The sequence below is a fragment of the Dendropsophus ebraccatus genome, chromosome 4, assembly GCF_027789765.1.
Source record: "Dendropsophus ebraccatus isolate aDenEbr1 chromosome 4, aDenEbr1.pat, whole genome shotgun sequence".
Classification (NCBI taxonomy): domain Eukaryota; kingdom Metazoa; phylum Chordata; class Amphibia; order Anura; family Hylidae; genus Dendropsophus; species Dendropsophus ebraccatus.
The window spans coordinates 141,275,596-141,419,774 of NC_091457.1; the positions used below are offsets into that span (position 1 = coordinate 141,275,596).

At 43.9% G+C, this 144,179-nt stretch overlaps 2 protein-coding genes and 1 long non-coding RNA gene across 5 annotated transcripts; 1 reads left to right on the forward strand and 2 right to left on the reverse strand.

Moving 5' to 3' along the window:
• Nucleotides 1-46,375: 46,375 nt before the first annotated feature.
• LOC138789995 (uncharacterized) lies at nt 46,376-47,632 on the forward strand. Its single transcript, XR_011362825.1, has 3 exons — nt 46,376-46,709; nt 46,919-47,042; nt 47,320-47,632. It is a non-coding gene; the product is annotated as an uncharacterized lncRNA (long non-coding RNA).
• A 2,402-nt stretch (nt 47,633-50,034) lies between these two features.
• On the reverse strand, nt 50,035-102,599 carry LOC138788862 (target of Myb1 membrane trafficking protein-like). Of its 2 annotated transcripts, none has more exons than XM_069967221.1 (15): nt 102,439-102,599; nt 91,082-91,166; nt 90,207-90,285; nt 89,221-89,370; nt 87,048-87,182; nt 86,009-86,167; nt 84,295-84,411; nt 82,553-82,686; nt 81,501-81,549; nt 77,801-77,912; nt 64,751-64,871; nt 61,523-61,598; nt 58,375-58,434; nt 54,605-54,644; nt 50,035-53,253 (listed from the first exon to the last, which is right to left on the reverse strand). In XM_069967221.1, the coding sequence occupies exons 1-15, from the start codon at nt 102,488-102,490 to the stop codon at nt 53,108-53,110; spliced, it is 1,515 nt and encodes a 504-aa protein (XP_069823322.1). In that variant the 5' UTR covers nt 102,491-102,599; the 3' UTR covers nt 50,035-53,107. The 2 variants fall into 2 exon arrangements, with proteins under 2 accessions (XP_069823322.1, XP_069823323.1); XM_069967222.1 differs by lacking the exon at nt 102,439-102,599 and adding an exon at nt 91,790-91,811.
• Nucleotides 102,600-114,300: 11,701 nt separating this feature from the next.
• HMGXB4 (HMG-box containing 4) lies at nt 114,301-130,208 on the reverse strand. 2 transcript variants are annotated; one of them, XM_069967224.1, is made up of 11 exons: nt 129,973-130,208; nt 127,465-127,549; nt 126,822-126,970; nt 125,383-125,461; nt 123,938-124,794; nt 123,215-123,296; nt 122,663-122,727; nt 121,042-121,147; nt 120,775-120,944; nt 118,373-118,495; nt 114,301-117,331 (listed from the first exon to the last, which is right to left on the reverse strand). In XM_069967224.1, the coding sequence occupies exons 2-11, from the start codon at nt 127,487-127,489 to the stop codon at nt 117,287-117,289; spliced, it is 1,701 nt and encodes a 566-aa protein (XP_069823325.1). In that variant the 5' UTR covers nt 127,490-127,549; nt 129,973-130,208; the 3' UTR covers nt 114,301-117,286. The 2 variants fall into 2 exon arrangements, with proteins under 2 accessions (XP_069823325.1, XP_069823326.1); XM_069967225.1 differs by lacking the exon at nt 129,973-130,208 and adding an exon at nt 129,633-129,773.
• Between the last annotated feature and the right edge of the window lie 13,971 nt (nt 130,209-144,179).

The window sequence follows — 144,179 nt, forward strand, 5'->3', positions numbered from 1 at the left end:
TTGTTGCTGGATGGGAGGTATTTTCCTCTCAGCTTGTCTTGCTCTGAGTAATGCAGAGAGCTAGGTTCAAGGACTGGACTGGAGTTATTAAGCCATTCCAGGTTTTTAGGCATTTCCCAACATACAAAGCTCAGCTGGGAGTGAGGGCAGAAAGATGTGGTGAGTGCTCAAGTCTGGAGTACACCTATGTGATCTGTCTAGGACAGGCATGTCCAAAGTCCGGCCCGCGGGACATTTGCGGCCCGCGTTCCGAACTTTTACGGCCCCCCAGGTGTCCGGCAGCAACAGATACCTTGCGCCACGCCACTCTAGTGCACGGAAATGGAAAGCCGAAATCTTGCGATGTCCGAGATTTCGGCTTTCCTTTCCCGTGCACTAGAGCAGTGTTTTTCAACCAGTGTGCCGCGGGCGCCGTCCCCCTCACCTACTGGCCCGGACGTGCTCCTACAATCAGGGGAGACCAGGAGCGTGGTGCGTGGCGCACCACGCTCCCGGTCTCCCCTGATTGGAGGAGCACGTCCGGGCCAGTAGGTGAGGGGGACGGCGCCCGCGGCGAGCATCTCAAGGAAGGTGAGCAGGGATGGGGGAGAAGCAGGGGGGAGAGAAACATGGGGATGGGGGAGAAGCAGGGAGGAGAGAAACATGGGGATGGGGGAGAAGCAGGGGGGAGAGAAACATGAGGATGGGGGAGAAGCAGGGGGGAGAGAAACATGAGGATGGGGGAGAAACAGGGGGGAGAGAAACATGGGGATGGGGGAGAAACAGGGAGGAGAGAAACATGGGGATGGGGGAGAAGCAGGGGGGAGAGAAACATGGGGATGGGGGAGAAACAGGGGAGAGAAGCAGAAGCAGGGGGGAGAGAAACATGGGGATGGGGGAGAAGCAGGGGGGAGAGAAACATGGGGATGGGGGAGAAACAGGGGAGAGAAGCAGGGGGGAGAGAGAAACATGGGGATGGGGAGAAACGGGAGAGAAGCAAGGGGGAGAAAAACATGGGGATGGGGGGGAGAAACAGGGATATCCCTTTTGTGTTTATCGAAACAGGCCCAGGTTTCACACTGAGTATAAATACATTTAGAATCTATATTGTTAACTATATGTATAATATGTACTGTTTTAGTGTCATTTTGTGCCATTTTGGTTGGTGGTGTGCCCCGGGATTTTTTAAGTATAAAAAGTATGGCGTTTTCAATAAACTTTGTAGTTTATTTGCATTCATTTTAATGGTCCAAAGAATGTCAAGCAAAATGGTCGGCCCCCGCACATGTTCACTTCATCAAATTTGGCACTCTTCGAAAAAAGTTTGGACATGCCTGGTCTAGGAGGACTGGTTGGACTGTGTTCAGACACATAAACTGTGTACAAGGCAGCTGCTGCTGTAAGGTCTGAACCAACACTTAGAACTTCTGTTACTGCTTTAAAGACCAAGCTGGAACTGCACTTATGTGTGATGGCAGCATGAAGGTATTGCTGGTTTTTTGTTCAATTTGTATTTGTGGTGTGATTAAACACTAAGATTTGAACTGTGAATTGCCTGTTTTCCTCTGTCTGCTACCGCCACCTAGCTATACCTGAGCGACTCCCCTACATATGGTGGCTTGGAGCGGACAAACGCAGTGAGGCAGGAGAAAAAAACTGAAAAAGCCTGCAAAGTTTCAGCCGGCATCTCCAGACATCTCCTCTGTCTGCTACCGCCACCTAGCTATACCTGAGCAACTCCCCTACAATATATATATATATATATATATATATATATATATATATATATATTGTTAGGAACCGGACAGCAGGACAAGACAAGACAGTGAGCCCTAAGCTCAGCCCCGCCCACTGTCCTCTACCTACTTGCCACTATCCGCCCTAAGATGGCGGCGAGCAACTGGGCGGCAGTCCCTTCACTGGCTAGGTGAAACACAAATACAAAACAGACAGACAAACACAATGAAGAATAGTCCACAAGCCGGGTCACAACAGTCGGGCAGCAAAAGTACAAAATTAGGATCCAAAGGCGTAATCAGAAAACAGGCAATATGATCAGGGGCAGGCAGCAAGCAAGGGAGGTCAGAGGTACAAAGCAGTAGTCAGGAGATGCAAAGAAACAGAATCCACAAGCAGGCAGAGACAAGTCAATAACCAGCAACAAGTGCACAGACTGAGGTTTGTTATATAGGAGACCAGGGCTCTGGTCCAGAAGGTAATTGGACCATCCCCCTGATCTCCAAGCACAGACAGCTGAGAACAAGACAGATCCACTGGCAGGAAGACCTGTCAGTCACAGCATAACCAGAACACAGATTAACCCTGACATGGCCAGACAGAACTCAGCAGGTGAAGTCGGGTGTGTCTCCCAAAGAGAGCAAATAAACCAGTGTTCAGACACAGCAAAACAAAACACAGAACAGAATAAGAGAATATCAGCGCCATCTCGGCCGCACAGCACGAGCAGAGGGACGCATAACACTCCGCAAAGATACCATCCTGACATATATATTATTTTTTTTGTTTGTTTGTGTTTCTTATACAGAAACCATGATTAAGAACCAAGCAGGGTTCGAAATGCGTCGGGTTTGTAATGTAACAAAGTATTGCAACCATTTTAAAGCTGAAGAGTATCGGTTTTCCTTATCCATTACTTACCTCGAAGTCCTGAGGCTTCTCTAACATGCTCAATAAATCATGGCAATAAGCCTAGAGGCATAAATTCCAGTCACTACACTGGGTGCTGACCAGAACATCTCTTTTTTTGTGAATGCGTGTTTAGTATAGTATAGAGTGAGGAAGGGTGAGAAGTTCCTAATTTCCCTCCGACTATAACTAGGCCTCAACCCCTGGAATCGCTCTAATCCTGCAAAGTAAGGATTCATCCTAGTCTGCTCCGTGGGATTAAGAGGAAAATAAGAAGACCAGGTCTGGGCAGAGAAGTTGTACAGGAGCCACCTTGCTACATTAAAGCCTATTAGAGCTTCAGGCCGGGCCTAGAGACTATGTGGTTGCCATTGTCAATCTACAGTTTAACCCACGGACCTGCACCCAGTAGTGGGCACTGCAGCTCACTTCAGTGAATACTACTGTTCCTTCTGGAATCCACTAGGAGCCAATTACTATGCACCCATCATAGGGAATAGTATGGGCTAGTGAATTACATAAACAAAGTTCAAGTTGTAGGTCAGCACTCACTTCAATCCTTTAAATAGATATATCGCCAGGCTGTATGCCATACCAAGATAGTTTAATCCCTGGACCCTGAGATCTTCAAATACAAGAAACTTGGACTTTCTCCAGGTCTTTAAAACGATCAATGTTTTATGATTTATACCAAGGTATTTTATCTAACATGAAATAGAGAATTGAAAAAGATAATAATTGGCAGTGGGATAATTCATAAAGTACAAGTATAATTCAGTGTATAACTGATAGGTACTGTATCGTATTAGGTCCTGGCAATAATTGAACTTATATGGTTGACCTGCGGGAGTCATTGTTAGACCTCACAGCACACCGGTCAACACTCAAGGGATGATAAAGGAGCCCACTCTCTCTGTCAAACTACCACAGTTGTCTACGATCCTGTTACATTCAGCCCAATTTGGGCTCTTTATAACAGCCCTGCTCGTGCCATACCCTGTGGGTACACCAACTGCACTCCTGAGATCTCCATGACGAAAGTGTGCATCATAGTGTGGGAAATAGCAGATGACCTTGACCTAGTTTTTTTTTCATAGGCCATTACAGAGTTAAATTTAATTTTTTTCAAATTGCTGCTGCATATGTATGGCAATGGTGGGACATGTCTCATAATACTGATCTCCAATCTGCAATTCTCCAGCTGTTGGATCCCATCAGGACATATTGAGAGTTGTAACAGGTAGAATGCCCTAGAGACAAGAGCCCTAAAGTATTCCCATTAATTCACCAGAGCTTTCAGTCTATTAGAGAAAATCTGGAAAATGCTCTCTAGAATAGATAATGTACATCCATTGACCTTGGGCAACCAGGATGCCATCCTACGTAAGTCCCGTCTTTACATTCATAGGTAATAACTTTTGACAAATAAAATATTTAATAGATTTTCTCATCTTTAGGCAGATAAGCGCATCTAATACATAAAAAATACACATTTTTATAGACAGTGCCATAGGGGACCCAAATGAATGAATTGGAGCACATTTATATGGGCATATTGCTGAGATAAATAAAACATAAGTATACCAGCTATTATTTTATTCATGAAGCTACCTTGTGTTCCTGTTTGCTTTGATAATGACTTGTTTTGTCCATATACACATATTTTGTTGGAGATTAGCATGAGGAGAGGCACAGGGCACACCATGTGTTTACTTTGTATAAATCCCACCATAATTCTGCCGCAGATTGCCTTCCCCCATGCGGGTAATAGCCCGTTCCATGGAAAAATACACATTCGGGTTCTTGTAAAAATTACATATAAAGGTTTCTTCAAATGTTGATTTCCTAATCGTCCTATAACAGCACATGAATGGATTACTCATTCATCATCCACAGGGTAGAAGAGATGAATAATTAGCGGTATACAAAGAATCAATTAATTAATTAGTTAGTCAGAATCCCTGCCAGACGGCTCATAAATACATCAATCGAGAAGACAGACTCATATTTGTTTCTCGTCTGTTGAATAGAAGATAACAACCTTTGAGTCTTCTAGAGTCTTCTATATAACACATATTTGCTGCCTGCCATTCTGGAAGAATTTAGCCTCCTGGCTATGCTCCAGCATGCTTCAGATAGTCTATAGGTAGTAGCGGATTCAACAGAACATGGTTCCGGGGCTTTATTTCAAACGTGGTCACCACAATCCTGCTACATATCTAAAGTCATCAGCTGAGAGACAGGTGTCATTTATTTTGTCTCTCTATCAGCTATCTGCCCATGTCTGCAGCTTTGAGCATGATATATGGCCGACAGATTCCCTTATCTGCATCCACACATACTATCCCTATTATAATCCACCACAGTATACACATGAGTGCAGTCCTTCAGCCTACTGTTTAAGCTTGTCACAGATCTCACACACCTCAACAAAGTCTCAAAAAGAAGTTCATGATGGAATCAATACAGTTTGTGCTGAACCTCATTGAAACCAGCAGCTTCCTAGTCATTGTCTACCAGTAGGATACATGTCCTGACATTAAAGTGAATATACCATTACATTTGCTTTAAGTGTAGCATATTTATAGAACAGCATCGGCACGGAAAAGCCGGCGCGCTGTCCTTATTTGGAATCACGGGCCGGTTCCCGCACATTGCGCCGGGCTGTTACCAGGTGCGGTCCTGGGCTGCAGCACTGGAGACGGGCCGGCCAGCCCCCAGTAAGAGGAAACCCCCGCCCCTCTGTGACGCGGCTACATTGATGAGGGGTGGCGGTTTCCTCCCACTGGGGGTGGGACAGCCTGCCTGCAGTGCTTCAGCCCCGGCGCCGTGTGTGAGAACCGGCCGGTGATTCAAAATAAGGACAGCGCACCAGCTTCCCCGTGCCGATGCTGTTCTATAAATATGCTACATTTAAAGCAAATGTACCTGATGGTATATTCACTTTAATGTCAGGACATGTATCCTGGTGCCTGGAAATAGACCAGTGCCATGCGCGGGAACAAGGCCGCGGTTCAAGGACCGCAGCACAAGCTTCCCCACGCCGGCATCGTTCTATTGATATGCTACGCTTAAAGCAAATGTACTTGATGGTATATTCGCTTTAATATCCTAAAGGCAAAAAGAGAGAACATTGCTGTGGATTGTGGGTTCATCATCACATTGTTCATCTCATTGTTTAATTGGAATAACTTCTGCCCTGTGTACATCTATATCTGGATGTCTGGCTGGTGAAAGCCTCATCTTATAACACTTTGCTTCTCAGTGATACACTGTACATACATACATCACTTTTAATGCCTTCCCACATGGCTTTAATATCTAGGCTTTGTAATCGCCCACACACATTGATTGGGATATACACCCGCCCCTTCACGTCTCGGAGGGTATACTTCCAAAACAAAGGAAGAGAGAAAGTGAGCGTCATAAAGGGGAAGGTATCAGCTGTATTCTGCTCCTCAGAGAACCCCTTATTATTCCTTATCAATTATCCAACAAAATAATTGAGACAACGGTTCCATGATCTCTACTCGATCCATTCAGTGTTTGGGCATCTCACATCTTCCATCAAGGCAATTCCATAGAAATAAGCGCAAATTTAGGCTATGTTCCCACGTCGTATCAGACTGGCCGTTCCGTGACCCAGCCGGGTCACGGAACGGTTGGTCTCTGCCAAGATAATCCTGGCCGGTACTGCATCTGATCTTTATGGCCGTAGTGTTCTGATGCGGGCGCATCAGAGTGCGCCCGCATTAGAACTCCACATAGCGCACAATGAAGCAAGCGGCCGGAGCCGCTCGCTTCATTGTGTGAACTGACAGGGTTTCCTACGGCCGCAATTCACTGAATACGATGTGCATACGCCTTAGGCTATGTTCACACAGCGTAAAAGACCGGCCGTTCCATGACCCCAGCCGGGTCACGGGACGGCCGATCTCTGCCTGGATCATCGCTTCCCCCAGTAGTGTATAGACGCCTGTGTGTTCCCCTAGTTATATATAGCCCCCCCCCCGTGTGCTCCCCCAAAAGTATATAGACCCCCTGTGTGCTGTCCCAGTTGTATATAAACCCCCTGTGTGCTGCCCGCAGTTGTATATACCCTGTGTGCTGCCCCCAGTTGCATATACCCCGTGTGCTCCCCCACTAGTATATAGACCCCCTGTGTGCTCCCCCACTTGTATATAGACCCCTGTGTGCTCCTCCAGTAGTATATAAACCCCTTGTGTGGTTTCCCCAGTAGTATATAGACCCCCTGAGTGCTCCACCAGTATTATATAGATCCCTGTGTGCTCCCCCAGTAGTATATAGACCACTGTGTGCTCCTCCAGCAATATATAGACCCCTTGTGTGCTGCCCCCAGTTATATATAGACCCCCTGTGTGCTCCCCCAGTTATATATAGACCCCCTGTCTGCTCCCCATTATATATAGACCCCTTCTGTGCTGCCCCAGTAGTATATAGATCCCCTGTGTGCCCCACCAGTAGTATAAAGACCCTCTGTGTGTTCCCCCAGTAGTATATAGACCCCCTGTGTGCCCCGCCAGTAGTATATAGACCTCTGTGTGCTCCTCCAGTAGTATATATAGACCCCCTGTGTGCTGCCCCAGTAGTATATAGACCCCTGTGTGCCCCCCCAGTTATATATAGACCCCCTGTGTGCTGCCTCAGCAGTATATAGACCCCCTGTGTGCCCCATTAGTAGTATATAGACTCCTGTGTGTTCCACCAGTAGTATATAGACCCCTGTGTGCTTTCCCAGTAGTATATAGACCCCCTGTGTGCTACCCCAGTAGTATATAGACCCCTGTGTGCACCCCCAGTAGTATATAGACCCCCTATGTGCTCCCCCAGTAGTATATAGCCCCCCTGTGTGCTCCCCCACTTGGATATAGACCTCCTGTGTGCTCCCCCAGTTGTATATAGACCCCATTCTGCTGCCCCAAGTAGTAAATAGACCCTCTGTGTGCTGACCCAAGTAGTATATAGACCCCTTTTTTGAAGCCCCAGTAGTCTATAGCACCCCCAGTTATATAATAGCCCCCCTGTGTCTTCCCCGTTATATAGCCCCACTGTGTGCTCCCCTGTCCCATGTCAGTTATTTGCGGCGCCGCACGGGATCACCCATACACTCCGGCCAGGATCCCATAGAAGATAGGCTATGTTACACACCGCACAAGGTACGGCCGTTGTTGCCGATGGCAACAACGGCCGTGCTTTTACGTAGTGTGAACACAGGGCCGTTTTAATACATTGGTGGGCCCAGTGCACAGCCCTCAAGAGTGGGACCCCCCCTTCCCTTTCGGCACATTGTATAATGTACTGAATTTCCCCCCACACTGTATCAAGAGCCCCAATACATACAGTAGTTACCTTATAACACTATTTCCACCATACAGTGATAACATATTACATAACAACTGCACTAAACAAAACAGAAAGATATCACCAATGATACCATTACATAATACCACCACATCATGACCCCTAACACTACCCCTAATCCTATAACAGAGTGCAGTTACATTCAGTGACTCACCGGGGGCGTCTTCTCTGATCAGAGTCTGTCACCTTTTCTTTTTCTCTCCATCCAGCCTGGGCCACCTTGAAGTCTTCTCCTGGCTGTGAATCTTCTCTCCAGAATCTGCCAGACAAATATTTTAGGCTCCAACACATACAGTAGTTAGGTCCCTTGTACCCCTATACAGTAGTTACACCCCTCTGTGCCTCCATAGTTTTAAGGTGTCCCTGTAGTATATAGACCCTCATGTGCTCCTCCAGTTATATACAGCCCTCCTGTGCGCTCCCCCATTAGTATATAGCCCCCCTGTGCACTCTCCCCAGTAGTATATAGCCCCCTGTGCTCTCCCACAATAGTATATAGCCCCCTGTGCTCTCCCACAATAGTATATAGCCCCCCTGTGCTCTCCAATAGTATATAGCCCCCCTATGCTCTCCCACAATAGTATATAGCCCCCCTGTGCTCTCCCACAATAGTATATAGTCCCCCTGTGCTCTCCCCCAATAGTATATAGCCCCCCTGTGCTCCCCCCCCAATAGTATATAGCCCAGTGCTCTCCCCATTAGTATATAGCCCCCCTGTGCTCTCCCCCATAGTATATAGACCCCTGTGCTCCCCACTAGTATATAGCTCCCCTGTGCTCCCCCATAGTATATAGCTCCCCTGTGCTCTCCCATAGTATATAGCTCCCCCATAGTATATAGCTCCCCTGTGCTCCCCCAGAGTATATAGCCCCCTGTGCTCCCCCAGAGTATATAGCCCCCTGTGCTCCCCCATAGTATATAGCTCCCCTGTGCTCCCACATAGTATATAGCTCCCCTTTGCTCCCCCATAGTATATAGCCCCTGTGCTCCCCCATAGTATATAGCCCCCCTGTGCTCCCCCATAGTATATAGCTCCCCTGTGCTCCCCCATAGTATATAGCCCCCTGTGCTCCCCCATAGTATATAGCCCCCCTGTGCTCTCCCCCATAGTATATAGCCCCCTGTGCTCCCCAATAGTATATAGCCCCCTGTGCTCCCCAGTAGTATATAGCCCCCTGTGCTCCCCAGTAGTATATAGCTCCCCTGTGCTCCCCCATAGTATATAACCCCCTGTGCTCCCCAATAGTATATAGCTCCCTGTGCTCCACCATAGTATATAGCCCCCCTGTGCTCCCCAATAATATATAGCTCCCCTGTGCTCCCCCATAGTATATAGCTCCCCCATGCTCCCCCATAGTATATAGCCCCCTGTGCTCCCCAATAGTATATAACTCCCCCTCCTATATAACATTGAAAAAAACAAACACTTTTACTCACCTGGATCCACGCGTTCCTCTTCTCTTCCCTCTTGTGGCCGCACTTCCTGCGGTCACAAGAGGCTGCACTCCCCTTACCCTCGCGCCGACGCTCCAGTGACGTCGGGCGCTAGAGGGAGAGTGCTGCCTCTTGTGACTGACAGGGAGGGAGCCAATAGCTCTCTCTCTGTCAGTACCGCTGATGCTGAAGCGCGGCCGCCGCAGCAGCAGCGGACGGGCGGGCGCAGCGGCGGACGGGGGGGCCCTGCAAGGGGCGCCATGGAGGGGTAAGTAGATTACCCATCCATGGCGCTCCCCCCTGACAGGCTGGTGGCCGGAGCCCTGTGCGACCGCACCGGTCGCACATAGCAATGGCCAGCCTGCTCGGGGGGGGCCCTTTAACCAGTGGGCCCGGTGCACATGCACCATGTGCCCTCTGGTTAAAGCGGCCCTGTGTGAACATAGCCTTAAGGTGTACATTAATATATTTTGGAATTTCCAGACAAGAACCCAAAATTATTTAATGTTCTGGGCTGATAATTCCAGTAGTCAAAAGAGATCTGAAGTTATGGTAAGTCCCCTAGTTTTGTAGATGGTGCCGATCTCTGGAGGTTATGTCAGGAGGATTCTTCATGTTTTTGCTCGTGTAGTGTAGGATCTCTGGGTGCAGAAGAAATGGTCCGGAGCAGAGAAACTTCTTCTGTCTATCATAAAAGAACTCCATTAAATTATCCGTCAGATGCAATCTTCAATCTGTCCAATCACACTATCCAATCAATTGGGACAATGTTTCATCTATGTTTTCACCTTTCCTTTCATCCCTGAAAAATGAAAGATGAGAAGGTGAAAGCATTTGCAGTCCTCTTTAATCAAAATAGGGCTGGGTATTCTCTGTATATACTGTATATGTATATATATATATATATATATATATATGTATATATATATATGTTGTAGGTATCTTCCCGGGGGATGGTGTGTTTGGACACAGTTCACAGCAGACCTGGCTTTATAAAACAGGAGCTTGGCGTTTATTTGTGTCATAAACAAGTCCAGCAAACAGAAATACAGCTTTATAGAAACAAAAAACAAACAAAAAGGTCTTGCCCGTCTGGGCACTTACTAAACAGGTTCGTCACCTATCTGACACTAGATAAGACAGCGTCCTTCCCCTGGAGACCGCAGGGTATGTATTAGCTCCAACAGTTCATATTTATTATTTCTTTTGATGTTACATGTCATAGGGATATTGCTTAAAGGGAACCTGTCACCCCCCGTGCCGGGGTGACAGGCTCCCGACCCCCCGTTAGAGCCCCATATACTTACCTAATCCCGCCGGGTCCCGCTTCTGGATCCGGTCGGGTGAGGGAGATCTCAGCCGCTGCAGCCCGGCGCGCGTGCTGAGAGATGAGTCCAACACCCATAGAGAATGACAGGAGAGTCCAGCGCTCCGTCATTCTCTATGAGCGTTGGACTCATCTCTCAGCGCGCGCGTGCCGGGCTGCAGCGGCTGAGATCTCCGTCACCCGACCACCTCCAGAAGCGGGACCCGGCGGGATTAGGTAAGTATATGGGGCTCTAACGGGGGTCGGGAGCCTGTCACCCCGGCACGGGGGGTGACAGGTTCCCTTTAAGCAGCCTTGTTGATATTCATATGGTCCGGGGTCAGAGTGGTTGCTAGACCTTGCTGGTACGCCGGCAGGCTTCTTGTTGACATTTTAAGTGTTTTTAAATGTTGGGTAGTTCTTAGGAATTGTCTCCCTTATTGCTTTACCCCTGCATAGTTGATGATATATTTTTTTCCGTAATTTTGTTATTGTCTTAATAAAGTATTGTTATGATGTGCTACCTTTTTGTGCATATGCTTTTGTCTTTTTGGGGAGTTGTCTGTCATTTATATGCACTGGTTTAGCACTCATTATTTTTAGCGGTGCCCACTATTCCTATATATATACCTTAGCTCCAACAGCGGCTATCTTCCCAGCTCCCACCATACACAGCACACAGGCTGTTCACTCCTGGCTGAGAGCTTCCCCTGCACACTGAGCACACCTTTTGCCTTCTCATGCTGATTAGGATCAGAGCTCACCTGATCCCAAAACCCACACTGGATCGAGGGGGATGGAATGGCAGATTCCACTACCATCCTATCCGCCATTCCAGTAAATCCGGCCCGGAAAATTAAATAACGACTCAGCAGCATATCACTGCTGTGCAACCGACCTCTTCCGGACTTACCACCTCACGTTATATATCAGCCTAGGTGAGATGTACACCCCCTCGAACACTTTACCAGTGACATGTCTATAATATATGTCATAAAACTGTATTTAAGAAAGTGTCCTTTTTTTGTAGCAGTGATAGGCAACACGGCTCCTCTGCTGCCACCACCAATAGCTGTTTCGGGAACTGTAGGGCGAAAGAAGACCTATAAATATTGCTAGCATGCAGCCTTAGTGATGGTTAGTGAGTCTTCTCTAATGTCTATGCTCGCGTTGCTTCCAATATGCATTAGAATAGACATTAGGGGACATTAGGCTTAGTATCACTAATACTGCATGCACCACTGTTAATGATATGTAACTGTGCCAGGACCAGGGCTTGAGCAGTCCTGCAGTTTCTGACATGGCCATGTCACCCCTTACTGTTACAACTCAATGTAAAAATGTAAAATAACAAATAAAATGAAATAATTATCATTTTTATTTGCTGTATTACCCCTTTAATTCTGACAATACATTACCGGCCTTAGCAGCTGATTGACGTCACATGTTTCTCTTTATTCTATGATCCGGTTTCCCCCTAGGACATATGATGCATGCAGGTTATTAGTACTCAAGATTCCTTTAGACTGCAGCTCTAGCTTGATAGTAGAAATCAATAACTATCCCTACAAAACGTCCAGGATCCAAAGTTCTTCCCTTACCACTGCTTTGTGACCCCATTTTTTCCTCCCATAGGAAATTTGTTTCTTAAAATATGTCTTATCTGCATATTGTTGGCAGCGGAATATACTCACCTGAACACATTTTCCTTCTTGCCGCATACATTATGACGTCTTTTCACTAGGCATATCTATGGGCCACCTGGCAGCTAATAAATTAGTTAATTCCTTGTCTGTCGCTAATTAATGTGTTTCTTTTATCCGGACAGATGATGAATGATTAACCCATTCACGTGATGTCTACAGGAAATGAGAATGGCAAATAATAAATCATACACATATATGTATTGTTCAAATAAAGCTATAAAGCAATGGATGCTCCGCTCATGCATTGCTGCAGAACACAACAGCCAGGTAAAATGATAAATGAGGTATTTCAGAGAGATAATGGGATTGCTCGCAGACACTTTAGGTAGGAACAGAAAAGAAACATGGCAGATATTAGAGAAGACATGCTCGGAGGTTTGGAAGAAACATGATGACACGATAACGCAGACTGGAGACAGCCGCGTACACAGAGCGATAATGAGCCGGACACATCGAGGAGAAGCTGAAGTATCAGGAGAATGGAGGATGCTCCCTGCGTAATTGCTCGAGTCTAATTGGAATCTGTGATGTGTGATAATTACACATACACGGACCTTGCAACATTTAAAACAATGAGGAAGGACTATTAAATCATTCTAATAGTCGCCTTATCACCGGATTGTGTTCCCTTCTTACAATTAGTAGTCACTATAATTACCTATACATGGCATATTAAACATGCTGTATATCAGGTCCACAATGACTGTGTGACAACCCCCACAATTACCAGCGACGTAATGCAAGTATGGTGGGCTGGTCTTATTTCGCTAATGTTTGCTAAAACCATTGCCAAAATCTTACCCTCCCGGCCTTAATATAATACAAAAGGTCACAAAATAATTGAAAATAACACAATCTCTTCTTCTTTGATCCTATCTTATATACCATAATGAAATGAGAAATATGTAGATCTGTGATATTCCTCTCCAATTCAGTGTCTGGCTTATGGTGGCAGCCGTCAGAGTAGCCCCCCCCCCCCCCCCCAATATGTGTAGTAGGACACAGGGATTAAAACCCACATCCCCACTATGGTCTAGTCATATATATAGCACTTGAGAAACTTGAAAAACAGCTAACACTGTGGACAAGGTAATTGCAAGCCGCACCTGAACTGGAGACAAGAGTGGCCATGTTTTTCTAATGCTGAATAACCCCTTTAAAGAGGCACACTAAGGGTCCTTTTAGACACATAGGGGGAGATTTATCAAAATGGTGTAAAGTGAAACTGGCTCAGTTGCCCCTAGCAACCAATCAGATTCCACCTTTCATTTTCCAAAGAATCTGTGAGGAATAAAAAGTGGAATCTGACTGGTTGCTAGGGGCAACTGGGCCAATTCTACTTTATGCCAGTTTGATAAATCTCCCCCACAGATTTCAAGCCCGTAGGGATCGTTTGCAGGGCCTTTATATGCCACGAGAAATCTGACAGATGGGCTGCATGAATGATCCCTGTATCGTTCATGCAGCTCTGGAAAGTGACTGCATATATATATATATATATATATATATATATCTGTGCTGTCAGTTTCCAGATCACACACAGTGATTCGGTATCTGGCTCTCCAGTCCTCCTGCTGGCTGTGTCTTCAGGCACCACCTCCTCTTGGGCATTTAAAAGGACCCTAAGGGGAATCATTAATAAGTACACAGTTAGGCTATGTTCACACAACGTAAGTTCTGTGGGAATCAGCAGATTCTGAGGGAATGCCGTCCGGAGTGTATACACATGGTATAAACTCCGGCCGGGATCCCTAGCGGTACCATAAAAAACTGACATGTCAGTTGTCTGCAGCCGCTATTCATTGAATACCGGCTGCAGAAAACCCTGTCAGTGCACAGAAGGGAGTGAGCGGCTCCAGCGGTTCACTTCATTGTGTTCAGTGGGGAGTTCTGATGCGGGCACGCACGGATGCGCCCACATGAGAACTTGGCGGCGCTAAAGATCACTTTGCCAGTACTGCAGTACAGGCCAGTAAAACTGGCGGAATTCCGTGGTGGAATCCCACCAGCCTCCATGTCAAACAGCCTGTCTATGGGAGGGCTTGAACGCCTCCTCTTTCCACTCCTCTCCAGGAGAGAGGAGTCGCGCAAGCCCTCCCATAGATTGCCTGTATGACACGGGGGATACTCCGCCACAGAATTCTGTCAGTTTTACTCTATGTGAACTGGCCCTTACAGAGGAGAGTATGCACTAGGGAGACACCAATATTACATGTAGTACTAAGCTGGCAGCAATACTTGGGGCCCTAAGGGGACACCATTAGGGTATGTTCACACTGAGCAAATGTGGAATCCCACCTGCCAGACATGTCAATTCTTTGAGCGGAGAGCGAAGGCACGCAAGCCCTCCCATAAATACGCTGAGGCAGGCGGGATTCCACCACATTTGCTCAGTGTGAACATACCCTTACAGACTGGGAGCACAATTATGTATGGAGGGCACAAAATTTACAGTAAATACTTGAGGGGGGGGTAACATAACTGTGTGTGGGAGCACTATCACTGTGTCAGACACAAAGTTGGCTGCTGCTACTACTACTAAAGGGAACACTTGTTTGTTCTTATGGTCTGGCTGCTGCATAGAAAAAACATAAACATTTAAAAGGGAATGGGAAGTTGATAATTGAAAAGATCATATACATCATATGTCCTTGGCTGCCTTAGGAGCTGGGACATAGAATGTTGATAAGTACAGTTCGAGTTTCCATTCGATATAAGCCATCGAGATGTCACTGATTTACATTCGCTTTTATGTGACTGTGCGCTTTTATTACAAAGGGAATACAGGATTTGGATAGCTGGTAGGGATGGCTCGGTGCTGAGTAAATTACATTGGATGCCCCTGCAGTGAAGGCTGTGGGGATAGTGGATGCGTGGGTGGCAGTTTATAAGCAGAACATTATCAGTATCTGTATTCCACACTATTACATTCTGTTAGACTGAAGACAATTCTCAGCTCTGCGGATGTTGGTTGAACTCTCAGAATCTCAACATCTCAAACAGGAATAATTTCCAAATCATCCTGAGAATCATCAAAGATTTCCAGAATAGTGAATAATAATAATAATAATAGATCAATCACACATCACCAATGGGATACGCTTTGTATGTTAAATCATTGCATTTCTGGCTGTTCAGTCTGCATTTCATATCATCAGGAGATCAAAAGGTGTTTCTGTATGTTCTATTATTCTCATAATTCTCTTGTTTGCTGTAATTTACAAGGTCTCCCTTGATCTCTTGGGTGTCTATGCACACATCCAGTTTGAGCCTCAAAAATACATTTTTACAAAATGAGTATAAAATTTTCAGGCATTTTTCCTGCTATTTCTTATTAACTAATCTGGAATATCTCCCCTTACAGGAGTCATTACTTGTATTGGCACAGTCATTAAAGGGGTATTCCAGGAAAAATTTACTTTTTCCCTATTCACAGAGCCGAGTACACTGGAAAAGTGCTGTACTCCTGTGGATAGGGGAGAAGTAAGTTTTTCCTGGAATACCTCTTTAAAAAAAAAATCTTTTGACATATCAAAGGGACATGTCAAATGTTTTGAATGCTTCTAGTCTGAATGCTAAGACCCCCATCGATTAGGAGAAAGAACTGGGACAAGGACACGGTAGCACATCTCACTCATGGCTTGCAGTGATCTTTGTCCAGACAGCTCCATTAAAAGTCTATGGGGCTGCTGGGTGGAGATGAATCATGTCAGGGAAGTAAAAGGAGTTGCCTGGCATAAATGGAAGGGGAGGGACACATCGGTGCGGTATACTTACCCATCCCATTTCACTGCGGCTGCCAGTTAACAGGCCACCCGCTATCCGTTGCGGTCATAGTTTTGACAAGATCCGCTGACGTGATGCTTCCACTAGAAATGGCCGCTCAGCATAGACTGCAGCGGAGCAGGAGAGGTAAGTATACCACAATGTTGTGTCCCCCGCGGCCCTCGTAGAATACCAAATTTTCCGTTTATGCTGGACATCCTCTTGAAATGCGCTAACACTTTTCCCTACTCATTCTCCTGATCAGTGGGGGTCTCAGCAGAAAGGGAGAGGGAGTTATACACCAGCTTAAAGAGTGGACAGGGAGGAGAGAATCCTTTGAAGGTCAGCTCATACAGGCTGGACAAAGATAAGAGAACAGAAACAAATAGCTTGCAGGGTAGAATCATATCAGCTGTGTACAAGTACAGAACAAGAAACTCCCACAGCAAGCTGTAGAGGCAAAAAAAATCAGAAATCTGCAAGTACCAAGTACATGGAATTGCAAGTGATTTTCAAAGCTTTCCATGGTCATTATATGGGTTATCTGCTTTAGAAATCTGAATTGAAAGGAAGAGGTCATCTTTCATAAAACCTTTAAAAGCATCACTTGCTATAGGTTTTAGGCTATGGCTACTCATGACATAACTCATAAGGACATGCCGAGACCCCCCCTCCACCTATTGCTGAAACTACAGGGGAGAAAGCAGTGGGGAGAGCAAGTGATCAAAGTTTTTTTTTGTTTTTTTTTAATGAAAGAAAAACCTTGTAACTAAATAATACATTTACAGGTTAGACATAGTGCATATTAAATCAATAGACTCCAGATACATTCCCATCATGGGATGCATTTTGTTACACACTACACATGCTAATAAGTACAGAGGCTATCAAGGTCACCTTTGGGGTATGTGACCTGTTTAGTCAAACAGGAAGCATGAGCCCAAACTTTTATTGTTATAACAATCGTAACTATCGACTATCGTTCTGTGTAATATAGTGAACGATTTCAGGTTAACAATAAACAGTCTCGTTTGTGATCATTTATCGTTAATCTGTGAAAATCATTTAGTCTAATAGGACCCTAACTGTATAGAAGTGTTATTTGACCAATGTTTGCCACTTCTATTGGGAACCATATGGAACGTATTATTAGGCATTGCATCCAGTAACGAATAGTGTGCTTTTCTGTTAGCCAAAAGCTATATGATGGTAACCACTTTTGCGTACTGAAGACAAAACTATTCTTGCAGTGTTCAACAGAAAAATATATTTCCACAATAAATTATATTGGTAGAAATTTCTGACCATGGGGCCTCTGAGCTCCAAAATCTTGCAAATATAGATATTCTTTGGCTTGCCAAAAAAAGGTGTCATATGTAGAACACGTTGTTGCTTTTGACATAAAAGTATTTACCACACTCTACAGTATGGCCATCTGTGTACTGCATGACAAATCACCACAAGGGGGCATTGACGCATCACACCATCCAGTTTATGTTCTGTTCACATCACATTAGAGCCTGTTGCTGTTTATACTTGTAAGGCTCATCGCGTATGGTATATGTGTATGGGAAATGTATTCATAAGGCTCTATGCATCCAGCGGTTGCCGAGAAAAAAGTGTCATTTGGAATTTGTTTATATGGGTATGCTTTTTTTCTGTATGTAATAGCATTATATTTTATATGCCACTATATTCCTGAGTAGAAGCATGCGTTGGAGCCTGAAGTTGAGGATTTACATGTAGAAATCCTGTCATATACGGAGGTAACTTGGTTTAAGATTAACTTGGTTTAAGAGCGTTTTGGTTTAAGAGCTCACAGTTTTTCAAAATTGTGATTGGTTAAAGAGCATTGCTTTGGTTTAAGAGCTCTCTGTACTGGATAAAAGGGCGAGTGGGGGAGGCGCATGGTCTGCATAGCGGGGTCTACAGCACTGTACTCTGACCCAGGAAGTATCCCGTACCTCCCAAATCATAGCAGATCCACTTCAGGCTGGGGCTTACATCAGGGGACAGGACTGTGGGGGTAATCTCTCCATAGTTGTAACCCCTCTCTCCCCAGACAGAGAGTGCTGCTATACTGTGCCCACATCTGCCCTGCTCATTCCTTTATGCTCCCTGCAGTCTCTGTCAGCCCTTGTGTTTGCCATCCTCTCCATTACTGTACAGTAACTTATAATATCACATATTCGGCTGTTTTTGAATGTTTGTTTCATCTGTTTTACATGTTATTCAGAATAATAAATCATTATTTTTGGGCTGTGGAACAAATTGTCTGCATCTCTATGATTTCTTATGGGAAAATTTGCTTTGGTTTAAGAGTGGATTTGGATTACCAGCACGGTCCCGAAACGAATTATGCTCATAATCCAAAGCACCACTGTATCTGTGATTGAAAGCTATAATGTGATGTGCACAAAACCTGAGGCCAGCTCTAAGGGTCCTATTACATGAAAAGACTATCGGCCGTACTTGGCAGATTACCGATAATTGTTTCGTGTAATAGCTCATGTTAAAAAGCAACGATCAGCCGACATGGCTAAACATTGTCTTTCAGCAAGTTCTATAATCACAATGACGAAAGTGAAGGACTGCTGGGTGTCAGCGTAATACGAGCAGGAGCAGCAGACTGCCGCTATCTTCTATGGGCCATTTGATTGAACTAAAGATTGTATGGGAAGCCCTCCCACAGCTCACCCACTTGATGTCTGTATGTTTAATAGCACAGACAGCGAGCGGGGACTGAGGAGGAAGCAGGTGCCGATCTGACAAGTTGGTGTTTGCTTGCTCCTCAATATAGGGCTGTGTAAAAAGGGCCCTAAGACCTAATTTAATGAAATGATTTGAAATCACAGATTCCCTTTTAAGTGTACCTATCACCTAGCACACGGCACTCCTGGAACACTTACAATGCAGTCTATGTAGCTTCTGAGAGTTTTGTCTACTGCTCGCTGGCGAAGTCATATGTACACTTTAGGGGGGTTTTCTAAACTTATAAAAATACCATAAATGAACTAACCCTATGCCACCATATCTGAGAAGCATTTACCATTTCCTTATATTGCTTCAGTGTTGCACATTTGTTTTGATGCTGCCAGGGGCGGATTAACTTTACCATAGGCCCCGAGCTGTTCACCAAGCCTGGGCCCCCCCACCTCACTGTAACTATGGAAGCACTAGCCTGGCGTTCATAGTACATGATAGATAATGTCATGATGTCCTGATTTGTGCAAAATTGCCATAAAAAACAGTGATTTTTTTGCAAATCATGGCGGAAGTATAGCCAGGAGACAGTACACCACTGAAAGTATAAGTCTTTTTGGGTGGTCATGGGCCCCCTAGGAGCTCAGGGCCCTGGGCTGCCGCCCAAAACGCCCATATTATAATCCACTACTGGATGCTGCCAGGGCTTCCTGTGGGTGGGATTACAGGTATGAAGGATCACAGTTCCTCTGATTACTCTGGACTGTCACGGACATTTCATCTATTTACAGCCACCCAAATTCCCTTCTACCACAGTTTATGTTGTAGCACCTTAAAGTGTCGCTGTTGTCATAATTTTCAAAATCTAAATCAACAGGGGATATGATATAACGCATGTTTGCAAATTACATTCTTCTTTTTTTTTTCTTTTTTTTAGTTATCATGCTATAAAACAAAACTTTACTTATTTGAAACCCAGGTCCAGTCTTCTGAAGGTAGATTTCTAGGCTTCTTCTGGTTAAAAGAAGAGACTTAACACAGGAAGTCCCGTGTTCCCCACGTCATCTGCGCTCACAGAGAAGGCAGTCATGTAATTGATGGAGACAGTGAGCTGTGACTCTCTGTACTGGCTGGGACTTCACGTGTTCAGTCTATTTGCAACCAGTACAAGACTAAAAAGCTTCAGTAGACTAGACCTGCATATGCGTAAGTATAGCTTTGTTTTATAGCATGATAACAAAACAAAAAAAATAATGAGGAAGATTTATTAAACATGGTGTAACTGGCAACTTTGCAACCAGTACAAGACTAAAAAGCTTCAGTAGACTAGACCTGCATATGCGTAAGTATAGCTTTGTTTTATAGCATGATAACAAAACAAAAAAAATAATGAGGAAGATTTATTAAACATGGTGTAACTGGCTCAGCTGCCCCTAGCAACCAATCAGATTCCACTTTTCATTTCTCACAGACTCTTTGGAAAATGAAAGGTGGAATCTGATTGGTTGCTAGGGGCAACTGAGACAGTTTCACTTTACACCATGTTTGATAAATCTCCCCCAATGAGTGTATATTGCAAACTTGCTTTATATTACATCTCCTGTTGATTTAGATTTATAGTTATAACGCCAGTGACACTTTAATCATTTAATCTGCTTTGGTATTCTATTGCTCACTCTGCATAATCTGCTGCCCAGCATGTAAAACACAATCTTTTTAAAGACTGAGGCTACATTCACAAGTCCATTGTCGCAATTGCAGACAGAACATAGGACAAATGTTATTCAATGGCCCTGTTCACACGTCCGTACGGGTGAATGGGGCCGTGATCCGTGACGCAAAAAAATTGAGACCTGCTGTAACGCGGACCACAATTTGCAGCACGGATCGCTATGCTAAAGAAGCCTCAATGTAGCGCTCTGAGAAGCACGGAGCACTACAGATGCCCCTTCGTACTGTGGGCCTCGGCCGCTGGTCTGCGGTCACGGGCTGCACTACGTGTGTGTGAATGTAGCTTGAGAGGGATAAAGGAGAGACATGAAGCAATGGTGATAAGGGGCATGTAATGTGTTCATCTCCTATGGTAGAGGAGAGATAGCATGTTCAGAAACAGGAGATAAACACCAAGGGCATGGCCATGTGACTGCATGTGAGAGAGACATTCTAGGTACAGGGAGTACATCAGGAAGTAACAGACAATTGTGTATAAATGGGATAACTACAAAAAAAACTAAAAAAAAAATAGAATGGCCTTTCATGTTTATGAAGAATAAAGCTGTGCTTATATGTCACATTATCACATTCTTAGCTGTAAACACAAATTCATGGAGCCTGCAGTTGTCGGCCTACTTGCCTTTTGGGGAGAATTGTGGATGTGACAATTGACATCTCTGACTTAACTTAATCCCCAAAGAACCAGAATAAAAAGTCTGAACCAGAATAAAAAGTCTATATCTTCATCTAGGTGACGGAAAAACACATCTGTCAGAGATAATAAACCCTTCAGCAGGTAAATCTGTTTCTACACGCCATAGGTCAGTAATCCCAATACATCTGAGACCCCGTCACTGTCATCGAGTCGTGGATTTTATATGAAAAATGACTGTGTCAGAATGCTGTCCGATACTAAAATGGGATGAAGGATGATGTCTAGTACTAAGCACGAGTGACAACAATACCGATCCCCGATATTGATGCGGTCTACTGAATCATAGAAAACTCATGCTTTCTCCTGGCGAATCTTCCACTTCACAGGAAGCTGTATTCCTGCAAAAACCTACTTTACTTTACAGCCGCTGTGAAGATCTCTTTATATTTGTACATCTTTAATCTCATGTCCTCTCTGTTGTACTCCTCCTTTAGCTGATCGTTTAATCTCTCGCTGTCACTTATTTTCCAAGCTTGTTCCTGTTCTTTGATCTTCCCGTACTTTCTGAAGGTATTCCTTTAGAGGTTGAAAAGTCCTTGGACCTACTGTTCATTTAATATAGATATTTGTGACATTTACATCTGACACTCACCATGATGTCTGGCAGCAGGGGGAACAGTTGTTCCACCATTTTTTTTCGTTTTTTTTGCAATGGCGGCTTCTTCAACAGAAAAGAGCAAAAATTTAGCAAGGTTTTCAAATATAGAGAAATATTTTGTGACTTTTCCAAATTTTTTTTATTATGGGCGACCTTTGTGTGGGCGACCTGTGTCATTATAACTTTCAAAAGCTAAACCAAAAGCAGATGTGATATAAAGCAAGTTTGCAATTTACATTCATAATTTTTTGTTGTTATCATGGAAAACACGGCACTTCCTGTTTTCTGAGTCAGAAAACAGGAAGTCCTGTGTATCCCAGGCCATCTGAGCGCTCACAGAGAGAAGGCAGTCATGTGAACATATTGAGCCATGACTCTCTGTACTGGCCAGAATTCCTGTGTTTAGTCTTTTTTTTTATCTAGCACAAGTCAGAAAATCTGCTTTCAGGAGACTGGACCTGGATTTCTGGTAAGTTCAGCTTTGTTTTACAGCATAATAACAACAACAAAAATAATGAATGTAAATTGCAAACTTGCTTTATATCACATCTACTGTTGATTTAGATTTTGAAAGGTATAACGACAGTGACACTTTAGTGCCAAAAAACAGGTAAGTACTGTAACATACTGATAATGATGGTCACCCATATGCACATTTAGGCAATATTTTGCCTTTTATAAAAAAAAAATATATTAATTTTTAACATTACTTGGTCTACAGCCCCCCAAAAATAAGTGGGGATCTAGGTGCTGATATCCTTACCAATAGCTAATGGTTAGCAACACTTAACTAATCATTGTGCCATATGATTCTACTTGGCACGTCCTGGCTCTGCCCTACGAGAAGCACAAGTTAGATATGGCTATTCAGAAGAAATTTAATATCGACTTCCAATGAATATCTGTATATAGGTTAGCTATTGGTGGGGATCCCAACAATCAAAGTTTCAGGTCAGAGTGTTTTTTCAATGAGAGAGTTACCCCTTCACTGTAGATCTGTAACAATTACGGCTATATGCTGCAATATACTTACCTCCCAGTGCTCCAGCAACATCTTCTTTCTCGGCTAGAGCGCTGTCCCGGACCTCCTTGCTCTGGCGGTTTCACAATAAGCGTGCTGCAGGAGTGTGCTCTGGGTCGCTCCGGCATGGAAGCTCCAGTCATGTCATTTATACCCGACAGTGTCAGCAGTAGCCAGGGCGCTGTGGGTCCACATCATCTGGCGGAAGGTTTGAATCCTGCAGCTGTGCTGTGGTCAGGTGTCTGTCACTGGCAGTCAATATAGCTCTTTACAGGTGATCATTGGGAGGATCAGGGGGCCGGGCCAACCACATTATGGCCCCTATCCCTTACCTTCTATAGAACGTTTCTTGGTTCTCCCAGTATTCACTGGCTATTAGACTAGTTTCACTAGCGTGCAAGCATATCCTATAGCGTTCATCTGCATTGTTATCTGGCTTTCCTGACCTCTGTTCTTGTTTTCCTGACTACTCATTTGGTTCCTGATTTTTTTTGTTGCATCATCCATTTGGTTTGACCTCGGCCTGTACGACTTTCTCTAGGTGTTTGTCTGTCATGTCTCTGTTCTGTGTTATCACCATAGCTTCAGGTAAGGGACCATCACCGTGGCTGTCCGCAGCTGCCTAGGGCTGATTGAGGCAAGTAGGCATGGTTTTAGGAGAGCTGACCAATTTTTTAATTTTTTTTTATTTTTTTCTAAGTAGGCATGGTCACCTGGGTGGGACCAGGTTAGTAATCACTGTCTGTGTCCTCTCCCCGTTCCTATGTGCTAATTGATTACAAAGAGCATGACTATTTTATGCCATGTTTTGCCCCAAAACACTGTGTGTGCACGTAGCCTAATACATTAGGTCTGTATGGTGCCATTATTTATGTGTACAATGTGCAGGCACTCTTTAAAAAAAATAAATTACACTTCATTGGTATTATAAGTTTGTAATATAAAACACTGTAATTTATGTGTGCTTTATGGGCCATTAAATAGTATAATTATTATTTATTCATCTTAATGTTAATATTTCCATCAACTGTTTTTAGATTGCTGGCTTCATAAAAATTATTAGACTGTGTTCGCATTTCCATTCGCAACAGCTGCCTCATTTTATTCACAAGACACCGTTACGTTCAATCAGCAAACTTTGGTCAGGGCTTGATCATCTCACTTTGCTATTGCATTTGATTACAGCGCTATATTGCATGTTATTGCTGCTAATGTTACCCTGTGGAGCAATGTGTAGTGTTGCTTATGTGCGTGTTGTATCATGCACCCCCATATATTAATACTAGTGGTGATAACATATGATATAGCACCGCAATCTAGTGTAATGATGGCCAGGCATAAAATCATTAGACTTTCTAATGAATATAGATGGAAGTAATTTTTAACATGATTGGTTTAAGATATTCTTCTTATTCTTCCATGTTAATGTGGAAAAAAGAACACAAATACGAACTTCCCAGATTTTTTTCCTTAACACTTCATTGTAATTTCTTTAAATGACAAGTCAGTAAACGAGAAAATTAAGAAAGTCAGGCGGCTTGTTGGTAGGGATGAGCGCAGCTTTCACAGTGTCATTTGCTTCGATGTTATTTGACAGTATTGTCATTCTCCACACTTGTAGTTTTGTTTACATCCTTAGTTATGTTGACTCTCATAGATTATCTTTCTCAGTTCTTTACTTGGCTCATCTGTCATATTTTGCTGCCCAGAACTTATAATAACATTAAAAACATGCCAGCCTTAAAAAAAAATTGGATTGAAAAATTTCATGGAATAAGCTTTTTGGGTAAAGAACAATTGATTCACAAAATAAAGACAGCCCTAACACACATAGGGCTTTATTACACAGGGTGATTATCGTGCAAAAAATCCTTATATCCAGTGGTGAGCAATAAGACCTTGTTCACACTTGTGTTGCTTGATGGCCGCTTTCTCCGCCAGCGACGCTTGCTGGGTTTGGGGGGCCCTTGGGGTTTGGTCCTGTGACAGTGGGTTTGCAGGGCCATTCTGTGGCCTCCCTTTCGCTGCTTGTGCTTGCTTGCTGGGGTTATCGGTCGCTGACCGACACAGTGGTGATTTAATGTAGGGGCTCATGTGGGCCAGGGGACCTGCATGTGGTACATGAGGCAATATGGTTTGATCAAATTATATACCAACAACCTGGCATTGGTTTTTAAATTTAGCTGAGAGGCATTAGTGTCAGCCATAGGTGTGATGTGCAGCAGCTTTTTTCTCTCCATGTTTGTATTTTACTTTTCTCCTTTTTCTGAGTGGCTAACACTCCTCCTTGTAAGACCCATGTGACCCCAATTAGCAGGAAGCACCTGTGCGCACATGGTAAGTACTTCCTAGTTCTCCCATTCTACCTCTGGTGCAGTGGTGAGCAGTAAGACCTTATTCACACTTGTGTTGCTTGGTGGCCGCTTTCTCCGCCAGCGGCACCTGCTGGGTTTGGGGGGGGGTCCTTGGGGTTTGGTCCTGTGCCAGTGGTGTTGCCTCCCTTCCCTGCTTGCACTCGCTCCGTGGGGTTAGCCGTCGCTGACCGACACAGTGTTGATTTAGTGTAGGGACTCATGTGACCAGGGGACCTGCACGGGTAGATGAGGCAATATGGTTTGATCAAATTATATACTAACATCCTGGTGTTGGTTTTTAAATGTAGCTGAGAGGCATTAGTGTCAGCCATAGGTGTGAGGTGCAGCTGTTCCTTTCTCTCCATGACTGTATCTAGCTGTGTCCCCTATTGTCTGTAGCCACCGTTATTTTCAAGACTAGCTCGTCTTAGGAGTGACAGCTTGCTCAGCCAATCACTGAGAATGGACAGCCCTGCAGCCAGTGATTGGCTGAGCAGACTGTCACTGCTGAGACAAGCTTGTTTCAGAAATAATGGCAGCTCTAGACAGCAGGGGGCACTGAGGGAAAGTGGAGAGGTAAGCATAACACGTTTCTTATGTTTTCTCATGTGGTGGTGCTGTGGCTTGATGTTGCCGAGGATGGTATACAGCAAGTGGGCGCTTTGTTTCTACTGGGACACTTAAAGCACAAGATTTTGGGTAGGCATTTCTACTGGGACACTTGTCACAACTACCACGAGCGGTATTACCCACCCCAACACACACGCCCACTGGCACTTGTAAGTTTAGCACAAGTTGTGGCAAGTTGTGGTTGCAGGTGCAGGTGCAGTGAGGAAAGATCAGCATGGAGTCCAATTCTTAAACAAGGAACACTTTTAGTTGGGAATTTCAGTGCAATACAGTGCAACTTGATAGGTGCAGGTCTAGGTGATAGTGTTTGAGGTAGTTACTTGAGGTGACTGTGAGCAGAGGAATATACAGTAGCTTAACTTGAATAACATGGTACAGTTGAAGAGAAGGCTCTTTGTCTTACCGGGGATCAGTCCCTTGACTCTGAAGACTGTCCTGAGAATCTCGGAGAAAGATTCCTGGCATAGACCAGGTTTCCTTAGAGAACGGTTACGCAAACTGTAGGTTTAGCAGTGTATACTTAGCAAAGTCTCTCTCATAAAAGACATCTGTATCTGTCTTGTTCCCGACAAGGCCTCTGGCCTCCTGGCCCAGGCCCGGATATATAGTGCAGCATTAACTCTAGCTTGCTTATTCTCAATCCCATGAACCAGACAACAGACTAAAAAGGACCTCCCACCAGGGACTAACTACCCTTTTATAAAGGTGACAGGGTGTGTGTCCCCCATTGGTAAGCACAGTATGGAGAAAAGAGAGGGCAAAAGTGTAATAGGTGGTTAGTGTGTGAGGTACTTGCACCTGTGATTGGTTGAAACAGTGAACAGAGAAACACATAGTTAACCCTTAACCCTCAGCTGTGCTCTGACAAAGAGATAGGGGAGAGTTAGACACCCAGTGGTGAAAGCGCAAAAGGCAGCTATCCTCCCCTTGTGTGACAGCACTACCTTTACCCAAGTGACATAAGACACTGGACCACCCATACCGGGACAGTACAGCAGCAACATGTTATAAATGTGCTAGCGCCGCATAACCCCTTTAAGAATAGGACTGTGCACCAATTTTTTTAAGACTCTCTGCTTAAGTGTGCCAAGACTGCAGGGTTGCCACAGCACTAGATATCACAAGAATAGTTTCTCATTGGGTTGCTGAGCTAGTGATGTCTTATACTACTACCTTGTGTTTACGAAGCTCTTGGTCTTATACTACTACCTTGTGTTTACGAAGCTCTTGGGCAGAACATAGCCTCCTCCACTGCATGAACCATAGAGGATGTAATTTGAGGGAAGATGCATTTAAAGGGGTTATCCAGCGCTACAAAAACATGGCCACTTTTCCCCCCTACTGTGCGGTTCGCAATTAAGCTCCATTTACTTCAATGGAACCGAGTTTCAAAACCCCACCCAAACTGGAGACAACAGTAGGGGGAAAGTGGCCATGTTTTTGTAGCGTTGGATAACCTCTTTAAGCATGCTGAGCACAGTGAGAGTAGTTTATAATAGGGCATAAGATTCATGGGCTCCTACACAGCCTAGGGCCCTGGGTTACAGGTATGGGGGAGATAAGACACAGTACCGCATATGTAATATACCTACCTGGGGCGTAAAGTCTTCAATGTCTGCCATCTGTGATGCTATGCACATCGCTCTATTGCTGCAGCTACAAACCTAGCGGGCTGGTTAGTCAGAGAACAGGGACACAGGGTCATTTATACTTAGCCCTGGTGTCCCATGCTCTCTCAGCCTGGGCTATTACAACAGACCCCTGCTCTTTACAGGTGCCTGTGATTGTCATTTCCTAGAATCGCTGAATCTGTAATGATCTGCTATGTATCTGACCCTCGGCTAAGTATCCAGTGTACCCTGTGACTTCTGATTTGGACTCTAGTTAAAGGGGTAGTCCAGCAAAAAAAAAAAAAAATTTAATTTCAATCAACTGTTTTTAGAAAGTAAATTCTATTTAAAAATCTCAAGTCTTTCCATACTTCTGAGCTGCTGTATGTCCTGCAGGAAATTTTGTTTTCTTTTCAGTCTGATACAGTGGTCTCTGCTGCCACCTCTGTCCATGTCAGGAACTGTCCAGAGCAGTAGCAAATCCCCATAGAAAACCTCTCCTGCTCTGGACAGTTTCTGTCACGGACAGAGGTGTCAGCAGAGAGCACTGTGTCAGATAGCAAACAAAACAACATTTCTTCCAGGACAAACAGCAGCTGATAACTATTGGAAGACTAGAGATTTTTAAATAGAAGTAAATTACAAATCTATATAACTTTCTGAAAACAGCTGTTTTGAAAGAAAAATATTTTCACCGGAGTACCCCTTTAAGCCTCCTGGGTATTGGATTCCCGGACTAAATTTAAAATACCCTATTGCCTGGATTTGGAACAGACTATAACAGAGATCAGGTCATAAAGGAAAGCCTGAGATTTCTCCTCTTTTCAAATCCAGTCCTGGTTTTGGCTTCAAATCTTTGGCAGATAATCTGTCAGATAATCTTTCTGTGTAAAAAGGGCCCTTAGTTAGGGCGGTACCATCATTGTGGTTAGGGATGTGAGTGCCCGATGTAGGCAGATATAGGAGTTTGGGTTGAGATTAGGGCTGCACATCCCTTTCTCTGTCACTATACCATGAAGGTGAGGGAGGGGATGATCCCAGTGGCGTACGCTGCGACCCAGCCCGCTACGAGGGGGGGCCCACGAGGGCCCCCCCTTGCCACTGCACTGCTCCCCCCTTAAATTATTCTTGTGACCGCAAGCATTGATTTGCTTGCGGTCACAAGAGCGTGCTCGTCCGGGCCCCCAGCTGATGCGCGGCTGCCAGGGGTGTCCAGTCCTATCCCCGGCAGCGCGGCGCATCAGTGAGCTGCCTGGGGCCCTGACTTCCAGCACAGGAAGTGCACGTCAGAGACGCTTCCTGTGTCAGAAGTCCCAGCCCCGGCGTACAGGGAGCTCACTGATGCGCGCGCTGCCGGGGATAGGACGGGACACCCCCGGCAGCCGCGCATCAGCCGGGGACAGCGCCTGAAGAAGAAGAGGATCGCCGGGGGAGCGGGTTTTCAGGTGAGTTTGTGTGTTTGTTTGTTTTTTAAATACTGCTTAGCATAGAGGAAAGGGGGGGAGAAGAGGGGGCCATCTTCAAGGGGGGGGGGGAGTGGGGGCCATCTATAAGGGGAGGGGGCATCTATAATGGGGGTAGAGGGGGTCATCTATAAGGGGAGGGGGGCATCTATAATGGGGGGGAGAGGGGTCATCTATAAGGGGAAGGGGGGGTGCAACATGCAGTGGGGACCATCTATATATACTATAAGGGGGTCACATAGAGTCAGGGCTACCCACCAAATGAGGGTGTAAAGGGGACAGTACAGATGTGCAGTGTGTATAGAGATGAGGATGGTGTCAGTGTGAGGAAACTAATATGTCTGTCTGGCAGATTCTGTGGATTCGTGGCTCGGAGAAGTTCTCATAACGGCCCAGAGAAGACGTCCCCTGTGAGTCACCTGATATATCGGCGCTGTAATTTATATGGTGTATACAACCTGTGTGGAGCTGCTTCCACCTCTATATGACTGTATGAGGTGATAGTGATCTGTGTACAGTGGATCTTATTCAGTAGCAGAGGTGGTGTTAGTCAGTATGTGGCGGTGTAAGTCGGTATGTGGTGGTAATATTTGTTACTTGTTATCCGGTACTGTCGGTATGTGGTGGTAATATTTGTTACTTGTTATCCGGTACTGTGTTTTATTGGTCTCAGTATACTGGTTTTGGTCAGTAACAATGTGGTGGTGATGGTAGTGGTTGTGGTGTGGCGTTAATATTTGCCCCTTGTATACTTGTATTATTGGCAATATTGGTCTCAGTATACAGTAACAGTATGGCGGTAATATATATGGTGATAATATTTTCACTTCCTATATGCTGGTGTTATTGGTAATATCTGTCTTGGAGTGTGTGTGTGTATATATATATATATATATATATATATATATATATATATATATATATATATTATATATATTATACATACACACACACACACACATATATACACCTACCAGTAGCATCACTTGGTCGTGAAAGGGGGGGGGGGCCCCCAAGTTGACCTCTCGCACCAGGGCCCAGGAGACATTAGCTACGCCCCTGGATGATCCTCCCATAGTACCCCAGGTTATTTGTCCGATTATACACAGTGCTTATAGGTTGTTCTCGGCTTTATCCTTTATAATTGAAAGGTCAGGTTTCTTTCCAGCCATGTTTACAGCAATCCATTTATACACGTCTCTGGCTAAACAATAGTCTTTTTTGCTGAAACAAACACTAAACAGACCAATAGAAACCCGAGTGTGGCCTGGTATAGCGGGGGGCAGCAGCTGGTATTCTAATAACTAGCTCCGCTCTGTGCTTGTCATAATGTGACCCGCTGACCTTCACAGCACATCAGTATGCCGCTCACTGCTACAGCTAGATTTCTGTGGGATAAAATGTCAAGCGCACAGGGATATCATAGGAGACAGATTATCAGTGAGGAGGCGGATGCAGTGGCGGTGAGATGTGGGATTTGTCACATTACCAATCACACCGTGGGTGTCTTTTATCTCCTTTATGGCTGCAGAGCACATTTCAGTAGTGTGGGCTGGTTGTCCAAGAGAATATCTAAATCTACATGTACAGAGAATGGTGCTGTCACGGAGAGGAACTTCACAGAGGAGTAATGGTTGGTTTGTTATTTTACATCATTCCCTGCAGGTGTTTTAATTTATTATACTCCCGAACATGACCTTTAAGTGGTCAATGTCCTATCAACTTCCCTCCATTTTATAGACAGTGCGATAACTAAGATTTTGTAAATAAATCATTTAATGGGCTAAAAACAAATCTTTACCCCCAGCAAAACAGTTCTAAAGTTTTGGCCACTAGGGGTCTCCCCTTCCTGCAATTTGCTGTTTACTACCTGTTCTCTAGTAATAGTCACAGCAAGACAGATCACAGGAGATGGAGGTTATAGCTACTATTCTGTGCAGTGGGAGAGAGAGATAAAGACTGTGTACATAAATGTGGTGTCCATTTCCTAGAGCAGGGGTGTCAAACTCACAACTCTCCAGCTGTTGTAAAACTACAATTCTCATCATGCCTAGACAACCAAGGCATGATGAGAATTGTACTTTTGCAAAAGTGTGTGTAGTGTCCTGGGATAGGTGGTCAGGTGTCACACAAAGGGGATGAAGCTGCTGTTTGCACGTCCACCGCTAGGTGTCTCACTTTCCCCTAGCTAATCTGTCTGTATGAGCACCGCGGAAGGTAAAGGGTTAACTGTTCTACTGTTTGTTTCTGGTTCTGACCAATAACAGGTGCAGGTTCCACCCACGGTTTACAGCCAACAACACGTCTTCCCTCTAGTCCTGTATAGCCCCACGAATAAAAGGTTAGACCCGGTCACCCCTATTTTAGTTGAGTTAGTTCCTAGGTTCTATACACAAAATTATGAACATGTGAACATGGCCTACGGGAAGCTTCAGGTTTTTAAAAATCTTTTAAAATAACAGCATACTTTAACCCCTTCACGTCAGCAATCCGTATATATACGTTCCTACTGCACTTACCCTGTGCAGTAGGAATGTATATATACATTCCTGACTGTGAAGGGGTCGGATGTGTGCGGGACCGCTGCAGTGAGAGCGGCCCCACACACTTCAGTTAATGTGGCAGTTGATAAAGGCAATCTTGCTGAAAAGCGCTCTGCCCTGCTGTATAGTGTGCACCTTATGTTAATAAACGCACGTTGAAAGCAAGTTGTGGTGAGAACCAGGAATTCCTGTGAATATATTGTGATATTATCCACCAGCACCACGTGGCGGAGTGCCGACATAGAAGTTATATACCGCACGCATCAGTGTCCCGGGAGCTGAGCATAATCAGAGGTACTCAGTTACAGTGCAAGCTTCTGTCACTGAGTGATCGGGACCCCCACAGCCATGCTGCAGGGCTCCCGACCACTTGTACCAATGGGCAGGGGTAATCCACTTACCTCCATCCTGTCGGATTGGATGATCTATGCATAGAGTCTGCTCTCAGGCAGGCTCTATACATAGATCGCCAATAGAGATGAGCGAACCCGAACGTTCGCCATTTGATTAGTGGTGGCTGCTGAACCTGGATAAATCTGGAAAACATGGATACAACCAATGACTATATCCATGTTTTCCACATAGCTGTAGGGCTTTATCCAAGTTCAGCAGCCACTGCTAATCAAATGCCGAAAGTTCGGGTTCGGATCGACTTGAGCATGCTCGAGGGTCGCTCATCTCTAATCGCCAATAACACTGATCTATGCTGTGCTATGGCATAGCATAGATCAGTATATGCAATCTAATGATTGCATGTTAAAGTGCAAAATAAGAGTGTAAAAAAAAAAAGTGTAATAAAAAGTTTAATATAGCATTAATATAACATTATTGATCCCACTCTGTGAATGACGTAAAGGGGGGGGGGGGGGGGGGAATAAACCCCAGGAATGCTGGTTTTTTTTTTTTTTTTATTATATATCAGAAAATAAAATAAAAAGTGATCATACTTTTCTTTTACACCAATATGATATTAATAAAAACTAGAGATCATGGCGCAAAAAATTACACCTCAACCAGCCATGTAGGTGTAAAAATAAAAGTGCTATGGCTCTTAGGGTGGGTTCAAACTATGGAACCCGAGCGGAGAATTTCTGCCGGATTCCATGGCAAATAACGGCCGTTATTTCAAACCAATGACCAAGAATACTGACAAAAATACTGAGCAAAAATACCGTGTATAAACATTTTTGAAGCTTTATGGGATTATACTGGTGTTCCACATGGAAGTATTCCATCATTTGACTGCAGATGGAGTTATTGCAATACTAAGAGGGTTTCTTGGTGGTATCCACCAGGACACCAATATTCAGCTAGGTTCACACTATGTAAAAACAACGACCATATTTCATAACAACGACCATATTTCATAACAACGACCATATTTCATAACAACGCTAACAGCGGCTGTTATTTTTGAATTAAAGACTGTTTGCACAACGACAACCGTTGAGATGAAATACGGCCATTTTTACATAGTGTGAAGCTAGCTTTATGCTGCGTTTACATGGAGCGATAATTCGCCCAGTCGTTCGTTGAACGATTTTGAAGTAACGTTTTTATAACGATCAGCGTTTGGATTAATAAATTGTTAGAAAAATTGTTAGAAAATTCGTAAGAAAAATCGTTATTGTGATCGTTTTTAAGATCTTTCACATAGGGTCAATCTTTGAAAGACTGTTTACATGAAGCGATCTGCGAATTTTTAGCGAACGACGATTTAAGAACATGTTGAAAGATCAAAATGAACGATTTCTCGCTCATCGCTTGATTGCTTGCTGTGTTTACACGGAACGATTATGCTTTATGGTTCAATATGTTTTTATTGAAGAGTTTACAAAAGAAAACATACAGAAAACGGGTATGTATTCAACAAGTGCGTTTGGTTATGCAAATACAATGCCATCGGAATGATAAATGAACCAAAAAAGAAAAGAAAAGGGGGACAGGAGTTGGTATAATATGTCGTATTATGCCTGTCGAAATATGGAGGGTCGAATCCTCTGTCTACATCAACCCAAGAGTAACCCATAGCAATTGCGGCCCTCATAGACACTTGGTGGATCAACAGTAATTAGCATATGCAAAACAATAACAATTAACGGGAATGCAAGACAAGTACACACCGACACCAGTTGAACACATAGGAGGGGGAAGTGTGGGGGTTGGGACGGTAGGACATAGGTGAATAGGAAAAAGAAAGGAAAGAACTGTATTGCTGTTTGTTGGAGTATTATCAGAGAGTCCAGTGTTAGCTGTAGAGAATTAGGAATGGGGAAGAGAGAATAGAGGGAGGAAAGGGGGGAATGAGAGGAGAAGAAGAGAAGAAGAAGAAGAAGAGGGTGTGATGTGACAGCCCATCGCCACCTGGCCCCTAGGAAGTCCGGGGAATCTAGACCAGAAGTCTAAGTGACACCTGGGGAGCTATCACCAGCCAACCATCTGGCCATCTCAGGGGAGGACTGGAAAATTATGCAGATCCTCCATTTTGAGGAGAATTTCTTGAGACTCAAGTTATGCTCATCCGCCCTTATCTCCTCCCTGCGCATCAAGGTACCAAAGGCCTCGGCCCACATAAGTCTTAACGGGGGGAGTGGTTGTCCGCCACAACCTGGGGGTAATCTGCCGAGCTGCCAAGAGGAAGAAGCCCAGCAGGCCCTTCTTAATCTTAGACAATGAACCAGGCAAAATGGAGAGTAGAGCCATCTCCGGCGTCAAAGTCAGGTGGTGAGATGTGACCATGTTGTACAAGGCCTGGACTCCCTGCCACAGAGAGTGTACAGGCGGACAAGTCCACCAGATGTGGAGCATTGAGCCCACAGCTTGAGAGCACCTCCAACATGTGTCAGGTACGGAGGGAAACCATCTGTGCAGGCGTTCAGGCGTCGGGTACCACTGGGCCAACACTTTGAAATTCAGTTCTTGTATTCTAGCGGATACAGTGAGTTTGTGAGTGAGTGAGTGTAAAGGCTTTCGACCACTCCTCCCCCGAGAACGTCTTGCCAATCTCTCTGTGCCAGGCCGATTGGAAACCCAACAGCTGGTCATCTGCCCCCTCCGACAACATCATACTATACAGCAAGGATATTCTATGATCTGGAGGCTCAGTAGCCATACATAACTGCTCAAAAGTGGTCAAACTGGAGCAGAGCTTCTCCACTGGCGCCAAGGAGCCCACCTGACCACGCAACTGGAAGTAATGCAACCATGTCCCTGATCTAGTGCCACTGTCTCCCTCAATGTCTCCGAGCGGTCTTATTCCAGTGGCCTGGACTACATCTCTAACCCTGGGTGTGTGCGTGACAGAAAGGGGAAACAGCGCGGATCCGCTCATTAACCCAGGGAAGTGGGGGTTATTTAGGAGAGGTGTGAGGGGACCCGGAGCCGAGACCAAACCCATCCCGACCGCGAAGCCCCTCCAAGAGGAATACAAGGTCCCCAGCAGGGGGGAAAGATCTAGGCTCCTCGTGTCCACCTGTTTGGGAATCCAAAAGATCCCCTGAGCAGCATGGGTGTTAAGAGCGTGTTCAAGGTCAACCCAGAGTTTATTTGTTTTGTTGTGGAGGAGGTCCAGGACGCAAGCAGCAAAGGACGCTCTATAATACAAAGCGTCTAATAAGGACCACGTGCCGCAAGCGAGCCCTCGACGACCCCCACACAAATTTTGAACACATACGCCTAACTCGCTTCAGGAAAGAACACGGGAGGCAAATAGGAAATGTCTGAAAGTAGTACAAAATCTTCGGAAGGGAGTCCATCTTTAGCACGCTAATTCTACCAAACCAAGACAGAGGTAAGGTACTCCAATTCCGAAGATCCTTCTCCAAGGTAAACAAAAGAGGCCTAAAGTTAAGGTCATATGTGCGGGAGGGGTCAGCTGGAATATAGGTGCCTAAATACTTAATGTGGTCGGATCTCCAACTGAATGGGAAACTAGCACGTAAGAGGTCCACCTCCTGAGAAGGTATAGTAACGTTAAGGATCTCTGATTTCTGCAGGTTCACTTTAAAGTTACTAAGAAAACCAAATCTTCTAAACTCAGACATAATGTTGGGGAGGCCTACCCTAGGGGAGGACATGTATATCATGAGGTCATCCGCGAATAGTGACAATTTATGCTCCCTTTGCCCCATGCACACACCCTTAATGGCCGCATTTCGTCTAAGAGCATTTGCCAGGCACTCCATAACCAAGATATATAGGAAAGGAGATATGGGGCAGCCCTGACGCGTGCCGTTGGTCACACGGAAAGGGTTAGATAGGGAGCCATTTATTCACACCTGGGCTGTCAGGCACGAGTACAGAGCTAGGATTCTGTCTACCATTTTATGGCCCAGCCCCACCGCTCGGAGGGTCTCCTCTAGGAACCTCCAGTGCACCCTATCAAAAGCTTTCTCAGCATCAACCGTCAGGAGGCACAGGGGGTTCCCAGAGCGACGAGCCTTTGAAATCAAGGACATAGTTTTAATGGTGTTGTCCCTGGCCTCTCGACCAGGGACAAAACCCACTTGTTCTAAGTGAATCATACCGGGAATCCATGGCTGGAGGTGGAGTGCCAAAATTTTGGCGTAAATCTTATATTGATCAGGGATATTGGGCGGAAATTTCCACACATTTTTGCGTCCTTCCCAGGTTTCGGTATGACTGTTATATGGGCCCTTAAAGTCTGAGGTGGGAATGAACTGACCGCAGAGATAGCATTAAAGGACCGTACCATAAAGGGGGTGACCAAGTCACCCAGGACCTTATAAAATCGCGGTGTGAACCAGTCAGGGCCCGGGCTCTTACCGGTTTTCAGGTTCTTGATGACCCCCAACACCTCCTCAGGGCTAAAGTCCGCCTTCAATTCCTCCACCTCATCAGCAGGGACCCGCGGGGGAGCAAATTCTGATAGGTAAGACTTCGTTTCTGCCTCCACCCCAGAGTCAGCAGGCACCTTGGAACCTATGTTATAGAGTTGAGAATAATAAGATCTAAATTCCTCCAGGATATCTGCTGTGGAAAACACGACACCCTTGGTCGGGGAGTTCATGGAAATCAAAGTAGTTGCATTTCATTTTGTCTCGCATGCACAGCGACCTCTTGTCTAGAATACGTATAATACTCTAGACAATGCAGGCAGGCAGGCTCTCCCTAGTCTGTCCCTGTCCCAAGATGGGGTCTGAACAGGATCACATCTGACTGCTACATGGTAATGTGATCCCTGTCTGTATGAGACCCCATAGGATTTTTTCAATGGCCTTGTGTCTTGGGACAGGGACAGACTAGGGAGAGCCTGCCTGCATTAAGGGCCGACTAGGGCATTTTCCCAGCTATCAAGGTTCTTTTAATTTTTGAGGTACAGTAATCAATGTGACTCACTGTGGGATTTTTCTGTTTCCCAGACCATCACTGAGTTTGGGGTCGGCTGACCTTGAATACATCAGAACCTTAAGTGTTACTGTCTCTGTTCCCACTCTGCATTATCGATTAAGTGTGGCCATTGATTGAGATGTGGCAGAGTTTTCCAATTTATGTTTTGTTTGTAAGTCAGTATATTTTAAAAGTAGTATTAAACGTTATGTTTTAGATTGATACATACCACATATTTTTGTAGTTATTTTCTTTGACAAAGGTATTGACGGACGACCATGAAGCAGTCCTGCATATTTGTTCCAAGGGTACAGATCTTTTTTCAGCCCATGTGGATGATATTGCCCTCATTGAATGTGATTGCATCAGGTACTTGTAATCCAGCTTCTTGGTAGCATATGGAGATGACTTCCCTTATCCATATGGACAGAGAAGCTTTGGATGACTTGCATCCTTTGTTTTTCCCTGCAAAGGATAAAAACAAGTGGTTAGATTTCCTGAAGGAGTTTGTCCGTTCAATATACATGCTCCAAGCCCTTCCCACATCTAAGGGATGAAACTCCTTCTCTCCCGTGTTGGCAGGAGTAATGGATTGTAACAATGGAGATGTGGAAGAGACTTTCACCGACCAGGCTTCAAACATCTTCTTTACCTTCAGGCAGGTTCTGTAGACAGTTGCGGCTCTGGACTGCAGAAGAGTGGTCACCACTTTGACAGCATATCAATTCCCACCTTGTTGACGGCAGTCAAGCTTCGGACAAGCCTGTATCTTGAGTTATTAACTGAGGGTATACAGAAGCCTCCAGATTATTCCTATGGAATTAGCGCCATGCTTTTAGATAATAAGAGGCCATCATGAAACCAGAGACTTGCTACTTGCAAGATTTTTAGACTCTGCCCACACCTGGCAGGGACGTTGGGAGTAATCTCTGCTACTTTGAGTCAGTAGCTGAGGAGTCCGGGAGAGTTCCCAGAAGATTCTTAGGCAGGGGCTCACCATTGTGAACCATGCCCTCTTGGGTCAATAGGGGCAAATGAGGCTGACCAAGGCCCAACCTTGTCTGAGATTCTGCAAGACTCTGGGCTTTTTAGGAGTGAGGAAAAAAGGTTTTCCAATTTGAACCTTCAATAGGAAGAATAGGTCTATCCTCCATGCGATTTACCAGAAAGCTTCTGGTCCAGAGACCGTTTCTCCGACAGGGTTACATCGCAGCATAGATTGCCAGCAGACAAAATGCCTCTGCCTCCAGTAGTAATGCTGCTAGTGCCCCTATAAATGCCCCTGCCTCCAGTAGTAATGCTACTGATTTAGTGCCCCTATAAAGATCGATATGCGCCATCCTAGATGCGGTTTTGATCTTATACTGATAGCTTTCCATAGATTGATGTGCTGGAGTGGACTAGTATTCCCTTCATATGTTGGATGCCAGCAACATCTCTGATGGGGATTAAGGCTCCTCTGCTCGTTGCTCCTGCATACAAGCGCCCCACTGTGTGCTTGATACATCAATGGTTTTCTCTACCCAATTCATTGGGAGACTGGTGCCATCGAGCAGGGAAATATATCCTTGTCTCTGGGTGTTATTTCCAGTGTAGACATAAGACCCAAGGGTATCAGATGAAGTGACAGCAACTGGGGAGTGCCAAGAACCCAGACTTGTGTCAACTTCTGTAATCTCTCTGGAGGAAGAGAGAGTCACAGACTGGGGATCTATTCTCCTCCCTAGGAATTGTTCCATGCCAGAAACAATGATGAGCTTCAATTTTCTCAAACAGTCAAAGTACAATAGACATACGCTTTGTGACTGTAGATGGAGCCAAGATGATTCCAAACAGAAGGGCTGTAAATTGAAAAGAACGCCAATTGCCTTGTACAAAGGGTCTTGATGTAAAGGAATATGCAGCTTTTACCTGTAGACAGGTACATGCAGGTATACCTTGTCACATAACATCCTTCTCTAGGAGGGACCCACAGATCATAGATCCCATATACAGCACCCTCCTCAGAGGAGGCTGTATACAGGTATACACGGTCAGATAACATCCCTCTAGGAGGGACCTACAGATCATAGATCCCACATACAGCAGCTTCCTCAGATTGTGAAATTCAATATGGTAGCCTTTCCTATCATATAACACTGGTACAGACCTCTCTCATTATGGAAATAAATTGTCAGAAAAGACGTAGTCACAAGTTCTTGTCCCAATCCCCAAGGCCTCCGAGACGTCTGGTCCTTCTTGTGCAGGATTCTTTCCTTTACCTTCTGTACTAGAATTCCTACGGAATGTGAAACAAAAGTAGAAGTTCCTTCTCTTATTAGACTGGGGCAGATAATGGACCTGATCATAAGAAAAAAAGAACTTTCATGAGAATGTCCAATACAGATCCAACTATCTTTATATTGGAGTGACCATCTGCCCCCTTTCAACGAAGGACCAGTCTCCAAACTGTGGGGATCGGGCAGCCAACTATACTGCTCAGCTATAGTAATATAGACATTTATTTTATTTATTTTTTTGAAAATTACTAAGAAATTTTTTATTTTTTTTTCTCTCAACAAGGTCTTTGTTCGTCTGGAGGAGCCATGACCTCGGACTTCATCCAGTTCAGCCTGTAGATTATCATTCAGATGTAAAATCTTAAGCAGTCATTGTCTCTTCTGAGAAAAAGTTGCAATCCACAAATGAATTCCCTGCCACCTGAAAGTGGAATCTTGCAGGATCTGTACGCCAAGAAAGCTTTTTCCCCTCCAGAAGTTCTGTTACCAGAATCCTGCTACATCCAAGGATGGAAATTGTGCCAGACTGACCGGCCGACTAACAGAATAGTGCAGAGTGCCTGGAATCAGACACAGGTGCACTGAATATGCAACCAGCAATCCTAAGACAGTGTTCACACATAGCAGCTTCATAGCTTTACTGCATCCTTCAATACATAGAAGCTCCATAGGGTCAATACATAGAAGCTCCATAGGGTCACTGCATCATCTGATATCAGTATTACAGAGTGTAACTAGACAGCAGGTGTACACAGTATTACAGAGTAATTAGACTGCAGGTATACACAGTACACATCCAGCATCTCTAAGCATGTAGCTTCATAGGTCACTGCATTATCTGATAACAGTACTAATCAGATAGTACACAGATGTACACATCTACAATCCTAAGGCCATGTTCACACACAGTAGCTTTACTGCATTCTTAAATAGCAGCACTGGAGCAGCGCAAAAAAGCTCCATAGAATCACTGCATCATCTGATAGCAGTATTAGGGAAAGTAATCAGATAGCAGGTGTATCCAGTACACATCCAGCAGCTCTAAGCATGTGCAAATGCTATGCCCTGGCCCCTAGGGGCCACTCCGCAGTATAGATGGTGCTAACAGGCAGGAACCGGGGCAGCTGTAGGATAATGTGGTCACGGTGTAGGCACGAGGGTGATACAGCTGGAAACCGGGCTCCTGACCCTGCGGGAATACTGGGCATGCGATTCTTCGTTGTCCTTAGTCAGGGCACCAATTATCACACCAATGCCAAGGTTCAGAAACAACGGTAGTTGTGTATTTATTGTAACGGTGGTAACTAGTAGTAACAGTCTCTCCGGATGCAACCGGGAATAAGGCAAACTTGAATAAGGCAGAGTAATGGTTGATGCTGCAATAGGCTGTGAGAGTAGCGTGCTGAATGATGGGAGTAGTAGTGAGACTAAAGTTGAGATGCTGGGTGGAATGAGACTTGAAAGAAATACTTGCTGTTGATGATTAGAGAAGATGATGATGAGAGGAACTGAAGAATCGACACCCAGATGAGAATCTTGAGACAGAACACAGCCAGTGGACTGGAGCAGCAGAGCACACGCAGGTCTCCCTTAGCAGGGAGAGAGGACGGACAGAACTTGTCTCCCTGATGGTGGAGGACAAGACTAGACTGAACAGGAACAGCAGAGCAACACACCCTATCCCCTCTGGGACAGGAGATAGACTGAGGTAGAACAGGAAGTCACATGGTAAACCCCAGCCAAAAGCTCAATGACCATTGGAGTTACCATGGAAGCAGGGCACAGTCACGTGACATCCAGCCATTGCATCACCACACCATTAGGCATATACAGAGAAATATACATGAGAAGAACCATACTTGACCACTAGGAGGCGACATAATACCATTAGGCACTGATACCTGAATATACATGCAATAAATGAATGGAATAGCAGACCTGAATACTGCAGGGGTGACACAATACACCCAGTTTGCAGTGAACCATAGCTTTCCAGCACAGAACTGGTTATAATAAAAGTATGAGCATAAGAAGGGCTGTTCTGGGACACTGCACTCACACACATAGCTCCATATGGTCACTATATCATCTGATGGCAGTATTAGGGAAAGTAATCAGATAGCAGGTGTATCCAGTACACATCCAGCAGCTCTAAGGCTGTGCTCACACACATAGCCCCATATGGTCACTATATAATCTGATAGCAGTATTAGGGAAAGTAATGAGATAGATGTATCCAGTACACAACTAGCAAGTCTAAGGCTGTGTTCACACACAGTAGCTTTATAGGGCACTGCATCATCTGATAGCAGTATAGTGAAAGAAAACAGACAGCAGGTGTTACACAGTACACTACAATTCTAAGGCAGTGTTCACACACAGTGGCTTCATAACTTCACTGCATTCTTAAATAGCAGCACACAGAAGGTCCACATGATAACCATCATCTGATAGCAGTATTATGGTGCGTTTACACAGGCAGATTTATCTGACAGATCTTTGAAGCCAAAACCAGGAACAGACTATAAACAGGGAACAGGTCATAAAGCAAAGACTGAGATTTCTTCTCTTTTCAAATCCATTCCTGGCTTTGGCTTCCAAAATCTGTCAGATAAATCTGCCTGTGTAAACGCACCATTAGTGAAGGTAATTAAACAGCAGGTGTACATAGTACACGACTAAATTCTAAGGCAGTGTTCACACACAGTAGCTTCACTGCATTCTTAAATGTCAGCACACAGAAGGTCCACATGATCACTGTATCATCTGATAGCAGTATAGTGAAAGTAAATAGACAGCAGGTGTATAGTATACAACTAACAATTCTAAGGCCGTGTTCACACACAGTAGCTTCACTGCATTCTTAAATGGGAGCACTGGAGTAGCACACAAGACGCTCCATAGGGTGACTGCATCATCTGTTAGCAGTATTAGTTATTAGACAGGAGGTGTATCTACCACTACACAATAACTCTAAGGCTGTGTTCACACACAGTTTTATAGCTTTATTGTATCATCTGATAGAAATACTGGAAAAGTAATCAGACCGCAGATATACACACTACACAACTACAATTCTAAGGGTACAAACACACATGGCTTATACGCTGCGTATTTACTGCTGCGATACGCAGCAGATTATATCTAAATAACTGAACACAGCATCAAATCTGCTGCATATCTGCTGTGTGTGTTTGTACCCTAAGGCTGTGTTCACACACACAATTTCACTGCATCATCTGGTAGCAGTACTATAGAAAGTAATTAGGCAGCAGGTGTTCACAATGCACAAATAGCAGCTCTAGGGTTGTGTGCACACACAAACACACAAACCGTTTTATAGCTTCACTGCATCATCCGATGGCAGTACTATAGAAAGTAATGAGGCAACAGGTGTGCACAATTAGCAGCTCTAGGGCTGTGTTCACACACACACACAGGTTCATAGGTTGATTGTAGCAGTACTGGAGAAAATAATGAGACAGCAGGTGTACTAAATACACAACTAGCAGCTTTAAAGCTGTGTTCATGTATACACGCACTATAGTTACAGTCTAACAGGACTTGCACAACCAATGTTAAAAAAAGTCAAAGATATTGAAACGAAACATTTGAGGCGTAAAAGCCTCATACAACATATATATATATATATATATCCAATAATCCTCCTGACACACAGGCCAGACTTCCAGCTCAAAAGAAAAAACAGCATATCTTACCTTGCTGAAGTATCAAGAACCATCAGCAGCCGCCCAGGTGAGGACACAGATCTGGCAGCACCATGATACTTACTGCAGCAGCCGCCCAGGTGAGGACACAGATCTGGCAGCACCATGATACTTACTGCAGCAGCTTCATGGCTTCCCTCACACAGCGGCTCCATACAGCAGAGAAGCTGAGTGATAACTCTACTAAAAAAGTAAATAATCTCCTCTCTGATACAGCAGAGCAGGAAAATCAACATTTTTATAAACTCCCCCTCTCCACACGACCATGTGGAAAGGAAGAATCTTTGGAAAGGAAAGTCATACACAAACATAGGCCTGAGCCTGCTTCCCTCTCCTACCACCTGTCCCACAGGAGGACAGAAAAAAACACAAGGAGGAGGGGTCTGTATGGCCTTCTTATAGGGCTCCTAATCAATCTTCTTTTATTAGTACCATCTGTCCTACCATTGCAGGAAGATAAGATCTTCCCCATTATGTGCTGCTGCTGAGGACGTAAGGGAAATATATATATATATATATATATATATATATACACACACCAAGACAGATATTACCAATAACACCAGCATATTGGAAGAGAAAGTATTATCACCGTACATATTACCGCCATACTGTTACCGACCAAATCCTGTATACTGAGACCAATATTACCAGCAATACCAGTATATAGGAAGAAAACATTACTGCCACACCACAACCACTACCATCACCACCATATTGTTACTGACCAAATCCAGTATACTAAATCACCTCATTCAGTCATATAGAGGTGGCCCCAGCTCTACACAGGTTCTATACACCATATACATTACAGTGCAGTTATATCAGGTGACTCACAGGAGACGTCTTTTCTGATCGGAGTTCTTTCCTTTTCATCTTCTTCTCTATCCGCCCTGGGCCATTATGAGAACTTCTCCGAGCCACGAATTCACAGAATCTGCCAGACAGACATATTAGGCTCCTCACACTGGCACCATCCTCATCTCTATACACACTGCACATCTGTATTGGCCCCTTTATTTAGTGGGTAGCCCTGACTCTATGTGACCCCCTAATAATATATGCCCCCTCTGTGTATTCCCTCTCCCCCTATGTTGCTTCCCCAAATAGATGGCCCCTCTCCCCCCATGTTGCCCTCCTTACAGATGGCCCCCTCTACCCCCTCCCTTATAGATGACCTCCTCTCCCCCCTCCTTACAGATGGCCCCCTCTACCCCTTCCCTTATAGATGGCCTCCTCTCCCCCCTCCTTATAGATGGCCCCCCTCTACCCCCTCACTTATAGATGGTCCCCTCTCTCCTCACTCTCCCTTATGGATGGCCCCCTCTCCCCCCCACCCTCCCTTATAGATGGCCCCCTCTCCCCCCACCCTCCCTTATAGATGGCCCCCTCTCCTCCCACCCTCCCTTATAGTTGGTCCCCTTCCCCCCCTCCCTTATAGATGGTCCCTCTTTCCCCCCCCACCCTCATAGATGGTCCCCCTTTCCCCCCCACCCTCATAGATGCCCCCGTCCTTCCCCCCACCCTCATAGATGGTCCTCTTTCCCCCCACCCTCATAGATGCCCCCCTCTTCCCCCCACCCTCATAGATGCCCCCCCTCATAGATGCCCCCCTCTTCCCCCCACCCTCATAGATGCCCCCCCTCATAGATGCCCCCCTCCTTCCCCCCACCCTCATAGATGCCCCCCTCTTTCCCCCCACCCTCATAGATGCCCCCTCTTTCCCCCCACCCTCATAGATGCCCCCCTCTTTACCACCACCCTTATAGATGCCCCCCTCTTTCCCCCCACCCTGCAGGCTGATAAAAAACAAAACAAAACTTAACTCACCTGACAACGCGCTCCCACGTTGATCTTCACTCCTCCTGGTCTGTCCCCGGCTGCTGCACAGCTGCCGGGGGTGTCGCGTCTTATCCCAAGAGTGATTGATTGGGAGGGCTTCGCGGGGCCCCGCGGGCCCCCCTTCGTGACGGGCCTGGTCGCGGCCGCGGTAGCTACGCCACTGCTGATCAGGATTGTTGATTTCTGTCTCATTAGCAGCAGAGACCTTCTTCATATGGAGCAGGCTCAGCTTCATACACCTCTTTACAACCGCAAATATATATATAGATACACACACATGTATACTCTCATACACTGTGGTCAGTCGTGAAGAAGGTAAAATTTATATACAAATTAGCCTTTACCGTCAATGGGGTGTTACCAAGGACTTCAATAGTACAGCGAAGTTCATTCCATCCCAATGTTAACAATATCCAAAGAGAAATTGCAAAAGACATGAACAAGTAAAGAATATGGAGTAGATTTATCAAACTGGTGTAAAGTGAAACTGGCTCAGTTGCCCCTAGCAACCAATCAGATTCCACTTTTCATTTTTTAAAGAGTCTGTGAGGAATGAAAAGTGGAATCTGATTGGTTGCTAGGGGCAACTGAGTCAATTCTATTTTACACCAGTTTGATAAATCTCCCCCTATATGTACAAATTCTCTATTAAGCAAATAATTTTAATACATGATACAATCATGAGATAAAATACACAGAGAGGGGCAGATATCAGTGAGGTATGCATACAAGTAATATATAGTATTACCAAAATTTGATGAAAAATATACCAAATGATAAATAGATGTGAGGGTACTGGCCGTAATAATGGCGCCCTCAAGTGGTCACCTAGTGTATGATGCACAATACATGAATTACAACGAATAACCTCCCATGCAACCTGGGCCAGTATAACAAAAAATGATAGTAACCAATATATGTGTAGTGGAAGTGGTAACTATCTACCCAAATGCCCTACACGACAGAGCCCAGGAAAAAAGAAAAAACAGTTCTTGTACCATGTTACAAGCCGCCCAGTAGACGCCCGGTGGGTGTTTGAGGCTAATTTGCATATCAGTAATGTACAGATTTGGGGGCAGAAGCCCTGTACAGTAGAGGTCTATATATATAGTAGGGGGGAGATTTATCAAACATGGTGTAAAGTGAAACTGTCTCAGTTGCCCCTAGCAACCAGATTCCACCTTTCATTCCTCGCAGATTCTTTGGAAAATGAAAGGTGGAATCTGATTGGTTGCTAGGGGCAACTGAGCCAGTTTCACTTTACACCATGTTTGATAAATCTCCCCCAGATGTCTTAGTTTATACACAGGTCTGCTTTAAAATAATTTAAAAGATTTTAGTAAATTATCACCCTAATAGGGATGACCTTAATATATTAACCCAAAGGATAAAATCATAAAAGTTGAAGATTTATTGATATATACGATATTATATATAATGTCATATTATAGATTTAAGAAGCAAAAAAAATGTGAATTTTTTTTTTTATTTCATTATCACAGAATTTATATATATATATATATATATATATATATATATATATATATATATATATATATGATCAATAGATTATGTCCCCAAAACCGGATTAAACTGGAATTAACACATAGGATAACATCTGTACAAGTGGAACACTGTGCTTGGTGATGTCACAGATGACAGATATAGGGACTATGATGACATCACCAAGCTCTAGACTAGAGATCAGGGATCAGCAGCTTTAGCTGTCAGATCTAAGGAAGAGAGAGGAGAGAGTACATTGCTGTCTCATCGCGTTTCCTTTATTTGGTTTGTGGGTTTTTGGGGGAGGAGAATGATTTTAAAAATCATTTTTGTTTTGTTTTTGGCGTCATCTGTTATCGGACGTCCCATAACCCCACCACCTGGGATGGAGGAAGATGACCAGTCTACAGGCAAAGATCAGCAGCAGCAGGGACTAGTCAGTAAGTATCCACCATATGTAATGTAGGGAATTAGATAAATGTATTACCAGCTGGGAGGTTATTGTTATGCTTGGTGTCTGTATATCTCTGTATAGATGTCTATGGGAGTTACAGAAATAGTGAAGCAACCGACATTTGTTCTTTAGTTTAAAAAAAAAATAAAATTAAAAATACCAGCAGATTACTAGCATTATTTTGCTTTGTTATAGGAACCCGCAGATCCTTGGCTCTAAATGTGAGCGACCTAAAGGAGTATTTGGACACCATCCCCAGGATCATCATCGTGGGATTTCCAGCTTTGATCCTTTTCTTTGTCCTGCTCTGCTTTTGTACGTAAGTAATATTTCATTATTTTCAGAATCAGTAAACATGTGATGTCATGTTAGTCTCTATGTGGGAACTTATCAAACATGGTGTAAAGTGAAACTGGCTCAGTTGCCCCTAGCAACCAATCAGATTCCACTTTAAAGTCCTCACAGACCCTTTGGAAAATGAAATGTGGAATCTGATTGGTTGCTAGGGGCAACTGAGCCAGTTTCACTTTACACCATGTTTGATAAGTTCCCCCCTATTTATCTATACTAAAATGATAACAATGTGTTGGTCACAGCATCTACACGGATCCCACAGCGCCTGAAAACAACATGGACTGACCACCCGGCTTTGACCTCGGCTACGTTTGCTGGAATACGACCTTGTCTCACCCTTCGGCCTAGTTCCTCTCTTTCCTGGTGATGAACCCCCGACCTGTTTCCAGACTATGATTTTGTCTCATCCTTCGGCTCTTCCCCTCCTGGCTGATACTACGTGGATGACCCCGGCTACGTTCCTGAGTTCTTCGCTCCAGCCTAACAACCACCAATCCCTGACTGCTCTGGGGACACAGAACTTCTGATATTGATACCTTCTTTAAATAAAGTATTTTCCAGACCAATCAAATGATTGTCCTCATGTTTCCGCCTGTTATGTCCTTCTTCAGGATGTTCTGCATCACATGTAGAGAATACAATAATAAAGAACTCTCATCCATCCATCATGAGAATCAAAAAGAGTAACGATACACGGCCAATTGGGTTGTGATCCATTGGATACAAAGTGTGGATTATAGCAGTCTAATAAGACAAAAATTGTTTGTTTTTTTGTTACAGGAAGACAGGAAGGACATATCTGGCACCAGGTTCTCAAAATCTTTAAAAAAACATGGAGCAAGAGGGGAAAAGCATGTGGCTGAGTGTTTCTCTCCATCTTTCCACTTATGTAGGAGATGGATTCTATAGGATGTCTATGAAGCCCATTTCCTGCATTTCCTGGGAGAGAAGCATTCAACTGTGCACTTCCTCTGGATTTTATGGATGCAGATGCAGTTAAAGGGCTACTCTAGCAAAAAAAAAAAAAAAATCTTTCAAATCAACAGGTTTCAGAAATGTATATAGATTTGTAAAATGTAACCTCTATTTAAAAATCACAAGTCTTCCCATACTTATCAGCTGCTGTATGTCCTGCAGGAAATGTTTTGTTTTCAGTCTGACACAGTGCTCTCTGCTAGCACCTCTGAGACAGGAGCTGTTCAGAGAGGGTGAAGTTTTCTATGGGGATTTTCTGCTGCTCTGGACAGTTCCTGACCTGGACAGAGGTGGCAGCAGGGAGCACTGCGTCAGATAGAATACACCACTTCCCGTAGGACATATAGCATTAGCCTCAAGGTGCCCATAAACCTTATACTTCAGTCGGCCATGCCCACCGCTTGCGGCGGGTTCATCCACCAATATAAGGTGTAAGGGGCCCTCTCGGCAGATGATGTCATTGGAGATAGGGGGTCGGTGTGATGGAAAAGTCCAGCAAGAATGGTTTCTAGCCCACTATATACCCACCATCACCACTGGTTCACAGTTCGGAGGTTATACTCTGTTACCACTTGTGTTTAGTTTGCTTACTTTTTCTGGAATGAGATGATAAATCACTTTCATTTATGGAGACAATATATATTTGCCTCAGATGACAAGGTCTTAAGCTGTTAGTAATATATGCCCAGTCTACAATTATGTAAATCACATATACTTCTAGGGTCAAGATGCCAAACAACACTGAATAAATCTAACTAGACAGTATATTAATAACCTGGATAATTATCACAAAGCAAATAAGAGAGCTGCCCGGATACTGAGAGTCATAGCCGCCCACACCTCTCATACCATCAGCTGCATATTATATTGCCACAGTCAATGTAAGGAGTGGGTGATGTATCAATGCATTACATACAGCCAGGGGCAGAACTACTGCCGCAGCGGCTGCTACGGGGCCCCGCCACATTAGGGGGACCATGGCCTGGGCCCCTGAGGCTTATATAGCATGCAGCCTCCCGATTGCTGCAGCTGTTTCAAATACTTTTGAAATGGAAGAATTTTTTTTTAATACATCAGGGGTTACCTTAAGTTAAAGGGAAATTCCATTCTCAAGTTTATCACCTATCCTATGTATAGAGGATAAAAATCTATCGGGGGTCCGATCTCTAGCCCCCCCACGTCACTCCCCTATGGGACCACCGAACACTTCAGAGTACTAAATCTGGGAGTATTCGGTGACCTTATAGAGCAGGGGTAGGGAACCTTTGCTCTCCAGCTGTTGTAAACTACAACTCCCATCATGCCTAGACACCCAAAAGCTTTAGCTGTTTAGGCATGATTGGAGTTGTAGTTTTGCAACAGCTGGAGAGCCAAGGTTCCATCCCTGTTATAGAGAATAAATGTAGCACAGGTGCAGTGAGCAATCGGTTTATTGTCGGGTGAATCTGTCTATGTTCTCAGAATCAATGGGGGGCTTGTCAGTCAGACCCCACAGCAATCAGCTTGTTATCCTCTATCCTATGGAAATCCCTTACCAATCAGCAATCTTCATTCATATTCAGTCCTTACCTGCAGGGTTTTCTCTAGACAAAGAACATTACTGCCTAATAAATCCAGTCCTGCCTGTCTATGCATTGCCATACGAAGGGTCCATTTACACAGAAAGGTTATCTGACAGATTATCTGCCAAAGATTTGAAGCCAAAGCCAGGAACAGACTATAAACAGAGATCAGGTCATAAAGGAAAGCCTGAGATTTCTCCTCTTTCAAATCCATTCCTGGCTTTGGCTTCAAATCTTTGGCAGATAATATTTCTGTGTAAATGGACCCTTATACTCATTTTATACCACGAACTAAAGTCTTCAAAGATATTAGACACCTGTCAAAAAATCAGCCAATTCAGTGTGACATGCAGATCCAAAAGGGAACCACTACACAGACAGACACTGGCATATATCAGACGGATGAGAATCAAAACACTGTTATTTTCAATTGTATTTATTCATTTATTATATTTATAATGTTTAAACAATGAGATTCCAATATTTTGCCATGATTTCTAAAAATGTTAAGAAAACCAGGGTGACACATCTGTCTTGTATGTTGCATGAAAGTTATAAACCAGCAATGAGATCTAAAGACACCAGGAAATGTGGAGAAGCAGAAATGACATCCCAAGGGTAACGTATCGCATCATCAAAGGGTGTTCCAATGGTTTATCACAGGATTCTTCATCTTGTCCAGTAGGTTTATGGTATGAGTTACTACTGACTGCGCAGACTTGCATACACACATGAAGATAAATGCTGACCGTAAAGGGTCCCTTACATAAAAAATCTCAGATTATTCTGCCCATAACATTTATAAAGCTATGACAACAATGGACATTTAACAACGATAGGATTGTTTTTTTTAAATTATGAAATAAAACTTTTCAATATAAAACTTCTCGACATCGTCCATTCTTTGAATGCAGTCAACAATGGATTCCGGTTGCCATGATGATATCAAAGGACATCTGTCAGCTGAATTTGACGCTTTATGGGAGCGCATCATATTACATCTTAGGGCCCTATTCCACCGGACGATTATCGTTTGCATAATCGTTAACGATTAACCATCTCAAACGACCGTTATTGCGAAAGACCTGAAAACGTTCACTCATTTCCATGGAACGATAATCGTTACTTATGATCGTAATTGCGATCGTTCTTTCTTCGCTATTTATTCGCTAGCGCGTTCGTATCTATTGCGAACGACTGAATGATGTCTTCTTCAATGGAACGATTTGCGAACGAGCAACAATAAAAATAGGTCCAGGTCTTATAAAGCGATCAACGATTTCTCGTTCGGTCGTTAATCGTTAACTGCATTTCAACCGAACGATTATCGTTTAGATTCAAACGATTTAACGATAATCTGAACAATAATCGTCCGGTGGAATAGGGCCCTTAGGGTCTGCACTCCTAGTAGCCAAAACGGCATGAAAATACATAAGACAGCATAGTCACCTGATAGATATTCTTTAGATGGGCACTGTTTAAAGAAAATGTTGACATGTACTAAAGACCTATAACTGCAAGAGAATCCAGCAGCGTACAATGGTGTGCAAAACATTTGAAACTTTTATTGCTATATTGATGCAAAGTTATGCAATAAAAGTTTCAAACGTTTTGCACACCACTGGATGCTGCTGGATTGTTCTTTACTTGTATGTTCGCAGAGCGGCATTTGGGATTGCTGGTAACCAATGTGCTGGATCCTTTCTATCCTGTTATGGATAAAACAGAATGGTAGGAGGCAGACTAGCAGAGTAAGGCTTTATTCACACATCCGCAATATAAGGTTTGTGCAGAGTGTGTTAGAACCGTAGTGTGAATATTTAAACAGTTTCATAGCTCCCGGCTTTATACCATATATTGCAGACTTGTATCTGGGCCCTAAGTCAACGGGCCCATCTCCTGCATTGAGACAGGTAGAGAAGCGCACAGTCGCACAACTCTCCGATGGCTCTAGTTTTGAGCATCACGGACCAAAGCTTTTGACATTTCTCTAGGGTAAAAGTCTAAAGTTTTTTTTTTTAATAACAACATGTTCAGGTAATGTGAAGGCATGATTGGAATTGTACTTTTGCAACAGCAGGAGGGCCACAGTTTGACACCCCTGCTGTACCTCATACAAACTACAGCAGCCCCGGCTGCCTTTGAAGTCTGTGCCGCTCCTCTCCGAGTGTCGGGAAAAGCTGGATCCAGTCCTGGGGAACTTCTCCCAGTTTCGCAGGACTGGATGCAGCTTTTCTTAACACCTGGAGAGGGCAGCAAAGACTTTAAAGGCAGCCGGGGCTGAAAAGCAGACTGCTGATCTAAGAAAGCGATTCGCCTGATTATTACTGTAAATTCGCTCATCTCTAATTATGAGTGCAGAAACTAATGCAGCAATTTTCATCCAAATAAGGGCCCTATTCCACCGGACGGTTATCGTTTGCATAATCGTTAACGATTAACAATCTCAAACGACCGCTATTGCGAAAGGCCTGAAAACGTTCACTCATTTCCATGGAACGATAATCGTTACTTATGATCGTAATTGCGATCGTTTTGTCTTCGCTATTGCGTTCGTATCTATTGCAAACGACCGAACGATGTCTTATTCAATGTGAACGATTTGCGAACGTTTTGCGAACGAGCAACGATAAAAATAGGTCCAGGTCTTATAAAGCGATCAACGATTTCTCGTTTGGTCGTTAATCGTTAACTGCATTTCAACCAAACAATTATCGTTTAGATTCGAACAATTTAACGATAATCTGAACGATAATCGTCCGGTGGAATAGGGCCCTAAGACTGGGTATGCTCTGGTCTGACGTTTCTTTAGTAGAGAAGAGGGTAGAGAGCAGAAGACCCACAAACACATACAGATCCCAGGATTGTTGTCAAGTCACTTCCATTTTTCTTGTACAAAGCAGAAATACTATAGAAATGATGCTGAAGTTACCATCTTTTAGGTTTATTCCAACAGTGAGATTAATATATTTAAAAAGCAGCATATTCCTGTACCTTAACATATACATAGCGTTGGAAAAAACCAAGCACCGCTCCAAAACCGTAGAACAACCTCTCAGAAGACTAAGCGAGACCGAGAAGGCACTTTAGGTATTAGGCAAAGTGATGATAGAAAGAAATCCCATTGTAAGCTTAGTTGTATACTTTCCGGTAGTGCAATCTATGGTTGGTGGGACCATCGGAAACAGCCTCAGGTTTGTAGTGCGAAATAATGGTCCACCTTCAGATGGTCATCCGGACCTGGTAACATAAGAAAGCAGAGGTCCAACCAACAAGGTCTACAGCATGAAGAGGCATCAGGAAATTCAGCCATCATAGCGAACATTACAAAAGATTTCAAAATTTAGGGTAAAACAGCGGTGTAGTCCAGGGGGCTCATGGCATCCATACTCCACAAGATCCTAGTACCACAGGAAGCGTGTTGCTTCGTCTCAGGAATATTCCATTTTTACAGTTACAGATGTCCATAAGCTCCAGACTGAGATGTAGAGATTCACAAGGCAAAGAGAGCGTCTTCCCCATTCTCTTTCTTATTCCGCCCAGTGCTTGGGGCCACTCGAGGGGCATCGGTGGGAGGAGAGGGCAATGATGGAATTCTTTCTGCCGCCTTTGCTCGCTCCTCTAAGAACTTATCAAATTCTGTGGAAAGAAGGAGACAAGTTTACACCTCAAGCTTTAGGAGGAACCTTGCAAAATGACTGAGTACCTTAAACGCAGGAATCGCTATAGATTGCAGCGTTTAAGGGGTTAATGAGAGGCAGCTGCGGGATCATAGCTGCCTCTCATTATCCTCAGCTCCCTGGACACTGATGTGTGCGGGACCGCTCTCACTGCAGCGGTCCCGCACACATTAAACCCCATCAGTGTCAACAATGTATAATATTATATATATATATATATATATATATATATATATATATATATATATATATATATATTCCTACTGCACGGGGTATGTGCAGTAGGAACGTATATGTACATGTTACTGACGTAAAGGGGTTAAAGGAAGCCAGGAAGGCAAGTATGTTTTTTTTGTTTGTTTGTTTTTTTTTTGTTTGTTTTTTTTATTTACCCCCTTCCAGAGCAGACCGCTAAAAAGTACCCTACCAGGACAACCCCTTTAATTTTTCAAAAGGTAATCTCCAAATACATTTACAAGACAAATGTGCAGTGGATTGTTCCCGAACCTAAAATTCTCTGTATCCGCCCTAAAGCTTTATTGCAGTCAGTCCAGCTACATCCATCACATCCTGCCCGCCAAAACACATGTAAGTCACATCGATCAATCATGTGCTGTCCATTGGGGGTGGAGTTAGGATTTAAGCTACGGCATATGCTCCCCCAACCCAACATACGTCATGTGATCAATCACAGTCAGGAATTGTAAACAAAAAAAAAAAAAAAAACTAGCGCGGGTGCCATATATTGGCAGACTGCACCACTATATCCCTTAATACTGCCTAGAGCAGGGGTGTCAAACTCGGGCCTTCCAGCTGTTGCAAAACTACAATTCCCATCATGCTTTAGCTCTGGCTGTCCAGGCATAATGGGAATTGTAGTTTTGCAACAGCTGGAGGGCCGCAGTTTGGATACCCATGCTCTAGAGGATGTAGACCCTTTTTTATTATTTTTTTTTCACCATCTTAACCACTTTAAGGGATTAATATTACAGAAGAATAAAGATCCACTTGTGACCAATAAAGTGCAATTTGCTTTTCATTTTCCCTAGAATAAATCTAATTGAAGGATAAAAGTACAAGTGAAGGATAACCAAGGTAATAATGCTGCCTACAAGTATCGGCGCACTCCAGCAGTTAATCGCCATATGCCGTCAGCTAAAAACAATTGTACGGCTAAGCGGCAAATCTTTCTTTTATGCAACAAAATGCGTCCATTCTCCTTCCCGGAAGGACAACACTACCTCTGTGGGAGTAAACAGTAAGAAGTAATTGCAGTTGCACTCTTTATAGATGAAGCGCGGGCCACTTACCTTCACTGGTAACACCGTCCTCCCCCTCATTCTCAACTTCCTGTGTGTGGGAAGAGAACAGAAGGATTAGATCCAATATGACAGAGCAAGCGGCAAATTACATTTCAAGAGCTATGGCAATGACTCCTATTATAAAATGGAAACTGATGGGAACCGATGTGACGCTGGAAGCTGGAAAACGTTCTCAGATCTAAAGGAACGGAAGGATATACAGAAGTACCTTGGTTTAAGAGTAACTTGGATTAAGAGTGTTTTGGGTTAAGAGCTCACAGTTTTTCAAAATTGTAACTTGGTTTAAAGGACAAGTGCCATGAAAAACTTTTTCCCAGTAATTGAAGCACATTACAAAGTTATATAACTCTGTAATGTGCTTCAATCACCTATCTGCCTCCCTTCCCTGTCTTTTCCCCCCTCCACCCCCCACAAGGAAGTGCACTAAACTCACACAGACCTGATTACTGTCGTCACCGTCACCAGGCAGCTCCTTCTTGTGAGTCATCAGCAGGTGGGCTGGTCTAGGTCCTGTTACACCAGCCCCCCCTCCCCTCCTTGTCAGGTGACTCTGCTTCCTTAGCTTATCTTCTCTAGTGACATGACTCCTTCACTGAGTCCACGGCAGCAGGAGAGAGGGTATGAGGGGAGGGGGGAGCTGCCTATGTGCCGGAGTCAGTCGGAGGGAAGATAAGCTAATGAGATGTGACAAGTGATGGCTTGCAGTTGTTCAGCCAATGGGAGTTGAGCAAGTTGAGTCACCTGACAAGGCAGGTGAGGGGGGAGGCTAGTGTAACAGGAGAAGGAGCTGAGAGAAGAGCTTGGTGACAGTGACGGCAGTAATCAGGTCTGTGTGAGTTTAGTGCACTTCCTGGTGGGGGGTGGAGGGGGGAAAAGGCAGGGAAGGGAGGCAGATAGGTGATTGAAGCACATTACAGAGTTATATAACTTTGTAATGTGCTTCAATTACTGGGAAAAAAAATTTCATGGCACTTGTCCTTTAAGAGCATTGCTTTGGTTTAAGAGCTCCTTATACTGGGTGGGAGCGAGAGTGGGGGAGGGGCATGGCCTGCATAGTGGGGTCTACAGCCCTGTACTCCGACCCAGGAAGTCTCCCTCACCTTCCAAATGATGGAAGATCCACTGCTGGGGCTTGCATCAGGGGACAGAACTGTGGAGCTAATCTCTCTATAGCTGTAACCCCTCTCTCCCCGGACAGAGAGTGCTGCATGTATGTGCCCACATATGTCCTGCTCATTCCTTCATGTTTCCTGCAGTCTCTGTCAGCCCTTGTGTTTCCCATCCTCGCTATTATGGGGATCTGCAGTTCCATCCTGTATCTACAAACTGCTTCTGTTATATAGGTGACAACCAATATAATAGATGCCATTGGTGTCATCACCACACCCTTACAAACCCAAGGGAGGATACAGCGCAGCCAGGAATCTGGGTGAATACCACTGTGCAGCCATGTTGCTGCCAACAAGCTTTCCCAGAAAAGATACAAAAAAATGGGAAATGTTTAACAACCTAACACAACAGGGTTAAAGGGGAACTTTGGAGAGAAAAAATAAAATCAACTGATTCCAAAAAGTTATACAGATTTGTACAATTCTTCTATTAAAAATTCTTCCAGTATTTATCAGCTGCTGTATGTCCTGCAGGAAGTGGTGTATTCTCTCCAGTCTGACACAGTGCTCTCAGCTGCCACCTCTGTCCATGTCAGGAACTGTCCAGAACAGTAGCAAATCCCCATAGAAAACCTCTCATGCTCTGGAAAGTTCCTGACATGGACAGAGGTGACAGCAGAGAGCACGGTGTCAGACTGGAAAGAATACAGCACTTCCTTCAGGACATACAGCAGCTGATAAGTAACGGAAGGCTTGATGTTTTTAAATTGTCACTTGTCAAATGTGTATAACGTTCTGCCACCAGTCGATTTGAAAACAATTTTCCCCCTCTGGAGTACCCCTTTAAGAGGAATGCTATTAAAGCATAAAAAGCCCAAGTCCATGAGCATAGCCGTGCGGTTGATCATAAAGCTCAGGTGATCGCCTTCAATGCTTAGTCTAAACTGTGCTACGCAATAACAGATACCATACAACTGCTTAGTAGTGGTTTACCGAACCGTGTTATTAAAGAACATAATCCCCAAGATGTGAGATCTAGATTCCTCAAACAAGTTATCCATGACTGATGCCGAAATAGGAGAGAAATACTGGGATCAAAGTCAAAGAAAGAGCTTTACTTCAAGGAATTATGGAGCTTATAGTATTACTATTAGCTGTTGTGACAATAAGAATACATTGTTTTTCTGTAGAATCCCTGGTTCCTGTGGTGTATTATGCTCTACAATGTGGGGGGCTCAGACTTAAAGGGAATGTTTCATTAGATAAAGACCTATTGTCAAAATCAAGTTTTTGTGTTTAACATTTGTAAACCGCACATTTTTATAAAAGTATATTATCGTTATATACACTACAACCTCCATCATTATACAGTATATCATTATATACACAACCCCCATCATTATATACGCACACATTACAACCCCATTGTTATATACACACACTTACAACCATTGTAGTGTGTATATTAAAGATGGGAGTTGTAGTGTGTATATAATGATGGGAGATGTAGTTGTATATAATAATGGGGTCTGTAGTGCATATAATAATGATATACTGTATAATGATGGGAGTTGTAGTGTATACAATGATGGGGGGGTGTAGTGTATATTACGATAATATACTGTATAATGAAATAAAAAAAATGGCAGAAACTATATTATATATATTTCTAATCATCAGAAATAATTGAGATGATAAAGTTACTAAAAAGGGAACTTGTCACATTGAAAATGCAGGCCATATGTTATAGAGAAGGAAGAGCCAAGCAGAATTATATATGGTTTTATGGAAAAGGATTCACTATAACCTGCCATTTATTCAAGTGAATATCTGCTTCTTCTTAAACATATAGCCAAGTGGGCGGTCCTAATCAGTGACTGACAGCTATCAATAGGAGTAAGACCACCCACTTGATTTCTGATCCCAGAAAGAGCGGAGATTTACATAAATACATGACAAGTTAAAGTCTGTTCACATTATGTTTTTCATCCTGGGGAAATTTACCATCAAAACAGGAAGCAAAAATGATGCAGGTCTCTTTAACCAAAAGTCATGGCCGTGGTGTATACGCATTCTTAAAAGGTTTTAAATACTCTATATAGGAGTCTCTCTGATAACATACTGTATTCTTAAAGAGAATCTGTCAGGTCCCTACCAGGTTCAGAGCTGCAGATACAGGCAGATAGCTGTGACTTTTGAGACTGTAACGTGTGGAAGCAGCTGTAGTGTCTATGGAGGATTCCTAAGATACATGGCCGTTCTTACAAGTCACCTAGAAGAAGCTAAATCATTACAGTGGAAGGCCTAGATCATTTGCGCGACCTATTAACTTCATCATAGTCGGCTGCACATTCCCGATTACACGGGAACATGATGTCCGGCTGACTAGTAATCACTTTAACGCCTGCACAAAAGCTGCGATCAGCTGATGAAAGAGTGATTTCTCATCCATCATCTGATCACTGGCCCTTTTATACTGACTGATTATCAGCTCTGATTGTTCTTCTCTGCCATGTACAATGCTATTATAACTTGTACTTCCTGCACATTATTCCTCATTGTTACGGTTCTCCTCACACGGCAATCTTACACAATAGTAAAATAAATGGGCAACACAGCAAGGGGCCTATATACAGGCCTTACACTTACAGCGTCCACAGACAGCCATTTCTCAATGTCATCCATGAAGTTGTTTTGAGGGGTTGGAATCTAAAAAAAAATAAAATAATAATGAGCGTTATCCCCTTTTTTTTAATATAATGAAGAGATGACTTCAAGACTCCAAACTGTTTGACACTTGCTACCAGGTATTATAAGACTAACAGTGCCCATTATGTAGACTAATAACAAAAAGGGCAGATTTACTAAAAGTGTCCAATATTTAGAGTCTGTAATTCTCTCACGGAAAACGGACATGGAATGCCTGTAATGGCCTCTCCCCCCGCCCGGGCAGCATCTGTGATAAGGTGCTGGGAGCGGGGAAACTGTACAGATATGCGCCGCGCTGTAATGACAGTGACGCGCGGCTGATTCATTACAGTGCGGCACATATCTATACAGTTCCCCCGCTCCCAGCACCTTATGACAGATGCTGGGCGGGGGGAGAGGCCGATACAGGCATTCCACGTCCGTGTTCCGTGAGGAACACAGAATGCAGCCTTAGTATGCACCAGAGGTATAGTGGCTCAGGAGGGAGATACATTCTAGCACAGGGGTAGGGAACCTTGGCTCTCCAGACTTATAAAGAGTTCCTATGGAGCCGGACTCTTTTTTTCTTACTCGGAGTGGGGAGAGGACGCAATGCAGTGGGGTCCTCTCCCTGCTCAGTAAATATCTGAACACTCAGACCCGGACCGATCAAAACTTTAAGTACATGTTCTGTTCTGGCACATTACATCACATTTGAGCCATAAAGGAGTACTCCGATCGCTTTTATACTTACTATCCCTCTGGTGACGATCACCGCTTGACTCTCCCGCCGGCCGCGTCCCCGTCATCTCCAGCTGCCGTCCTCAGATCTCCCTCACTTCCGGGTTGCGGAGCAGTGAATGGGAGAGAGAAGGCTGCTGGTGGGCATGCGCATTGGCAGCCTTTTAATTGGCTGGAGCGCATCACATGGCTTCCAGCTTGCTCAGCCAATCAAGGGGGTCCTGTTTGGGATGTCCTTTAAAAGTATCTTAAAGTGCCCTTTTGGGTATACGTAAATCGAGTATACTTATTGCTGCCTCACTCACATTCTATAGGACTGCCAGAGATTGCCGGGTACAAACATCGAATGAAAGGGCGGAGAGCAGGTTTTACCCCCTTTGCATACAAGCATTCTTATAATCAGTCAGACATTTGTCACCAATCTTATGGATATAAGTTGTCATAATGGGAAAGCTATTACCTGCCAAGTAAATTAAAGTGTTCTTATCATTAACCTGTTAACGACCAGGGGTGTACATTTATGCCCCTGCAGGCTGGGCCTTAACGCAAAGTGGCGTAAATGTACGCCCCACCGTGGTGCGCTATGAAGCAAGCTCAGGAGCTCGCTTCCTAGCAGATGGGACCCCACCGTTAATGACGGGCCGCCGTGATTGCGCAACGTTTAAGTGTAAGAGACAGGAGCATCTCCTGCCACTTACCGATTGGGACCCCCGCAGTGTGCTTGTCAGGGGTCCTGAACGCACTGCCTGACTGCTGGAGGTATACTGCTTACCTCTGTGTATTCCGATTTTCTGATACCTGTGGCCGAAGATCGCAGATTACACTGATCCCTGCTATGCTATGGCATAGCAGTGATCAGTGTGAGAAAGCTAATGTCCCGAAGGGGACTTAAACAGTGTAAAAAAAAATTAATAAAAGTTTGAAAAAATGCCCCAATGCCCCAAATAATAACGTTAATTAACATATAATATAACGTAGCGTGCGTAATCGTCTGATCTATTGAAATCAAACGTTACTATTCCCGCACGGTGAACAGCGTGAACAAAAAGCAGTAAAAAAAACACAGATTGCTTTTTTTTAATAACATTTTATATATAAAAAAAAATTATAAAAAGTGATCTATCCATCTGATCTAGAAAAAAATGAGATCATGGTGCAAAAAAATGACGACCCATACAACCCCGTAGGTGAAAATATAAAAGCGCTATAAGAGTCACAATACAGCCATTTTAAATATACCTATTTGCAAGAAAAAAAAGTTTTACTGCTAATAAAAATTGTAAAATAGTAAAATATTAGAAAACCTAGTAACCATGCATATTGCTGTGTTCAGACCGACCTATAGAGTAACGAAAAAAATGTCAGTTTTACCGTAAAGTGGACTACGTAAACATGGAACCCCCCCCCCAAAATTTGCGGAATCACATTTTTTGACCCAAATTCACCCCATAAATAATATTTTGGGGGTTCCGTCATTCATTTAATGGCAGATTGAAAGATGCCATTACAAAGTACAGCTGTTCCTGAGAAAAAACAAGCCCTCACATTGCCCGGTAGGTGTGAAATAAAAAAGTTATGGATCTTAGAAGGGGAGGAGGAAAAAATGAAAACGCAAAAGTGACAATTGGCCCGGTCCTTAAGGGGTTAAAAAAAAACAACAAAAAAAACAAAGCTTTTGCAAAGACTGGTTAAATGTTTTGATCGGTCGGGGTCTGATCGCTTACTGATTACTAGATATAGATACAGCATGTGCATCTTCTGGCTAGGAGATTGTCTCATACAACTAGATGGAGATGGCAAAAAAGCTGGGGAAACATGCATGAGGTAAGGACATGGCTAAGCACTCCCTGGCTCGCTGCCTCTTCCGCCTTGCTATAGGTGACAGGCGTTGTAGCCTCCTGCAGCAAGATAGAGACTGCAGCAAGCCAGGGAGTGAAGCACTTAGTCGAGCACTTCTCCTGATCAGTGAGGGGCTGAACACTCACTCCGTGGATAAGCAAAATGTTTGCCATATCTCTATTACATCTTAAGTTTATATTTTGATAATGACCGGGCCACTTAATGAACGTTATAACCCCTTAGAGTGCGTTTACACAGAAAGATTTATCTGACAGATTTTGGAAGCCAAAGCCAGGAATGGATTTAAAAAGAGGATAGATCCCAGTCTTTCCTTTATGACCTGATCCCTGTTTATAGTCTGTTCCTGGTTTTGGCTTCAAAGATCTGTCAGATAAATCTGTCTGTGTAAACGCACCATAAACCAGTGAAATACAATACATTAAACTGAATGAACAGTCAACTAAGCAAACGGTGATGAATAAGCATTTCTCCAGCAGTCTCCTGTGTACAAGACATGTAAAGTACTTACTGCCCCAGTGTTCTGCTGCCGGGCATCAAGGGCCACAGCAAGTCCATCTGCCGCCTGTGGATCCTCATATTTAACACTAGGTGGAAAAAATGGTGATAAAGAACGTCAGGAAAAAAATGCAAAATAAACGATAGATGTAATTGAATGCAAAACCTAAGGAAGTAGGGATCAGGTATTACTCCAGGTAAAACAAGTCACAGCACACATACAATATATAACAATATATAACAATGGCAGACAATTCTATCAAGTAGATTTACAAGGGAACATGAACATAGACTGCAGAAAAGAAGAGAGGTTAAGTGTCAGCCTTACTCTAATACAGGGGTAGGGAACCTTGGTTCTCCAGTTGTTTTTAAAACTACAACTCCCATCATGCCTGGACAGCCAAAGCGTCCAGGCATGATGGGAGTTGTAGCTTTGCAACAGCTGGAGAGCCATGGTTCCCTACCCCTGCTCTAATTCCTCATGTACTAAGCCATTCACTTGCCCCAGGCTGTGCGCCATGTCAGTGGGTACCCCGAGGCTGCTGGGAGTAGTCGGATTCAATCCATACTTCGTTGAAAGTGGCTTAGGTAGGTGAAGGTCGATCCGATCAAAGAAATGCTCATCGGAAAGGGGTCCGCTATACACAATGGCCTGCACAATGAAGTAGATGCCCACTATAAAGCCGCTAATCAGGAAGAAGGGCACAAAAGCTCTTAAGTGCTTGCACCAGCCGCAGCAATCAGAGGGGCTCATGGTTAGGAGAGAAGTGCTGAACGGCCGTGGAATAAGAAGGAGAGAAGCCGCCTCGACATGGGTAGAAAAAGCAAAAGCAACACGAAAGAGCTGCAAAAAGTGGACGGGCGAATAATAGATCCTGGAAGCGAGAGAAGAGAAATGCAGCGAGTAAGGAGTTCAGAGACCTGGAGGGATCTGCACATGCCAGGGAGGAGGCAGAAATAGACTGTGCACCCGGAGGGGAGAGTAACCCTATGTCACCACCCCCTGACCCAAACTCAGATCGGATTATACCAAGGGTCATCTTACATCTTCTGCCGCGTCTTCACATGATCAGCCGAGCAGTCTTCACGGCTCATAAGACTATGATTTATAACATCTGGAGAAGAGCCTCATTCCCTGTGTTCTCCACTCACTACGTTCTAGACTCTTATGGAACTTTACTACACGTGTGCTCATGAAAAACAAATCTGGTGCTCTCCTCAAGGAGACACTACGTCCTTAGTCAGGAGTCCCAAACTGGCATATTGAATCTTATAGGCCCTGCAATGCTCCCTGGGAAAAAAATATGCAAAGTAGTTCTACTTCAGAAGGAGGAGATTACTCTCTGGTGCCATCTACTGGAGGAAGCTTCCCTGCTGTGTAATGTTGAACGAACTTGCAGAATGTTCAGGGGTCAGCCGAACCCAAACACTTAGCATTTGTTTCCTGGTGGCTCGAGAAGCTATATCCATGTTTTCCTGGCAGCCTTAGGGCTACATCCAACTTCTCCAGCTACCAGGAACCCGAACGTTTGGCATCAATACTGCTAGGTACTGGGGACGGATACAGCTGTCTACACATACGTAACTTTTTTTTTTTTTTGGCAAGGGATTCATGTTTCAAAGCTCTTAAAGGATTTGAGCACTAACTAGTAGAGAAATTATTGCCAATAGGTGGCGCTAGAGAGCAAGCTCTTCTGGAACTATAAACTGTCCAGAATGAGATTGTTATACCTAAAACCTTACACCTTTCTCACAAATCCTTGGATTAAAGGGGTACTCTGGCTATTTAAACTTTTTATATAGTGCATAGAAAATAATAAACAGAGTATTTTTTTAAGGGGGGCACCCCTTTAAAGGAGAAGTCCTACTAAGACTAGGCGTGGTAGACGTGAAAATAATAAACATGTAAACTCACCCCTTCTCGAGCCTCGTAGCGCTGCTCCTGTTCACCGCAGCCGGGATCATCTGGCAACAGGACCCTGAAGCAGCACAACAGAGGCACGAGGAGGGGTGAGTTTACATGTTTATTATTTTCACCCCGACCCCCGCCTGCCTGCTGATTTTACTCTTAGTGGGACTTCTCCTTTAATTATTATGAAAGTCAATGGAAAAACATCAAAACAGATGCACACAAATGCATTGTTCCCCCCCCCCCATTACACAGATCCGTTAATTGAATAGCAATGTGAACCCAGCCTAACATTAAATCAATAAAAAGAAAAAAAAATCAGTACAGTTGGCCACTGGATGGTGCTGCTCCTCTACAACACTCTGGTCCTGAAATCAAATCCAAACAGAACAACATTTCTGTGGAGTTGTAAATGCAAAATAAAGTTGAAGGGGTGTCAGTCATGTCAAAGGGGTGCGGAATATGAAGCTTCTAAAGTATGTGATTTACACACCTTTTGCAATAAAGTTCCCGCCCATTTGACTATTCAGTAAAAAGTACAGAACGTCAACCAAACAGTAAAAACCCTTATACATTGGGAATGATGGGACATAGCAAGAATGAAAAACAGATTCATTGAGTTCTATGGGAGAGTTTTCTAGGCATGCTTTGGGATCTGCACAGAGGTCAGTGTGCAAGGAGGGGAGATGTGACCAATATCTATCGTAATGAACTGTAATCCTGTGGGCAAAATAATAACTGCAAGATTTCAGGATTATTTTATAATATAGACCAGTCATGTCAAACTCTGGCCTGCAGGCCAAATCTGGCCCGTGGTGCGATTATTTTTGGCCTACCAGGCAATTCAGAGTTTTAATTACATCAGGCTCACCATGGCTACTATATAAGAGACTACGGGGGAGGTGTGGCTACTATATGAGACTACGGGGGAGGGCTGACTACTATATAAGAGACTATGGGGGAGGGCTGGCTACTTCCATTATAAAAAAAAAAAAAAAAACACGGATCAAAAATAACATACACAAAAATAAGGTCAAGTACGTTTTTGTGTACATTAAAAAAAACAAAAAAAAACATGCGTTTATAATGGAAGTCAATGGAAAAACAGATCAAAATGGATGCACGCAATTGCATCCATTTTTCGCAAAAACGCAGTGCGAACTCAGCCTAAGATGTAAAATAAAATAAAAATTTAAATATGTAACATAAAAACCTGATCAAAACAATGTCATTTTAAGATGACATTTTCCCTTTAAAATACTCCATAGGAGCTTTGTTTATACATACAGCAATGCTACTAGATTATAGAAGTAGGTAAGCAGGTATGCTCACCTTCTACGCTGCTCGGCCAGGGAGCTCCCTCTAGTCAGTGCAAACATGTCAAAGTCATCTTCCTGCTTCTTGCCTTGCTCCAGAGTCTTCAGCGTTCCACTCACAGATGCAGAACTCATATCTAAGGAGGAAGAAATAAAGAATGAAGGAAATATGTGTGAGTATATATATATATATATATATATATATATATATATATATATGTATACACACATATATACATACATACACACATATGCATGTTCTCTTATCCAATACTGAGAAAATAACTGGAACACAGTTCCTGCGCTAGATCATAATGGGGTCATCCAGTGGTAATTAAAGCCAATGTACCATTAGGTACATTGTTTGTCTTTTACAATATTGGCGTCAGCGCACTAGCCCGGCTCTATGCACCATATCCTCCCCCCCTCTGTGACGCAGCTCCATTAGAATCAATGGAAGTGTGTCACAAAGGAAAGGGGATATGGTTCCACTGGGGAACGGGAGGCTCACCCCCAGTGCATAGAGCCAGGCTAGTGCACAAAGAATGGCACCAGGCAGCGTAAAAACAAACAAACAAAAAAAGGACGGCGCCACCAGGATCCCCGCACCGGGGAAAATCTGCTGCTGTAAAAAAATAAAAAAGTAAAAAAGGTAAATTACCTTCAAAGCGTGCCTGACATTTTAAAATTAAAAACTTTTCTTGCTTCACACACAATGTGTGCCTGCGTGTTCAGACCCCAACCAATTGTCAGATAACGCCAGGAGAAGCACTCGACTAAGTGCTTCACTCCTTGGTTTGCTGCAGTCTCCATCTTGTTGCAGGAGATGGAGGAGAAGAAGTAGTAGAGAAAACACATTCAGCTATTGACTGTGCAGAATTTTTAACGCTTTATAATGACACCCTAGAATGATGCTGATATAGAAGTCCTTAAATGTATCATGACACTTATCATCTGAGTCACATAATGTCTTCCTCTTCATGCCTGATCGCTGACTATTCAGGGAAATTACAGAGACCTGAGTCACAGACAGTAAATAATATAAGAGCAAGGTTTAAAATGGAGATGGTGCTAGGTCTAGCGTCATAATAGAGGAGATTGTTATGGAACAAGCTAGAAACGACCTTGTATTAAACTGTTAGCTTCTCTATCAGAGAGGAAGACAATGGAATAAAACTAATGCATGAATAGAATTTCACTGAAGACCAAGCTGCAGCAGATAATAGCCAGTCTGTGACTGCTTTCATTCAGCACCATGCATTCATAGGTTGTGTTGTATGGTCTCCACAAACATGCAACGCACACTTCATACAAATATGCAAAAAAGGAGTTTCCTCCTTTGAGGTTGCGAGTCTCAAAACATGGGAATAGCCAGATATCCCTAGCCTGTTGCCATGGAGTGCCTCCAGATGATGAGAGCACCAAACCACCCTGATAGGTAGCCCCTTAAGTCCCACTCGGTTGTGAGTATTGGAAATTAAATAGGGAAAAACCAGGGTGGCCCCCTATTGTCGAAGTGTAACTCTGTTGTGAGTATAGTGACATGACAAGGGTTTACCAAGGCAGGCATCCATCCAAAGACAGCTGTTTCGGGGCATTTGCCTCTCATCAGTGTGGAGCAGGATTCTGGCTAGTGGGGGCCATGAAAAATAGACCAAAAAAATCACAGCAATCACTGAGCTCAGGGAGATCAGTGAAAAAAATTAAGGGGCTACCTATCAGGGTGGTTTGGTGTTTTCCCTATCTGGAGGCAACAGGCTAGTGATATCTGGCTATTCCCGTGTTTTGACACTCACAACCGAGGCTCCATGGACTCCTTTTATGCATATTTAAATTTTAGGGGGCATCAATGGAGACTGTTGATTGAATACTTCATTGGAATTTTTTCACTGATCCCTCTAGCTCAGTGATTGCTGCGATTTGTTGGTCCACACTTCATACAGACACAGCCCCCGATACCATGCCGCTTATTTATGTTTCACAACTTGATACTGTCATATGTTCTTTAGGTTGTATCCCTAACTGAGCTGAAACACACAAAAAACAGCTACATCCCAGCCTGAGCAGCTGGTAAGCATGGGTAGGAACAAAAAAAAAAAAAAAGAGGTTGCCAAAGCATGTGCTTATGAAGATTCATAATGGTTTAAAGGTGTTGGCTATCAAAATAAAAAGAGCAGGGGCTGGGCTTAAGAAAAAAAATAAAAGCCTTCTACTCACCTGCCCTGATCCCCTGCCACATCCATCCCCAGAATGCACAGGCCTGGCGGAGTAGCACTTCCTGCTTTTGTGTTGGAATGCAGGAAGCGCCCAGTGAGCCAATCACTGGCAGGGTAGGTCATTTCTAAGATGAGTGATTGGATGAGCAAGTGCTTCCTGCATGGTAAAGTGCTGCTTAGCTGGGACTGGGCTTTGCTGGGACAGATACAGGGAGGATTGGGATAGGCAAGTAGAAGTTTTTAGTTTTTGTTTTTTTAACCCAGCCTTCACACATATTTTCCATTGAAGCAAATAATTGTATGTGCAAGGCAATGGGAGCAGTGTTGCTCCTTAGAGGAAATTCTGAATTTAATTTAAAAAATGTCAAAACTTCTGATCTAGAATAAGCCAGGAGAAGACCACCCTAAGCATGTTTACTCTTGACCCTGTGTCACGTACCCATGATGGCCTCATAATGTAATCCTATAGGGCTGACTTGGGGCAAAAAGAGAATGTGTATGTGTTTGGGGGGGGGGGGGAATAAGCAGCACTGAGCAATGCACTTCTCCCGCTAGAAATTGGTCAGGGTCTGATCACCCAGAAACCCCAAACAAGGTCGTGAAAGACAGCCATCAGCCAAACTAACATTCACCTGATAGCTACTGAGAGTATATGGCCACCTTTAATGCTGCGTTTACACAAAACGATAATTGTCCCGATCGTACGATTAACGGAGTAACGATTTTTTTTCATAACGGTCAGCGTTTAGACGGTACTATATATCGTACGGAAATTCGTTTTGCGATTGCTTAAGCTTATGTCACACATTGGTTAAATTGGCGAACGACTGTTTACACGGAACGATCTACGAATTTGTTGCGAACGACTATTTTAGAACATGTTAGATCAAAATGAACGATTTCTCGTTCGTCGTTTGATCGTTCGCAGCATTTACACGTACGATTATTGTTTGAATTCGATAGTTATCGTGCGAATTTGCACGATAATCGTTCCGTGTAAACGCAGCATAAGTCAGATGGGTTCTATGGAAAGAAATGTATGGGCCTAATACACACTGGGGAGATTTATGAAACATGGTGTTAAGTGAAAATGGCTCAGTTGCCCCTAGCAACCAATCAGATTCCACTTTTTATTCCTCACAGACTCTTTGGAAAATAAAAGATGGAATCTGATTGGTTGCTAGGGGCAACTGAGCCAGTTTCACTTTACACCATGTTTGATAAATCTCCCCCATTGTTCATGTGGTAATATGCCCTAAGCATAGCCTACCACTTTTACATTACACAATAACACGTCTAGTGCCATGTTTGGTCTCTGTCCATTGATCCCAATGGCGGCCGTATAAGTCAGAAAACCTTTTTCCCAATAGCTGTGGTGTACAGCCCAAACGTCACATGAAGCAGTTTGTATTATGTGAGGCCTGTGAGGAGTCACTGAACATAAGGAAAGCGGATGTCTCTGCAGGGTTATTGCTTTCTCATTACGCAGTCATCAATTCTCCACCACTACTGAATATGGGCCAGTAATGTAGTAAAGCGCTGTAAAGCTCCCGGAAGACAAGCTGTCACCCGACTAGCGAGAACCAAGCGAGACAGCTGAGTGACGGAGATAAATGCCGCTCTGTATCATCTGCAGCCGGGCAGGAAAACAATGTGACAGCGGAAGAATAGGAGGAGGAGGAGGAGGAGGAGGAGGAATTTCAATACAAACTTGGAATATATGAATTTTAACCTGGATGACGCTTCTCATTGGAAGTATCGGTACTATTGTTTATAACAAAGAGAGGAAACATAATCATCAGATACACAGGGAAACCGGAGGGGTAAATGGCGGGTAATGATCTGTAAGAAGATACTGCTGTGAGTCACACTTTCTGCAGGATTTCTCCAGCGAAAATCTTTTTCTTTCAAATCAACTGGTTTCAGAAAGTTATATAGATTTGTAATTTACTTCTATTTAAAAATCTCAAGTCTTCCCATACTTATCAGCTGCTGTATGCCCTGCAGGAAGTGGTGTAATTCCAGTGTGACACAGTGCTCTCTACTGCCACCTGTCCATGCCAGGAACTGTCCAAGAGGTTTTCTATGGGGATTTGCTACTGCTCTGGACAGTTCAGAGGTGGCAGCAGAGAGCACTGTGTCAGATTGGAAAGAATACACCACTTCCTGCAGAATATACAGCAGCTGATAAGTACTGGAAAACTTGAGATTTTTAAATAGAAGTAATTTACAAATCTATATAAAACTTTCTGAAAGAAAAAGATTTTCACTGCATAACAAAAACAAACCTGCTGCTATCCCCCTGCAGCTGTGCACAAGATGTTGGTGCCGCTGTTCTTTTTTCTGTTGGCCCGACATTTTTGTGCTGTTCGAGCAAATATGCAATATGTGCTCACTGGGGGCGTTTCTTGGCCCTACAGAGCACCCCTCTCAGCCCGCCTGCCGCTTCTGTCAGTGACTCCTTCCCTATGCATATGCATTCATGTCAGTCAGAAAGAGCGTCAAAGATTGCCATGATTGTTCGTATATGAATATGCATAGGGAAGATGTCAATGACGGAGGCAGGCCGAGGGGTGCTCTGTGGGCTGAGAAACAATGCACATTTTTCTTCCAAAATCAACTCGCGCCAGAAAGTTCCAGAGAATTGTAATTTACTTCTATTAAAAAAAAATCTCAAAACTTCACGTACTTATCAGCTGCTGTATGCCCTGCAGGATTTGCTACTGCTCTGGACAGTTTCTGACATGGACAGAGGTGGCAGCAGAGAGCACTGTGTCAGACTGCAAAAAATACACCATTTCCTGCAGGACATACAGCAGCTGATAAGTACTGGAAGGCTTTAAGTACTGGAGATTTTTTTAAAAGAGGTAAATTACGAATCTCTAGCATCTGGCACCAGTTGATTTGAAAGAAAACTTTTTTTGGTGAATTACCCCTTGAGGCTGCGTTCACACTACGTATATTTCAATCAGTATTGCAACCAAAACCAGGAGTGGATTAAAAACACAGAAAGGCTCTGTTCACACAATGTTGAAATTGAGTGGATGGCCGCCATATAACAGTAAATAACGGCCATTATTTCAATATAACAGCCGTTGTTCTAAAATAACAGCAAATATTTGCCATTAAATGGCGGCCATCCACTCAATTACAACATTGTGTGAACAGAGCCTTTCTGTGTTTTTAATCCACTCCTGGTTTTGGTTGCAATACTGACTGAAATATACATATACTGACTGAAATATACGTAGTGTGAACGCAGCCTTAATCAAACAGCCGACAGAAAAGAGAAGGACAGGTACAGCTGCAGGGGGATATCAGGTTCATTTTCTAGGCATGCTCTGTGACCTCTTCCAGGGTCATTCTACAGGGAAGTGGGGTCTGAGCTCTGAACATTACCTACTGTGAATGACCTTATCTTATCTTGTCTATATAGCAGTGTCACCTTTCACTGTCAGGCTGGGAGTATGTGGCTACTGTGCTTGTGCAACACAAAGAGTAAGTTACACCACACCTAATGTAAGTATATGATGTCAAAGTGCAACTGCAACTTGATTACACGAGCTCCACCATTCATAATAGGAGACGGTCAGAGCTCATCGCCTTCCCCTCCCTGCACAGGTCATAAAGCATGCCCACAACAGTCAATGAGACATCTCCACGCATGCTGTTAACAGAAGCTTAGGTAAGATGGCCGTCTTATAATCACGTATGAAAAATATACATTAAAAACATTATATTAATACCGGTTTTTAATTAGGAAAACAAACTACGGGTGATACATTCCCTATAAATGGATCCTGGGGCTATCAGCTGGAATATGATCATCCCCCTGCAGCTCCTCACACATTCCAGGCTCGCTCCTCCATCTTCCTTCTATCTAATTACAAGTATTAAAGTCTCTGAGGAGGTTCTCACAGTCACCGAGACGTATCCAGCTGTAACCTCCATCACACTGTGTGCTACAATGTGCCTGGCATAAAGAACAGGGCTTTACACTTACTCCTTTACCATAGAACGGTCTGATGCCATCCATTATTTCGCTGTAGGACTATATCATCCATCACTTTGTTTCCCACATCAATGATCTTATTACGGTGTATCCTGATCCATAGAGCAAAAACAGAAGTTGTATATGGGATAAGTATAATAATAGTTGTCAAGGAACCTGGTGATATGGAGGCAGCTTGCAGCAGCAGAAACCTCCCCCCCCCCCCCAGGTGACCTGGCATTGGGGACCAAAATTGCTCCATGGCTAGGGGTGGTGTATAAATAATAAACCTACTATACTCACCTACTCTGGTTCCCCTCAGCTGCTGCACTGATGCTCCCTGTCCTCTACTAGATTCCATGTTGTCCTGACCCCTGAGAACCTGCCTGCTTAGCCAATCACTGAGGCAGGACACCACTGTGACCACTGATTGGCTGAATGACAGGAAACCCAAATGAGGCAGCGACCAGCAGGGGACCAGGAGCATCAGCACTGTGAGTTACCGGAGGAGGTGAGTACAACAGGTTTTTAGTTTTACACCACCCCCAGCCATGGAGCTAATTTTTCTTTTACCCGGACAACCCCTTTAAGGCTCTGTTCACATCAGTGTTGGAGGTTCAGTCACAGATTCCATCATAGTTGGAAGGAAGAACACTGCAGCATACTATGTTACTCTGCCAGCCAAATAACAAAACATTACAGAATCCGATGGATGTAACTGTAAGGGCCATATTACACAGGGTGATCATCTGCCCAATCAGGCCGATTTAGGCAGATATAGCTCCATGTAATAAAGACAACAATCAGCCGAGGAGCCGATCATAAGCTGATCACTGCCTTTCTGCAGGTTTAAAAATCATCGGCCGCTGACCGCACAACGTTTCATGTTATAGGAGGTGAACAGTCGGCGGCTGGTGAAAGATAAATAAAGCTGTATTCACACTCCTCGATGTTCTCTCAGCTTCTCCCAGCTCAACGGAGCCACCACTGAAGCTTCTAAAGCTGTCTCTGCAATAACAGGTCGCTCAGCTACATCACTGGCCACGGCACTGTCCCGTCTCAGCCAGCGATTGGCTAGGCGGCTTGTTACCTCAGAGACATCTCAGAAGTGTCAGCGGCTACGGGAAAAGCCAAAAGGTTGGAAGGTAACTGGGGAGCGTGGAGAGGTATTGCTTTATTATTTTCCATATATGCAGCAAGGTCTGCACGGACATCACTAGTGATAGATAAATAGAGCCTTTGCTGCACGATCATCGAGCCAAGTAATAGGTTCAGTAAGCGAGCGCTGATCTGCTAGATGGGCGCTCACTACATAGAATATAGGGCCGTGCAATGCGGCCTTAGGACAATATGGTCCATTGAGTTCCAGAGGTGTCTGCTGTGTGATGTATCCGTCAATTCATTATTGTAAAACACTGGCGATGATAATGCAAATAAGAACAGAGCCAACAAGAACATACACAGGACATGGCTCATCACTTTACCCCATGTAGAGGTAACCCAAGCAGCTTGAAAAAACATACAACAAAAAAGGCCAAAACCAGACAAAAAGGTCGATCTAGTTATGGGTTACGGCACTTCACTTTGACAACCAGATATTAGATGTTTTTTTGCAGAATTGGCCATATCATGGTCACTGAAAAATTCTTACCCAACACAAAGTAGTGTATTGCACTAAACATGGGTGTAACTACAAACTAATCACAAAAAGAAAAAAAAAACACAGCCCATTAGCTTGTGATCATACATGCTGGCTAAACAGGCGGATAATGCCATCAATCAGACATGCTTATTTATGTACAACAAAGCCCCATATGCTGCCAGCTGAGAATAGCACAGTGACAGCAGGGACGCACACCTCCAAGCTTCCTGGCAGCGCCCACTGGAAGATATACAGGAACCATCATCTGTTACACTAAATGCTACAGGCTCATAAACTTAGCAATGCTTATGGGGAATATATGTTCATGGTCGGTAACTACTATATATTACGGACATATTAACATAGATCTGCACTTGTCAGATGTGACACAATGTCATTGTTTTTTCGGCACACATAGATATATAGGGTCAGAAGTCAGAAGTCTCAGGACCTAGTTTTATTCTATATCAAGCAAGTAATTGGAGGGGGGTATCTTTTAGGCTATGTCCAAAAAATGGACGCCATCTTGGATCAAGGGGAAGTTTTCCCCCTCATTTTCTTAAAGTATCACTGTCATTTTCCAAAACATTTGACATGTCATAGAGACATGTCAAAAGTTTTGATTGGTCCGAGCCTGAGTGTTCATACCTGTACAGATCGGTCCCCTCCCAGCTTTGTGTTACGTGATCAATAGAGCTCCATTAGAAGGCTGACTGATCACGTGACACAGAGACGGGAGAGGACCGTGCTTAGCGCAGTCTCCTTCTGGTTCGTTCTCCCGATCGGTACAGGTATGAACACTCAGACCCGGACCGATCAGAACTTTTGACATGTCTCTTTTGGGAAATTTCGGACCAGTCTTATGGATATATTAGATAACACAATCACGTCTGTTACTGAGCGCTAATCTCTGATCGATGCCGGTTACACAGCCCTTACAAGGCACGATCAGTGGTGCGGCCAGGTTTACATATATACAGGAAATTGTACCTTACAGCTCAGAGATCACACTGACTATATTTATGTGACTAATGCTACGTTTACACGGAACAATTATCGTGCGAATTTGCACGATAACGATCGAATTCAAACGATAATCGTACGTGTAAACGCAGCGAACGATCATTCATTTTGATCTTTGTTCTTAAATCGTCGTTCGCAAAAAATTTGCCGATCGTTCCGTGTAAACAGTCGTTTACTGATTTTACCTATGTGTGAGATAGGCTTAAACGATCGCAAAACGAATTTTCTGTACGATATATCGTTCCGTCTAAACGCTGATCGTTATAAAACAAAAATCGTTACTTCGAAATCGTTAATCGTACGATCGGGCGAATTATCGCTCCTTGTAAACTTAGCATTAAGGGCCATTATGCACAGTAACGATAATCGGCCGGATCGGCCCCATTTGGACAATTATCGTTCAGTGAAATAGGGAGTACGATCAGCCGATGATCGTGTCATCGGCTGATCGTTCATTTAGGGCCAGACCTAAAATCATCGTTCCCCCACCGCGCATCACTACGGTTGAATAGCGGTGCGCGGCAGGCGACCGAAGATTTGACAAGCAGCATCATACATTACCTGTCCAGGCTTCTTCTCCGCGCTGTCTTCCTCCTCGGGTCCCGCGCGCTCTATCTTCAGAATGGCCGGTCAGCTGACAGAGCGCTCAGCCAATCACAGGCCAGGACCGCCGCGGCCTGTGATTGGCTGAGTGTGGCCTGTAAGCTGACCGGCCATTCTGAAGATAGACCCAGGGATGAAGACAGCGCGGAGAAGAAGCCTGGACAGGTAATGTATGATGCTGCAAGAGCTGCAAGGACATCGGTAACTATGTCCCTGCAGCCCTCACTCAACGATCATCGGGCCGTGGAATAGGCCCAGTGAACGAGCAGCGATCTAGCAGATCTCCGCTCGTTTACATCGTTGATCGGGCCCTCCTCAGCCCGTGGAATAGGACCCTTACACAATCCTTTCTCTTTGGACTTTAGACAGACATTGAGCTGGAAATTATATGGGACTTACCAACAAGGTCACAGCCATAGAAAACACATCGTACTCCACTTTAAATGTTTCAGCATGGCATCCCCACACTTTCAGATTTTTAAAGCGTACAAGAAAATCACGCAGCACAGCCTGAGATATTATACATACAGATACAGCCGTATATGATTGTGCAATGTAAACCAGCGGGATCTGACAATAATGCTGACGGCTGGTATATACCCGCTGAGCTGATTTATAAATGGAGGTTTTCCCTGCAGAGAGCCAGCATCTCATCAGCCTCCTATTATAAAGCTCCGGGCAAAACTAATATCTAGTGCAGGGGTGAGGCCAGAAACAGGGGTCTTAAAAACACCAGGAACAATAAGGAAAGTAATGCATCACCCTCTCAGACACCGCACCAAACACATCAGTATCACTTCTGCCTAATGTGTTCCTTTAACTATTCGATAGGAGGGTCATCTGAATGCAGCTGTGATAATAGATTATAGCTGACCATACACTTTAGATAGATGGTAGATACCACTATGCAGAAAATGCATGCAAGGGAATAAGCCGCTGCCAGGCACTTCTGGCCCCTGAGACCAAAAGGGTCAGGCACGTTAAATCCAACAGGCCTAATACTTCTTTCCCCCTAAGGGTCAGTTCACACGGAGCAAAAGCGGCAGAATTTAAGCGCTGAATCCTCGCTGAAAGTTACTGCAGAGCCAATTTCCATTGAGTTCAATGGAAATTCCGCTCTGTAGTTCACACAGTGAAATTTCTGTGGCGGTTCCGCTCTCCGCCAGAAGAATGGACATGTTCACTCTTCTGCTGGCGGAATCCTATAGAAATCAATGGAGCTTTGATTTTACTCTCAGATTTTTCAGAGCACAGAATTTCCACACGGATTCCACACAAAATTGTCAAAAAAAAAAAATTCTAATGACAACTTTGCAACACATTGTCTGTGTCTCCCTACCACATTGCTACCTGGAAATTCTGCTTGCATTCCGTGGAGAATTCCACAAGTGCTGATTCTGGGCGGAACAATTTTCTCACTGATTCTGCCGTTTTTGCTCTGTGTGAACTGACCCTTAAGGCCCTATTCCACCAGACGATTATCGTTCAGATTATCGTTAAATCGTTTGAATCTAAACAATAATCGTTGATCGCTTTATAAGACCTGGACCTATTTTTATCGTTGCTCGTTCGCAAAACGTTCGCAAATCGTTCGCATTGAATAAGACGTCGTTCGGTCGTTCGCAGTAGATACGAACGTAATAGCTAAGAAAAACCGATCGCAAATACGATCATAAGTAATGATTATCGTTCCATGTAAATGAGTGATGTTTTCAGGTCTTTCGCAATAGCGATCGTTTGAGATCGTTAATAGTTAACGATTATGCGAACGATAATCGTCCGGTGGAATAGGGCCCTTACATTGCCCTTAGGGACAATCAAAATGTATAAGGTAATCAGCCAGTCCTGGTAATATTGGTAGGTTCTTCCCCCAGTTATCTAATATAACATATATGGTCTCCAATGAGAGCTTTGCTGTGATCAGATTTCACACTAAGATTTCTCTGCCCAAAGACAAATGATTTATAATAAATATGCTATATATCGGTATTCACGTGATTACTTTTAGCAAGTAAATGGGAATTATGATGCTGAAATGAGAGGTCTCCTGAGCAGCACTCAGCGTGGCTCCAGATGGCACACATTTCCAATACAGGCAGCTGTAAGGGGAGTGGGAGATTCAGACATCTCATGATGCGTCACTGGAGAGCATGCTGGCCGCCATCTGCACTTGTTATGTCACGGTCAGTATATTACTGTATTCTGGTTAGATGGTAAAATTAGTCAGTGTATAAAGACATCTCATATCTATTAGCCAGACTGAAGTAGCACTCACAGACCATCTCTTGTCCTTTGTGACCCATCCTTTCATGTAATACATGGACAGATACCCATCAGTATATAATACTACTTTTCGCCCACAGGTGAAATACATGTCCGGCAATAGACAAATGTATGTCCTGCAACAATCAGCTGCCGCCAGGGGAGAGCCCTTCAGGAAAGGGCATAACGTCACGCCATGACCACATTGCAACTTATAATAGAGAATAGAATGACATGGCTCCTCAAACTATACATTTACATTTGTTTTTTGTTCACTTCCTGTATCCAAAATTAAAGGGGTATTCCAGCAATTTACTCTAAAATAAAAGTGCCCAGAACCCATCTGCGTTCACTCAACTCTCCCCCTCTGACTCAGCGACACCTTCCCGCCTTCGTAGGCAATTCCAATTGCATGTTTCAAACCTTTTTTAAGTGCTGTTAGAATTTAAAGATGGCGTCTGGCCAGGAAACGACATCTCCCTACCTGCAGCGTGCCCTGTCCATTAGCTAGGGGGCAATGTTTCAATGGAGACTCTTGAGTAAGTACCCCAATGAATTTCTTTGCTGATCTCCCTGAGATCAGTGATTGTTGTGTTTTGTTGGTCTACTTTTCATTGCCCCTGATAGCAAGAATCCTACTCCACACTGATGAGGGGCAAATACCCTGAAACAGCTGTCTGTGGATGGATGCCTGGCTTTGGTATTTTCCTTGTCATGTCATAATACTCGTAACAAAGTTACACTTTGACAATAGGGGGCCACCCTGGTGTTTCCCTATTTAAGTTCCAATACTCACAAACGAGTTGGACTTAAGGGGCAACTGGGAGGCACCCCTTAGCAACAGGTTTCCTTCCCAGGAGGGATATCTGGCTATTAGAGTGTTTTGAGAGTCATGGCTGAACGATGTTGGCTGTTTGTTGGCTGTTAAACGACTAAGACAGCAACTATCTGCTGCTGTTGCTCCGAGTAATAGGATCTAAAGATCATATGGGGAGCCCTCCTGCAGCTCCCCGCGGCCCAACCCCCCTTCCTCCTCGTGTGTAATAGCGTCAGCAGCAGGCAAGGAGCAAGCGTGCACTGACCTGACCTGGCACTCACTTGCTCACGGAGATCGCCCCATGTAATAGGGATTTTAGACTATGGAACAGTCTCGGTTGCACGCACAGATAGCAGGGAAAGAAGCGCTTGACTGTGGACTTCTCTCCCAGCTTGTTATAAGGATGGGTTGGGGTCTGAACACTCCGGCCCCCAATACTTGTCTAAAGTTTTTTCTTTTAAGTGACTGGTACACTTCAAAGTAGAAAACACACAAACATCGATAAAACTTACTGATACTGGCCAGTTGTGCAGATAGAGAGGAGGCAGGTGCTTGTGCTTGGGCGGCTGCGGAGCTCGTCTCTAAGTCAATGAGTGATGGGGAAACAGCTCTGTTACTTGGAGTCTAAATAGGGAATAAACACATTAAGACAACAAACTATGAGGATCAAGAGAACATAGAAACTTATCAAGTCTACAAAAATACACATACATCGTACACCGCTCTCTATACCCAGGGATATTTCTATAGTAAAATCACATCCTATCAAACCCCATATTACGATGCAGCTGCATGGCACGGTCAGCCATGAGAGAATCCCTCCAGCAGAGATAATGCTCCATTATGTGACAAAAACGGTCTGTGCTCACCACAGGCGGCCGCTAAACAACGGACAGCAGCGGCGACCACAGAACAAACATAGAAAATTACATCACAACACTGCTAGAAACCAGAAAACAAGTGACTTATTGCTATTACCTCCTCCCATCATGGAGGCAGAGGAGGAAGGAGATTACACACGTATATAGGGAAACCACATAGGACTGGAAGATTATTCCGACGTGTGGAAAAATGGAATCCAAGTAATTGGTTTGGTGTGTGATAACCAAGAGTAATACAGATCAGAGTAATGAGAAGCGTCTCTGTACATAGTGGAGAGGCCTATGGGGAGGAGTGGAGAACATTGGACTTTATTAGCTCTGTTCTTCATAAAGGAGGATGGGGAACTGCAGGAGCAAGAACAGGGCTGAAATATACAGTGAAATTAAAGATTACGGGCTGGATCACAATTGCTGTTCCTTAAAGGGGTTGGCCACTTTATAGTAAAATAGTTCAGTGTACAGTATTAGTAAGTGTACTCACTGTATATACTGACAGCAGCTCCCTGTGTACCTCATAGAGCTAAAATCAGACTCCTCTTCTCCAGGCTGTGCTGTCCTAATCTGTGGTGAGTCTGTCCAAAAGATGGCTGACATGGAGGAGCGTGTGACCATGCCCCGCCCCCCAGTGTCCACCACTGAGCCTGTATATGCCTATGGAGGACACTGGGGGCGGGGCATGGTCACATGCTCCTCCATGTCAGCCATCTTATGGACAGACTCACCACAGAGCAGGGCAGCACAGCCTGGAGGAGGGGAGTCTGATTTAGCTCTACACAGGGAGCTGCTGTCAGTATATACAGTGATTACATTTACTAATACTACTCACAAAACAATTTTACTATAAAGTGGCCAACCCCTTCAAGTTTTATATCACTATAGTATATGCACTGTATAAACCAAAGTATTGGGACTTCTGCGCAACATGTCAAAAATTTTATTTGAAGGGGTTATCCAGGAATAAAAAAACATAGCTTCTTACATAAACAGCGCCACCTCTGTCTCCAGGTTTTGTGTGGTATTGCAATTCGGTTTTATTCACTTACAATGGAATTAAAGGGGTACTTCAGAGAAATTTGTTTTAAAAAATAAACTGGATTAAGAAAGTTATACAGATTTGTAATTTACATCTATTAACAAATCTCCAGTCATCCAGTACTTATCAGCTGCTGTATGTCCTGCAGGAAGTGGTTTTCTTTCCAGCCTGACACAGTGTTCTCTGCTGCCACCTCTGTCCATGTCAGGAACTTTTCAGAGCAGGAAAGGTTTTCTAGGGAGATTTGCTGCTGCTCTGGACAGTTCCTGATATGGACAGAGGTGGTAGCAGAAAGCACTGCGTCAGACTGGAAATAAAACAGCACCTTCGGCAGGACATACAGCAGCTGATAAGTACTGGAAGGCTTAAGATTTTTAAATAGAAGTAATTTACAAATCTGCATAACTTTCTTACACCAGTTGATTTAAAATAATTTTTTTTCAGACGTATCCCTTTTAAGCTATAATACCACACACAAACTGAGGTCAAAAGTGGCGCTGTTTCTGAAAGAAAACCAATGAAATTTTTTTTTAATCCTGATAACACTAAATTATATTAAAAGACAGACAGAAAGACAGACGTTAACAGACATAAGTGACAACTCATATAGTACTGTCTCCCCACAGGAAAAATACCTAGCAAAGGATTTAACCCCTACTGTGGCAGATAGGGAGATCATCATTCACACCATAGAAAGTGACTGCATGTAAGGGCAAAAAGAGAGATTCACAGCCTTTAGATCTCCAGAAATAGCTGCGGCTTCTGAGTCACATTCACACATATAGATTGCTGCAAATGAGGGTCAGACAATCAGCGGAAACGGGAAGCCTGGCACTTCAGCCCTTCTCTGCATTAACTGCCTAGCATCAGACACCATCGTGGCACAGTTCTCTATGGAGCGCAGGGTATAGCTATGATGCTTCGGTAAAGAAGAATAAAATAAGTGACCCCAATTTCATTGTTAACCCCTTAGTGACCAAGACATTTTTTCCCATTTATGTCTTTTCCGCATTTCTCCCTATATTTCTTCAGCGACATTGAGCCAGGGATTTTTTTTTTTTTGTGGGACCTATGGTACTTTGTAATGACACCCTTCATTTTAGTATAAGGTTCTCTAGTATAAGAGTCGGTAACCTTCATCCTCTGCGCCGTTTCTGTGCACTTTGCAGTTTAATTAGTAAGGCTGTTTGAAGCACTAGGGATGGGGCTACTGCTTCTAATGATAATCAGTGGGGTGGGCCGATCGGATCAGTGCTCTGGGCAGTAGACCCCAGGCCTCTCCACTAGAGCACCACTGCCTGTCATTAATAGTGACGACCCGGCTGCCGGTCCTCACCCGCTATCAAGCATGCTCAGCTAAATAATCGCGTACGAGTATGGCATGGGTCGTCAGGTCACAGGCGTCCATTCTGTACCTGTACGGCATGGGTCACATCTAGGGGTTAATAGTTTGGGTGATAATAAAAAAAAAATATTTGTAATTTATTTAATAAATAGAAAAGAAGGGTGATGCAAATTTTTATTGTGTTGTTTTTTTTTACTCTGCTTGTAAAGTCTGCCTGAGGTAGACTGCATGGGAGCCCCAAAGGCCTTAGAAGACCCCCGGCTGCCACGCTAACCAATCGGCACCTTGTAATTGTCTTGCGTAGGTGACTATTGGGACCCTGACAGGTACAGCAGTTAGCCTTTTAAAGGAGGCAATCAGTATTTATCACAGCATTTAAGGGATTAAACTGCCGAAATCGGACTGACGTCTGTTCCCGGCAGTTGCAGGTAAGTACTGGTTATAATATATAAAGCCATCACCCACCACGTATGGAGCAGGCTGAGCTCATGAGCCCTCTCTGTATGCAGTGACTGCCCAGTCACTATAAAAAAAAAAAAGTATGGGTGATCACTAAGGGGTTGAAACTATATATAAATGTACCCATTATCTGGCATACTAAATATGTAGATATTTCTAATACAGGGCTGTTGTGAGAATAGGATGGGGGAGAAGGACAGAGGGTGGCATGTAGGGGGCAGTACACACAATGCAGAGTAATAGAACTTAGAGATTGTGGAGTTAATTCCCTTTTTGTTTTACAGGTAGCAGCACTGTACCCCAACCTGTGGTTGTTCCAAAGCAGTAGGCAGTAGTAGCAGTAGTCTTTCAGAGAATGCTGGGAGTTGTAGTTTTGTAACAGCTGGAGAGCTGCAGGTTAGGATCCACTTCTATACAAAAGTTGGTGAACACCACTGGGTGCGGCATTTGCAGTTTCATGGTAGGTTTGGATAACTAACACGACACGTACTTACCTGGTTTTCTGCTGCTCTACCAGTCTGACCAACATGCATTCTCTCAAACCTGAAAGCAAATGGAAATTTATATAAGATTTATGTAAAATGTATATACATATACATTTAAAATATATATATTGTATCGGGGCTTTTCTATACATCCGCATTCTGCTGTCTTTTTTTCTAAGCCTGGATAACTCATAATAAGATGTCTGTCAGCAGACTCGTGCTCTCTCATCACCACCTGATTGGCAGCAATCATGTGGACAGGGCTACAAGAAGAACTGCTGGATCAATCGTGCGGCTCTTTACTTACATAGCCACTAGAGATGAGTGAACCTCGAGTGAACATAAACTACTGTATATCAACTCACCACTCCCCATGCTTCCCCAGCGCTGGATCACTGCTCCGGGACCCCCGCTGGACTCCAGGATCTCCAGCAGAGAAAGATACCACAACCCGGCTAATGGACTGGCGGCTCAGCCATTCGGTGACTGGGGTGGGAGACTGCTGCAGTCACTAACTGGCTGAGTGGGCTGTCCATTAGCCGGGACGGGCATTTTCCCCAGAATAGTAGCATTATCACAACACGGGGAAAAATGCCTTCCAGCGGGGTCCCAGTGCCGGTCACACAGCGCATCGCAGGCACAGGAAGAGATGAGTGCCTGCCGGCTGTCACATTTTGGAAGTGGGCGGACTTCTCCTTTAAGACTGCACATTCACAGCGAGCTCCATCTATTAATTCTGGGGATAATTTGTCCATGTGCACAAGATCTGCGAGGGTCCCAGCAGTCGGACACCTATAACTAGGGCTTCTTATTCCCTACACTGAGGATAGGAGAAAACTTCGAGATGGAATACGCCTTTAAATTAAAATTTTCTTCCTATAAAATCCTCCTGACAAAAAGAGGAGAGAGGGACATTTTATTTACGCTCACCACTCATCTCCTACAACCCTTATAGCGATATAAGACACTTAGTATTCAAGCCCTGACCATCTTAATCAATGCGGAATACTAATCCCATTACGTCCACACGATGAGGAGGCGGATGACGTCCAACGTTTTACCTCTCATAGCGAAGGAATACATTGTTAAGGTTGTCATTCACAATAAGAAGCTCCTCTGTGAGCTGCTCGTGGGTTACACGGGGTATAAGCTCCAGGACTCTCTGCTGCATGGATCGGCATGTACGGTTCAGTTCCTGCGAACAAAACAAGAAAGACAGCGAATGTGACAGATCTCAATGAGTCACAACACCGGGGGGTTACGGAATATGTATCCTGCCTGCTAGGAGATACGACATGCTGACACAAACAATATCAGGTCACTGAGGGGGTGAGTCTTGTGACTTGTTTGTGATCAACATCCCCCACCTTAAAAAAAATTGTTGGGCAACACAAATGTCTGACAGTGACTTTAGAAGCACAAAACAAATGTCAGAGGAGATTGAGCTACTGAGCATGTGTGACCATCAGCTCTGCCAAATTAGGTGGTCATTATAAGAGGGAATCAAATGGACGTCACAAGGTGCCATAATAAGTATGTAAGAGCAACATTAACAGACACACAGACGGCAGGTGTATCAATAACGTGACAAAGGTAGCCTCCCTTCCTTTTGTCTAATCGTTTGGTGCTGCAGTCAACAGCCGGGATCTGGTTTATCTCTATTCGCAGCCCTAAGGGCCCTATTACACGGAGCAATAATCTGCTTAATCAGGCTATTACACAGATTGATAATTTGCTGAATAAAGAAACCATCCTGCCTAAAAATCATCAGCCGCACCACCCTGCCCCGCGTAGCGCTACGTGTAATAGCAAAGTGTGGCAGACAGGTGGTGACTGTCGCCATCGCTTGTACACTGGTCTTTGAAGTGACAAGCTGCTCAGCCAATCACTGGCCACGGTGCTGTCCCATCTCAGTCAGTGATTGGTTGAGCAGCCTGTCACTTCAGAGACCATCTCTGAAGTTCAGGCAGTGGCTGCAGGGAGCGGACAGGCGTGAGGAGAACACTGGAAGTGCAGACAGGTAACTTTATTATTTAGTATACACAGCAAGGGCTGCACGGACATCACTAATATATATATATATATATATATATATATATATATATATATATATATATGCGCATCTCACATAGTTTTGCCAATTATTGCTCCCTGTCCCCAATAGGGGACACAATCTAAATTCACCTATCTGTATGTTTTGGCTGTGGGAGGAAACCGGAGTACCTGGAGGAAATCCACATGGAGAGAACATACAAACTCTCTGCGGATGTTGCCCTTGGTGGGATTTGAACCCAGGACCCCAGCGCTGCGAGGCTACAGTGCTAACTATGTGTGTGTGTGTGTGTGTGTGTGTGTGTGTATGTATGTGTATGTGTATATATACATATAAATATCTATCTATCTATCTATCTATTTATCTCATGTGCCCACGCAGTTGCTGTGTACTATCATTGAGGGAGACCACTTATCAGGTTGCAATATATCATACTGCAAGAAGGTGTTAAAAACAGTTCTTATGAGGACAACCTCTGTCCTTGTGCCCTACTAAGAGAAGTGGATGTGATAAGGGTGGGCCCCCTGCTCATGCCAGAATGTAAAACCACTTTATATTAGTGTCCCCTGTGCTAGTAGGCATGAGCCATTTTTGCTTCACCTAATGACCCCCCCCTTTTAGTACAACACTGCAGGGCAGCTGTATAGCTGGCTGTGCATCCCCCCCCCCCCAACAAAATCAGCTGTCACTTTCATTACACATACATCAAAGAACAAAGTTTTATGGAGGAAGAGTTTTCCCAGCCCCTACCTGCAGTAACTCCAGATCAGACTGTGTTGCCTTCTGTGGAACCAACTCGGTCAACATCTCCGACATGACTTTGACATTTCCGTTCACCACCTCCAATTCACTGCGCAGCTTTGCGATCTGCCAAAGGCATTAAATAATGTGTACATTGCTTTAATACAGTTTGATGACTTTGCAATATAGCAACTGAAATACATGTATAATTTTTTATTTATCTACTATTATATGTCTCTGCTGCCACCCACCTTGTTGTCAGGAACTGCAGGGCTGCCCAAGTGGTAGTCCCCCCTCCCCTGCTCTGATCAAGCTCTACTGATACTGGTGCTGCATATTCTTCTGCATTAGAACAGGGGTAGGGAACCTTGGCTCTTTAGCTGTTGCAAAACTGCAAAAAACTGCTAAAGCTTTGGCTGTCCAGGCATGATGGGGGTTGTAATTTTGTATATTGGGAAGGCTGGCTGTCAGAACAAGTCAAAGGGGTACTCCAGAGAGTAGAAAGGTGTCATAGTGACGTAAGTGCTCTCACAGCTGTTTTAGAGACACGGAATTGCTACTGAAGTGAAAAGGAAGCCTTGATACACTAAATACACTAAATCTCACCTCGACTTTCTGTGTTACTAGAGACCGATTCCCCCCCCCCCCCCAACAGCCAGTGTATAGTATAGGAGACTTTATCACATAAAGGAGAATTTAGAGGATTTTTTTTGAAGGGAACGGAGTACATTTTGGTAAATGAAGCTATTTAAAAATATATGTGACAAATCACATGGAGGGAAGATGTTTGACCATATCAAATATTTCTATGGACAACTCCATTACCATCCCATATAGATATCTAGATATACTGAGACAAAGAGACTCTACACAAGGCCATATCTAATATGTTCATAATCCAGCACTGTTTGCAAGCATTAAATGTTACTTTACACAATAAAATAAATTGGAATCAACACTAACACTTTATTGGCAAATAAGATAGAGATAATACAGATGGTTGTCACCCGGCCCAGCTAGGGGGTGACATGTTGCACAGCAAAGTCTTTGTAATGTGGTTAATGGCAGAATCTGCAGCCGTCATCATCAGAAATCTTTATTTGCATTTTTAATTTTAGCACAGGAACAGAATTGGTATTCGCTTTCATGATATATTAGGAATATATTACTTTAGTACAGCAAGATATCCTGTAAGGCTCCTCTATATAGGATCTGACGCTCTAGGCTGGAAACAATCCATACATTATTTAGTAATGGAGGAGATTGCATTGTAATTAGTTTATGTGAAACTATGCAAAATGAAATCACTATAATGTCAGGGAAACGGAGGACCTCGGGGAACAAGAGCTAGCCCACCTACCTTGCAATGCAGTTGATCTTTATGGCTACTAATAGTATTATAATGTTACCATTCTTAATCCCTCTATCTAATGTAAATGGACACTGCCACTTTAAAAACATGGTGTAAAGTGAAACTGGCTCAGTTGCCCCTAGAAACCAATCAGATTCCATGTTTTATTTTCCAAAGAGTCTGTGAGGAATGAAAGGTGGAATCCGATTGGTTGCTAGGGGCAACTGAGACAGTTTCACTTTACACCATGGTTGATAAATCTCCCCTATTGTTTCTAGGACATGTCGAAATTTTTTTTTTTTTTTTTTTTTTAAGTGACAGGGACATTAAAGATATGATATCTTTTTGCTTATAACAGGAGCTTCCACTTACCTGTTCAGATGTGGGGATTATTGGGGCATCGCCTGCAGTTCCTGGCTGAAGCTGACTCGTGTAAGGGGGCGGCGCAGGGCGACTAACTGATCCGCCTCTTTGAACGGTATCAGAGGGTGGCAAATCCGGCCGCGGCACAACTTCAGGTTTGATGGAACTCTAAAGGGGGAAATAATTGGACAATCTTCTTTATATACAGTACAAAAAACGTGGAAGTAACTGCAATGTGTGTGAATATATGTATACGTCTTCTTGCATATTCACATATAATTTAGTGTAATACATGTTACACAGTGGTGTAGCTATAAGGGTCACAGTGACCCGAAGACTAAGCTGCTCATGTTAAATTATTGTACCTGGACTAAAGTATACACATAAGTATACACATAGACATAGCAACACATCATATGCAACTATCCAACACATTGAGGCAACCCTGCTACAGCATTCTACCATGCTGCTCCCCCATGCCGCCTCCTATATACATTGCAGAAGTATTGGAGCTTTACTACACAGGAGCTATTTCTTGTTATGAACCATTCTCCCTTGAGATATATAGATATATAATATTCTACTGCCACAGTTTATTAAAGTGCGTGAGCGTCATTGGCTGTATCCATATTTTCCAGACAACCTTAGAGTTTTATCCAAGTTCAGCAGCCGCCGCTAATCAAATGCCGATCGTTCGGGTTCGGATGGACTCGAACTCGAACCTGGTTCGCTCATCTCTAGCTTTGATGTATATAGGTTCTGTGCTTTATAACCTGTATTCCATGTAGACTTAGACTGGGTTCACACTTTGTTTTTGCAATCTGTTTTTATTACTATCACTTTGTATTACCTTGTATCACCTTGTCTAGTCTAGATATTATCTAATCTCCATTCCTGTATCACATACATAACAGTTATCACTTGGGTATATAAATTATATCCATATATCCAATGTGAACTCATTCCTAGTACATCTGGATACAACCTACTGCTAGTCATCCGGTTTTGTGAGGGTGTATATGTGTAAATACCACAATCTTTAACTTACAGGCTGCGGTGTGTGAATAGGAGAGAGCGTGTCCAGATCTGTCATTGGAAACTCAAGTCCCTTCCGTCTCAGGTCCTCGTATACGGTGACCACCCCGGTTAGATCCGGACTGCTGCGGAATGCATCTGCCCATGCCTGTGCCAGAATCAGACAACAAACACATGAGTAAAACCCAAGATAAAGCATATACCAAGAAAAAAAAAAAATAATAATAATAAAATAAAAAATAACAAATTATATATATATATATATATATATATATATATATATATATACACACACACACACATATATATATTTTTAACATAATACGTTTTGACTTATTACTTAATAATATTATACCATGCACTTAAAGGGTTTTTGCTTTTATCCAAAAATAGCACCACCCCTGACCTCAGGTTATAAGTGGTATTACAACTTGGCTCCAATCACTTTAATAAAACTAAACTGCAATGCTACACGCTAACAAGACAAGAGCGGCGCTGTTTCTGGAAGAAATCACCCATGTTTTTTCAATCTGCTTGCCCCTTTAAAGGCTTAAAGGGGTAGTGCGGCGCTAAAAAATTATTCACAGAATAACACACATTACAAAGTTATACAACTTTGTAATGTATGTTATGTCTGTGAATCGCCCCCTTCCCGTGTCCCACCACCCCCGCCCGTGTACCCAGAAGTGTGATGTGCATTATACATTACCTGATCCGTATCGAGGGCCGTCCGCCATTTTGTGCCAAACGTCATCTTTGGACGCACGGCCGAATCCCTGCCGCCGTCCCCCCTCCGCCGCGTCACAACTGTGCTCAGCCGCGATTGGCTGAGCACAGTTATGCTCAGCCAATCGCGGCTGAGCAGCTGATGATGCGGCACATCACACTTCCGGGTACACGGGTGGGGGTGGTGGGACACGGGAAGGGGGCGATTCACAGACATAACATAAATTACAAAGTTGTATAATTTTGTAATGTGTGTTATTCTGTGAATGATTTTTTAGCGCCGCACTACCCCTTTAACGCACATTGTAACAAGGTTTTGCCATTTATACTTGCTGTACATTTGCCTATATAGTTATAGTTCAGGTATAATAACAGAATATGCTCTGCAATACTATATATAACACACGTGTATATATGTTTTACATGATTATTCTACAATATTAATAAATAAAAATGTAACCTTTCTCCTCCTAAAAAGATGATTTTGTCACTAATAGTCGGTGACATTTCTCTGTCAATTGATTAAGAAATTTCAGCCGACGTAATAAACAGCAGCGACATTTAAAAATGACAGCGTCTGTCCTCTACAGAGCTACATCTAATTTATGGGACTCTAATTAAATACATGAAACATTCCCTATAATACCACTCATAAGAATACAATATATTCTTACAGAAAAGGTAATAATATAGATTGTCTGTCGTGTTGTTTCTTGTAACTCTTTGCTGCCATCAAGTGGTAGCTATGAAATATATACACTAGAAACTACAGGTGCTCATAGAGTACTATTACACCAAGCGATTTTTTGATAACTAACGATAAATGATCTCAAACAACCGCTAAGGCAAACGACCCGAAATCGTTCGCCCAATTACACGGGATGATGATCGTTACTTATGATCGTTCTTGCGGTCGTTTTGACGTCGCTATGGCGTACGTTTCAGCTATGACTTCTTATTACACCGAACGATGTGCGAACGATCAAACGATAAAAATAGGTCAGAATTCTATCAAACGACCAACGATTTCTTGTTGGTCGTTTAATCATTGTCTGCTATTACACAAAATGATTATCGTTTAAATCCAAACGATCTAACAATTTTTCGAACGATAATCGTCCTGTGTAATAAGGCCCTTACACCAGGGATGGGGAACCTGCGGTCCTCCAGCTGTTGTAAAACTACAATTCCCATCATGCCTGGAAGCTTTGGCTGTCCAGGCATGATGGGAATTGTAGTTTTGCAATAGGTGGAGAGGCAAAGATCCCCATCCTTCTCTTACACGTTAGATGATGTCTGTGGACATATAATATATATATATATATATATATATATATATATATATATATATATATATATATATACATATATACACACACTTACACAAGTCATAAATATTTTCCATAGGCTCAGTCACATCAATACAAGCTGTAATATTTTATAGTGTTCCCATTCCGTACCTGTATCAAATTCAGCACTTTATCAATGACTATGGTCGGGGGGTTGTTTTTAGGCAGGATCGTCCTTACTAACACCCCCTCGACAAATTCCTGGCTAGCTGCCAATACATGAAAGCGGTGGCCACAGTTCTTCACACAAGCCTCCAGTATCTAGAAGACAGAACACAGCCGTAGGATTATTATACATGTTATATTATACATGCTATTACCAACATAACGTTTTACAATATGTCTCCTTTAGGAACTTGCTCGAGACCTCCGGGTTAGGAATCAATTATGTAAGACCATGTTCACACTGCATATATTTAAATTTATTGAAGCTCCTGATGTACATACTAAACAAGTATACTACACTGTTTTTTTACCCATAAACTCACGTGATATCAGTTTGCAATATACGTCAGTGTGCACGCTTTATGGGTCATTGCATAGAAGCCAATAAACATACTTGGTGGAAGCTCTTCCATTTATATAGTTAAAGAGGACCTGTCACCCGCCCGTGCCGGGGCAGAGCCTGGCCGACCCCCCGCTAGAGACCCTTATACTTACCTCGTACACGAAGTCCCGCTCCTGGAGCCGTTCCTGTTGCGGAGATATCACCGTCTGAAGCCCAGCGCGGGTGCATCAGACATAAGTCCGACAGTCATAGAGAATGAATGGAGCCGTCATTCTCTATGAGCGTCGGACTCATCTCTGATGCACCCGCGCTGGGCTTCAGACGGTGATATTTCGGCGGCGGGAGCGGCTTCAGGAGCGGGACTTCGTGTACGAGGTAAGTATAAGGGTCTCTAGCGGGGGGGGGTCGGCCAGGCTCTGCCCCGGCACGGGCGGGTGAGAGGTTCCCTTTAAAAGCCATTATTGTAGTGTGAACATGGCTGACGCCATATGGACACACTCGCTGTAGGACATGTACACTTGAGTAATACCTGCGCTATACTAAAGACTTATGTGCTCTCTAAACACAAGGGACCTGAGACAGAACTCACCGTTAAGGCCAGCATCACCTCCTGGAAGTTCTTATTTCCCGAAATCCTCTTCTTCAGAGCTCGGATGGCATCTTTAGGCCTAAGAGAGAACATTGGAGTCATTGACTAGCCAAAGACGTGATGAAAGAAGTATTCTTAAAGGGGTTGTCCAGCGAAAATATTTTTCTTTCAGATCAACTGGTGTCAGAAAGTTATATAGATTTGTAATTCACGTCCATTAAAAAATCTCAAGTCTTACAGTACTTATTAGCTGCTGTATGTCCTGCAGGAAATGTTTTATTTTTAGTCTGACACAGTGCTCTCTGCTGACATCTCTGGCCAAGACAGGAACTCTGTCTCTGTTTTCTATGAATCCCCATAGAGAACCTCTCCTGCTCTGGACAGTTCCTGTCTCAGCCAGAGATGTCAGCAGAGAGCACTGTATCAGACTGAAAATAAAACATTTCCTGAATGACATGTAGTAGCTGATAACTACTGGAAGACTTTCGATTTTTTTAATAAAAGTAATTAAAAATCTATATAACTTTATGACACCAGTTGATTTGAAAGAAAAAGATTTTTGATGAACAACCCCTTTAAGGCCCCCATATACGTTATACTAAAGTGTCGGATATGATGGCCTTTCACTGCGCGACCCTTCTCTACATATCATCTGTCAATGGAGACTCCGGACACCCCCCATATATGCTCTCGAAGGGATAAGCCGGCTCCAGAGCTGTCTGGCTGTGGCTTATCCCTCCTCTGCTTTTAGAAAACAAATGAATGTTAGGCCATAGAGAACATTCGGGGAAGACAGGAGCTGAACGATCCTCGATCCTCGATAAAACGATAGTTTTTGAAGGTGCACAGGCACCATTAGTGTTAAGTATCATTACCCTTCCTCAGTCTCGTTGATGATGTCACATATCTCCATGTTCAGGGCCCAGTCTTCCGAGCGTAGAGATCCATCTGTTGCTTTTTCTGAAACAGTAAAAATAATGTAAGGTTTTTACAAGTTTTTTTATTTGTGACATAAAATCCCAAAATCCCAATGCTCCTAAACCAGGCCCAGCCACAACAATACCCTTAGCACTACAGTATTTTACTGAGAATACCCCTATAACTGAGTATATACGGACACTTTATTATGTGAAATGAATCATATTTCAAATGTACAAGCATTTCTGATAATGTCCTGTATGAGAGATATAGGTTCACTAATCCCCATGTGCCTGCATTGTTTTCATAACCTGTTGGCCTTTGTTACGACCCACTAAGGTGGGCCAGGCATGCTCAGCTCTACTGAAGTACTGGCAGCTGGTCTCCACCAAACCTGCAGGCAAAGGGGATTGTGGGAATGCGTGTGCACTGTTACATAGCAACAGCAGGGTCACAGTTCAGAAAGGAAACCAGAAAGTGACTAGCTCCATGAGGGAGAAAAACAGTACAGGGGTGTGAGTTACTTTACTAAAGACAGCACATTTGTACTCCATTACATATATGTATGCTGTACACATCTGATTTTACCAACTCTGCTTCATGCTACAATCCCTTTAAATGATGATGCTACTCCCCACCACAAGAATCGCCCTTATTGGACTGACCGTTAGGTTCTACAACCACAGTAGCTTCTCCCCTTTTTGTCCTTTAAACACTAAGGGGGAGATTTATCAAAAATGGTGTAAAGTGAAACTGTCTCAGTTGCCCCTAGCAACCAATCAGATTCCACCTTTCATTCCTCACAGACTCTTTGGAAAATGAAAGGTGGAATCTGATTGGTTGCTAGGGGCAACTGAGACAGTTTCACTTTACACCATGTTTGATCTCTCCCCCATATTAATATGTAGCATGACCCTGGTGAATTTAGTACATTCCTACAGTGATATAGAAGCATGCTATCCCCGTATTGTGCACAGTGCAAGAATCCATAACTTAAAGGATTTATGCAATTCGGAGAATTCAGCTGACACTGAATGAATGAGAAGCATTTCATAGACCATGGTTACCACACCACGCCCAATGCTGGAAAAACCTTCATCCTTTCCCTTTAACAAAAGCCTCTTGGACCCAGACTGAGCTACAGAAAGGGCGTCTGCTGATCCGAGAACAACAATCTGAGGCCTGAGCTGGCACCACTCGGGAACATTCCTGCAACTGGATAGTCCCCGATCCAGATTATATTCCTGGAGCCGTCTGCAGCCACGATATGAGTAATGTTACAAAGCTACAGAAAGCAAAGAACAATTCACCAGGCTGTCCTATACCTTCCTAGGAGGGATATCTGGCTATTCCCATGTTTTGAGACTCGTAACTGAGGCTCTACGGACCCCTCTCTTGCATATTCAATTTTTTAGCGGGCAATGTATCAGTGGGGACTCTTGAATTTCTTTATTGATCTACCTGAGCTCAGTGATTGTTGTGTTTTGTTGGTCTACTTTTCACTGCCCCCACTAGCCAGAATCCTGCTCCACACTGATGAGGGGCAAATACCCTGAAACAGCTGTCTGTGGATGGGTGGATGGATGTCTGTCTTTGGTATTTTCCTTGTCATGTCCCAATACTTGCAACTGAGTTAGACTTTGACGCAAAAGGGGCTACCCTGATATTTCCCTATTTGTGTCCCATTTCTGAGTTGAACTAAAATAAGCATTCTACATTTATTTTTTTATACCTCCCCCCACTGCAGGCTGCCACATATACTTAGCAATGATGATCGGTGTCCCGCGGTGCTGCTTCAGTCCGGTCCTTTAGCACTGTTCAAATTCCGCGCGCGGTGACGTCACGGCTCTTCTGACCACTCTTCTTTCTTCAGGGCAATTGAAGGATGGAAGTCAGGGTCTACAATGCATCTCTATGACAGTAATAGAGATGTATTAGAGACTCTGACTTCCTGCCTCTCTAGCTGCAGGCCAGTCGGCAAAGCGGTCACATAGTCGCGTGCAGGATTTGTATGGCGCAGCAAGACCGGACTGAAGCCGGGCCACCGATCATCAATAGTAAGTATATGCGCCAGCCTGAAATTCTTCTTTACAGGGGCTACGTATCAGGGTGGTTTGGTGATCTCCTCACTTGGAGGCACTCCTTAGCAATGGTTTCCTTCCCAGAAGGGATATCTGGCTATTCCCGTGTTTTGAGACTCGGAACTGAGGCTTCATTGACTCCCTTTTTTTTAATGTCCTATACTAAACTAGAACTGGATTTACTGCATTACTGACATGTTGTAATAGCGCCTACAGAGTCCGGGACCACGCTGCGGCTGCTACACATAAATACGGTGACCAATAACTGCACCATAAACCTAATAAAATACAATATTATTTAGTAGCAGTCCTTCATGCTAATGGTAAAAGTGTCCAACTATAAAGAAACAAAACCAAAAAAAAAAAATCCTCGGTAATATAACACACGACTTTAAGGACAATCCCTTGTTGTGTTCAGAGCATCTTCTAATGCCTGTGACCTTTGACTCTACATTCTAGTCACATACCAGCAGTAACAAGCCTTTATAAGAGTGGTTAGAAGGAATGCATCATCTTTAGGGTATGTTCACATGGGTGGATGTGTAGGACACAAACCCTCAGCATGTTACAGTAGCGGCAAAGTGGAAAAAAAATTGTGCTCAGGGTGCAGCCGTAAAAAAAAATCCTATACTCCCCCATCGATGCTGTCTTGGGGTTGGCATCTGCTACAACTACTTGCCTGTGTCAGTGCTGGAACAAGAAGCAGCGTCCCGACACAAGAAAGTACCTTGCAGCAGGGAGCAACACTCCAACAGCAGCAGGGGAACAGGGAAGGTAAGTATAGGATTACTTTCCCACTTAACCGTGCCCTGAGTGCAATTCGATAGAAAAAATCTTGAGATTAAAGAATACACCTATGGGTGGATGTTTTCACCTCTCTTCCAGCTTCATTGATGTACAGAGATTCGGCAGGACTTTTTTTTTTTTTTTTTACTTAAAATTATACATAAAATTAAGACTTATAAATATATCGGCCAAACATATTTACATGGTACTGGGGAAAATGGAGCTGAGAGGTTCCCATTAATGCCATCAACTGGGTACATACCTCAAAAGAGCAGACTTTACTATATACGTACCTAACCACTATACTTCACTATATACAGTATTTTCCTGTGTATAAGACTACTTTTTAACCCAGGAAAATCTCAAAAGTCAGGGGTCGTCTTATATGCCGGCTGGCGTCCTATCGGGCAGCTGCTGAAAAACTTTGGAACCGGACTGGAGAATCTGCGGTCGCCACATATGGTGGGGGAGCTAAAAAACAGCTACATCCCCGCCGTATGCTGCAACCGTATAAAGGGCAGAGCAAGCGCCTGTCGTCCTGGGTATGGAAAAAGGAGATACGGTAGAGTGGCGTTGTACCCAGAAAAACACACCTCTTTCACCCGTCTAGCCCACCCTTGTATCCTACCAGTATTACTGTACCTCCTTCTCTGCCTCTCAGATCTCGCTGCTGTCTGATGCTTTTTATTAATTTGATGTGTGATGGAAGAGTATACGGCGAGTATATACCAAACTCTTACTGGAAAAGTTGGGTGTCATCTTATATGCCGGAAAATACGGTACTTACCCAACCACTAAGTACACAAGATAACTAGTACAAAACATGTCTATTGTAAGGGGGATGAAGCTAAACAATACCGCCAGAGTGAACACCTCTTCTCCGGTTTCTCCAGACTCATGTTCTCCTGGCTTCCTTCTTTAGTTCCTCTTGCTTTTACTTTTTCTCCTACTTGCATTATGTAAGGAGAGCAAAGAGTTTCAATTCACTTTAATTGATTACCACATATCCATCTACTTATTGTCCCTGTCCTGGCTGCTGGAGAGGATGATGGCAGGGGGACACTGAGGGACACAGGGCACTGGAGGGACACTGAGCATCCCTCTGCCATCATCCTCTCCAGCAGCCACAGCCCGCACAGCTCTGGGAGTCGGGTCGTGACATCACCATGTTATCCAGGAAGTGACATCACCATGTTATCCAGGAAGTGACATCACCATGTTATCCAGGAAGTGAAGCCTTGATGCAGTAGTAAGTGCAGGGAAAAAAAGCACTTTATAAGCATTTCCTGTAAAAAGTGTATATTGGGGATTTGTGTTGGGGGCAATACAATACTTTAATAAATATTTTAACCGGACTTCTTCTTTAACCTCCTCACACCACAGGTGCTTTTGTTTTTTCTTTCCCACCTTATACTTTTGCAAATTCTGTTTTTAATTAGGCCTTATTCATGTATGGGAGAGATTGGATGAGAGAGACTACAACACCTGCTGTCTAACCACCCAGATGCTGCCGATGCTTTTGACCATGGCATCTAAATTGCCAGTTTCAGAATTATCGCTGATCCTGACAGCTACCAGCAGGTGTTAGCTGCAGTATATAGCCAGAACGCACTGTGTATAGAGCAGGCTCATGATGAACAATGTCCTGTGGTACAAAGCTAACACAGCAAAATCATATTCTTCAAACTGGACAAAGCAGAAAACATGAACCCGCAGCGTTACAGGTCCCAAGAAGAGCAGTTCCTCTCGTGAGATCACACCCTACAGAAAGGAGATTCCTCTTGTGAAATAACCACTGTGCAACAGGTTACACAACTGAATAGACTTGGCACAAGCCCATGAGGTTATGGTATCATTCCCATTGTTTCCTTTAATAAAGTTAGATAGGTTTGCCCCCTCCTTTTCTTTTTACATTGAGTGGCAGAAGTAAGAGGTAACACAACCCCTCTGCTGCATCAGTGGCTGTGTCGGTAACTGCAGAACTGCTCAAGCCTTGATAATTGCAGTTATATATTACTGGTGCTACTCTATGCATTATTCAAGATACTGAGCCCCCCATGATGTATATCCTAATGAATATTAGCATTACACTTGGGGAAGCTGTCTGTGTCAGGAGCGCTGCGGACATGCATAAGAATAGACATCGGGGAGACTAGGTATCACTCTGCATACAACATCCCCAGCAATAAGTAACTGAAGCAGCAGGTAGAAGTACAGTAGTGAGAATTTGTTGGCAATAACTACAGGAAGACGAAATGTTTACTTTCACCAGGTACTTTCCTGAAGTGTGAACACCGCTCTAAAGTACACAATGGAAAAGTATTACGCCACCGTATCTAGTGTACATAAGAGTCTCCTGTTGGAGGCTATATGCACTCATGGGATTATGGGAAATTTTTAGCAGTTTAAAAAGATCCTAGAAAACTGACAAGTTCTGAGTACTGCGGAACAGAGCTGGTAATTCCCAAGCGAGTTTACAGCTGTAGGTTTACGGCAATGAAATTAAAGGGATTGTCTCACAAAATAATGTTATGCCCTTATCCTCAGGTCAGAGGATAACTGATCAAGGGTAAAAGAAGGGGGGCTGACTGCTAAGACCCCTTGTAATCTCATGAAGCAGAGTCTCCCCTGAGAACAGAACGGGGGTCACCCATGCATAAAGCCGCTCTATTCAGTCTCTAGGGAAGTCAGTGGAGACAGTGGAGTATAAGGGTCCTTTTACATGGGCCGATTATTGGCCAGGAGTGTCGCTAGAAACGCTCCTGCAGTCGATAATCCACCCATGTAAAAGTGACATTGATTATCGGCTGATCGCATCTTCTCTGCCTTCTTTAGGCTATGTTCACACAACGTCAAAGATAGAGAAAAGGCGTCCGATTTTCTTATTTTAAAAAACGGACGTTTTTGCCGCGAATTAACTGACTGCAATGGCAATGCATTGAAGTCAATGGGAAGACAGACGTCCAATAAACACAATGCATTGAATAATGGACGTTTTTACCGCGGACGTCAAAATAATAAACATGATCATTATTTTCGGACGTCTTTTGCAAACAGCGGATGCACCTAAAGTCCAACAAGTAACCCCAAACTAGAATAATGTACCAGCAGCCGTCATTGCAGTAAGGGAAGGCCTGACAGCTAAATAACGTCCGTCATTTTAGAGTCAAAATAACGGACGTTATTTTAAACGGAGTTGAAAAAACGTTGTGTGAACATAGCCTTAAAATGTATCTATCGTCCGCACATCATCTTGTGTAAGCAGGGGTTTGTGTGGCTGAGGAGGATAAAGGGAAACCGACAGCACATGTATATAGGATATGTATATATCAGTGCTATCAGTTTCCAGATCACAAGCAGCAGTGTATACTTACCAGCCACGCTGCTTGTGATCCGGCATCTGATAATTCAGTCTTCCGGCCTTAGCTGTAATTTCAGGCAGCCACCTCCTTCAGAATAATTGACAGAGAGACAGAGGAGGCGGAGGCTGTAGATACAGCCAGCGCGAGGACCGCAGAGCCAGATGCCGCATCACAAGCAGCGTGGCTGGTAAGTATAGACTGCTGTGTGTGATCTGAAAACTGACAACACAGATATGTATATATTGGGTATGGGATATGTATATATCTGTTCTGTCAGTTTCCAGGGCTGCATGAACAATACAAGGATCCCATGCAACCCATTTGCTTAATTTCTCATGCCATGTAAAGGCACCGCAAACGAGACGCTGATTGGCCCCACGGCTGAAAAATCTCTGTCTAAAAGGACCCTTAACACTTGGCTTTCTCCGGCAGCTCACCATTTAGCTGGGGGAGTCAGGTCCTGAGGATAGGGCATAACTTGACTTTGTAAGACAAACCCTTTGGCTGCGTTCACACTAAGTATATTTCAGTCAGTATATGTGTATTTCAGTCAGTATTGCAACCAAAACCAGGAGTGGATTAAAAACACAGAAAGGATCTGTTCACACAATGTTGAAATTGAGTGGATGGCCGCCATTTAATGGTAAATATTTGCTGTTATATTGAAATAATGGCCGTTATTTACGGTTATATGGCGGCCATCCCCTCAATTTCAACATTGTGTGAACAGATCCTTTCTGTGTTTTTAATCCACTCCTGGTTTTGGTTGCAATACTGACTGAAATATACGTAGTGTGAACCCAGCATTTAAGTGCAAGTTCCTCATATACAGCTCATAAAAAAAAAATAATAATCGGCTTTTTTTATTTATTTTTTTTCTCTTTCACCCCAGAAAAGTCAAAGGGGGATATTTATGAACATTACGCCGGAGGCGTATGCCAGGGAGAAGGTGCAGATCCGCCTCTTCTCCCTGGCGTACGCCATCTGTACGCCCCGCTCGCCCGATGGGCGGGGTGGCGGAGATTGACGAGACGGGCCTGCTCGCAGGCTGGAAGCAGGTGTAGAATTGGTACGCTGGGTGCAGATTCGGGCGCCCGGCCTGATTCACTAAGAGGCCGCAAAAAAGGGGCGGGGCTTATTATAAGACTGGTCTTCATAAATCCCTCCAATGTGTATATTAGCATTTGTCGTAGCAAAAAAAAAAAAAAAACCTGACCACGTGGAAAACAAAACAAAAAAAAAAGAATAAAAACTTTTTAGCATGAAAAAAAAGTATTTTTAAGGCTGAAAATACGGACCAACAAGAGTGCACACAACCTTATGTATTCTTCCATAATGGGGGTCAGAAACAAAAAAGAAGGCTTTTCATCCAATTTTTTCTTCTGTTGTATTATGATGGATCGCTTGGAGCAGGGGCATAGCTGGGATGGAGGGGGCATATAGGAAAACCATGTATAGTCATGTCCAGCCAATTTTTGCGACACCCAACATCCCCACAGAAAAAAAAAAAAATCCTGGCCAAGTATGTGCACAAACCCAAAAATATATTTTTGGAAGCAAGATCCTCTGAGAACGTCAGTAGCAAAAAGATGCCATGTGGAAGCATGTGGTTACAATCCAGGCATTGCTGACACAGAGGCTCATTGTTAGGCAGGAAGATAACAGTCTCTTCTCATGCTCCCTCCCTGCTGTATCACAGTCTTCTCTTCTGAGATCAATGGCCATCTCTGCAGAAATGTTAGTGACCGACCAATCCATAGCAACAAGGCTTCTGCAGCGACTACTCTAAAATACACAGGATCACGGAGGTCCAAGGTAGTCATCCCCCGCCTTCACTGCTGGTTGCTAGGCAACAGGTTGTATAGATATTGAATTCTTCATATATATGAATAAATTCTACAATTTAACTATATTCTAAGTGATTACTTCTGCCTTTTAGTTTCTTACAGGACATGTGGCGTCTGACTACAATCTGGTGAGAGCTTTTAAGCTCCTGGCCGGCTAATGTGCACAGGCTGCTATGGCTTCCATTCCTTTCAGTGACCTTTATGACAATTACAGTGGTGAAATAAACCGATAACTGCAGGGAAAACACCGCCATGCTATAGAGGAGTGTGGGATGTGAGGTAATAAACTCCGGCATGGCTCCGCAGCAGTGTAATATAATAGAGGAATGCCGAAGGAGTCATTCTTTAAAGGGTCTGTCCCAAGATAAACTATGTTCTATGTTCCTGACTACAACATATTAGAGGTTTTGATCAATTTGGGCCTGGATGCTGAGACCTCTACAGATCGGTAAAATAAGCCAGGAGAAGTGTTCAGGTAAGAGCTTCTCTGTGCAGGAGATTCTATAGAAAGTCCCCATCTCCTGCAGTGGGGAAAGAGGGTGAGAAGCACTGAGCTGAGCGCTTCTCCCTGCTTATTCTAGTGAGCAGTGGGGGTCGCATCACCCAGACTCTAGCATTGGGAAACTTTCCATATACTGTTGCAGGGATATAAAAAACAACATCTTTATTATTTTCTATATACCTGCATAAGTATATAAAAAGTTTCCCAATGCCGGAGTACCGCTTTAAAGGGTGTTAGAAAAACCTCAGCTACTTTGTCGCAAAAACAGTGCCACCCCTGTCCTAAGGTTATGTGTAATATTGCAATTCAGCAATGGAACTGCAAAAGCACACCCAAACTAAGGCCAATGGTGGCGCTGTTTCTAGAAGGGTGCGGCCATATTTTTCTGAGCCTGGATAAACTCTTTTAGGGTGCCTTCACACATACCGTATCGCTGCATATTTATCGCACAAAAATCGCACGATTTTGGCTCACTGAGAATTGGCTCAGTTGCCGCTAGCAACCAATCAGATTCCACCTTTCATTCCTCATTAATTCTTTAGAAAATGAAAGGTGGAATATGATTGGTTGCTAGGGGCAACTGAGCCAATTCTACTTTACACCATGTTTTATAAATCTCCCCCTATATGTCACCAGCCAGCAGGACAATGTAGTGTACAAGACAAATAACCAGTACAAAGTCCACAAGTCTCCTCTGTAACTGGGACATGCAGATCTGTGCGGCCGCTGTCTGACATCATACACTACAATACCACATGGCCGTGCCGAAGGGGGGAGGATAAACACTGACTAAGGGTATGTTCACACTGAGTAAAACAGGCAGAAAGTTCCGCAGCGGAATCCCACCTGTCTCAGTGTCCCATAGAGTGTCTAAGGGAGAGCGCAGAGGCTGGCGGGAATTCTGCCAGTTTTACTTCGTGTGAACGGAGCCAAAGAATTGACATGTCACTTCTCTTAAGTGGAGAGCGGTGGCAGCGGAGGAGCGCTCGCTTTCCCGTAGAGAAGCAGTGGCACATTGAGACAGGCGGGGTTCCAACTGTTTTACTCAGTGTGAACATACCCTAAAAGAGAAACTGTCTGTTGCCCATGGCAACCAATCACAGCCAAGCTTTCATTTCACATAGTGCTCTGGTGATTGGTTGCTACAGGCAACAGGTAGTTTCTCTTTTAGCCAAATGTGTGTAGACAAGTCACATGACACAGTACAGGCTGTTACCATGGATGCCATAGAGAATGAAAGGAGGGTAATTGCATCCAGGAGAACAGCGGCGATAGAGAGGAAGGTGAGTGTGTGTGTATATATATATATATATATATATATATATATATATATACATACACACACACACACACATATATACATATACTACAATTCCCATCAATCCTGGACAGCTAAAGCTACTATCTTTCAAAAACAGCGCCACCCCTGTCCTCGGGTTATATTGGGAATTACAATTACAATGGAACTCACGAACCACACTCAAACTGAGGCCAAAAAATGGTGCTGTTTCTAGAAGATAGCGGCCATGTTTTTCTGAGTAAGGATAACGGATAGAAAGCTAAAGGTTTGGCTGCCCAGGCATGATGGGAATTGTAGTTTGGCAACAGCTGGAGGAGTGACACCCCTGGTCTAGGGCATAACTAAGAGATCACAGGGGTCTGACTGTCTATGAACCAGACAAAGAGAGAAAATGACTAGAACTGCAGCCCGGAGCTCTTTTCTGCAGGGATTTTAGGGTCCTTATTCTGGAGATCACAGGGGTCCCCAGTGGTCACACCCCCACAATCTCTTAGTTTTGCCCCATCCTTTGCATAGGGAATAACTACCCCAGGTAGCATACTCCTTAAAGAAGTAGTTCAGCAAAAATGTTTTTCTTTCAAATGAACTGGTGCCAAAAAGTGCTAGAGATTAAAATTTATTTCTGTTGAAAAATCTCCCTCTCTTCCAGAACTTATCAGCTGCTGTATGTCCTGCAGGAAGTAGTGTATTCTTTCCAGTCTGCTGCCACCTCTGTCCATGTCAGGAACTGTCCAGAGCTGCAGCAAATCCACATAGAAAACCTCTCCTGCTCTCTAAACAGGAAAGAATACACCACTTCCTGCAGAACATACAGCAGCTGATAAGTACTGGAATATTTAAGATTTTTTTTAATAGAAGTAATTTACAAATTTGTACAGTTTTCCTGTGTTTTTATGATGACTGGGGGTCCCGCTGGTTTCCCCCACTGATCAGCTAGTTATCCCCTCCATTGATGACTATCACTGGCTACATAATATCTCGGTATCACACATACAGGACTGTTGCTCAGTGTTTAGTCAGCCACTAATGTTCTTAATAAATGGAACCCCTTTAAGAAGGACTAAGCAATCTCTTGCTGTAACTTCCTATCCAGTCTTATAAGCCGGGAGCAGAGTGGCCGCTGACAGGTACAGGTCACACAGTGCGGCTTTACGTATATTTACAGGGGGAAGTGAAGAATGACTGAGCCAGGTAGCCCCGCCCACCATGAGAATTCTCTACACCTGATTGGTGAAAAAACTATTGGCTGCACGCTGATTGGCTACCCGTTAAACCAACTCGCAGCCTATTGGTCAACTAAGTCTCGTAAGCCCGCAGTAATAGGCTGAGTCCTCCTAGTTAAGCAACTTCTCATTGGTTTAACAGGAAAGAACAAGTGGTCGTAAAACAATTGCCCTTCGCGCTGCACTTTACGCTTCTAGGCGCTCAGCACTCACCGATCCGCTGGCCCACCGGTGTCGCAAACGCGTTGCCCAATAGGAAATCCATAGTAGCCAGGCGGCGGCTGCAGCGGCTCCTCAATACCGACCAGCGCTTGTGATGTGAGACGTGATCACATGACACCCAGCCGACCTCCGTGCGCCACGCCCACCCTTGATTACGTTGCTCTGTGAATAGCTGTCACGCTGTCTGGTCACGCCCACACAGGAAACACGTGGTAATCGTAATGTTCAGTCAGCTGAGTGATAGGGCTGCTCTGCTGCCACCTATTGGCTGTTTGCGGGAACTGCAGGGCTTCACAAGCCCAGGCCTAGTTTCCATTATGTAGACATGAGGGGAGGCTCAGTATGGTCAGCACTGTATGCAGCATGTAAGTGTGCCAGGGATTGTGCAGTTCCCCACACGGCCATTGGTGGCAGCAGAGGAACAGCTTCACACCTGTCCTCAGGTTGTGTGTGGTATTACAACTTGGCTCCATTAACTACACTGTAGTTGGGCTGTAGTACTATATACAAACTGTGGACAAGTGTGGCGCTGTTTCCATAAGAAAGCTGGTATGTTTTTCCAAGTAATGGATAACCCCATTAGGTGTCCCTTTATCCAGTCAGGTAAAATACGTGATGACTCATCCTGAAGATCCCCCTCCTGAAGGCTAACAATTCCTTCCATACTTTTAATTATCTTTTCAGTCTCCTTCCCCCAGTTCTGAGCTGCTGCTTTCTACTGAAGACACAATACTGTGTGTGAACTGCCCTCTCCCCCTTCCTTTCCGAGGCAGCTGATGTAAACAAGTCCATGGCTGGCTGTCTCTGCACTCTGTAATGCTGGGAGAGTAAATCTGGGGTCACATTGCTGAAGACCTCACTGTGAGTAACCCTCCCTGCATTACAGAGTGCAGAAACAACATTCCAGGGACATTGTTTACATGAGCTGTCTCGCAAGAGGAGGTTCAGAGTGGAGATGGAGAGAAAGTATCACACAGTTTTCTGTATCTTCAGCAGAAAGCAGCATCTCAGAACTGTGGGAAGGAGACTGATAACAATTATGGAATGTATTATTAGTCCCCAGGAGAGTGAATGAATCAAAATGTATTTTCCTGACCCCTTTCAATAAAGCCCTGCCCCCAGTCACCCTGCCAGATTTACTAAGGGCACCTTTACACAGACAGATTCATCTGACAGATTTTTACAGCCAAAGCCAGGAATAGATTTGAAAAGAGTATAAATCCAAGTCTTTCCTTTATGACCTGTTCTCTGTTTATAGTCTGTTCCTGGCTTTGGCTTCAAAAATCTGTCAGATAATTCTCTTTGTGTAAACGCAGCCTAAGAGGCACACACCTTTTAGAGGACTCTGGAGCTGGTTCTGCCATGATTTATGCCTCCTCCCTACCTTGCCAATCCCCCCCCTACCCACCCATCAGACAAGCAGGGCATACACCACAGAAAAAGTGCAGATTGTTGCAATTTAAAGTTAATCGTATAAGTGCAAACCCCACACACCGAACTCGGGAGGGAAACCATCATGAATCTATCAGGAACGCAGAGAACATCGAAACCCCGCACAATGTGATTCTGTGCAGAGTCGCTGAGGTAGGTGTCAGGGCGGGTCCACACTACGGTATCCGTGCGGATGAGTCCAGGCGGATTCCGTCACTCGTACCTGCTCATGGCGGCGCGCATATCCGCCCGTGCCATAGACACCATTCTATGGCCGGGCGGATTCCTCCATCTGCCAAAAGAACTGACATGAATGGTGTCTATGGCACGGGTGGCGATGTCAGAACTTCTCCACGTAGACTCCGTAGTGTGAACCCACCCTAAGGTGGTTAGAGGAATTTATTGGAAAGCCCATTATAAATCTGAGACATTGCTGTTTGTTTTAGAAAAATCATTAGTTTTTTTTACATTTCTATATAAACAGCCATGTGGTGTTTTTTTTGCAAGTGAAAGGATGGAACCAAAAACTGTGTGTGAACACGGCATGTATTCTGAGAGAAAGCTAGTGTCACCGGGAAATACACAGGGGACGTTGCTCAGGACAAAGCACTTATATTATGAGGAATGCTTTTTATGCGTCTATATATCTCTGTGGTGACTTTTACAATGTATTTTTTTGCACTTTGTACACTGTAGTCGTGTCATATCATGGATTCCTGTATATATGTGTGTGTGTGTGTGTGTATGTATATATATATATATATATATATATATATTATTGCAGATGTCAATTTGCTTGAGAAAAGTCATAATAATGACTACTGAACATAAAGAATAAACACTGGATTTTTTTTTAACCTAAATTCTTTGAATTGATGCAACCTTTTTTATCACATAATAGATCTGGTAGTAAAAAGTGTTAGAAACAGCCGGAGTTTACCTACTTGCTTTGTTACTTATGCTTCTATATACATTAGATATGTCAGAACAAACCTGTGGATTTTAGCAGGAATATCAAATGTGAATGGAGGCCTCCTGATAGATAACCTCAATAAAGAGAGGGATTGGGCAATTGTGATTGCAGTTGTCTGATCCTGTTGTCCTTGTGCAGATAAGCTGTGGTCAGCGGAGTCTGCCTGATTATTCACCCCCTCCCCCATTCGGAACACAAGAACAATCATCCAACAGCCATCTTACATGTCTGACTAGTTTAAGGCCCTATAGCATGGAGCGATTATCTGCGGAATCAGGTTGATTTGGGCACATATTGTTCCATGTAATAAAGACAACGATCAGCTATGGAGCCGATCATCAGTGTAAAGAAAATAATAAAGTTTATACTTACCTGTCCAGGCTCCCTCGGTGTCCTATAGCCTTTTTTCGCATTCCTTGTTCACTTCAGCTGCCTTTGACACTTCTGGCCCCATCTCTTCAGTGACAGGCTGCTGATCCAATCACTGGCCACGCTGTACCATCTCGGTCAGTGATCGGCTGAGTGGCTAGTAACTGAAGAGACAGGGCCAGAAGTGTCATTGGCGGCTGTGGTGAGCAGGCAAAGCAGGAAAAAGTCTGCAGGAGACCAGAGGAGCATAGGTAAGTATAAACTTTATTATTTTCTATGTAAAAAGCTTACTGAGCCTATACACGGCTCGATAATCGTGCGTAAGAGCTGCACAGATATTGCTAGCGATGTCCGTGCAGCCCTTATGCACGATTATCGAGCCGTGTATAGGCTCAGTAAGCGAGCACTCATTAGCAGATTGGCGCTTGCTTACAGTGCAATGTTGGGCCTTCTAATACGGCCCTTTGTCCTCCATTCCCTTTGGTTTGTGAACAGAATTTACCACCCGCCATGGTCCCCGCTGCTACTCTAAAGAAGAAGGGTCACACAAATCCACTGCGGTTTCTCAGGATAATATGCAGTAGAAATCTACATAATTTCTACACCAGGAAATGTGTCATTTTACTTGTAGGCTTTGTTCACACACAGTGCATTAGGGTAAGTTCACATCTGTGTTGGATCTCCATCACAGAATCTATACCAGGACCTGAGAGAACAAAAAAATATTTCAAGCAGTATTTATTCCTCCTCCCCTTCTAAGAGCCATAACAATTTGTCTATTGATGGTAACCATTTGTACTTTTTATTGGCACTTTATTTTTCCTGTTCAATCATTTATATTACATTTTTTTAGGTTATATAAACATAATGCAAAAACAACAAAATATATATATTTTTGTGGGGGGGGGGGGGGAGAAAGGTTCTGCAACTTTTTGAAAGGTTTCATTTTTATGCCATTCGCAGTGTGGTAAAAGTGACATGTTTTATTCATTCTTCTGTCTGTACGATTACAGTGATATAAAATTTGTATAGTTTTTCTTCTGAACCCTATAATTTGGGGGGGGGGGGTGTTCTGTGTTTTTTTTTTATTTTTTTATACCATTAACCATGCAAAATAAGGAATGCTATAATTAAATTTTTACATGTGGCAACACAAAGTATGTAAGTACATCTGTATCACCCCAAACTTCTGCTACCGCTTGTTCATTCTTCTCAATCCATGCCTGGTTCCGGGCTTGCTTATTCGGTCTGCTCGGTATCCAGGTGCAAAACTTCTTCTACTCCAACGGTGTGGTGTCAAACAGATGGGCCTAAAGCATCTGTGCCCTAGGCCTACCGAACATGAAGATCCAGCACAGGGGCATGCCGACAAAGAAGAAATGTGGGGTGAGAGCTGCTGCAGGCCTAGTGCACAGACGCCTACTTTTTTACCTGAATACTGGTACCAGGAGACAATGGATTGAGAACTACTGAATAGTACCAGAAGTTTGGGGGTGTTGTTGGGCAATACAAATTAGCTTTAAGGGAAGATTAGATTTTTTTTTATGAAGGGATTTTTTTTATATTGAATTTTTTTTTTTTTTATTTAGCCCTAGTCCAATTGCCTATAATAGTCCCCTTAGGGGACTATTATAGGCAATTGTTTGATTGCTTATATTGAGCAACAGAATATATACATTGCATTGCAGGGTTGTCCAACCTGGCAGTAGCCTCAACAGACAGGATTTTAACAATGCACTTTTTAAGTATAGGCAATGATTTTATTTTGCAAGCAATTACAGTGCAGCTACATCCAGTGACACCTTTGATCAGAATGTTCACTCAGTTTACCTTTTCGTCTTCATCTGGTCCTGACCACCATAATGATTTATTCCTGCCTAGACTCTCTACAGAACCTGCCAGTCAAGAATTTCAGGCCCTACACTTTTTCAGTACCCCCCCCCCCCCCACCCACCTATTGTGCAATAAAAACGGCCATCATTTCAGTGTGTAAATATAGCCTTACAATGATCACAGACAGTTATCTATCAGCTGTGACAGACTAAACTCCAAGGGAAAGACAATAAGCGCGATTATAATATAGATAAAACCACAGAAAACTGCAGGGTGTGGATGCATGTCAGGGTGTATGCAGGTCACAGGCATGGATGGGATTACACAACCCCCAGAGCAAACAGTGCTGCAGCCGACCAGACAGTATGGTATGTACTGTATGTAGGATCATGGGATCATTTCCTTCCTATAGAGTAGATGTATAAGATCATGCGATCTTCTCATTTTATTTACTGTATAGCTGAAATAGTTAAAGGGGTTGTCCAGATATGTATTTTTCACTCTAAGTGGCCCGTCCTCTTTTAGAATTAAGAATATGTCATAGGAAAATCCCTTATAATTTGTGATCATGTAAGAGAACAGCCGCATCCATGGGATACTATGTGTTGTGCAATGACTTTATGCTTAAATATTGGGTTATTTATAGGTGAATAACACTGCACAAATACAATGAATGATAAACATCATAATGTGTGATTATCTGCATGATTAATGCATTTCAAGGGAATTAGTCTGTAAGTCCTGATGACTGGATGTAAATGTACACGTCACGTAGAAGTGCAGCATTCTCCTATTACTAGAATATTCTACTTTAGTTCTCAAATAACTAAGATATATATATATATATACACACACACAGTATATATATATGATTATTCATAGAAAATGCTACATCATCAGGGGCATACAGCAAGGCTGGCATCAGCACTGGGATTACCCGGGTCCACAGTGCCTCTGGGGCCCAGCGAGGGAGAGAGGTCCAGTGTTCTAATGCTTAGCCCGCTCACTGTACTGCAGGGTGAGCCAGCGGAACATCAGAAGACGCAGGAGACGGAGCAGGTCCTGCACAAGTGGGGGACAAGGGTGAAGGACCTGATCACATGATCCGAAGGTCCTCAAATTTACAGTGTGGAGATCAGCCCCACAGTGAGGAGGAGCTGCAAGTGCTGTGTGTCAGTGTCTGAGTGTGTCAGTCAGTATCTGTGTTAATAATGTGCGTTTGTGTATGTTAGTGGTGTCTCAAGTGATTGTACATAGTGGATGGATGAGGGGCCCGCTGAGGCTCTGTTACTAGAGGGCCTACAAAAAACTGAAGCCAGCCCTGGAGTACAGTGACATCATAGGGTCCAACCTCTGACCTAAATGTGGTCACTTTATAGAGGGTGGAAAAGGAGGTACTTTATATATTGACGCATAAGCTGTATACAGAGAGATAGGAAGTGCATAGAGTGTGAAGTATACTGTTAAAAAAGACTGATTTCTGGGGAATTACGGGTTAGGGATAACAAGAACTAATACAGCACAAGCAAAGTCTGGAAGATGGGAGAGAGGCATTTAAAGAGGTTACCCAGCGTTAGAAGAACATGGCCACTTTCTTTCAGAGACAGCACCACTCTTTTTTTCCCATTCAGGTGTGGTTTGCAATAAAGTTCAATTCATTTCAATGGAACTATGATGCAAAACACAAGAGTGGTGCTGTCTCTGGAAGAAAGTGTCCATGTTTTTCGAACACTGGATAACCCCTTTAAGGTCCTCACAAGCAGTGTACACTATTTGCACTACTTGTGATCCGATATGTTTCTTTAATCCTCCTGCCGTATCTTTAGGCTTCACGCTGCTTGTGGTCCGGCATTTCTCTCCAGTCTTCAGGCCCGCCTGCTCTAGAATGATTGACAGTCGAAGGAGGCGAGGCCTGAAGACTGGAGAGAAATGCCGTACCACAAGCAGCGTGGTAAGTATAGACTGCTTGTGATCTGTAAACTGACAGCACAGATATATACATATCCCAGAACCCAATATATACATCAGTGCTGTCCGTTTCTCTTTATCATTATTGACGTCACATAACCGTTTACATAGGGAGATTTACGGCTAATAGTGATACATTTTAAAGTGTCACTGTTGTTTCAGAGACATGTCCAAAGTTTTGATCAGTTCAGGTCTGAGTGTTAAGATTCGTAGCGGTTGTGAGAACGAGCGGGGTGAGGAAAGTGCTGCTGCGCAGTCTGCTCCCTGCTGTGTGAAAACAGTTGGGCTCCATAGACTTACATTACTACTCCGATCATGTGACACAGAGCCGGGAAAGGAATTGTCCTGGCTCTTTTCCCCAATCGGTCAGGGTGGGAACACTCGGTCCCTGACATTTTTTTAAATGACAGTGACACTTTAAAGATTGCTCAAAAGCCACGATCAGCCGAAGATCGGGCGATTCCCTGTCCTCAGCTGATCGCTATCACTTTTACACTTCTGGCAGGATAATCGGCCCATGTAAAAGGCCCTTTAGATAGTGTTAGATCCCCGGCTGAGCCCCACATAAAACCCATTGACAACCCAGAGGGTCACTGCTTTACAGGATTCTAAGATGTGTGAATAAATAGGTCCAGACTAGAGATGAGCGAACCAGGTTCGGGTCCATCCAAACCCAAATGATCGGCATTTGATTAGCGGTGGCTGCTTAACTTGGATAAAGCTCTACGGTTGTCTGGAAAACATGGATACAGCCAATGACTATATCCATGTTTTCCACATAGCCTTAGGGCTTTATCCAAGTTCAGCAGCCACCGCTAATAAAATGCTGAACGTTCGGGTTTGGATGGACACGAGCATGCTCCAGGTTCACTCATCTCTAGTCCAGACACAATGGCTAAGAGGAAAAAAAAACATAGTTTACTTGAATAATAAAGACAAAGTATGAAGTTACACAAAGACGTAAACAACAACATGATTTACTTGCTTAGGGGGCGGGTTTCCAGTTTTCGGCAAGTACCTTCACCTCCCCCATTGGATTCCAGCAGGAACGGAACATAATGTGGTCTGGTAGAGAATGTGGATCCTCAACCCCCAACAAGTAAAGTTATAAACCACCAATAGCCACTTCCCAATTGGTTCCCAAGTAATAAAATATCCAGCAGACATGTAAGGTAAACAGCAGGCTAAGATAAGGAGAGAGACAACAATGGAGACCTTGAGGAATGTCTAGGATTAAGGATTCTTACATAGTAAGAACAGTTAACCCTTTTATATACATTCCCTCCATGGTAACTGTGTAAGGCCCCGTTCACACTATGGGAAAACAGGCGGAAATTATGAGCGGAATCGGCTCGGAATCCTGCCTGCCTCGGTGTTTCAATGGTATAGGGCGCCTCCACTCAAAGAATTGACATGTCGCCTATACATAACATTGAGACACTGAGGCAGGCGGAATTCCGAGCGGCATCATTTGATTTTACTGTGTTGTACAGTGACTGTCATCTCATGCTGGCCTCCTGCCACTGTCCATGCTAAAAGTGGGTCACAAAATAAGTATAAGCCTGAGGACCTCTGCTCTATAGTTACATGGTTTCCCTCTTATGACCAGAACTGAAACTATCATATTTGGAGTAAAGGAACTAAGAATGTGACCTCCCATAGTCAAAGGGAAGTGGTTTACATTTCCTCCTGATTGTTTGTGCTGCCTGTATATCCCTATTGACTTATTTCTTGGTTGATGGAGAAATAAAAACAATTGTGACGGTCAGGTTTCATCAGACATTGACTATATGACCAGAATTAAGATCGTATGTATCTATTAGCATAAGTCATGGCCCATCTTTAGTATTGACCTAAGGTGTCAAACTCAGGCCCTCCAGCTGTTAAACTACAATTCCCATCATGCCTGGACAGCTAACGCTAAAGCTCCAGGCATGATGGGAATTGTAGTTTTTCAACACCTGGAGGGCCTGAGTTCGATGCCTCTGGTATAGACAGTTAATGATCTGATCAGTAGAGATGAGCGAACTGTTTGGACTTTTGGTCCTAAAGCAGTTCGCTCTCTCAATATGCCTGCGATCCCGGCTGCACAGTTGCTCTCCTGGGAATATGCGGCCAGGATATTCCAAGGAATCCATGGTGAATTCCCTGGAATATCCTGGCCGCATATTCGCGAGATCGCAACTATGCGGCCGGGATCTGAGGCATAATGAAGACCAAAAGTCTGACAGTCCGCTTATCTCTACTGATCAGTGGGGATCTTAGGACCCTATTACAATAAACTGCTGAATCAGGCCGATCATTGCTTCGTGTAATACAGACAACGGTCAGCTGATAAAATAATATAGTAATTTAAACCCCCTCCCTACCTTCACGACCCCTTCCCTACCTTCTCCCCTAACGTATCTTTGGTGTCTTATTGTCCAAGTGTGTCTTCCCCTGTAGGTCCTTGTGCTGTCCACCTAAGTTTGACTCTTTGACTTTTTGTATTTGCGGTTTGAGACATGTCCACGATTATACTGCATACAGATTGCTTTGTACTGCCGCTGTTTATTGTGCACTGTATTCCTTTACTGTTTATATGAAAACTTTAATAAACATTACAGTTATAAAAAAAAAAAAATAATATAGTAATTTATTCCTAAAAATCATGGTAACCATGCAGTAAAGCCAATACGGAGTCTCCTTTGGAGAGGGGAGCACAGATGCGAGCGGCCAGGACAGACAGAATAGTTAAGGCCTGACTGTAATACTTGTAGTATGATTTATCGGACACTAATTGAGATTTGTGGAAACTGGAGACTATTTATATGTAGCAGATGGAGTGAGCTGGAACATGGTATAGACACGTGGTGAATAAACCAGAAAACCTCTGACGTCTCCATGCTGTTGGCTTCTTGCACTTCTTGGCCTGTATACAAGGGAGTGATTCCCCCTGTGGTTACATGCATACAGCCTATTCTTTGCAAAGAGGGCTTTAAAGCTCAGGAGTGCCAGCACTTTACTAGGTATATATAGTCCTTGTTATGTGCTGTATCCTGACTACTAAATTACACTAAAGTATTATAGACTGGAGATCTGCTATGCAGTATATTGCATCACTGCAGCTTGCACATACTCCAGATAATCCTCCTCCCTCCCTCCGCAGGATGATGTACCTCCAATCCACCTGTCATCATATACTCTATAATGTGCTTATTGACAGAAAGCAAGGTGCCAAGCAGGTAAATCCAGTTTTTTAATTGCGCCCCAGCATGTGTAATGCCATTTATTGCTCCATCTGGTAGCGTGGTGATTAGATTATACTATGTGTAAATTAATTTTGACCTATTAGGGTATGAGAATGATTAAGAGAGGGGTCTTCTGCTCGAGAACCCATCTATTAGACAAATGAAACCATCTCTCCAAAGCAATATAAAAAGCTACAGAAAAATTTTTTTGTTTATATGAAATGTCAATATACATGGATCAGCCATAACATTAATATTGTGTACATCCCTGCCACACCACCAAAACCACTAATATTGAGGAGCAAGCGAGCACAGAACTGTCAGGTCAGCTCTCGATTGCTCTTCGTTCTCCATTTGCTATCTTTGCTATTACAAAAACAGACATCAAGCACAGAGCTGTGGCCCATTGAAAAGAGCAGCAGTCCCGTTTTGATGCATGTCAGCTGATCGTTGCAAATTTTCACAATAACGATCGCATTTGAACGATGATCTTTCCATGTAAACACAGCAAACGATCTCGCGACGAGCGAGAAGTAGTTCATTTTGATCTTTCAACATGTTCTCAAATCGTCGTTCGCTAAAAATTCACAGAACGCTTCATGTAAACAGTTTTTCAAAAGATGCACCCTATGTGAAAGATGGGCTTAAAAACGATCGCAATAACGATTATGCTTACGAATTTTCGAACGATTTATTAGTCTAAACGCTGATTGTTATAAAAACCAAATTGTTGCTTCAAAATCGTTAAACGATCGATTGGGTGAATTATCGCTTCGTGTAAACGCAGCATCAACACGTTCTATTACACCTAACGATTATCGTCTGGAATGGCCAGTAAAAGGCCAAGTATGGCCGATATTCGTTTGGTGTAATAGGGCTCTAAGACTTTATAAGGCTGTGGTATCTGGTGCCAAGACCATCACTACTTCAAGTCTGGTTATGCTGCCAGCATAATCTAAGGGTGCAGGTTTTTTAGTGGCCTGTCGCTTATGTTAAAGGGTACAGTAGTTGAGAAGCACTTATATCCAAGTACTGTTAGAGAAGAGTCACCATTATTGTAGAGCTAAGCAGCCAGACTCCTATGGATTATAACTATACAAGAAAACTTGCAGCTATTTCCATAACATGTTAAAAAAAAAGTTTTATTACTTTCTTTCTAGCTGCAATCATGTCAAGGTACCAAAGTACTGACCAGCTGCAATTGGTAGCAGTGTCTTGGGACTGGTGCTATACTTGACTTTTCCAGAAGCAACAGGTGAGCTTCATGTATACTCGGGTGTAAATTGTACCTGAAATGTACACCAGCTTGGAGCTGCCCCCATTTGCACCAGTCCAATCCCCCCTCCTTCTCTTCCTACTTTGTGCTTGGAAGCAGGAGCTGCCGCCTTATGGCCCTTTTACACGGAGCGATCATTCGCCCAAATCGATCGTTTAACAATTTTAAAGTAACAATGTGTTTTTTATAACGATCAGCGTTTAGACAGAACGATAGATCGTTTAAAAAAATTGTTATTGCGATCGTTTTAAGATCGCTTAAGCCCATCTGACACACAGGGTAAATCGTTGAAAGGCTGTTTACATGAAGCGATCTGCAAATTTTTTGCGAGCGACCAACGACGATTTGAGAACTTGTTAAAAGATCAAAATGAACGATTTCTCGCTCGTCATTTGATAGTTTGCTGTGTTTACACAAGCCGATTATGGCTCAAATGCGATCGTTATCACAAAAATTCGAACGATAATCATTCCGTGTAAAAGCACCATTATTCAATCACTGGTCATAGTAGCGTCCTCTCTCACCCAGCACTCGCTATAAAAGCAAAAAGAAAATCAACTACTAACTAAAGGCAAACAGGATTAGGTAAGTATGGAGGGTTTTTTCCCCCTATTTCCCCTCACAACCCCCTCCCCCGCAGCATATTTGTTTTTTATTTTAGGAGTGTAATATTACTTCATTATTCTAGGACTAGATTTCCCCAACTACTCACTTGTATAATAAACTTCTTACAGGACACAAACAGCAATAACACAAAGCAAGATGAACCACTGTATAGTTTACCATTTATTTATAAAAATCACAAAAGAGACAATACAGCATAGACATAAAATGGAATCGGATACTTCCCCTGGCAGGTTAGTATTTCTGGATGGGATTTGGAATCTTACCTGACTGAAGCACAAACTTTTCTAAATAAAACAATAAAGCTGAAGAAAATAAGAAAAGGCATTGTAAACGTACGTCTGCATGATTCCAACAAAATATAAGTGGATATATAATACTTATTTCTGGACTTACTACTATGATCCCACAGAGTATTTCTGTGCTGCAATTCACGCAGGAAAAATATACAGTGTAAAGATATCCTAAAGGAATGTGGCGGCAAATTAACTTATCCCTTAAGGCCCTAGTACACGGAACGATTATCGGCCGTATTAGTCACGGACGATAATCGTCCTGTGTAATAGAACACAATGATCAGCCGACATGAACGATGTCGGCTGATCGTTGTAGTCCTTTGTCTTTCAATATATTGAAAGACAAACGACTCATATAGCAGCGATCTGCTGTCGTCACTCCGTGGAATTATCGGTTCGCTTGCTCCTCTCACTCACCCTGTGTAATAGGGGCTTTATTTAAAGGATAGGGAATAAGTGTGAGATGACGAGGGTCCAGATACTAATATATTCATAATGGCCTCCAGAATCCTTTGCTTTCAACTGATCAGTAAGTCGGCAAGTGCCACAAACCCATTCACTCTCTATGGAGCAGAGCATAGCGATCGGCTCTTTGCAGCAGCTCCATAGAGAATGAATAGGGCTATAGTGAATTTGCCAACCCACTACTCCATTCGTAACAAAGGACTCAGGGCACTGTTCAGGGGAGGAGAGGGCCCCATGACTAACAGTTACCCTTATAATTTAAGGCGGAATACTCCATTAAAGAAGCAAAAAATACACCTGACCCCACAAGTGAGTTTCCTATTGAAGAGCAAGCAGACATTTCCTTCCTTTTTTCTATGATGAAACCAATTTTCCACAGAAAGATTGCTCAGATCTCAGCAGAATACCCACACTAAAGGGCCTATTACATGGGTCGTTAAGAGGAGCAAACGAGCGCTCTCAGCGCTCGTTTGCTCCTCGTTCCCCGCTCGCTGCCGCCGCTATTCATCGCGGCTGCAGCGAGTGGGTGAGTGAGGGTCGGCGGGGAGGTCTGCCCGGGTAATCGCTGATCGTCCGGGCAGCCCATAGGATATAGCAGCGTCTGCTGCAGTTGCTCCTATTCAACGGAGCGACGGCAGCAGATCACTGCTATATCAGTAGCTTGTTTTTCAACATGTTGAAAAACAAGCGGCTGCAACGATCAGCCGACATGAACGATGTCGGCTGATCGTTGCACTCTATTCCACGGGACGATTATCGACCGTAGCGGCCGATATTCGTTCCGTGGAATAGGGCCTTAAGGCTATGTTCCCACAACGTAATAAAGATCGCAAAGGATCACATTCTCAGGTTGCCTCAGGTACATTAGTATATCAGCCCCACTAATATCTATGGGGGAGTATTGTGGGCATGCTGGGTGGTCTGAGCAGAGGTCACTGCAGGTATGAGGTGATAACTTATTGTGAATGGTGTGTGTGTGTGTGTGTATAAATGATGGTGATAATAAAATGACTTCTGAAAACAAAAGTGTCAAAAAGTGCATTTTGGTGATCAGTGTAAAAATGGAAAGATTTAGGGTTTTCTTTTTTGAGAAAAATACAAATAAATCAATTTTTTTTTTACATAAAAACTTGATGGAAAAAGGTCACTTTCCCTTTAAAATGAAGTATTTTATATTGAATATAAGTCTTACAGAATACAGTAAATGATAAAACAGTGTGAATCTACCACTGGGACCCCTACTGTTTGGTAGAAAGTGCCTCCCTTAACACCATGCTGAGGAGAAGTTTAGATGTCATGGCGGTTGAATTTGCATGTTGCTGCTCTATACTTCTCTATGGGAGTTACAGAATCAGCTGACTGAGGGTGCTCCTTGTGAGGGTGCTCCTTGAGGTTACCCCCTTTTAACCAAGCAGTGAAGGTCCCACCGCTTCTACTTATCCAATACTGTGGATAAGGTAAAAGAAAAAAAAAAAGTATTCCACTGCATTTTTGTTCACACAGCGATACTTCACATCACGCTATGTTCAAGGATTACAGCATTACAATCTAGAACATGATTATGTGCCAACTATATATCACAGGGGAGCTAATGTTTGTGCTTAATACTAAAGGTTATCCAGTATTAGAAAAACAGAGCTGCTTCCTTTCACAAACAGCGCTACTACTGTCCTGAGTTTGTATGCACCATTGCAGCTCAATTCTATAGAAGCAAATGGAATGGTTGTGATATCAGAAGTTTCTTTTCCACATCGCACCGCACATACCTCGGGAGAATGAATACTCACGTATGCAGCGTGTCTGGCCATCTGAGGACTATGATACATCAGCTCTGAGCCTTGTTGTAAGCTGCGTCATTAAAGAATAAAAGGAAAAATTGTCATATGTAAATACAGCGAGTGTTCGTTCGCCCGAGGTACGTGCAGTCAGATTAGGAAAGAAACTTGCTCAAGTGATGTCAGCGGGATGGTGAGATAACCATTTATTATACTCCATACCTATCTGTATTCAAATGGTTGTAATACCACACACAACCCGAGGACAGGTGTGGCGCTGTTTCTTAAAGAAAGCAGCTGTGTTTGTCTAATTCGGGATAACACCTTTAAAAAAAAAAAAAAAAAAAAAAAATTGTTGTGCAGTCCAACCACCCATCCTGTAATAAAATGACTATTGTTTCTCCATCGTATATGCAATGAGTTTATCATGGGGCTAAGCTGAGTATCTGGTCTCAAAACACTGCCGTTTACTTTAAAAATCACAATAAAACTATGAAGGGATATAAAATAGTTTACACATTGTATACATATAATACAGCATGTACAGTACATATATAAAACAGACATGGCTCCAGACGCTGCAGGTATCACTCCGGCCGTCACAAGCCGGGCATCACGTAGGCAATGTTATCCAACGTGTTAGACTGAAAAAAATAAAAGACAGAGAATGCACTTTAAGCATTATAAGCCAAACAATACCAAAGACAACAATAACCTATCTAAAAGGAATACAGGTGGTCCTCGACTTACGACGTTGATCCGTTCTTGCGCGGCGTCGTAAACCGAATTTCGACGTAAGTCGGATCATACATTCATACAGTACTGTACCATAATAACAGTACTGTGCTGTAAACACTTAGCCTATCCTAACACCTACTGTATGCTAACACAGTACCCTACATAAGTATCAATAAACACATAGGTACATCAGCAGAGTCTGGCTTAGGTTTGGGAGCCATAATGCAGGGCGTTATAGCAGCCAGGAGACTCGTTTTTCTCAGTCTGGAACCTGTCACTGTATAGTATAGTACAGTACTGTACTGTATTCTTCCGCCACTGCACGTACTCGACTTACGACGGAACCGCGTAGGTCGGAACAAGGCGTCGGAACAAAGCGTCGGAACCACGAAATGTCGTAACTCGAGACCGTCGTAACCCGAGGACCACCTGTAGTGTAAAACAGCACATCTCTATTGTATACATAGTCACCAAAAATCTTATCAAACTTATCTTTAAATATTGCCAATATACAAGTTAATAAGCCGGCACACAATTTTAATGCTGTGTAAGCTCGGCACCGCTCCGGGTTAATTTTTTTGCAGTATTAAAAAGGTTGGTCAGGTTATTCCAAGATTTAACGTCATCCTATATCTACAGTAGGGCATCTGACCTCTGTTCTCATGATTAGTGGGGGTCCCAGTGGTCAGACCACACTGATCAGCTGACGATAGAGGATGACTTTAAAAAAAGTCACTGTTGTTTTACATTTTTAAGTAAATTCAATAAGTCTTATTGAATGCAGATAATGGCATATTTGCCTAATAAACCCAGTTACAAAATCGCCTGTACTATTGATTTCTGGAAAAAAATAGAAAAAAAAAATGACCGTGACATTTTAATCTTGGAATAGCCCCTTAAACAGACCACTACGGTGAAATGGTAGAAGCTACACAGTTACTACTTACCATAACTTGCTTTGGGCAGCCATTTAGCTCAGGAACATGGCTGGTGAGGCAAACCAAGGGGCTCATAGCACACAGAATGGAATCTAACAGAACAGACAAGCTGCCAGACACTGCAACCATGCCCTAAAAAAAAGAGGTAATAGGCAAATAGAACATGTTGTTAGCTATATCTGTAAAGGCATCATCCTCCTTATCCGAAAATTGTTCAGGCAGTCAACATCCTTACAGACCACAGGTGCACACCTTCAGCCGTTGCAAAAGTACAATTCCCATCATGCCTGGACAACTAAAGCTTTAGCTTTATTGTAGTTTTGCAACAGTTGGAGGGCTATGAGTTTGCTCTGCTCCAGACCATAACAAAAAGGATATACAAACTCTACTATGCCATGCCTTGGCTGGGTTCTGGAGAGGCCTGTGTTGTGGGACCATACACTTCCCCTTTGGTCCTATGACAAGTGGTGTTAGCAAGCCAGCACCCATCACTGTACTGATGAAGGAAGGGCAACAACCTGAAACAGCTGCCTACACATAGGTAACATTCACTTTTTTGTCAAGATTTCATCTAGTCAATTACATTCCTGTTTATGTTCTAAGGCTGTTTAAAGCGTTACCGCCACTTTTATAAACTTTTGACATGTTGCAAAGACACCGGATACAGGAAAAGGTCCGACAGAATCTAGGTAAGTATTTCAAGGCATTATCCAGGTACAAACGGCACAAGCATGATAAAGACCACATTGGTCAAAATGTTGCATGCTTTTTGTATCTGGATATGCTAATAAAGCCTTTAAATACTTACCTGGAAACTGTCAGACCTTTTCCTGTATCTGATGTGACTGTGTCAGCTTCTAGGACTACTGACCAACTGGTTGGTATCCCCTGAGACACTCTGCTTTGTGGACTCGAGTCCCGAGACCCACTGCGATTATCAGTTATGACCAGGCCGGTCCAACTGAGAACCTAACTCCTGTAATCAGTTGGAGTGGGCGGACGGGGACTGGAGCGTGATCCTAAGCGCTTTCCTAGTTATAACTCAAAATCACAAAGGGTCTCACAACTGAGCACCTATGCAATTTAAACTTTTGCCATGTCTGGGAAACATCTCAAAAGTTTATAACATTGATCGACACGCAGCAGACCATCGCTGCCTTAATGGTGCATGTTGGCTGATCGTGGCCTTTTCACATATTCTTGTCCAGAAAAGCCGGTAATCAGCCATTTACTTCTATTTAAAAATCTCAAGTTTTCTCAAACTTACCAGCTGCTGTATGTCCTGCAGGATGTTGTGTATTCTTCCATGACACAGTGCTCTCTGCTGCCACCATGTCAGGAACTGTCCAGGGCAGGAGAGGTTTTCTATCAGGATTTGCTACTGCTCTGGACAGTTCCTGACATGGACAGAGGTGGCAGCAGAGAGCACTGTGTCAGACTGGAAAGAATACACCACTTCCTGCAGGACATACAGCTACTGATAAGTGGAAGACTTGAGATTTTTAAATAGAAGTGAATTACAAATCTATATAATTCTCTAAAACCAGTTGATTTGAGAGAAAAAGATTTTTGACAGAGTAACTCTTTAATGCTGCTGGGCTGTACATAAACATTGCTAACATAGTTATTTTTTTTTAGGGTAGGTTCACACGTACCGACTCGCAGTGTTAATAACGCTGCGAGTCGGCTAGGTCCTGGCAGATCACTTTCACTACATACACACAGCGGTCTGAACGACCGCTGCGTGTATGTAATTCTGCCGGCCGCTTAACCCCTTCTATTGCCGCCCGGCTCCCGCTCTGTATACATTACCTGTCCTTGCTGCACGGGTCACTGGGTACTGCTCTCCCGCCCGGCCAATCAGTGGCTGCGGCAGGGCAACACACTGATTGGCCGGGCAGGAGAGCAGTACGCCAGGACCCCGTGCAGCGAGGACAGGTAATGTATACAGAGCAGGAGCCGAGAGGCAACAGAAGGGGTTAAGCAGCCGGCAGAATTACATACACGCAGCGGTCGTTCAGACCGCTGCGTGTATGTAGTGAAAGTGATCTGCCAGGACCTAGCCGACTCGCAGCGTTAATCGGTACGTGTGAAGCTACCCTTAAACTATAATCTATGACAGATATAACCTATGATTCTGGGGTGGATTATTTCTGCTATTTATGGTGGTTATATGGTGCCATTTTTAAAAAGTCAGAAATAGGTATATAACCCACATTCCTGGCACTTTAGCATACATCTCCTGTCTGATGATGTTCTGTGCCATGCTGGTTCCAGATACATCAGCGTGTTTTAATATATGTGTTCACCCGACTGCCAGCAACAGGATTATACAAGGTCACAAGTTATCATCTGCATTGCATTACTATGCAGGATTTAGGAGATCTTCTACAACTTCTGCAGAGCATTACCTCAGTTTCTTGAAGCCTGTGTCCTATCAAGCTCAAAGACTCCCCCAAAAGCTGCAGGTGGGCTGCTACGTCAATGGGCTCAGTTTCAGGGACTTTAGCGGGAGAAGAGGAGAAGGATACAAGACTGCTGGGAGACTTTTTGTGTGGTGATGATAGCCCTGAGGAGGATCCTAAGGGAAGGAAAATACAACATGGAAGACACAGCCTATAACACGAACTATATCATAAAGCCAGAGTGCTGAGTCAGTAATGCAGCTGATCATATACCTTTAGACTTTGAAGAGGACTCTGAAGGACTGGCTTTCCGCTTCACAGTTGTGGCCTCGGCTTTGTTCTGTTTGTGCTGGAGATACTGAGCTTTCTGCTTCCACACCTGTAATCCAGAGTCATGTCAAAAACAGGGAAATAACCATTCAAACTCTTTGTTTCTGTTCTGTTTTCTTAATACACAAAAGAATCTAAAAAGTGATACAAACTGATGAAAGTCCATTCTATACTGTACAAATAAAGTTGTCTGAATGGATATTTTTAAAGTGCTAAAATGGTAGGTGGGATCATTTATTTTGGCCCTGCCCAGCCTGTGTAGTATCCTGCACCAATAGTTAAAGAGGCTCTGTCAGTAGGTATATGGTGTCCTATCTAAGGGAAGCATAAACTAGTGACAGAGAAAAATGAGCAAAATGATGTATCTACGTATCTATGTATCTACGTTTCTGAAAACAATAAATATCTATAGTACAAGAGATTTTAGGAAACCCATTAATAGGTTTTATTTAGCAAAGGTGTTTCCTTCTGTACTGAAAAAGCCATTTTCCTAGCTCCCCCCCCCTCACTTCAGAAGAAGCAGGATTTCTCTGTCAATTATGCTCTATGGAGAGGGGAGGGTCTGAGAGGAGTGAGTGAGCATGGAGCAGTCCTGCCCAGCACAATACCCTGTAATCTTCTCTCGGCAAGTTCCTAGATAAGCACTGACCTTTCTGACCCCTGAATCCAGCGTTTTAGGTGCCCAGACAGTCTACAAACAGCTGACCTTCATGTCACCTCTTCCTGCTCACTCATCTCCCTCGGCCCCTCCCCCCTCCATAGGATATAATGGACACAGCATAAACAGTCTTCACTGGCTTCTCCATAATGAAGATGGATTTGCCTGATAATGAACAGATAAGTAGTGAGGGGGGAGGCTGGGAAATTGCTTTTTGAGTACAGGAAGAGGCTTTTTTTGTCTAATAAAACCTATTATAGAGTTTCTTAAAATCGCTTATACTACTGATTTCTGTAAAAACAAATATATATGTATATATGACAGTTACACTTTAACATTGTTCTGTGCAGCTGATATCCTCCTGAATTTTGAACACTGCACACTAGTCCTCTCCATTATGTGTGTGTGCTCAATAGTCCTTGCCATTTATAAGCACCAGCAAACACTGCTCATCAGCCGCTGGCTGGCAGTTGTCTAGCTATACTGTGTATATAAACTGTGTATAGGCAGACAGCTGTCAATCAGCAGCCAGAGGGAGTGGTGCGACAAGAAGTCCATTCTCACTAGTTGATGCTTCCCTCATTTAAGGCAGCATACACCCAGTGACAGATCCCCCTTATGTGGGAATGCACAGTATCATCACTAAATCCTTCTGCCAGACTGTGCAACAGTATACAATGGGCAAAATATTGTTTGAATACCAAAATGTTTGAGAACCAAGGTACAACTCTTCTTGGAATGTGAAAACAGGATTTTCTGATAATATTTTTATACATGGTTTATGCAGCACAAATGTATAAAGACTAAGTACACATTAAAGGGGTATTTCCATGCCCTATAGCACTAGCATACTGCTGAGGTACTGTTGGTGTGGGTTCACACAATCACTATGTGAAATGGACTTACAAGCTTGTCCTTCTCTGGTAGTTGTTTCCACACTTCAGCCAATTTCTTACTAAGTTCCCCAAAATCTAAAAAAAAAGCAGAAAAAAAACATTCCACATAAGTTTTGGCTGCCATTATCTCCAAGCTTAGAAGAGTACAAAGTTGTCTGCTATTGAATCCACCCCATGAATGCCAATATGGCCAACTCAATAGAAGAGCATGTGAATAGCTACACTGGAACTTCAGATGGCCAACGTGTATTGGGGTTATTGGGCCATACAGCTAAGAGTAAGGAGATACTTAAAGGGGTTTCACAGGATTAGGGAAAAAAAAATACAGCTGCCTTCTTCCAAACACAGCGCCACATCTGCAGGCTCCATTCACCACATCAATGGAACTGGGCAGCAATACCACACAATCCAAGGACAAGAGTGGCACTGTCTCCCCTAGAATGCCCTTTTCCAGCACCGATAATCACAGACCAGGTAAAACCACCAATGTTTAATATAGGAGCAGGATTGTATGACAGCTCAGTACACGAGTCGTATTAATATGATTTTGTGCCCCTCTTACCAATTCCCGGATGTTCTGCTATGATGCTGCCTCTGTATTCTTTAGAAAAAACTTGATATGCAGACATATTTTTCTTCTTAGGCTGCGTACACACACATAAGAAATATAAAGCACATCTGTGTTACATATCACAGCACAAAAGTAATAGTACCTTGTTGACTTTCATCTATCTATTAAGCGACATTGCACTCTACTCCGCGGCCAGCAGGGACATCGGACCCGTTCGGTTCATAGACTCTAATAAAGTAAATGAGTCAGATTTGATTGACAGCTGAATTGCTGAAGCAAACTCCCCTCAGCTGTATTTTGGGATTGAAGGAAGTCTCCAGAGTGAGACCCGATGTGATCAGTAACTGCAAATAACGCTTTAATGTTTAATATGCATAGACACAGCGGTATCTGCACCTTAGATTTGACATGAAAACTGATGAAATCCTTAATCTATATTTTATGATTTATGTACAAGTCTATGGAGTCTTGGCATCTCAGAACCCAATAGTAAAGCAAAAATCACAAATTTTTACCAGGATCCCCATGACAATATAATGAGGGGTCTACATTGGACGGATATGGCTTTGGCTTCCCAGGCATGATGGGAATTGTAGTTTTGCAACAGCTGGAGGGGCAAAGGTTTGATACATGTGGGATAGACTGTGCTGACCTATTCTAGCGTATCCTAGAATGAGTTATACTTCCATTATCTTTACTATTTGGTTTTCTTACCTTTTCTGCTTCCTCTTTCTTCTTTTTCTTCTCCGATGTTCCCTCAAGATGAGAGACAGCCATGGCCGCTGTCAGTGGTGGTGCTGCTGTTGGTGTTGGTTGTGTGGGCAACTGGGTTAACTGTGGGATTGGAGGTGGAGACGCTGCAGCTATAGACGACTGTGGGGAAGAAAGCAAAGTGGTTGAAACTGATGTCGGGCTGCTTTCCAGCCCATGCTCTCTCTTGCTTTTACTATGTTTCTTGTGTCGTTCCTCTTTGTGTTTGTCCTTTTTCTTTTTGCTCTTTTTTGATTTCTTTTTCTTCTTCATCTCCCGAAATGTATCATCGATCACCAACTCTCCAGCCTCTAAGTCCCCGCCGGACGACGAGGCAGAATCTGGCGTTCCACAGGGCCGATGTGCATGGCTTTCTTTACGGTGTTTCTTATGACTGCTCTTCTCCGCTTCGTCCTTGGAGGATTTCTTGCCGCTCTTCTTGGGAGACGTGGTGTTGCTGAGAACAGGACTTTCTTGTGGTGGGAATGGGTGCTCGCTCGTTTTCTCCTTGGGAGAAAGAATAAGTTTCATCCTCAACCCCTCTGGTTCCCGAAGCGTTAGAGGTTTAGGTCTTTTAGATTTGTGGGAGAGGTCCTCTGGGAGGTCTTCTTTTTTCCGATGCTCTTTACGGGGCATTTGTACAGGGGACTGGAAATTAAGGGGTCCTGCCAGTATCTTCTCTGGTTTCTTAGAGGAAGATTTGCTTGAAGAAATTAATGGAGAGGAAATGGAATTAAGTAAGTCCATGGCTGTGTCTGAGGAAGGAGGTGAAGAGCTGGAAAGAAGTTTCTTTTTCTTCTTCATATCTGATGAAGATAATTCTAAAGTATATAGAGGGAGAGATATTACTAGTCTGTCCTAGACAAAAGTAAAGAAAATCTGTTAGCGGCAATTCATGTTCTAAACTGCTGACAGTGTTAGGACAAGAAGACACATGGTACCTTTACTATATCTATCTGTGCTTCCAAAAAATTCTTTATTTCTCCGCTGTCATGTGTCAAAGAAGCGTTACCCAAGCTCCTGAAATGCTAAGCTGACACTTTGCACAGGAAAAATAAAGCATTCTGAAGCACAGACAGATATATGAAAGGGACCTGGTGTTTCCTTGTCATAACAGAAATCTAACAGTGTCAGCCATTTGAAATGTTAATTGTAGCTGACAGGTTCCTTTTAAAGGGGTTATCCAGCGCTACAAAAACATGGCTACTTTTCCCCCTCTCTTGTCTCCAGTTCAGGTGTAATTTGCAATTAAGCTCCACTTACTTCAGTGGAACTGAGTTCCAAACCCCACCCAAACTGGAGACAAGAGAGGGGGAAAAATAGCCATGTTTTTGTAGCGCTGGATAACCCCTTTAAGAAAGAATGTGAAAAATACTCAAAACGAGGCCATCGTGTATGGGTAACTATACCTGGGTAATAAGCATCATCTGAAGAATGCTTCTTTTTTTTCTTATGTGACTCAGAGCCCACAGCCATTATGTCTGTGTCCTAAAACCAGAATAGCAGATGTCATGTTATAGAAAACCTATCAACCATAAAAAACTACCGTCCTTTGAACAATAAAGAAAAAAAAGAAAAAAAATTAAAGGTGAGAGATCTCGGGCGGTCCGTTAAAACAATCGGGACCCCCTCAGTCACACTGCAGGAGTCCTGATCGGTAAGGGGGACTGCCCCTATCACATACACGTGGTCGCGCCGCGATAGCAGCGTTTAAAGGGTAATGACACGCTGCAGCCTGTCATTAATGGTGAGGGCCTGGCTGCTAACTGCAGCCGGCCTCCACCTCCTATAAAGCACGCTCCGCTCCTGAGCCTGCTTCATAGCCCAGGACGTACCGGTACGCCCAGGGTCGTCTGGGAACAGTGACTATTGGTGTACCAATAGTCGTCTAGGGGTTTAAGTCAATCTCCACCTGGAAGGCACATTGGGGGTTACCCAGAATTTGCATCAGAAATGCACATAAAATTGTTCACATGAAAAATACTGCCAACAGGATACCGACACGGGGATGCCAATTCCGTGGTATTTTTTTTTTTTCAACCGCGTACCAGTTCACACGCACAGCGCCATTCTATTACCAAGCTGTGGTCTGGCCTGAAACACTGGAGGCAGGCCTGCACCCAGTGGAAGGAAACCCCTTCCCCTCTATGACGAGGCTCCATTGAATCTCATGGAGCCATGTCAGAGGGGAGGGTTTTTTTCCCATTGGGGGTGGGCCTTCCCAGGGTGGTGCGCAGTAATAGACAAGGCCGTGTATGGGAATCAGGCTGCGGTTAAAAAAATTGCTGTGGCATCGGCATCCTCATGTCGGCATGGGTCTATTTATGGTGAAAACAGAAAAGCGATGTACCACTAATACATTTACTTTAAGAAAAAGTAAAAAAAAAAAGAGTTAGGACTGCTGCAAAAAAATGTTTTACCTATCTTTAGGGTGCGTTCACACCTATAGGATCCGCAGCAGATCTGCAGCAGATTTGATGCTGTGTTCAGTCATTTAAATGAAATCTGATGCGGATCCGATAAGTGCCCGATAAGTGAACGTACCCTAAAAGGGAAACTGACAGCACAGACATGCATATATTTCTGCTGCCAGTTTCCCATTGCTGATCACACAGGTAGTGTATACTTTTATGCTGCTCTGTGATCCGGCCTGCTCCTAAAAAATCATCTTTATCCAGGGCTGACAGCGTCAGAGATTTAATGATTGACAGTTAGAGGCGGCAGCCAGAAGATATAGTATCAGCTGGACTGCAGGGCGGGCAGAGGCTGTGTAGGGTGGGCGCAGACATTATTTTAAATGTTTTGATACACCTTTACATAAAAGAAATTAAACAGTAAACTTTCTCACCTTTGATCTCTTTTTTGAAGATTTGCGGACTTGCTCTGCAATCTCCTCTTCCTCACGCAGTAGGTCTTTATAGGAACGCTTTTTCTCACGCTGGCTTCTACCAGCAGCCAAACTCACATCATCCATCCCACGGTCTATATCGAAACTTTCTGATAGGCAAATAAAATAATGATCACAAACATGAAAACAAAGTGCCAGTGATTCAAATATAAGTGTGTGTACGTTAGCCATGTGCTAGGACTTTACTATGCAGTTCTCTGCACAACTCAAGAGCGCCCCCTACGCAGCAGAAAACCTACAGTACTACAACATGCAGTATGCACTTGTGATCCTGGCAGCAAAAAAAAAAAAAAAAAGGCAGGTCCTAAAACAGACCTGCAGTTGCGGCGCGGATAACTATTTTCAACAGAGAGGTCTGTGAATTGTGGACCACTATGGATGCACATCTGTAGTACGGTCTGCTATAACAGGCCGCACTACGGATATGTAAGTAATTTAAAGGGAACCCGTCACAATGAAAATGCTACCTAAGCTATTGCCATCATGTTATAGAGAAGGAGCTGAGTGGATTGATATATATCTTTATGGGAAAAGATTCAGTATAACCTGTCATTTATTGACAGACACACTGATCGGCCATTACCTCTGCTGTCACTGTACGCCATCATCCAGTCTTTTCATCACGTAAACAACGACAAGTGTCTGAGGGAAATAATACTGCTCAGAACCTGCAGAAGATGAGATTAAGTGTGAAACAAGGTGTGAACACAGTCAGAGCTGACCTATATGTGATATACAGAACCTGTCTAATCTCTATGCAGCTCTGAGACAAATAACTGTGGACAGTGACCTACAGCGATTGACAAGACTGGATCTCCTGGCACCCCACCATACAGGCCTGAACCTCCTCGTCCCCCACTCACCAGGCACATCCTGTGCACACATTATCTATTGTATTGTATGTAATTGTCACTAATAAATTATGATTTACATTAATACCTTTAGATGGAATCCCCACTGACCTCTAGGCTGCAGCACTCCAGTCACTCTATAATGACTGTCAAACACTGAACTCAGCAAAGTTCTGCGGCACCATAAGGAATGAATAGAACGCTAGTTACATACACCTAGTGCTCTCCATTCATTCGAAGGAAAATTAAAGGTCCTCATGACAGGTCAGAACGCTGATCAGATTTTTATTCCTAACTCTGTGAATAGGGGATAACCCAGGATTTTTTTTCCCAACCTTAATGGTGCGTTCACACCTACAGGATCTGTAGCTGATTTTCTGCAGCAGATTTCATTTAAATAACTGAACACAGCATCAAATCTGCTGCAGATCCTGTAGGTGTGAACGCACCATAAAGGAGTATTCCAAATTAAAATAACATCCCCAGGACTGGGAACTCCAGATCATGGGGTCTGACAACTGTGATCTCCAAAATGGGCCCCAGGTCTAAGGGCCCTATTACACGGGACGATTATCGTGTGAAAAATCGTTATATCATTAGAATTTAAACGATAATCATTCTGTGTAATTGCAGGCAACAATCGAAAAATTGTTCGTATGTCGTTGATTTAGATCTGAATCTAGTTCCGCATTTGTTCACTAAGGGTCCATTTACACAGAAAGATTATCTGACAGATTATCTGCCAAAGATTTGAAGCCAAAGCCAGGAATGGATGTGAAAAGAGCAAAAATCTCAGGCTTTCATTTATAACCTGATCTCTGTTCATAGTCTGTTTCTGACTTTGGCTTCAAATCTTTGGCAGATAATCTGTGTAAATGGACCCTAACCGTTCAGTGTAATTGCACATTGTTCATTGTTTTTCTGGGATCAGAAGGAATAAACGATCATAGTAACGATTGTAACTAACGACCATCATTCTGTGTGATATAGGGAACGACTTCAGGTTAACGATAATCTCGTTTGTGATCGTTTATCGTTAAAAATCGCTCTGTGTAATAGGACCCTTAGCTATGGGCAGAGTGCTGTATGTTTATAATGTCTATAGACAATGGCAGCTCCCATGGAGAATAAACCGAACGTCTGCTCCATTCATTTAGAGAACATTTCCCCCTGCAGTCGGACCCCCACCGATCAGCCAGTTATAGTCTATAATGTGGCTGGGGTATAACTCTGGATGATGAGAATACCAGGACTGCTTTATGATGAGTTGTATATTTTTAACGCTCACATTCAACCCAATAGTACTATTAGTTAAAATGGTAGTGCATCAAAATGTTTTTCTTTCAAATCATCTGGTGCCAGAAAGTGCCAAAGATTTGTAATTTACTTCTATTAAAAAATCTCAAGTCTTCCAGTACTTATCAGCTGCTGTATGTCCTGCAGGAAGTGTTGTGGTGTATTCTTTCCAGTCTGAAGAGCAGGAGAGGTTTTCTATGGGGATTTGCTCCTGCTCTGCACAGTTCCTGACATAGACAGAGATGGCAGCAGAAAGCACTGGGTCACACTGGAAAGAATACACCACTTTCTGCAGGACATACAGCAGCTGATAAGTACTGGAAGACGTGAGATATTTTTTTCATAGAAGTAAATTACAAGTCTGTATAACTTACTGGCACCGGTTGATTTCAAAGGGAAAAAAATGGTGAATAACCCCTTTAACCATCTGAATCTACTGATATCAATGGTAATTATGTTTCCACTTCTACACATCCATTGTTATATGGGGGGGGGGGAGGGGGTTCAATCTACTAAATAGCGCCATATTACCAATGGGATACATATAATAATTATTTTTTATCGTCATAAAAGAATGTTAAAACCATGAACGGTGCAGAGTTACCCCATTTACTGCAATAGGAAATAATAACTGATTTAACAGAAATATGTTGAGGTATAATACGCGTCATAATGCAGGTATACACGTAGCCTGATATATAGGTGAATATTAGAAGTGACGCTAGGCGGTCTATGGCTGTGTTCACACTGGGGGAGATAATTAGCACAGTCTGGGAGGAGAGCTGGCTGTTTCACACGACGACCAATCAGAGCTCAGCTTTTGTTTCTTGCCCTGCTGTGAAAAATGAAAGCTGCGCTCTGATTGGTTGCTATGGGCACCGCTCAGAGCTCCTACTGCCGCCTCTGGTCAACGGAGCCAGTCACTAGCAGAGCCCGGTGGGTACCTGATAGGCGGCTCTCACATCCGCGCTCCGTACAGTCCGCTCAGCCTCACAGCCCGGCTACACAGGGGCGGCACACATCCCCGGGCTCCGGTCTGTCACTCCCACCTCAGCACTCTATCCGCCGGCTTCATTCCGCTCGGATTCTCCGGCTTCCCGCCATCATGGAGGAGACAAACCTAGCCAGGGACGTAGCAGCGTCACGACGCTGCCTTCCAACAACGGGTAAACACACCGGCCTCCGATTGGTCAGCGTGACTACAGCGAGCCCTGTGATTGGTCAGCCTTACTACAGCGAGCCTTCTGATTGGACGGCTGCAAATGTTTATCTCCCGCCCTGTGTGTAAACAGGGAAGACAAAAGACTCCCGAGTGTCAGCGAAGAAGAAAGCCGCTCACCGGCGCACAGTGTGAACGGGGAGAGTGCGGCTACCTGGCATGGGAATAGACGGCGCTCTCCGTGTTTCGTGCATATTAGGGCAGTGGTAGCCAATCTGTGACCTTACCTACTGAGACCTCTAGTGATATACCTACCTACTGAGACCTCTAGTGATATACCTACCTACTGACACCTCTAGTGATATACCTACCTACTGACACCTCTAGTGATATACCTACCTACTGACACCTCTAGTGATATACCTACCTACTGACACCTCTAGTGATATACCTTCCTACTAAGACCTCTAGTGATATCCCTACCTACTGAGATCTCTAGTGATATACCTACCTACTGACACCTCTAGTGATATACCTACCTACTGACACCTCTAGTGATATACCTACCTACTGAGACCTCTAGTGATATACCTACCTACTGACACCTCTAGTGATATACCTACCTACTGACACCTCTAGTGATATACCTACCTACTGACACCTCTAGTGATATACCTACCTACTGAGACCTCTAGTGATATACCTACCTACTGACACCTCTAGTGATATACCTACCTACTGACACCTCTAGTGATATCCCTACCTACTGACACCTCTAGTGATATACCTACCTACTGAGACCTCTAGTGATATACCTACCTACTGAGATCTCTAGTGATATACCTACCTACTGACACCTCTAGTGATATACCTACCTACTGACACCTCTAGTGATATACCTACCTACTGAGACCTCTAGTGATATACCTACCTACTGACACCTCTAGTGATATACCTACCTACTGACACCTCTAGTGATATACCTACCTACTAAGACCTCTAGTGATATCCCTACCTACTGAGATCTCTAGTGATATACCTACCTACTGACACCTCTAGTGATATACCTACCTACTGAGACCTCTAGTGATATCCCTACCTACTGACACCTCTAGTGATATACCTACCTACTGAGACCTCTAGTGATATCCCTACCTACTGACACCTCTAGTGATATACCTACCTACTGAGATCTCTAGTGATATACCTACCTACTGACACCTCTAGTGATATACCTACCTTCTGACACCTCTAGTGATATACCTACCTACTAAGACCTCTATTGATATACCTACCTACTGAGATCTCTAGTGATATACCTACCTTCTGACACCTCTAGTGATATACCTACCTACTGAGATCTCTAGTGATATACCTACCGACACCTCTAGTGATATACCTACCGACACCTCTAGTGATATACCTACCTACTGAGACCTCTAGTGATATACCTACCTACTGACACCTCTAGTGATATACCTACCTACTGACACCTCTAGTGATATACCTACCTACTGACACCTCTAGTGATATACCTACCTACTGACACCTCTAGTGATATACCTACCTACTGAGACCTCTAGTGATATACCTACCTACTGACACCTCTAGTGATATACCTACCTACTGAGACCTCTAGTGATATCCCTACCTACTGAGATCTCTAGTGATATACCTACCTACTGACACCTCTAGTGATATACCTACCTACTGAGACCTCTAGTGATATACCTACCTACTGACACCTCTAGTGATATACCTACCTACTGACACCTCTAGTGATATACCTACCTACTAAGACCTCTAGTGATATCCCTACCTACTGACACCTCTAGTGATATACCTACCTACTGAGACCTCTAGTGATATACCTACCTACTGACACCTCTAGTGATATACCTACCTACTGACACCTCTAGTGATATACCTACCTACTAAGACCTCTAGTGATATCCCTACCTACTGAGATCTCTAGTGATATACCTACCTACTGACACCTCTAGTGATATACCTACCTACTGACACCTCTAGTGATATACCTACCTACTGAGACCTCTAGTGATATCCCTACCTACTAAGACCTCTAGTGATATACCTACCTACTGAGATCTCTATTGATATACCTACCTACTGAGATCTCTAGTGATATACCTACCTTCTGACACCTCTAGTGATATACCTACCTACTGACACCTCTAGTGATATACCTACCTACTAAGACCTCTAGTGATATACCTACCTACTGAGATCTCTATTGATATACCTACCTACTGAGATCTCTAGTGATATACCTACCTACTGAGACCTCTAGTGATATACCTACCTACTGACACCTCTAGTGATATACCTACCTACTGAGATCTCTAGTGATATACCTACCGACACCTCTAGTGATATACCTACCGACACCTCTAGTGATATACCTACCTACTAAGACCTCTAGTGATATACCTACCTACTGAGACCTCTAGTGATATACCTACCTACTGACACCTCTTGATATACCTACCTACTGAGACCTCTAGTGATATACCTACCTACTGAGATCTCTAGTGATATACCTACCTACTGAGATCTCTAGTGATATACCTACCTACTGACACCTCTAGTGATATACCTACCTACTGACACCTCTAGTGATATACCTACCTACTGACACCTCTAGTGATATGTACAGTGTTATTCATGGCGCATACACAACACTTTAACCCCTTAAGGACCGGGCCAATTGTCACTTTTGCGTCTTCGTTTTTTCCTCCTCGCCTTCTAAGGCCCATAACTCTTTTATTTTTCCACCTACAGGAGTCATGTGAGGTCTTGTTATTTTCAGGAACAGGTGTACTTTGTAATGGCATCTTTCAATTTGCCATAAAATGAATGACGGAACCCCCAAAATATCATTTATGGGGTGAACTTGTGTGAAAAAATGCGATTCCGCATATTTTCGGAGGTTACACGTTTACGTAATGCACTTTACGGTAAAACTGACATTTTTTATTTATTCTATAGGTCGGTCTGAATATAGCGATATGCAGGTTTATTAGGTTTTCTAATGTTTTACTATTTTTATTAGCAGTAAAACTTTTTTTATTGCAAATAAATATACAGTGGTGCCTTGGATTATGAGCATAATTTGTTCCGAGACAGCGCTTGTAATCCAAATCCACTCTTAAACCAAAGCAAATTTTCCCATAAGAAATCATAGAAATGCAGACAATTGGTTCCACACCAGAAAAATAATGATTTATTAGGCTGGGTTCACACTGCGTTTTTGCAATCCGTTTTTTTGCAAAAAATGGATGAAAAAAAGGATGCATTTGTGCTCATCCATTGTGATCCGTTTTTCCATTGACTTCCATTGTAAAAAAAAAAATGGATCAAAACAGATCCGCTTTTTTTTACGTAGCTGACACTACTTTTGTGTCCGTTAAAAAAAAATCCATTTTTTTTACAATGGAAGTCAATGGAAAAACGGATCAAAACGGATGCACACTAATGCATCCGTTCTTTCCATCCGTTTTTTGCAAAAAACAATCTCAGCGTTTTTTTCTCGCCGTTCACACCGTTCACCGTGCCAGAATAATACTGTTTTATTTTAATAGATCGAACGATTAAGCACGCTTTGGTATATTATATGTTAATTAACTTTATTATTTTTAGTTTTTTTATGTATAAAATGGGAAGGGGGGGTGACTTTCACTTTTATTGGGGGAGGGGCTTTGGGGCATTTTTAAAAAATTTTGTTTTGTTTTTTTTCACACTTTTATAGTCTCCATTTACATAAATACTTTAGATTACATACACTGATCACTGCTATGCCATAGCATAGCAGGGATCAGTGTTATCTGTGATCTTCTGATAGTGTGCCACAGGCCACAGGCAAGCTCTATCAGCAGACTTAAAGCGACTCTGTACCCACAATCTGACCCCCACCCAAACCCCTTGTACCTTCGGATAGCTGCTTTTAATCCAAGATCTGTCCTGGGGTCCGTTCGGCAGGGGATGCAGTTATTGTCATAAAGACAACTTTTTATCCGGCAGCGCTGTGTCTAACAGCCAGGGCTTACATTTGTATATGCATTAGGCTGGCACCACCTCTCTGTCCTTCCTCACCACCCTCCTCATCATTAGGAATGCTCCAGGCAGATTGCTTCCTATTCCCCACCTGTGGCAGCCCGGCACATGGGCTGGATCGTTAATACACCTGTGCAAAGCTCAAAGAGCAGTAAATGTTCCTGGATCATTCCTAATAATGAGGAGGGTGGGGAGGAAGGACAGAGAGGTGGTGCCAGCCTAATGCATATACAAATGTAAGCCCCGGCCGTTAGACACAGCGCTGTAGGATTAAAAGTTGTTTTTAGGACAATAACTGCATCCCCAGCTGAACGGACCCCAGGACAGATCTTGGATTAAAAGCAGCTATCTGAAGGTACAAGTGGTTAGGGGGGGTCAGATTGTGGGTACGGAGTCGCTTTAAGACCCGACTGCACAGAGGAAGGTTAGAGACCTCCGGCAGTCAGGCCATGCGATCGGGACCCCTTGTGACCGTATATGTCCTGCTCATTCCTTCATGGTACCTGCAGTCTCTGTCAGCCCTTGTGTTTCCCATCCTCTCCATTTCTTCTATTATCTGCCTGCACTTACACTCAGCTATACACACTGCTGCTATGATGTGCCTACACTTACACACTGCTGCTATAATGTGCTTACACTAACACTCAGCCATTCACACTGCTGTTTAGAGACATTTCTGTCAGTGTCCTCCTGCACAGCTCTGTGATCCTCACCTCCTGATTGGTCCATGCTGAACACACACCCCTTCCCCACTGCTGTCCTGTGATCACACAAACCTCTGACAGCAGCCCTGCTTCTCTATTCTAGCCTGTTGTACTACGCTACTGCATTATGGGGATAATAATAATTTTTATTTATATAGCGCCAATAGATTCTGCAGCACTTTACAATTCTGGAGGTACATACATAGTCAAAAATCAGACATTACAGAGATACACATATAATTATCCATACATGAGGAGTGAAGTCCCTGCTCGCATGCATGAGCTTACAGACTATTAGGAGGGGGTGCGAGACAGAATGGCAGAGGGGCAAAGTGCTTCATTGTTCTTATGGTCCGGCCATCTTTATAAATAAGGCAGTGCGGGTAAGGGTGGGCGAACCTGTCACCAACCAATGCCTGCCTGCTACAGGTCTAAGTGCTTGAATGCCTGGCGTATGTATTTGGGGGAGGGGGGGGGCAATTTAGGGAACCTGGTAAGCCTGTTTGAACAGATGTGTTTTGAGGGCACGTTTGAAGCTTTGTGTATTGGAGGTGAGTCTGACAGTCTTGGGTAAAGTATTCCATAGAACTGGTGCAGCTCGGGTGAAGTCCTGGAGACGGAAGTGAGAGGTGCGGATTAAGGTGGTTGTTAGTCTTAAGTCGTTAGAGGAGAGTAAGGCACGGGTAGGGCGGTAGTCAGAGATGAGGGAGGAGATATAGGGAGGTGCAGCACTGTGGAGAGCCTTGTCAGGGAGCAGGAGGGGTATTGTATCCTGTGTTTAATAGGGAGCCAGTGTAGTGACTGGCACAGGGGGGAGGCATCGATATAGCGGCTGGACAGGGAGATGAGCCTGGCCGCTGTATTCAGAATGGACTGGAGAGGGGAGAGTTTAGAGGAAGGAAGGCCGATTAGTAAGGAATTGCAGTATAGACGGGAATGAATAAGAGCGACAATAAGAGTTTTAGCAGATTCGACAGTAAGGAAGGGACGGATTTTAGAGATGTTTTTTAGATGCAGATTACAGGAACGTGAAAGAGATTTAATGTGAGGAGTGAAGGAAAGATCTGAGTCAAACATAACCCCAAGGCAGCGGGCTTGTTGGGCAGTTCCATCCTGTATATACAAACTGCTGCTGTGTTTTCAGGGTTATGCCCTTACTATACATTAAAGGGGTAGTGCGGCGGTAAAGAATTATTCACAGAATAACACACATTACAAAGTTATACAATTTTGTAATGTATGTTATGTCTGTGAATGGCCCCCTTCCCCGTGTCCCACCACCCCCACCCGTGTACCCGGAAGTGTGGTTCGCTATACATACCTGTCACGTGCCGACTCGTCTCCGATCTTTAGACATTGAAGTCATCTTCGGACGGCCGGGCCAAATCCCTCCGACCGTCCTGAGTGCCGGCCCCCCTCTGCCGCGTCATCGTCAACTGTGCTCAGCCAATCGCGGCTGAGCAGCCGATGACGCGGCAGAGGGCGGCCGGCACTCAGGACGGTTGGAGGAATTCGGCCCGGCCGTCCGAAGATGACTTCAGTAATTTATAATATCACATACAGTGGTGCCTTAGATTACGAGCATAATTCGTTCCGGGACCGTGCCTGTAATCCAAATCCACTCTTAAAGCGTAACTGTCATTTCAGGGTCATTTTTCTGAAAACATTAAATATCAACAGTACAAGCGATTTTAAGAAACTCTGTAATAGGTTTTATGTACTAAAAGAGTTTCCTTCTGGACTGAAAAAGCAATCTCCCAGCCTCCCCCCTCACATCAGATAAAGCAGGATTTCTGTGCCCATTATGTGGCTATGGAGAGGGGAGGGGCTGTTAGGAGTGACTGAGCATGGAGCAGTCCTGCACAGCACAACACCCTGCAATCTTCTCTCAGTAAGTTCATAGATAAGCACTGACCTTTCTGACACCTGAATTTAGCGTTTTAGGTGCCCAGAGAGTCTACAAACAGCTGACCTTCATGTCACCTCTTCCTGCTCCCTCATCTCCCTCAGCCCCTCCCCCCTCCATAAGCTTACAATGGAGAGAGCAGAACCCGTCTTCACTGGCTTCTCTGTAATGAAGACGTGTTTGCCTGATAATGCACAGATAAGAAGTCAGGGGGGGAGGCTGGGAGATTGCTTCTTGAGTACAGAAGGAGGCTTTTTTGGCTGATAAAACCTATTACAGAGTTTCTTAAAATCGCTTATACTACTGATTTCTGCAATAAAAAAAACATGACAGTTACGCTTTAACCCTTAGAGGACCGGGCTAATTTCAATTTTTGCATTTTCGTTTTTTTCCTCCTTGTGTTTAAAAGGCCATAGCACTTGCATTTTTTCACCTAGAAACCCACATGAGCCCTTATTTTTTGCGCTACTAATTGTACTTTGCAATGACAGGCTGAATTTTTGCATAAAGTACACTGCGAAACCAGAAAAAAATTCAAAGTGTGGTGAAATTGAAATTCGCCCGGGGGTAAAACTGACTTGTTGTGCATGTTCCTCAAGTTGTTACGATTAAAACGATATGTAACATGTATAACTTTTCTTGTATCGGATGGCCTGTAAAAAATTCAAACCTCACCTCTTTTGTGTGGTCCGCAGGTCGTCCTAGGATTAGGCGAGAGACCCTATCTCGCTCTAAGGATGCAGGCGGGGTTGGTCTGCCAGACTGTCATTTATATTATCTGGCCTGTGTCCACGCCCGGGTTCTGGACATGGTCCATCATTCCCACTCTAAGCTGTGGGTCCAACTGGCACAGGCGCAATGTCCTAGGCCTCTATCCACCCTCCCTTGGACCTGGTCACCCTCTGGGCGGGATGCCACTGCTTTGTCCTACGTTACACGACATACATTGGCCTCTCTACACCGGACGGGCAACTCTCATGCTTTGCTGCGTAGGCTTGGACCACTGACCCCCATAACACACAATCCACAATTCCCACCGGGACTTTCTCCCTCTTTCTTAGGGCATCCGGCAGACCAGGTCCTCCGTTTCCACCAGATACTCAAACAGGGTTCCCTTTTGCCCTTACCAGCGATCCTGGATACTACCCCACCTACTGCACGACACTCGTTTGAATATGCTCAACTACAACATTTTTACTCCTCCTCTAAACGCACACACTCCCTACATCAGGAACTGACAGACTTTGAGCATCTGTATGTGTCTCCTTCCTGCCCGCCACACATCATCTCTGTGGTATACCAACAGCTGCTGTCCTCGGGCTCGCAACACCTACCATCGTTTTGTTCTGCATGGGAGTCGGAGTTGGGGAAAAGCTTTACACCACAACAATGGTCTAAGGCTTTTTTTCTTTCGCACAAGGCAGTACTGGCTTGTAAAGCGCAGGAAACCAGTTATAAGATTATCTCCCGGTGGTATCGTGTTCCTGCCCTTCTCCACAAGTGGTATCCCACGACACCTGCTGTGTGCTGGCGTTGTGAGGAGGTTGAGGGAACTATGACACACATTTGGCATACATGTTCACGACTGCGGGGGTACTGGTCGTCTATCCTGCGTACTATACACGCTGTCACGGGCATCCTTATTCCCAACACCCCGGAAGCGGTGCTGCTGTATATGTTTCCCACTGCCCAATCCCGATTCAAGAAGTCCTTAGCCAGACATCTCCTGCAGGCGGCAAAGACAGTACTTCCCCGACGGTGGAAGACCAAGGAACCCCCTACTCTAGATGACTGGTATGCCGAAATTGCCCAAATTCATGACATGGAGAATCTTGTTGCGGTCACCCCAACAGCTGTAAAGAAGTATACAGCCACATGGAGCTCATGGTTGCTCTTCCGTTCCTCAGACTCATATAGGGACGCGGATATTTAAGATCGCTCTGGGAAGTGCCTCCCCCCCTCGCTACCCAACCTCACCGCCTTAATTGTAGGGGCAGCCGAGTGATATTCCTTATCTTCCATGACATATGTTGCTGTGACCACATACTATCTAGATGACGTAGAGCAGGGGTCTCAAACTCGCGGCCCGCGGGCCAACTGCGGCCCTCGGGACACTAGTTTGCGGCCCCCACCTCAATGTTAGCTTCCCTGTAAGTGCGGCCCTCATCAGCAGCTCAGCTGCAATTGGCTGAGCTTAACTTTATGATCAGCCAATCGCGGCTGAGCAGCTGATGACGCGGCAGAGGGGGGCCGGCATCAGGGACGGCTGCAGCTGTTCGGCCGGCCTCCCGAAGACGACGGAGAGGTGGGCAGCGGCGGTGGTGGTGGGAGGGGAGTTGTGCAGTGCAGGGGCCAACAGCCTCCTGGCAGACCTGCCGCCCCCTAGCGTCCCTGCCACACATGCAGCTCCCCGGTCTCTGGAGGAGGAGGCCGCAGGGACTCCAAGGTGATCGCATCGCTGCAAGTCCTGGGGCTGTTCAGCAGGATCGGGGGATGCAGTGCAGATCCCCGATCCTGCTTTACAGCCCCAGGACTTGCAGCGATGCGATCACCTCACCCTGCAGTCCCCGCGGCCTCCTCCTCCAGAGATTGAGGAGCTGCATGTGCGGCTTAGAGGAGCACGCCAGTGCCGGGGGTGAGAGGAGGGGGAGGGGTGTTTCCAGCTTCCCCCAGTCCCCTCACAGCGCCCCCCAGGTCCCCCCAGTCCCCTGTGTAACCCCCCAGTCCCCTCTCAGAGACTCCCAGTCCCCTTTGTCACCCCCAGTCCCCTGTGTCACCCCCCTGCTCCCCCCAGTCTCCTGTGTCACCCCCAGCTCCCCTCTGTCAACCCTGCTCCCCCCAGTCCCCTGTGTCACCCCCAGTCCCCTCTTAGAGACCCCCAGTCCCCTCTCAGGGACCCCCAGTCCCCTTTGTCACCCCCAGTCCCCAGTGTCACCCCCCTGCTCCCCCCAGTCCCCTGTGTCACCCCCCAGTCCCCTCTCAGGGACCCCCAGTCCCCTTTGTCACCCCCAGTCCTCAGTGTCACCCCCCTGCTCCCCCCAGTCCCCTGTGTCACCCCCCAGCTCCCCTCTGTCACCCCTGCTCCCCCCAGTCCCCTGTGTCACCCCCAGTCCCCTCTCAGAGACCCCCAGTCCCCTCTCAGGGACCCCCAGTCCCCTTTGTCACCGCCAGTCCCCTGTGTCACCCCCCTGCTTGCCCCAGTCCCCTGTGTCACCTCCCTGCTCCCCCCAGTCCCCTGTGTCACCCCCCAGCTCCCCCCAGTCCCCTGTGTCACCCCCCAGCTCCCTCCAGTCCCCTGTGTCACCCCCCTGCTCCCCCCAGTCCCCTGTGTCACCCCCCAGCTCCCCCCAGTCCCCTGTGTCACCCCCCTGCTCCCCCCAGTCCCCTGTGTCACCCCCCAGCTCCCCCCAGTCCCCTGTGTCACCCCCCAGCTCCCTCCAGTCCCCTGTGTCACCCCCCAGCTCCCCCCAGTCCCCTTCTTGTGGAAAACCTGATGCGGCCCAGCCTCACCCAGACTCTACCTCCAGCGGCCCCCGGGTAAATTGAGTTTGAGACCCATGACGTAGAGTATCCCCCTCCCTCCCTTCATTTTGTCTCTTTGTCCTTGTCTTGTTCTGTTACTCTCAATATATGTCTACTGGCTCATGACAGGCCTTTCTTTAAGTTGGTTTTTCGTAAGAACATGTAATCTATAAGTGGCTACGGTCGTGAGATCCTGCTGCACACTTAGGGCGTCCAACATTTCTACTATTATTGCTTATGACAGGTCAGGGCCAATGTAAGTGGCCATAGTGCTGGATATGACCTGCAAGAGTGGGTATATCTGGCGAGCAGTTTTGTCACCTAGCAGCTGGGTCCCTTGACTGTCTGTTGTACTGTATGGATAACGCCTTGTCATTGTTCTCTCTCCTTTTTTTTTATGTTGTTTTATGTTTTGATGAGGACTCAACGTCCTTTGTTTGTTATTCTCATATAAAAATAAATAAAACTTTAAATATGAAAAAAAAATTCAAACCATTGTTAACAAATATATGTCACTTAAAACGCTCCATTCCCAGGCTTATAGCGCTTTTATCCTTTGGTCTATGGGGCTGTATGAGGTGTCATTTTTTGCGCCATGATGTGTTCTTTCTATCGGTACCTTGATTGCGCATATGCGACTTTTTGATCGCTTTTTATTACAATTTTTCTGGATTTGATGCGACCAAAAATGCGCAATTTTGCACTTTGCACCGCTTACACCATTTACCGTGCGAGATCAGGAATGTGATAAATTAATAGTTAGGGCGATTACAGATGCGGCGATAGCAAACATGTTTATTTATTTGTTTATTTTTATTTATAACCTGGGAAAAGGGGGGTGATTCTGACTTTTATTAGGGGAGGGGGCTTTTTACTTATAACATCACTTTTATTTTTACTTTTACACATATACTAGAAGCCCCCTTGGGGGACTTCTAATATATATACTTTGATCTCTCATTGAGATCTTTGCTGTATAGTTATACAGCAAAGATCAATTAGATCGGCACTCGTTTGCTTTCGGCTGCTGCAGCCGAAAACAAACGAGTGCCGAGCCGGGGACGGCGCCCTCTTGGAGAGTTTCCCGGCCGGCATCAGGCACAGAGATCGTTCCTCCGGGACAACGTCCCGGAGGAGCGATCTCACCCACTAGACACCAGGGAAGTGCTGCAGCCGGTAATCGGAGGCAGCTGTCATCTTTGACAGCTGCCTCCGATTAGCGGGCACGGAGATCGGACCGTGCCCGCTAATAGCCGCGATCCCGGGCTACATGCGGCACCTGGGATCGCGGTGGTTCAGAGCGCGGCCCCGCTCTGAACGCGGGGAGGCGGCCCTGGACGTACGGGTACATCCAGGGTCGCCTAAGGATTAAACCAAAACAAATTTTCCCATAAGAAAATCATTTAAAATGCAGAAAATTGGTTCCACACCCTTAAAAATAATGATTTTTTTTATTCTGAATAACATGTAAAACAAATGAAACAAACATTCAGAAACAGCTGAATATGTGATATTATAAGTTACTGTACAGTATAGCAATCAGCATGTGGTGTATAATGTATAGTAAGTGCATAAACCTAAAAAACAGCAGAAGTTTGTAGATACAGGATGGAACTGCAGATTCCCTCAATGCAGTAGTGTAGTACAACAGGCTAGAATAGAGAAGCAGGGCTGCTGTCAGAGGTTGGTGTGTGTTCAGCATGGACCAATCAGGAGGAGAGAGTGACAGAAACTTCTCTATACAGCAGTGTGAATAGCTGAGTGTAAGTGCAGGCACATTATAGCAGCAGTGCGTATAGCTGAGTGTAGGTGCAGGCATTATAGAGCAGGAATGGAGAGAATGGGAAACACAAGGGCTGATAGAGACTGCAGGGAGCATGAAGGAATGAGCAGGACAGATGTGGGCACAATATAGCAGCACTCTCTGTCCGGGGAGAGAAGTGGATCTGCTATGATTTGAAAGGTAAGGGAGACTTTCTGGGTCAGGGTACAGGGCTGTAGGCCCCGCTATGCAGACCATGCCTCTCCCCCACTCCACTCCAATCCAGTACAGAGAGCTCTTAAACCAAAGCAATGCTCTTAAACCAAGTTTGTTTTATTTGTTTTACATGTTATTCAGAATTTTTTTTAAATCATTTGGGGGTGTGGAACCATTTGTCTGCATTTTATTGATTTCTTATGGTAAAATCTGCCTTGGTTTAAGAGTGATTTAGGTTACAAGCACGGTCCCAGAACGAATTATGCTCTTAATCCAAGGCACTACTGTATATAGATAGATAGAGTGAGAGATCAGGGGTAGGGAACCTTAGCTCTCCAGCTGTTGCTTTTGCTAAAGATTTGGCTGCCCAGGCATGATGGGAGTTGTAGTTTTGCAACAGCTGGATAGCCAAGGTTTCCCTAGATAGATGATATATATATATATAGATATATATCTATATATATCATCTATCATCTATCTAGGGAAACCTTGGCTATCCAGCTGTTGCAAAACAACAACTCCTATACAACACATAGCACAGAAAACAGCAGTCAGTTTGCTTGATTTTCTTTTTATTAAAATTCCAAACGACAACATAAATGACACATTGGTCACACTGACATTTTCGTAGCACAACAGATCAGATTGTAGAACATGAGGAAACAAAAAAATTAGACTAATTGTCACACAACAGATATGTTTGGTCAGAAAGCTCATTCACATAAACAGAAGCACAACCGTGTGTAAAAAATCTATCATGTCCTGGGACCATCCATCACGGGCACAATCCTACTGCACAGTAAGATACAACTTTACACATTACCACATTACTTCTACAACTTCAATCCATGAATGTTCAGTACCTAAAAAAAAAAAAATTAGTCCAAACTGATCTCCATATCTGGAATGTTCTTAGCTCCTCCCAGATGTCGCAGTATGAAATGCAGACGTCTCACGAAACATAGACATAGACAGAAAACGCTAGAAAAGAGAACTAAAAGAAAATCTCAGGTTGCATAAATAACATGTTGCACATCTAACCTCATTACTCTCAGTTCTGTTACACCCACAGAGAAGTTTCCTGTAACAACTCACAAGAAACCAATGAACAAGATTTGCTCTTATCCCAAGATGAAAAAGTATCCCTTAACTTGTGTAACTAGCTGATCAGCGGGGTCTTAACCGCTGGGACCCCCACAAAATCATGAGAACTAAGATAACACATGGAGTGGTAGCATACCAGCTCAGCTACTGCTCCATTCACTCTCTATGGGTCTCCAAAACATTGCAGAGTTTAATAGTCCCATAGAGAATGAAGTGACAGTCCAGCATGCGCGCTGCTGCTCCTCCATTCACTCAAAGACTAGGGGCCTCTGTTCTTGGGACCATTGGGAAAACCTTTAGTCCAACTCCCACCAATGAGCTAGATATCCCCTGTCCTATGGTATGGGATATGTTTGGGATTACCCCTTTAGGCCCTGATCATGGACACAGTTAAAATACAGCTGAAATGTGCACAGATGTATATTTGTAAAGAATACAGAACATTACAAAAAAGACAGCTAAGAACAAAACAATAAATATAAAACTTTACAAGAATATATAGCACCGCAATATAGTCAGGAAGTAGAGATGAGCAAACTTAGGCTGGGTTCACACGACTTTTTTATCCGTTTTTTGTAATGCACGTGTGTGCATCTGTTTTGATCTGTTTTTCCATTGAATTCCATTATTTAAAAAAAAAAAAAAAAAAGGATCAGTTTTTTTTAACGTACACAAAAATGTAGACCTCATTTTTGTGTCCGTTA

What these genes read in the sequence shown, in the direction of transcription:
- HMGXB4 (XM_069967224.1), bottom strand. Translation starts at nt 127,489, where the DNA reads ATGATGGCGTACAGTGACAGCAGAG. An exon ending in GTCCTCTTCAAAGTCTAAAG is followed by an intron (nt 120,945 to 121,041) that starts GTATATGATCAG and finishes TCCTTCCCTTAG; the next exon opens with GATCCTCCTCAGGGCTATCA. An exon ending in GCTGCCCAAAGCAAGTTATG is followed by an intron (nt 117,332 to 118,372) that starts GTAAGTAGTAAC and finishes TATTTTTTTCAG; the next exon opens with TCTAACACGTTGGATAACAT.
- LOC138788862 (XM_069967221.1), bottom strand. Translation starts at nt 102,490, where the DNA reads ATGGATTTCCTATTGGGCAACGCGTTTGCGACACCGGTGGGCCAGCGG. An exon ending in TAATCCCCACATCTGAACAG is followed by an intron (nt 84,412 to 86,008) that starts GTAAGTGGAAGC and finishes TGCCTTTGGCAG; the next exon opens with ATCGCAAAGCTGCGCAGTGA. An exon ending in GGCAGCAGAACACTGGGGCA is followed by an intron (nt 58,435 to 61,522) that starts GTAAGTACTTTA and finishes ATTTTTTTTTAG; the next exon opens with ATTCCAACCCCTCAAAACAA.